This window comes from Saccopteryx leptura, chromosome 11, assembly GCF_036850995.1.
Source record: "Saccopteryx leptura isolate mSacLep1 chromosome 11, mSacLep1_pri_phased_curated, whole genome shotgun sequence".
In the NCBI taxonomy this organism is placed as follows: domain Eukaryota; kingdom Metazoa; phylum Chordata; class Mammalia; order Chiroptera; family Emballonuridae; genus Saccopteryx; species Saccopteryx leptura.
Window position 1 is genome coordinate 69,222,804 of NC_089513.1, and position 144,179 is coordinate 69,366,982.

General features: G+C 41.9%; 3 protein-coding genes across 4 annotated transcripts; 1 reads left to right on the plus strand and 2 right to left on the minus strand.

Moving 5' to 3' along the window:
* The first annotated feature begins 18,351 nt into the window (after positions 1 to 18,351).
* On the plus strand, positions 18,352 to 36,576 carry LRIF1 (ligand dependent nuclear receptor interacting factor 1). Of its 2 annotated transcripts, XM_066352837.1 has the most exons (4): positions 18,352 to 18,832; positions 29,665 to 31,177; positions 32,350 to 32,616; positions 33,887 to 36,576. In XM_066352837.1, the coding sequence occupies exons 1-4, from the start codon at positions 18,765 to 18,767 to the stop codon at positions 34,319 to 34,321; spliced, it is 2,283 nt and encodes a 760-aa protein (XP_066208934.1). In that variant the 5' UTR covers positions 18,352 to 18,764; the 3' UTR covers positions 34,322 to 36,576. The 2 variants fall into 2 exon arrangements, with proteins under 2 accessions (XP_066208934.1, XP_066208935.1); XM_066352838.1 differs by lacking the exon at positions 29,665 to 31,177 and having other exon boundaries at positions 18,363 to 18,832.
* A 25,973-nt stretch (positions 36,577 to 62,549) lies between these two features.
* CD53 (CD53 molecule) lies at positions 62,550 to 87,936 on the minus strand. Its single transcript, XM_066352471.1, has 8 exons — positions 87,800 to 87,936; positions 76,047 to 76,126; positions 75,011 to 75,199; positions 73,338 to 73,412; positions 72,685 to 72,780; positions 65,328 to 65,411; positions 64,180 to 64,263; positions 62,550 to 63,387 (listed from the first exon to the last, which is right to left on the minus strand). Exons 2-8 carry the CDS (start codon positions 76,107 to 76,109, stop codon positions 63,316 to 63,318), a joined length of 663 nt encoding a protein of 220 aa, XP_066208568.1. The 5' UTR covers positions 76,110 to 76,126; positions 87,800 to 87,936; the 3' UTR covers positions 62,550 to 63,315.
* A 7,544-nt stretch (positions 87,937 to 95,480) lies between these two features.
* Positions 95,481 to 96,431, minus strand: LOC136383564 (olfactory receptor 6N2-like). The gene has a single exon (XM_066353560.1). It carries the CDS (start codon positions 96,429 to 96,431, stop codon positions 95,481 to 95,483), a length of 951 nt encoding a protein of 316 aa, XP_066209657.1.
* Between the last annotated feature and the right edge of the window lie 47,748 nt (positions 96,432 to 144,179).

Sequence of the window (144,179 nt, forward strand, 5' to 3'; positions counted from 1 at the left end):
TTGAGTTTTTATCAAAAGAAATGCCAGACATCAAAATAGACAACAATTGTCTCTGAAGAAATTAGAAGACTGAATTTATACTTAAATTCTGAAAAATTAATACAATGGGAAAAAGAACATGTCAAAATTGATAAAAGATGGGTGGAAATATTCAGCCGTTTTAAAAATGAACATATTCTATGTGAAAATTTATTTATTCTTGTTCAATTTACACTGTGCTGCTCTGGAACTAATGCAACAGTTGAAAGAGCTTTTTCAGTTGCTAATGATTTTTGGACAAGTGAGAAATCGAGATTGAATGTTGATACTCTAGCTGCAGCACTTGCCATAAAATTCAATATGAAAGATATTTCTTGTTCAGATATTTCCAATATATTGTTGCAAGATGATATATTGACAAAAAATATTCATTCAGTAGAAAAGCACTCATTTAGATAATGTTATCTAAATGACTACTTTTATTATTAAAAATTAATAGGCATGTAAGCATAATTACAATATAAAATATTACAAATGTTTTATTATGCATTTATCATATTATAATGTATTATTGTTGCAATGAATAAAATGTTTCTTTTATTTATGATATTGTTTCCTTCAATTTATTTTTGTCCTTCTTTTCATTGTAAAAAAGTTGGTCACCTTACATTGTACCCAACCTATATATTCTCTTATCCCAATCCTCCTCCTCAATTTCCTGTAGTTGAAACAAAAACCAATCTCAACCAGATTTGGTAGCCATATTGACCTAAAAGTGACCAGTGGGGTCATTGTAATATCTTTATAATAAATTTGCATTGCAGTTTTGGGACTATTCCACCCCCCCACAAACACACACACACACACACACACACACACACACACACACACACACACCACTGTGACAGTTCTTGAAGGACCAGAAAAGAATCACTATCTGGAGAGGAGGAAGAAGGACAAGTCATGTTGCAGTTATACCACCACCATCAGAAGCTAAGGACCCTCCGTGTCTAGTTTAACAAAAATACCTTCCACCCAGACCCCATCCGGGCATCCCATTTTCTGAGGTGGCCCACTCTCACTTCTTGAGTGCAAACTTTTTGCTTGAATAAATCTACTGTTCTTTGTTAAATCTTTCAGTCCACTCCTGAATCATTTTTGGTGTGGTGACAGGAACCTGCCCCTTGGTACCGGATCGAGCCCGCCTTGGGTGTCTCCTGGCATCAGTACCACTTCATTTAAGCTTCAATAGCCTACTGTTAATTTCTATGCACCATGTGCCCTTCCACAGACCACACAGGGATGGTATACAACAAATTCATTGGTAGCAGCATTTCTGCTTCTAGTATTTCATTAATTAAAGTGGTCATCTCTTTGTGTCCACCAGGTATTCTCTATTCTTTTCAGTTAAACATCTGTATGGGTTCAGGCATGCCTAGAGGTTCCCATTTAGCATGCCCAATGAAAACTGGCCTGAGGGGCAGACTTACATGCCTTCTGTTTCACAATATTCAGGGGAAGCAACCCCCAGTCAGATATATATACCTAATTGCCGCGGACCAGCGCAGCTCCTAATAACGGTGCAGAATTAAGGAAACACACTTATTAAGAAAAAAAAACAATGGGACCGGGAGGACTCTTCAAATGCTGATGGCAATATCTGAGTGCCCCATAGCCCCAGTTTGCTTTATTATATAGCCATATGCAAATCAAGGAAGTCCTTGATACAAAGTTACACATCCAAGGCTAAAACAGGAACTCTCCCAAGGCATAAACAGGAATCCCCCTACCATGCATAAGTGAAATCTACCAATATCTGAAAACAAAGAGTAAGAGGAAGGGCATGTAAATTGCCTCCAGCAACTTAAGGAAGCAAGTGAAGTGGGTGCAAATACTCAGCATAATAGCCAATATGGAGATGGAGGGGGGAGAACTTAGCCTTTTGCTAAGCCTCAAATCTACAATGGCTTTTTGCCATTCACGGTCCACAACATATCCCTCTTTACTTTTTTTATTTTTAATTTGTGTGCTGAGATTTGCACTCATCTGATTTCCTAGTTTCCCGGATTCTGATTTGGAGGCAGACTGAAAAAATACAGAACAAACACAAAATTAGTATAGCCAATGCTAACAGATACCCGAACAAGTATTCTAATACATCACAGTGATTAAAGCCTTTAAGCAAATTCTTAGCCAATATAACAGGATCTATAATAGAGTCTTTGCTGTTTTGAATGTCCTTAACATGTTCACAAAGTCCATGCTGACACATCATCATTCCACATCCCTGCAAAAGCAACCCAACCCCAGTTCAGTCCATCAAAAGCTGTCACAGGAACAGGAGTCCAGGAAATACATCCAGGGAAAGTCCACATGGCACTGGAATTTCTGTCACACTTCCACACTCTGCAGCTAGCATCAAAGTCCCAATGACCGCAGCTCCCAGCTGGCAATGACACAGGTAGACTGGAAAAGCCATCCGCAGCACACATGAAGACGGAGATTCTGTTTTCTTTAAACTGGAAAGATGAACCCAGGGAGCCTTTTACTGGAGCTTTACAACCATTGGGTGGTGAGGAGAACCTTGGGATATACTAAGCTGGATGGCAGAGGTAAATTTGTAAGTTGGCAAAAAAGGAAAAAAGGAGCTCTAAATTAGGAGTAGGTCCTAGCCTAAAATATGAGTGGGGCATTGAGGCAGGAGGAATAAAGGAAACACTATATATTAAACAAAGCAGCAGAAAATAGGACTATCAACACCCACAACAAAGATCTTCAAGGGAAGAATAAAAAACCTGAATATTCAGGCAAGACATAGTTAAGTGACCCTTGTGTAAATGAGATCAGTTTACCTGCTACTTGGAAGAAATACCCTAGGCCCGTCCACAGTGTCCTAGATGGGGCCAATGGCCCTGGGCACCTTTTAGCCTTCAGTGGCAAATCCCAGCATTCTGGGCAAGGTTAGGTCACAGGTGGCTGGAGCAGGGCTGGAAGAGATTGAATTCTCCCTTAGAGGAGCGAGGGGGCAGCTTACCTTCCAGTGTCCCTTTTTCCTCACAGCAAAGGCATGTAAGCCTGGCAGGCTTTGGCTTAAATGACCATCCTTTCCACTATTGAAGCAGGGCCCAGATGGAGTCCTATGAGGCCCCGTAGGGGTGTTGGAGACTTTGAGGGCATATGACAAGAGCTAGTATTTTACCTGATCTCTTTTGGGCTTTTTCTGCCTCTTGGTACCTTAAAAGTCATGCTCAGAAGATCTTGCTGAGGAGTTTGAGGGTCCCTATCTGCCTGTATATCTGGAGCTATTTGGAAAAAGACAAAACAGTGTTATTAACTGGAATCAAATTTAAAAAAATAAAGAAAGAGGTAGGAGTCTGTAGGACAAAAAGATTTGACATCTCTTGTACGTCAGTATTCAAAAGAAATTGTTTGAAGTAAAAAGCATGATAAGGTAGACCTGCAGGAGTTCCAGGATATGATTCCGCCCCCCTTCTTTTTATATTATTTATAACTGATCTTCAAGAAAACGTTGAGCACATTTTACAATATTTTGACTTCAAAGATTGCAAGAAATTCTTGACTTTATGTTAACTTCTAGCGAAAATAGAGTAAATGCACCTTCAAGCAACATTCCCACACTTATCAAAACACCCCCTTAACATTAAATTAACAGGCACTTTAAAGAGTACATATCAAAACTGGAAAATCCCAGTGTGATTTTCATTATTCCCCTATAGTAAAAAAAAAAAAATCTTTACACTTTTATTATGTAAATCTATGCTGCTTCAAGCCTTCCAGCTTGCAGCATGGAGCAGCCTGGCTAAATTAGCATGTCTTTTGGATCCAAAATGAGCGCACTTTACTTATTCCAAATAAAATTATACTTTTGTAGGGAAATGAAATTATTTTTATTTGTTTTTAATATTAGAGCTGGCATTTCCAAATTATTATAATTATTATTATTATTCATGTAAGGACTTAATTTAGGCCTTATAAACAAACACCTTTAGACATTAAACAAAGACTTCACATACAATCACACAAATCAAGAGTGAAACTTGGGTTTTAGAGATTAAAATGTGGCCTGTTTGATCTTACATAGGGCTACCTTAATAGGAATGTAATAAGGATATATACTAAACAGAAATCTCTCTTGAAAAATCTCAAGATGGCCGTATGAGATTTCTGTTCAGCAACATCCAATCAGGCACTCCCTTTGCCTTCTTTTCAGGCAATGGAGCAGGAAAGAAATAAAATGATCTAAAACATTAAAGAAAATTAGATAATAACAGAGAAAGGGAAGAGAGTATAGTAAAATAAGTCTTATGCAATTACTCTTGTGAAGTCTCTCATCCAGAATCATGATATCTCACCAGTCATTCAGGGATCCACCGAGGAGCTTCAGCAGACCTAGGAAGAACACACACATATCCTTGGCCCCATAAGAGAACAGGGTCTGGCCCTTGCCAGATTCCTGTGAGTGGGTCCCTCCACTGCACTTCAGGGAAGGTTTTCCTTGTAGGGTTCCAGAGTCTCTCTGCTGCTGAATGACCCTATAACATCAGTATTCAAAAAATTTAAAGTAAAAAGAGCATGACAAAGAAGATTTGCAGGAGTTTGAGGGCATAATTCCCTTTTTTTATTTTTTCTAATTGATTTTTAAGTGTTTGACGTGCACGTTCTACAATGCCTTGACCCTGGGGATTGTAAGGAATTCCCGTCTTTAGGTCAAGTCAAAAAGTCTGACAAAATGTAGTAAATTATTTTTCTACATATGCAGGAGCGTTGTCAGTTTTAACTAGTTTAGGAAATCCAATAATAGAAAATGCATACAGACAATGAGCTATAACATGCTTAACAGCCTCACCTGTTCTGGCAGAGGCTACTATAAATCCAGAATAAGTATCTACTGTAACGTGGACAAAGGACTGTTTGCCAAATGAAGGTATATGAGTAACATCCATTTGCCAAAGTTGTCCCAGTAGGAGTCCTTGAGGGTTAATTCCAAATGAAGGGTCAGATTGTAGTATAGGACATCTTGGACAGGATTTAACAATCTGTTGTGCTGTTTCCCAAGAAAGTTGAAACTGTTTATGCAGGGCTGCAGCGTTCTGGTGATGAATAGTATGAGACTGAATTGCTTGATCTGTCATGGTTGCTCCAATAATTTGCTTTTGGGTAGCTTGATCAACAAGGGCATTCCCTTACGCTAAAGCTCCAGGGGGCATGGAGTGAGCTCGAATATGTCCTATAAGACATGGAGCTCTATGTTGACGTACAAGTCTTTGAAGAAGGAGAAACTGCTGAAATAGTTCCTCATCAGCAGTTGTCCCTAAGACAGCAGTCTCTATAGTGGAAACAACCATAAGTAAATATTTGCTGTCTGTATACAGATTAAAGGAGAAATATGGCAAATGCTGAAAAGCCATAATAATGGCATGTAATTCTACTCTTTGAGCTGATTTTAAGATGACTGTTTCAGTATAAAGTCCATTGATTATTAAGCCTGCTATTCCTGAGCTGGATCCGTCAGTAAAGAATTTAGGTGCTTCAGGAATGGGCTCATTAACAATTGTCTTAGGAAATACAAATATAGTAATTAATGAAAATTGAACTATTTTATGAGCTGGGTAGTGAGAATCAATTTGGCCTGTAAAATTTGCAAAAGTGGTTTGCCATTTAGTGGAAGTTTCCCAGAGCCATTGTTATTGATCCTTTGAAAAAGGAACAACAACAGTCTGAGGCTCGAAACCTATAAGCTGTAAGAGTCGCCTATGCCCCTTGATAATCAAGGAGGCGACAAAATCAAAATACGGAGATAATACTTTCTTAGGAGTAACAGCTAAATGAATCCATTCAATAGGACCTGAAGCTTGCCACAATAGTCCCGTTGGAGTGTAACTCGAGGGACAAATTAGTAAGGCAATTGATTCTTCAGGATTTATGCATTTTAATTGTGCTTGTTGCACGGCTTTTTCTACAAGCTTTCAAGCTTGTTGTCCCCCCGCAGCTGTAAGTAACTGAGGAGAAGTTGGTTCAGCCGAGCCTCTAAGAATATCAGAAAGTGGCTTCAGTTCTCCAGTAGTTAATTTCAAGGAAGGTCTAAGCCAATTAATGTCTCCTAATAGTTTCTGGAAATTGTTTCAAGTTCACAAATGATCTGTCCTGATTTCTATTTTCTGTGAGTGAATCTCTTGTCCCTCAATAACTTGTCCTAAATAAGAAAAAGGTAAAGATTTCTGTACTTTTTCAGGAGCTATATAAAGTCCTGATTCTTTCAGAGAACATTCTAGTTGTTGCAAGGCCCCTATGCTAAATTTTGATATCCTAATCCATGCCTTCTGGTATTCGGTGCCACTTCTATGGGGGAGAGAATTCCCCACTGTTCTTTCCCTACTTCCCTAGTGGGCAAAATCCCTGATCAAGCATTTCAGTGCTAACTAAACTATTAGGACTGACAAGCAACGCCCCCATATTTTTCAAAACATCTCTACCCCACAAATTAACTGGCAATCCAGGGAGCACATAGGGCTGAAAAAATCCAGAATGACCTTCTTTATCTTCCCATTGTAAAAAACTAGAACTTTGTTGAGGGGATTTGTTCTACCCTATACCTTGTAATTCTGTGGCTGCTGCATGAGTGGGCCAGAAAGGAGGCCAATGTAGCTTAGCAATAACAGATACATCAGCTCCAGTATCTAAAAGTCCTTTAAATTTATGCCCTTGTATTGTTAGTTCCATTTCAGGGCATTCCTGACCTATTTTTTGAATCCAATAGGCAGTATCAGTGGAGCCAAATCTTTGATTCTCTCAGGGTCCCTTTAGCAGGGTTTGGCCTTGTCTTAAAAGAGGTAAAAGGATTAATTGAGCAATTTTCATGTCAGGGGAGATTGACTATATTCTGCAGAGTGTGAGCCATTACTTTAATTTCCCCTGTATAATCCGAGTCTATTACTCCAGGAAGAACAAAGAATTCTCTCATAGTTAAACTACTTCTGCCTAACAAGAGTCCTGCTGTGTTATTGGGAAGTGGCCCCAAAATTCCAGTGGGTATAGCTTGAGGTCCCATCTCTGGAGTTAATACTAATTGGGAGGTGGGACTGAGGTCCAGTCCTGCACTGCCTGTTGTTTCCCGGGCTAGCTGGGCAATGTTTGGCCTGCTGGAATCAGAGTTTGCCGAGGAAACACCGACATCGCCCCTATTGTTTGATGGGGCCAGGGAGGGCTCCATTGTCCATTTTCCTGCCCTCTGGTAGTACATTTAGTCCTCCACTTATTCTTCCAATGTTTCCCTTGTTTACAAAGTGGGCAGAGGTCCAGAGCCTTAAGGGACGGCTGTCCTTGAGAGAGAGGCTGAGACCAATATCCGGGGGAAGCAGAGCAGTTTCTAGCAAAGTGCCTCGAACCCCCACATTGAAAACAGTTTCCACGGACAGAAGTACTTCCCTGACTTTCCTTCTTTCACTTGTTCTGCCCTTTATCAAAGTATTGTCCTGGAAATCTTGCCTTATCTTCTGTGGCAAAAGCAAGACCTTGTATGTATGAAGGCCCAACATCAGCGCATATTCTGATATAGTCCTCTATATCTCCCTTCTTGCGGCGAGGCCAGAGTGCAGCCTCACAAGCAGAGTCAGCATTTTCATAGGCTAGTTGTTTTATTAAAATCTTCCCCACATTTTTATCCCCTACTATTCTTTCGACTGCTTGAATTAGCCGTGAGACAAATTCATGAAATCGCTCATCTGCACCCTGCCTAATTTTACCAAATTCTTCCATTTTGGTCCCTGGACTAGGCAGGCATTTCCATGCCTGTGTGGCTATCTGATTAATTATATCATAAGTAGTTGGTCAATACTCTGAGTTGCCGTATGGGCATATTGTCCTTCTCCAGTTAACATATCTACAGTAATAGCAACCTCTTCTTGCTGATTTTTCTCATCCTGCTCTACAGCCTTTTCATGAAAGTCTGACTTCCACAACAAATAATCACCCCCGGAGAGACAAGCACGAGCAATCACCTTCCAGTCATTTGGGGGAAGAGCCTTTGCACTAATAGTATCTAATAAACCAAGTGAAAAGGGGGCAGTAAGTCCATACTGAGAACAAGCAAGTTTAAGCTCTTTTAGAGTTTTAAAAGGTACAGGTTCATATTCTCGCACTAGTCTCCCCATATCATCCTGTATTTTCACAACAGGAAAACAGGCAAAGCCATCTATTGTTTCCCTTAGATGTATATTTCAAGCCTGGTTTACAGATTGTTGGAGAGGGGATTTCCCAGATTTTGAGCTATAGACTCCGGAATCAGCCCGATAAGGGAATGGAGGAGCAGAGGGTTGAATGTAGGAAGGAGCCGAAAGCAGCGGAGGCCCCATGGCTAAGGCAGTTATAGCCACAGATTTTTAATCCCCCGAGTCATCCTCAGACTCCAAGTTATCCTCATATTCACATCCCTCTGTTTTCGGCTCACCCTGATACTCTTCAGATGATGATTTGTCCTCATAAGGAAACATTTCTACAAAAAGGTCCCTTATTTTTTACCCTATCTGTCCCATAATCTTTTACTCCTGACTACACTTTCCCCAAAAACTTTCTTTACTCACTGTGCACACTTCACTTTGGGGAGTTCCATCACCTTCCTTCAGTTTTAGTTTCCTCATACTTGTTGGAATCCACGGGAGTCCGAAAGACCAGAGTCACAGGCTTTATTGAAAGGAAGAAAGGAACCCTGCCGGGCACTTCTCCCGGGGAGAAGGGCACCAAAAACAGACTGAGGTAAAACTTTATAGGGTTGGGGATAGCCTCAAGAAAGGATGTGCTGGTATGTTTGGCTTTCTGAAATACTCTTCATTGGGGTGATTGACCAGCTTCCTGGAATTCCTTTGTCCCATGGGCGACTGTCCAGTAATTAAGGGTGGGGTCAGGCAGCCAAGTGGAACAGCAAAAGGGCAGTTTGGAATTCACGTATCTATCATTTCTCAACTCTGTGGTTACATATAAAAGAAAGGCAGTTATTAATTTTATAATATATGGTGAGGGGTGATGAGGAGAAAGAGGAGAAAAAATTGGAAAATTATTGCTTCTTCTGGAGAGAACTCAAGAAGAGAACCTTGCCAAGCCAAGTTCCCCATCCAGTTAAGGTCATCAATTTCTATGCTGTAAGTTTGAACCAGGCGATGTCTCCAAAAACCTGAGTGAGGAAGTAAAAAATTTTGCGAGGTAATTGTTAGTTGCTTGCTGCAAGTGCTGATTGAACAGGGTGACATAGTGATACATGGTCTCCTGGATGAGCCTCATGAGACGTGCTGGTCTGGTTCCTCTCGAATGGGAGGACATGTGGAGACTTTTAGAGACAGGAAACCTGTTGGTGTAAGTTTTTAGAAAGACTGAATATGTGTGGTTAAAAGGAAGGGGGTTTGGAGAATATTCAAGAGGGAACTTCTTGGGCTGAGGGGTGGCTTCTTCCTGCTGTTATCCCTACCCACTTGATATTTCCCTCATGAAGTTCTCCTTGGGGTATTGAGGAATAGGAGTGTATGAGCATTTGACTGTAGGTAATCCTAGAGATTTCTCTCATCCGGGCCTGTAGGAACTTGATAAAAAGGGGGCAAGTATTTGGAGATTAGGAATACAGAGATAAGGAGGGTTGTATAGCAGGGGGTGAAAGTTCTTCCATGGTAAAGTTAGAGATATTTTTTCCTGGAAGCCCTGGAGAGAGCAGTTAGTTTGAGCTAAAAGAAATGTTTCATGTTCATCTGTAGGCTCTTCTTCAGCCAAGAAGACCCAGTGGTCTTGTCCCCTTACTATGTGAAGGGTAAAAAGACTGAGAAGCATGAAGAGGTGATTGCTATTCATTCTCCTAGTTCTTCAAGGACACGGGAGAGCTTTACGGTTAGGGGACCTATAGGGGTTGAAAGATAGGATTTAGGAGGTTTGCTGATATAGGGTTTCAGATTTTTCTGTTTCGCAAGGGCAGGTTTCAGGGTTGATGTGTAGGGTTAGGTAGATTTTTCCAATTTTCTGATTGGCAAAGATCTGTGTGTGGTTCTGTACGAAACTAGTGGACAAATGTAAGAGGCAGGGTCCAAAATTTAGAAAAATAAATAGGAGAGTGAGTGGACTGATGAAAAGCAATAGTCAAGACACCCAGTTAGTGTGAAACCAGATTTCATGTTCACAAATTAGCTGGGCTTCAGAGAAAGAGAGAGTAGGAATAAGACAAGGAAGTGGCCAGTTCTCCTGCCCCTAGACCTACTTCTCTAGAGATTCCTAAAGCAACAAGGCGAGGGATTACCTGTACAGCTTGTTTGGTCCTTAGATTGACAGGTAGTGTACTAGGAATTGAAAGAGGCTCATGGGGTAGGATTAGGTTGATATTTGGGGTGAGATAGATTAGGGTACATGGTTTTGTCTAATTAGTAGGGAGACACAGATAGGTGTTGGTCCCACATGAGTAGAAAGTCCCTGATTGGGTGAGGTAGGTTGAGAGATGCAGTGGGAGTTGTCAGGATCATGGTGTGTGGACCTGTCCATGTGAAAGTCAGTCCTTGGGTGATGTAATGCTGGAAGTGCCCCTTGGACAGTCTTTGAACAGTTTGCTGAGTAACCTGCAAATCCTGTAAGTACTTAGGGAAAGGGTGGTTACATTTCTACACTTTGCAGTTAGAGTTGAAGTCCTACTGACCACTGCTTCTAGCTGGAATTAGCAGCAGGCCCCAGCCTACAATAGGCATGGGGCATTGAGACAGGAGGAATAAAGGAGATATTATACATTAAATAAAGCAACAAACTCAGACTGTCAATACCCACAGTAGAGATCTTTGAGGGATAAATAAAACTCAAATATTCAGGCAAGGCATAGTAGATGGCCCTTGTGTTTACAAGAAATGAGATTAGTTTATCTGCTACTTGGGAGAAATACCTTAGGCTTGTGAACGATGTCCTTGGACCTTCAGTGGCAATTCCCAGCATGCTGGGCAAGGTCAGGTCACAGGTAGCTGGAGCAGGGCTAGAAGATACTGAACCCTCCCTCCATGGAGCAAGGGGGCAGCTTACCTTCTCATGTCCCTCTTTCCACAGCACAGTTGTGTCAACCTGTGGGGCCAGGAAGCCTGGCAGGCTTCAGTTCAAAGACCTTTCTTTGCACTCTGGAGCAGGGGCCCTGATGGAGTCCTATGAAGCCCTTTAGGGTACTGGAGCCTTTAAGAGCATATGCCAAAAGCTGGTATTTTCTGACTTCTTTTGGGCCTTATTTGCCTTTTCTGTTACTTCCTTGGCTGTTATAGACCTTAAAAGCTATGCTCAGAAGATCTCACCGAGGGCTTGACTAAGAGAGCAAAATTGGAAATTCAGTGTTTAAAGAAGCCTATTAGACTGAGGAAAGAAAGGATTTGATATGTGGTGGTAGGTGGTTGGAGACTGCGGAGGGTCTGAGTTAGATCTAGGGTGAGACTTCAGGTGGTGGGGGTTAAGGCGATGCCTAGATAGACTAGGGACTGAGAGTGAAGTTGAGCCTTAGCAGAGAAGACACGATATTCCTTCATAGTGAGGAAGTTAAGAAGGGTGAAGGTATGTCTCCTTGAAGCAGGCAGGGAGGGGCTGCAGAGGAGTAGGTTATTTACATATTGTAAAAGAGTACTAGTTTTGAGATTGCATGCTGCTAAATCCTGAGCTAGTGCCTGCCCAAACAGGTGTGGGCTGTTTTTGATCCCCTAAGGTAAGACAGTCCACATAGAGGTAAACAGAAAGTAAGAGTCAGGGTGTAGAGGGATGGTAAAGAAGGCATTCTTGAGGTCTAGGACCCTAAAGTGAGTGGTGTTTGAGAAAACGTGTGACAGTAACTTGTAGAGATTAGGGACTACTGGATGGAGGGGAACTATTGCCTCATTGATTACATGTAAGGCTTGTAAGAGGTGATAAGCCCCTTAGGGTTTTCGAACAGGAAGGATGGGGGTATTGCAGGGAGAGTCCATGGGGATGAGTAAGCTTGGTTTAAGAGGTGGGTAATTATTGGTTTAAGGCCTTAGAAACAGACAAAGTTACACATTAAACGAAGTCTTCACATATAATGAATTAAGAAATTTAAATGAGCGCGCTTTACTTGTTTCAATTAAAATTATACTAGAGATATTTTCTGACAAAGAGACAAGACAGATTACTTACATAGCTTAATATACAATTCTGCTTTTTTTTAAGTTTTCAAGATGACAGGGAGTTGTCAGCATAGAGGGGAGGAAGAGAGAAAGCAGATGGATGGACAGTGTGAGCAGCTGGATGGAAAGAAGGAGGGTCAGAATCTGCAGGAGGAGGAGGAGGAGGTTAAAGTACTGGTGTGGCACCACGTGGTCAGAGGAGTCAAAAAAGATTTAGAGCTCTGAGGAGAGGGGAGAAGGTGAGGAGGAAAGAGGCACAGTCACAGTTTGTGAGGGAGGAGGGGTCAGAGAAGAGACAGACAGAACTGCAGTTTGTAAGGAGGGAGGAGGGGTCAGAGAAGAGACAGGCACCGCAGCCAGAGCCACAGCTTCTAAGGAGGGGGAAGGGGATGAAGAACACAATGGAGAAGGGAGGGGGCTCTTGGAGGGAAGAGATTCGAGTGGAAAAAATTTTCAGAGGGATCAGAGAGGGGTCCCGAGAGAGGGGTGTCCTCGGGGGTCAGGCAGGAGGGAGAGAGTTGGGAGTCACGGAGAAGGAAAGATTAGGAGCAGAGGTTTTAGGTGAGGTTTCTCAGGTCAAAAATGGCCTGCATGTAGAACAAGCAGTACAGAAATTAAGGACAGGAGAGAAGGGAGAAGAAAGCCTGCACGTAAGGAATTTCTGATGCCCTCCCCTTCCGGTGGCAAAAGTTGTCAAGATCTCTTAGGATATTGTAATGGTAGTAGAAAGCAACCTGGCTAGGTGCTTAGAATTTCGAGGAAGTCCGTAGAAGCTAACCACTCAGAGTAGAAACTTCCCAAACTGTGAACCTCAGAGAGTAGGGTGAGTCCCAAAGGAGTAGTGCCGAAGGAGTAGAGGAGTAGTCTCTGAGGCCTGAGATTGGGAGGAGCCCATGTTCTGAGGGGAGCCTGGCTTGATGATTCGGACTGAGAGGATCCCACAGTAGAGGAGACTGGTGAGAGAAGGGGGGGGGGGTCCCTGCCTTTAGTCACAGTTCCAAGAGGAGAAAATCTCCTTAGAAAGAGAGTCTCAGACAGGAGGTCGTCACCCCAAGGCTGAGATCCTGGGACGTAGGAGAGGGGCCTGGCTAGGTGTGCCTAGACTTTTGTAGAAGTCCATAAAGGAGTAGAGGCAGACCACCTGTAGATATGGGGTCCGAAGTCAAAACCGTCCATCCAGGAAGGGGTGTTTTGGAGAGAAATTTGGAGGCCAACTGGGGAAGGGGAAGGGAGAATCTCCTGATCCAGCAGGGGCTCAGGACAGGGTTAGACTGCCGGCCAATTGACCTACAATTACACGTCCAAACAGAATCAGAGAGTAAGCCCGGGACGAGCTGCCGCTGCCCATTGCTTCCCTGGTTGTAAGTTTGGATGGCAAAGAGGGATCGTCCAGGCAGTTAGTACCCTGTCCCAGGTTTCGGCACCAAATGTTGGAATCCATGGGAGTCCAAAAGACCAGAGTAACAGGCTTTATTGAAAGGAAGAAAGGAACCCTGCCAGGTACTTCTCCAGGGGAGAAGGGCACCGAAAACAGACCGAGGTAAAATTTTATAGGGTTGGGGATAGCCTCGAGCAAGGGTGTACTGGTATGTTCAGCTTTCTGGAATACTCTTGGGGTGATTGACCAGCTTCATGGAATTCCTTTGTCCCACAGGCGATTGTCTGGTAATAAAGGGTGGGGTCAGGCAGCCAAGTGGAACAGCAAAAGGGCAGTTTGGAATTCATGTATCTATCAGTACTCATACTCAAGTATTCTGTTCGGGTGCCACTTGTGGACCAGCACGGCTCCTAATAACAGTGCGGAATTAAGGAAACACACTTATTAAGGAAAAAAAAACGATGGGAGCAATGGGACCGAGAGGACTCTTCAAATGCTGATGGCAATATCCGAGTGCCCCATAGCCGAAATACTCAGCATCATAGCCAATATGAAGCTGGTGGGGGGAGAACTTAGCCTTTTGCTAAGCTTCGAATCTACAATGGCTTTTTGCCATTTACAGTCTGCAATGGAGATGTGCCAACTTCAAGAAAAATCTGTTCAAATACCCAAATTTTCATCCAAAATTTTGCCCTAATTTTGTCAACCATTGCATCTCCATATCCTCTGAATCTAATCTTTTTTTTTTTTTTTTTTTTTTTTTTTTTGTATTTTTCTGAAGCTGGAAACAGGGAGAGACAGTCAGACAGACTCCCGCATGCGCCCGACCGGGATCCACCCGGTACACCCACCAGGGGCGACGCTCTGCCCACCAGGGGGCGATGCTCTGCCCCTCCGGGGCGTCGCTCTGCCGCGACCAGAGCCACTCTAGCGCCTGGGACAGAGGCCAAGGAGCCATCCCCAGTGCCCGGGCCATCTTTGCTCCAATGGAGCCTTGGCTACGAGAGGGGAAGAGAGAGACAGGGAGGAAGGGGGGGGCAGGGGTGGAGAAGCAAATGGGCGCTTCTCCTATGTGCCCTGGCCGGGAATCGAACCCGGGTCCCCCGCATGCCAAGCCGACGCTCTACTGCTGAGCCAACCGGCCAGGGCCTGAATCTAATCTTATCCCTCCTTAATACTTCACCAACAGGGCTCCTGTTCCAAGGAGTCCCAAAATATTGTGTCTTCTCCTCCCCCTGGCCATGTCACCTAATTTGTGCATGTGGCCTTATGTCTTGGGCTGTGAATTGGAGCCAGTAAACCCTGGCTTCTATGTCAATCTTTTGATTAATCTTTCTAACCATTATTCCAGGGGATTCCCAGTCAGATTCCTCATCATAATCTTTGACTGACACTCTTTAAATTCTTCCAAACTGGGGTAAATAGAATAGACTTGTTGGGGCCTCTTAATGTTGGGGACCTATAGTGGGTCCCCCTGACCCACTTGATCTCTGGTAGTGCTGTATCGACACCTTTGTTTCAACTCTCTCACTGTCCACCTCATTCATCCTTTTTTTTCTTTTTTGTGAGAGAGATAGAGAGACAGAGACAAACAGGAAGAGGGAGAGATGAAAAGCATCAACTCATACTTGCTGCACTTTAGTTAGTCATTGATTTGTCCTCATATGTGCCTTGACCAGAGAGAAGATGGCTCTAGCAAAGCCAGTGGCCCCTTGCTCAAGCCAGAGACCTTGGGCTTCAAGCCAGCGACCATGGGGTCATGTCTATGATCCATGCTCAAACCAGCAATCCCGCACTCAAGCTGATGAGCCCGCACTCAAGCCAGATGAGCCCACCCTCAAGCCAGTGACCTCAGAGTTTCGAACCTGCATCCTCAGTGTCCCAGGTCTACTCTCTATCCACTGAACCACCACCTGGTCAGGTTTACCCCTTTTTCAATAACCATCTGAAAACTTTGACTCTGCTGTTTCAAGTCATTGACTCCCCGCTTTGTCTATCCCTGTTTTCTTGATTACTTTAATGTTTTTGGTATTAGTTAGAGCCATAAGGGGAAGCTGAGATAGCAAACCTGATAAGGCTTCTCAAACGGTTCGATTTTGTAGCAGTAAAGTTAGATGGGTGCCCATGTGACAGGGACCCCCTTAACCACAGCATTTACCATAATTTAGGTGACAGGCATAATCAGCAGGTGAATATACTAGTCATCATAAAGCCAGTTCCACACAGCTTGCATGTAAAAGGTATCAGCTGCTTCATCTGGTATGTTTATTTGGCATTTATAGAGGGGACTTGGGAAGTCCCCCTTCTCAGGATAAACACACTTTACTGTGGTTTGTATCCAGTTCACCTGCTGGCTGTTCCCTTGGGAACTGCATCAACTCAAACATGCTCTGTTGCTCTGCAGCATTCAAAGCCAAACACAGCCCCTAAATTGATTAATTTCAGTCTATTTTAGTCAAGGTTTAGAAAGTTGATGATACCAATCCACAAAATGAGCCAGCTCTTTCACACTACATCCTCTAGTTTTAGCTGCTTCTTGGTTTTCCCTCCCCCTGCACTAACTACCTTCTTGGTGACCAGCGGTCTTAGAGGTACTTATCATTGTCCCTGTATATTTTTTCCCTTTCTAGGCAACTTTGATGCTAATGGCTGAAGCTCAGACTGATACAAATATGAACTTGGTTCAGCATCAAGGCCCAACCCAGCGCTTTTCATTTTGGCCATTACAGATAACAATAGCCAGGGAATTGTATATTTAGTATGTTTATTATTTTTCACTTCCTTACATATCCTCAGGAGTTGGGTCTACTACCATTTCTAAATTCCATTGATAACTTTTACCTTTAGTAACAGCTATAGTTTCATATCATGGGTGATTAGGTAGAGGTCCAGGTATCAAAGGTTCATCATCCCTCCCACTCCCCACCCCTTGTATCCTTTCTCTTCAAAACCACGTTTTCATCAGCCAGGGTCATTCTAGTAAATCCCACTTCACTGACACCAACAAAACTAGGTTTTGGTGCCCAACTTTAACATGGTTGGAGACTTCCCAATACCAACAAGCAATTCTCGGACACCACTTTTTTCTTTTTTTTTTTTAATTTTAATTTTTTGAGAGTCAGGGAGACAGGAACATTAAGCTGCTCCTGTATGTGCCCTGACTGGAGAATTGAACCGGCAACCTCCACATGTTACATCCCAGCGAGAGAGACTACAGCAGACGCAAAGTAAATTTTATAGGTTTTATTGCAGACCTGCACAGGGACTGCAGGTAACCCATGCAAGGGAGCACTGCAGCCCCCCAAACCTGCCCAGGGACTGCAGGTAACCCACACAGGGGAACACTGCAACCCCCCCAAACCTGTGCAGGGACTGCAGGCAAACCACGCCTCCGAAGAGACTGGAGCACTGCAGCCAACCAAACCTGCGCAGCCAACAAACTGCGCAGGGACTGCAGCCCCCCAAACCTGCACAGGGACTGCAGGTAACCCACACAGGGAACACTGCAGCCCCCCAAACCTGCGCAGGGACTGCAGGCAAACCACGCCTCCGAAGAGACTGGAGCACTGCAGCCAACCAAACCTGCGCAGCCAACAAACTGCGCAGGGACTGCAGCCCCCCAAACCTGCATAAGGACTGCAGCTCCGAGCTTCTAAAATGGCTCCTTTTTATAGGGTGGCTGTCTAGGATGAGCAAGCATCATACAGAAGCTGATGTGGCTGTTAGTCATTGGCTAGGGAGGTCGTGCGCAGTTACAGGGGGGGTATTACTCAGTGGAGAATTTCAAACATAAACTTCTGATAAGGGTCTCTGACTCAATGCAGGATGTTGCTGAACTCTTTGTTCTCAGTGTCACAGGGACCTTGTACACTCTTGGCAGCCCCAGCATGTCAGTACTCCCTGAATCTAACACACACTTGGGATGATGCTCCAACCAACCAAGCTATACGGCCAGGGCTAATCCAGCCAGGACTTAATTTTTATTGATTTTTAGAGACAGAGAGAGGAAAGGAGAGAGAGGGGAATGAGTAATCAGCATTTTTAAAAGATCGACATAAACTTTAAAATTAGCTACCTTATGTCAGTCTCCTAAATTTAAAGTGAGTCAGTTTACATAGGTATTGTCTATACCTAATAAAACTGGATCTTTAAAATACTCATTCTACAATTTATTTCTAGCCCTAGCTGAACTATACAATGTCTATCCCTTCAGTCAGACACTGAATCCGTTTCTCGGATAAGTGATTGAATGGCAGGTATCAAGAAGCTTCTGAAAAGCTTTCCTCTGGAGATCCAAATAAAGATCCCACCCTCCCCCCACCTCGCAAAAAAGGAAAGAAACTTATATGGCAAATGATATATGGTAAATGAAGCTTTTAGAGAATTAATGAATTAACTATATGACAAAAAAAAAATAATTTTGACCCGGGCATGAGCGTGGGGTGGGGAAAGAGGTCAGATTAAGTCTAGCCGCAAAGTTTCAGTTAAGAGGAAATAACCTAGAAATCCTCAGGAAGTAGCAATAATGCGGAGCTGGATGCAGGAGGGCGTCTAAAATTCTCTCACGCAACCATTGTACTACGATCCCAAGAGCCCTCCGATGGCTGAAGAGAGAAGAAAAACTACACTAGCGGCGAGCACAAAGGCAGAAGATTTACAATTGACCCCGGAAACATTTTATTTTGCGTAGGTAACTGGAGAAGTCTCTTTGGCGATTCGGTCCTTGATCCGGAAGAAGAGGAAGCAGACAACACTTGCGATTGGACAACGTCACAAAGGCGGGGCTTTGACGAGACAGTCACCTGGATAACCGGACGTGACGACCACAGCGGCCGCTGGCTGGGCTTGGCTCTGGTCCGCGGCTTCAGTGGGCGCGGCCTTCACCGAGGAGTCCGCTCTGCTGGGGGCGGTGCCATTAAGGTCACGCCTCCCGCACTGACTCAGGGTGGCTTTGAAGCCATGTCTTAGGCTCTGGGGGGCGGAGACTCGAGCCGATTCGCTTAGAAGCGAGAGCCGACCGGTGTCGTCAGCGGCGTCCTATTTTCCGGCTTCCGGTGGCGGCACCGCCTCCCTGCGAATCTTAAAACCACGCCCCCTGGGAATACCGTCGTCGCCCTCCTTTCAGCCTCGAAACTCCTCAGAGTCGCTCCGGGGCGACTCCAGCCCAACATTTCCTCGCTTTCCTTCTGCCCCTTGGAGGACCCCGGTCCCCCACTGCCCTCTTCCTTGGATGTGCTGACCCTTCCCCTCTCTCTAAAATGTCCAATAACCTCCAGCGAGTCTTCTTGCAAGCCGCCGAGGAAAAGCCAGGCAACGCCTCGCACTGGTAAGTACGGGCTTCCGACCTCCCTCGCCGCGCCCGCCCCTCGCCCGTCTCTTAGGACGTCGAATGGGCCGTCGCTTCCCGTCACGCTGCCCCCGGGCGAGCGTCCCTAGGGAGGCGCCCGACCCCCGGGGGCGGTTAGAGCTCTCAGCTCGCGTCCCTCTCGGAAAGGCAACTCCTCTCGCGGCTCCGAGCGCGCTCATTTCGAAACCCCGCCGGGCGGCTCCGATTTCCTAGGCGGACCGAATAGAGCTCCACGGGAGCTGGAAGCAACATGGCCGACGCTGCTGTGTGAGCAAAACTTTCTGGAAGGTTCGCGCGCTCGCAGGAGGAAAACAAGCGGCCGTCCGCGCGAAGCAGCAAGTGCAGCCCAGGTGGCGCTGGACTTCGTGAAGAGTGGCGCGATTTCAGAGCGTGAGGAGGAGAGGCATGAGTTTGGGGGCCCTTGATACGCGTGTGTGAATGTAGAAACCGAAAGATTGTTCTAGGATGAGGGAATCGATAATTTTAAACGTTCAAGTAACAGCTTTATATGGAGAGAAAGAAAAGTAAAAAAAAAAAAAACAAAAAAAAACACCCTCCTGTAAAATCAGTCTTTTGGAACAGCGTATTTGAAGCAGGGGTAGTGCGAATGCCATCTCTTAAGTGGATGTCTGTGTAGAAGAGCTATATTTGGTATGGGGAGATTCCAGTATTAAAGACACTCGTTTGTAAATTTTTCTAAATGTTATCACTAACTCAGTAGTTTGGGGTTTTTTTTAGTTTAGGGGTTTTTTTTGTTGTTGTTGAAGCTTCTATTCGAGCAATGAAACGGGAACAAAACTAGAATATTTTAAGTTCACTCCGTGGTTAGTGGACGGATAATGGATAATAAGTGGTGAGAAAATTTTAATGGGTCTCTGCAGAAGGCAAGTGCGAAGAAGAAGGAGGCACGGACGTTAAGATGGCAAGTTCGTGGAAGAGGATTTCTGAAGAAAATCGAACTGCGTAGGTTGAACCCTGGCTTTGTGAGGCCAAGTACCTCAGTTTTCGTTCTGTAAATAAGGCCACCTAGAGGTATTTTGAGGTTGAAAAGAGTGATAGTCATAAAACAATTAGTGTAGGAAAAATAGAAAAGCACTATTTAAAGGTGGTGGTGGTTGTTTTAAGAATATAACTTCGCTTCTGTACAAATTGTGGCCCAAGAAGTAGGTTTCCTTTACTTACGAGTAGATTCAAAAGCCGATTCTAATAATGACTTATAAAAAGCATGCGTAATATTCCAAAACGAGACGGTCGCTAAACCAGTGAGCTGAAACAAGATGGAAGAACTGTCAAGAAAGAACTATTGTATTTCAAATCAAAAGAGCCAGCGTTTGTATAGTTATATTGCTTGTTGGATTATTTTTGGTGGAAGTTGGGGGGAGAGACAGATACTACTCTATGGATATGCACAAGTAGGATTCCTTTTTAATGACTTTTATTTCTTCTACCTTGTTCTAGTATCTGGATATTGATGACACCTGACTTAACAGTTTGTTTCAGGAATGCGTTTGTTTTTAAAATTAGAAATAAGACAGAATAAGAACTTTATATTTTTCTTTACTGTGTACTTGGACTGTTTTTATCCAGTTCTATCCCTTTGGCTATCTATATCTGGCATTTTAAAAAACATTATAGATTGAATTATGTTTTGGTTACATTCATAAGTCATTTGGAGTTTATTAACTTACTGATTTATGCATCGTTTTCTCATCTTCAACTGCATTTATTTCTTCAAACCACTTACTTTGATTATTGGTTGCATATTATGTTGTTTTATAATTAACAATCTGCGTGATGTCCAAATAGAATTTTGTAAGTAATTTGATTAATATCAGTTCTTGGAAACTTCGTATTCTTATTTTTCTGATAGTATTTTTGGTGGTACTAAATTATTTAAATATTTTCTTTATGAACTTAAAATGACTAGGATTTTTTGTTTTCTATAGTACTTGAATTTTCTGCTTTTTTTTGGTATATTTTTCTTTTTAGTAATGTGATACGGAAAGTTTATTGTTTGAAGTATTTCTTGTTCATTGGGCCGTAAAATAAACTCAGTCTTATAGTACAAAGGAAAAATCTGGAAGATAATCGTGATAGTAGGTGTTGTTTTATTTAGATTTGGTCTTTGTTGCAAAGAGGAAAGCAGGAGTCAGAATGGGAAAGAAGGCAAGCTGTGGAGTTACAGAGACCTAGGTTCATATCCTGGTTCATTCACTGCTTATCAGTACAGTTCAAACATTTGGTTATAAAAGGATTCAGTAGTAGTACCTGCTCTGTGATATACTGTGCTAAATGGAGAGACCAACTTAAAAATAGAGTGTGAGCCATGCGGGTGGAAAACCTGACAGTCTGGAGGGGAGGAGATGTGTTATATTTTTATTTTTATTATTATTATTTTTTTTGCATTTTTCTGAAGCTGGAAACAGGGAGAGACAGTCAGACTCCCGCATGCGCCCGACCGGGATCCACCCGGCATGCCCACCAGGGGCGACGCTCTGCCCACCAGGGGGCGATGCTCTGCCCATCCTGGGCGTCGCCATGTTGCGACCAGAGCCACTCTAGCGCCTGAGGCAGAGGCCACAGAGCCATCCCCAGTGCCTGGGCCATCTTTGCTCCAATGGAGCCTTGGCTGCGGGAGGGGAAGAGAGAGACAGAGAGGAAGGCGCGGCGGAGGGGTGGAGAAGCAAATGGGCGCTTCTCCTGTGTGCCCTGGCCGGGAATCGAACCTGGGTCCTCCACACGCTAGGCCGACGCTCTACCGCTGAGCCAACCGGCCAGGGCTGTGTTATATTTTTTAATAGCTTTGTGCACAGGCTGCTGTGAGGTCATAGAGAGGGGTATTGTAGGAAAGGTTTCTGGAGCAGCTGAGTGAGAGAATGTGAGTGTTAGCTACCCAAGTAAAGAGGAATGCAGGCGATGCCCAGGCCAGGCAGAGGAAATTGGTACATGAAGCACCAGTATGGCTTCTTAGTAACAATTGGGATTTATTGTTTCATTCTATACTACAATCAGGATAGGTAGCACAGGAGGGGTTGGTTTGCCCTGCTGAAGAGATTAGACTTGTTCTCTTGGAGATGAGAGGATTTAAGGAAAGGGCTGTTGTATTGTGGTCACCAATACATTTCAGATAGCTGATGGTAGTATGGATTTGGGGGCGAGGGGTCAGGGATGTAAAGATTCTGTTACACTAGTCCTTTCAGAGATGGTTAAAGCCTTGAACTACCTGATATAAAGTAAGGGTTGGAGTTAAAGAAATACAGAAGGGAAAATATGCAAACCTTGTCAGTGAATTGGCATGAAAAATTTCAAATTTCTTAGTTGATGCAATTGAATATTTTGGACCCTGGTATGTTGGGGTTGTGCAGTAAACAAGAAAATGGATGGGATTGCCCAGGAGAGTATGTAATTCTGAATAAGTTATTGAAGATCGATTATGATGTTAATTTTCTGGGTAAATATTGGTAAATTGAGGTGAGGAACACACCAAGAAAGCCCTCTGAGAGAGATTTGAATCTGAAACTCAGGCTCATAGCTGAAAATAGACTTGTGATTCATTAGCTAGAGGTATAATAAAAGCCTATGCTAATACATCCTACAATAATAGGAATTAGGATGTCATGAAACTGTCAGTTGGCTTCTATCTACCTTTAACCCCTTATTTTTAAATGGGAAGTTAATAAAGTGAATGTCCTTAGCAGGAGGCGTGATCAGTGATTGGCAAACTATGGCTCGCGAGCCACATATGGCTCTTGGGCCCTGTGAGTGTGGCTCTTCCACAAAATGCCACGCGTGGGCGCTACCTCGATAAGGAATGTACCTACCTGTATAGTTTAAGTTTAAAAAATTAGGCTCTCAAAAGAAATTTCAATCGTTGTACTGTTGATATTTGGCTCTGTTGACAAATGAGTTTGCCGACCACGTGTTCCATTGTCAATTCAATGTGCATTTAGTTTTCTTATTATGTTTACTTTTGTGTTGTTATGTTTACTTTTGTGGTGTGTGTGTGAGCGAGAGAGAGAAAGAGAGACAGAGTCAGAGATCATGCAGGCTCATTGAAATCTATTTTTCATTAATTTCTTAGTTGATGCAATTGAATATTTTGGACCCTGGTATGTTGGGGTTGTGCAGTAAACAAGAAAATGGATGGGATTGCCCAAGAGAGTATGTAATTCTGAATAAGTTATTTAATATTACTAAATGTTTGTTTTCTCAACTATAAAATAGGAATGGCAATACCTTGCCAGGCTGTTTATTAGGATTAGATTTATGACAGTTTATAATAACATCTATTATATGAATAATACTATATGGTATATATTACTACATTGTATACTTATGAAAATTATGTAAGTACATAGTGTTAAATTATAGGTAGTAATATATATATAGAAAAAGGTCTTGCAGTAGTAGAAAAAATATACTTTGCAAAAATATCTACAAAATCTTCATTAGCCTGCAAAATTTTTATCATTCCATCTCAAATATATGAATGTTGCATATCATTATTAGAATAGTAAAAAATGTCAGTTATATAGCATTATAAATGTTTGATATAGCTTTTATTAAAGTTCTCACATTCTCAAAAGATTACCTGATTAATTTGTTCTTTCTTGGACACCAAGGTATATATTTTAGCAAGGAGAGTTGGAGAGAGAGGAACAGACTGGGGTCAGATACAGGAAGGGGGAGAGATGAGAAGCATCAACTTGTGGTTATAGTACTTTAGTTGTTCATTGATTGCTTTCTCATATGTGGCTTGACTAGGTGGCTCCAGTCAAACCAGTGACCCTTTGCTCAAGCTAGTGACCTTGGGCTTCAAGCCAGTGACCATGGGGCCATGTCTAGGATCCTACCCTCAAGCCAGCAACCCCATGCTCAAACTGGTGAGCCCACACTCAAGCCAGTGACGTTGGGTCTTTGAATCTTGCTCCTCAGCATCCCAGGTTGGCACTCTATTCACTGTACCGCTGCCTGGTCAGGCACCAATTGTAAATTTTAATGGAATAGGGTAACTAGCATATATTGAGTGCTTATCATAATTTTAGCCTCATTTTACAAATGAAGAAACAGATTCGACAAGGTTAAATAAATTTACCAAAGTCAATCAACTAATAATTGGAAGAGCTAAGATTAGAAGCCCGTAATCTTTCTAATGTATTCCTATATTCTATTTTAAAGTCTTAAACTGTTGTTATTTTCCCAATGTAGTTTCTCAGTTGAGACCCCAGCTGGTTTAAGGTAATTAGCATGTTGATGATTCTTTTTAAGACACCAATCAGAGCGTGGGATGCAGAATCTGATTCTAGTTTTAGTTCTAACATGAGTTAACAGCATAAGCTCTTTAAGAAAACAGAATAGGGTTTTAGTTCATTTTAAATGGAGATCTGAAGAAAAAGGTCTTATCAATTTAAGAAATATGAACTTTTTCCATTTATCATTTCTCTCTTTAGCATTCTGCATTTCAATTTAATTTTTAACACTCATTCCGTTTGTTACTAGGAAGCCGTGGCTTTTTTCTTTTTCTTTTAGCTTATAGAATCCAGTACAAGTTGTAATTTTAAAAAATCCAGAATTCTACAAGCTAGAATAAGAAAAAAAAAATCCACAGTTTTCTAGTATTAGGTGTAGAGGATATAGTTGTAATTATGATAATCCTACCTTTAAGGAACTTATGGTCTCTGGTAGAGTATATGAATCTCTACTGTTATACTGATATAGAAGAAGCTGTATTTTTCTTTCCTTTTTGAAAGGGACTAGAAGAGAAGGAGGGGAATCAATGATTTATTTGAAAATAGATTTTCTTAGGTCATCTTATTCTTACACAAAGATTGTTTCCAATCTTTATAGATTCTCAGATCTCTTCTGTTTTCGCTCTTATTCTTAGCAGATGGTATCATATCCTTTTTTATAGAGAAAGTAAAATGAAAGCAGATTAGAATTACCTCAGCCTTCTAAAACCAAAGCTATAAACTTACCTGCAAATGCCCCTAACTGGAACTGTCTTCCAGTTCCAATGGAAGATGTTTCTCTAGCTCTCTTTAGGGTTCAGTTACTCCAGCCTGTCTTCTGGTTCTCACTTTCTACCTCCTTATGAAACCTTAACACTTAATTATCTTGTGTTCTTTTATTACCAGTCTTTTCCTCTTACACCTCCCTTGAGCATTTGTGCAGGTTCTGGTTCATCTAAGTTTAAAAAATGAGGAAGAAAGTCCTTTTCCTTGATCGTGCAGCTACTTAGCAGTCTTTCTTTTCTCCTTTACAGTCAAAGTTCCTAAGGGGATTGTTTCTATTTACTATCTTTATGTCCTTTCTTCATAGTCACACCTCAGCAACTTCTCTGTCCACTAAACTGCTCTTTTAAAGCCACCCATGACACATGCCATTCATTCCAGTGTACATTTTAGATCTGCATCCTACTTGGCCACTCAAACTTTTAATAGAATCGCACACATTTTCTAGAAAATTCTCTCTTCCTTTGGCTTCCATTACATCACAATCTCTTGTTTTCTTTCTATTGCTCAAAGAAAATGGGAAGCTGCTTAAATATTTTAAACAGGGAAGGGCCAGCTGTAGTGTGCTAATTTGCAGGGGAGATGGTATAACTAAAAAGAACAGTTATGAAGCTATTATAATAGTCTAAGCCAGAGATAATGTTTGTTTGGACTAGAGTGAAGACAGTTATTTGAAAAGAAATGAACAGCCCTAGCCAGATAGCTCTGTTGGAGCAGTCTCCTGATACGCAAAGGTTGTGGGTTCGATCCCTGTCAGGGCATATACAGAAACAAATCAGTGTTTCTGTCTCTCCCCTCCTTTCTCTTTAAAATAAAATTTTAAAAAGTTGTTTTTAATAAAAAAAGAACAACTCAAGGGAGATAAAGGAGATAGTAGCAACAGGATTTTGTGATTGAATATAGATGGTAAGAAAGCAGGAACTACTTGTTCTAAATTAGACAGCTAAAATAAATGCCATTTACTTAAGGGGCAAAAATTACTGGAAAGGTCATATTGAGTTTTAGGTGCATTTGAGATTCTGAATGGAAATGTCATGAGGGAAGTTGAATACATAAACCTGAATCTCAAATGAGCGAAGATACAAATATTTGAATGTTGCTATATAAATGGTCATAATAAAAGAACTCATCTAGGGAAAGCTTACAGAGTAGAAAGAGAATTCAGTTTAAGCTTTGGTGAATTCCAACATTTGAAGGTTGCTTAAAGTAGGATGAGTTGGCAAGAAGACCAAGGGAGTCACTGCAGAGGTAGGACAGTGTCATCTGTTGGAGGCCTGGGAAAGAAAATGTTTTTAAGAAAAGGTGCAGCAGGCCCTGGCCGGTTGGCTCAGCGGTAGAGCGTCGGCCTGGCGTGCGGGGGACCCGGGTTCGATTCCCGGCCAGGGCACACAGGAGAAGCGCCCATTTGCTTCTCCACCCCCCTCCTTCCTCTCTGTCTCTCTCTCCCCCTCCCGCAGCCAAGGCTCCATTGGAGCAAAGATGGCCCGGGCGCTGGGGATGGCTCCTTGGCCTCTGCCCCAGGCGCTAGAGTGGCTCTGGTCGCGGCAGAGCGACGCCCGGAGGGGCAGAGCATCGCCCCTGGTGGGCGTGCCGGGTGAATCCCGGTCGGGCGCATGCGGGAGTCTGTCTGACTGTCTCTCCCCGTTTCCAGCTTCAGAAAAATACAAAAAAAAAAAAAAAAAAAAAAAAAGGTGCAGCAGACATTTTTGTACTCATTCAAATACATATTTTAACTGGATTATAATTCTCTATTTACACGTCCATGTACGAGGTAGTTAAGTTATTTTAGGGATTGTAGGTTGTACTAGGTTGGAAGCAAACATTTTCTGTAAAGGGCCAGATAGTAAACTGTTTTAGGCTTTGCATGCCATATGATCTCTGCTGTGATGACTCAACTCTGCTGTTGTAATATGAAAGTAGCACAAGAAGAAAATGAGTGCAACTGTGTACTAATAAAACTTTATGGATACTGAAATTTGAATCTCATGTAATTTTTACATGACAAAATATTCTTCTGATATTTAAAAAATAATTCAGAAGAATAAAATATTCTTAGCTTATGGACTGCACGAAAACAGGGAGGGGGCCAGATTTGCCTCACAGGCTGTACTTACCCTTTCCCCCAAACTGAGCCTGGTGCCGGTATCTTAACAGTCACAAAGTTCTAATCCAGTTTAAAAATGCTTTTTTGGGGGGTTGGGGGGAGGTGGTGAGGTGGGTTTTCCTCATCAAGCCCTGAAAGCAAGAACTCATACTTTATATTCATGCTTTTTTTTAGAGATTAATTTTTTACTTACTAAAAGTAAATATAACATTGAAGCAATATCAAGTGGATAGAGGTGTTTGTTTGGGTTTTTTTTTTTGTTTGTTTTTTTGTATTTTTCTGAAGCTGGAGACGGGGAGAGACAGTCAGACAGACTCCCGCATGCGCCCGACTGGGGTCCACCTGCCACGCCCACCAGGGGCGAGGCTCTGCCCACCAGGGGGTGATGCTCTGCCCCTCCGGGGCGTCACTCTGCCGCGACCAGAGCCACTCTAGCGCCTGGGGCAGAGGCCAAGGAGCCATCCCCAGCGCCCGGGCCATCTTTGCTCCAATGGAGCCTTGGCTGCGGGAGGGGAAGAGAGAGACAGAGAGGAAGGAGTGGGGCGGGGTGGAGAAGCAAATGGGCGCTTCTCCTGTGTGCCCTGGCCGGGAATCGAACCCGGGTCCCCTGCACGCCAGGCCGACGCTCTACCGCTGAGCCAACCGGCCAGGGCGGATAGAGGTGTTTTACATATTTGTAAGGTATAATTATGTTTTATTGGGTTGTAGAAAGGTAAAACTAAGTTCCAGTGCTTCCTAGGATGTTTAGAAATTTTGGCTTTGATTTTTGTTAATACCTGAGGTTGAAAAACACTTGTGTGCAGTAAAAAACAACTTTACACTTTTGAGAACTTTTTTTTTGTCCACAAAGTTTTTTCTTCATTTGATTTTAGTCATGTGAGGGCATACTACTATATTTCTCCATGTATAAGATACATCTTAATTTTGGGACCCAAAATTTGAAAAAAAAAGTATTACAAAAAGCTAATGAACTCAAGTTTTTTTCCGGGATCCACCTGGCATGCCCACCAGGGGGCGGATGCTCGGTCTCTCTGGGGTGTTGCTCCGCTACAATGGGAGCCATTCTAGTACTTGAGGCGGAGACCATGGATCCATCTTCAGTGCCCGGGTCAGCTTTGCTCCAATGGAGCCTTGACTACAGGAGGGGAAAGAGAGGGAAAGGAGAGGGGGAAGGGTGGAGAAGCAGATGAGCGCTTCTCCTGCCCTGGCCAGGAATCGAACCCGGGACTTCCATATGCCAGGCCGACGCTCTACTGTTGACTTAACCAGCCAGGGCCGAACTCAAGTTTTATTCGTCATAAAATTTATACAACTCCTCATCACTCATAACTCCCACTCATTAGCTTGTCCTCATCTGTGTCTGATGATGAATCACTGTCTTCATTTATTGCCTTGTTCTCAGTTCCATCTATGGCGTTTGAAATTCCACAACTAGTGTATAAGACGCACCCAGTTTTTAGACCCCAATTTTTTTCAGGAAGAGATGTGTCTGATAAATGGGGAAATATGATAGTTCTCTAGAACATGGACTCTGCACTCATGTTGGTAGAATTGAGCACAAGAAAAAGTCCATAGACAAGTGAACAGATTATTTAATTCATGATGACAACTGGTGATATGTACCATGAAAGAAATCAGTGGTGTAATATTTTGGACTATGAATTAGAGGGGAAAGGATAGTTAAGGTGGTCAGATACTGGAGAAGTATCATTTATGCTGAGACTTGAGTTACATGTGTGGGAGAAGTAGAGAATTTGCATGTGTAATGGCCTTGAGTTCCATGAGCTCTTAGTATTTTTCAGAAACTGAAAGGTAGTTTTAAGTATAAATAATTTGAGGTACCAGCATTCAAGAAATCTACAAATAATTGGTTATACAGAGATTTGTATGGGATTTTTTAAAAAACCAATCTGTACTGAGAAATAGCTAATAAGTATCCAGATCAAAATTGGCCAAATTAAAAAAAGTTACTTTCAGTGTGTTCCATGTTCCACGTTCAGACATTGCACTTATATATATGAATTGACAGGCAATCAGAGCTAGTATGAGCAATTGCCATACCAAGGGCTGTTTAGCATTCAATTTCAAATGTGCTGAGACAATAAATCAAAGAAGAAAATGGTTCCTACATGAACAACTTAGTTTAGTCTCTAAAATATGGCACACTTAGGTATCACTATAAAAGATGCCTTAGCAAAAGAAGAAAGGTTAGCAGAACTTGTAAGCCATTGTTAGTGGGAAGAACAAAACATTGCGGGGGGGGGGGGGGAATAAGGGAAATAGAATAAGCATAAATGGAGGTGAACAATAAAAGTAAAGGAGGAGGACAAGAGGAAAGAATTCAAGGAAAAGAAGGAAGGAGGATGCTAATAGTTTAAGAGAAGCATATTCTAGTAGAAATAATTTTATACAGGGTAAAACATTAGAAAACTCTTCCTTCAGTTTTAGGAATACATGTCCTATCTCATAACTATTACCTAAGCATGTGAGATATAAAAAAGCTGACCATATCTTTGATTATTTCTTCTTCTACTTCAGAATCTTTGTTTTGTAATATTTCACTTTGAAAAAAAGTGACAAGTGGTATGCTTTTATTATATTCTACATATATATTAAAAATATTAAAAATATTTGCTTTTAAATAAAATGTATGTACCGTGTAGTATGTTGTATTTATTTATTCGTGTTCTTTTAAGTGTTTCAGGCTGCATGTACCAAGTAGTTCAGACGGTTGGCTCGGATGGAAAAAATCTTCTGCAGTTACTTCCAATTCCTAATTTCTCTGGAAATCTTATACCACTAGTTCAATCTTCAGTTATGTCTGATGCTTTGAAAGGGAATACAGGAAGCCCAGTTCAAGTTACTTTTCAGACTCAGATTTCCAGCTCTTCTACAAGTGCATCATCAGCTCAATTGCCCATTTTTCAGCCAGCCAGTTCTTCAAACTATTTATTTACAAGAACAGTAGATACAACAGAAAAAGTTAGAGTTACTTCTCTGGGAGCTGAAAATTTTACCTCATCAGTTTCTAAAGTTCAGAGTCATGGTGTGAAAATTGATGGACTCACCATGCAAACATTGGCTGTTTCTTCCTCCTCAACACAAAATGATTCATCTTATATTTTGGTAAATCCTCAGAGTCTTCCAATGACTGTGAAATCTCCAGTTTTGCCTTCTGGGCATCATTTACAGATTCCAGCCCATGCTGAAGTGAAATCTGTCCCGGCGTCGTCATTGCCTCCTTCAGTTCAGCAAAAGATACTTGCAGCTTCAACCACAAGCACCTCAGGAACAGTTGAGACCTCCCAAATACCATCTGTTATTTATGTATCTCCTGTTAAAACAGTGAAAAATGTAGTTAACAAGAACTTTCAACACATTTATCCAAAACCTGTTACAGAAATAGCAAAGCCAGTGATTCTAAATGCCACACAGATCCCAATGAATGTTGCTAAAGAGACACAATTAAAAGGTGGTCAGCATTCTCAAGCTGCTCCAGTGAAATGGATTTTTCAAGAAAATCTACAGCCTTGTCCTCCATCTCGTGTTCCTGTTAAGTCTTCAAATAATGTGGCTTCACAGATTTTAAAAAGTTTTGTAGAGAAGAAAAGTTTGGGAGATAATACTATGAATATGCCACCATTGAGTACCGTCAGTCATAGTGGGACACAACCCAAAAGTATGCCTATTAAAGATAATGCTCTGGTTGTGTTTAATGGGAAAATCTATCTGTTGGCTAAAAAGGGGACAGATGTTTTGCCATCACAGATTGATCAACAGAATTCTGTTTCTCCTGATATTCCACCAAGAAAAGATGTACCACACATAGTGAGTTCAAGTCCAGTCACAGAAATATCCACAGAGGTTGTAAATTTTGTGTTGGCTAAAAATAAATCTTCCCAGATGGAGACAAAATCACTTACAAATACCCAGCTTGCTTCCATGGCCAAACTAAGGTCAGAGAAGAATAATAAAGTGGAGACACCATCTCTTTCTATCCTAAACCCACATAATCTGAACCCATCTATTAACTACTTAAGACAGAGTAAGACTTTATTCATAAAGGCAGACTTTCCACATGGATTTAGTACAGGAAATAATGCCCCCCCAAAAGAAAATATCATCCAGAGCATAGAGAAAATAAGTTCCTCTGTTGATGCAACAAGTATTACTTCACAACAGTGTGTTTTCAGAGACCAAGAACCAAAGGTAATTTTCCATGTCAGGGTGTTCTTTTTATCTGTATAGAAGATATTTCTTTTTTAATTCTCAAAAGTTATCTATTACCTTTTCCCCTCTTCTCCCATCCTCCACGCCATCACACATGAATGTTTACCATACTCCTATGAATGCTTAATTAAGTCAAGGCTTTTATCTGGGGGAAATGTTTGAGGAGGAGTATAATTGAGAGAATCCAAGTGGTATCTTTGACTTGAATCATTTGGCATGCCAAATCTTTAAAACAAAATCAAACAAGAAAATCACAGAGCAGCAGAGTGTAGAAGAGTTGGAGAAGGATAATGTGAATTAAAAGCTTAGTAAAATTGTGTATGTGTATATATACATATATATACACACACACACACATAACATTTGTACATATGTATACATATATATTCAATAGCCTACTTTTAGTACATGAAGAGACCAATATGCATATAGGAGAGCTGAGGTTTTTGTTTTGTGGTAGTTTTACTGCTATCTGGCAATTTTTTTAGGTAGGTGATAGATGGAGTAGGACAGGGCTAATCAGTATCGTTTAGGTCATTTGTCAAAATGAGATTTATCAACATCTTTGGTTTTTTTTTTTAATTTTCTTTCCCTTTTTTTTTTTAAGCCGTACTGACTTCTCATCCAGTTATTCAACATATCCACATAGGAACTTTTATGTTCTACTTAAGATACGTGATTCTTTGCTCACTAAATATTTGTACCCACCTTTTCCTTAGAGATCTAGTTAATGCAATGGTTCTCTCCTTTTAGTACAGAATTTATTTATTGAACTCCAGATACTTAAGGAGGTAAATTCTGATTAAATTTAAGATTGGTTAAAGGCATAAGACTTCAGAAAACTACAATTTCCAGTTAATGTCATGTAGATTATTTTTAATGTGTCATTAGTCTGTATTCTCATTTTGTTGTTTGAGAATTGAGTACCTTTCTAGTGCAAAAAAGTACAATAAATGAGAAATTGCTTGGGAACATTTTAACTGTACTCAGTTCAGTTTTTTTGTGTGGGTGGTAAGACAAGGGTAATGCAAACCAACCATTTAGAACTTTAAAGCATGTTTGAAGATGAGGTAATCACTTGGTTGCCAGTTTGATAAAATAGCTTACGTAATGGGTGGTATTGTTTGTGTGTTTTCTTTTCCTAATTTCAGATCCAGAATGAGATGGCATCAACATTAGTAAAAGTTACTCAAGAAAGAAAAGACAAGAAAAATTCTCAAGGAAGAAGCAGTAAGGCATCATATCCGAAGACTGATGTTGAATTTAAAAAGCTATTTGGTCTCTCTAAAGATTTGAGAGTATGCCTTACTCGGATTCCTAACAACTTGGCCACTGGAGAAGGTTTTGATTCCTTTAAGAGTTTGGTGAAAAGTGAGAAAGAGGCAACGTTTATAGTGAAGGAGGAAGAGAGAAAACAGGTAACATATTTTAAATGTTCTTTGTAGGTACTCTAATGAGACATGAAAATATTAATTTTCTTGACTTGGTTTTTTATAATCATGTCTTAATATGACTAATAGTTACCAGCTTTGCATATTTATGTATTATACCTAAATAGTGTTAAGAAGAAAACAGTATGCCTGATCAGTGGTGGTACAGTGGATAGAGCATTGCCTAGGATGCTGAGGACCTAAGTTTGAGACCCTGAGGTCGCCAGCTGGAGCACAGGCCCACCAGCTTGAGCGAGGAGTTGCCGGCTTGAGTGTGGGATCGCCTGCTTGAGTGTGGGATCATAGATATGATCCCATAGTTGCTGTATTGAGCTCAGAGGTCATTGCGTTGAAGGCCAAGATTGCTGGCTTGAGCAGGGGCTCACTGGCTCTGCTGGAGCCCCCCACTCCGTTCAAGGCATGTTTGAGAAGCAATCAATGAACAACTAAAGTGGTGCAACTACAAGTTGATGCTTCTTATCTCTCTCCCTTCCTCTTTGTCTTTCTTCTCTCACTCTTGTGCATGTGCCAAAAAAAATATGCATAGGTAAAAATGCATCTCTGGTTAATTAAAATGTCGTTTTAAGTGTTTTTATTCACCTACCGTTAATGTTTTCATAACATTATAAGAAAATGGCTATTACGTTTTACTTACACTACTTTGAAGACCCTGTCTAAAATAAATAATCGAAGTATAGGGAAAATATAAGCATGCAAATGTTCATTGCAATATTACTCTGTATACGAACATCTTAAGAAGTCAATAATGAAAATAAGCATCCCTGTAATTTTGCCTAGTGTCGTTCTACTTAGGAGTTTATCATTATTAAACTAATTAATATCCTGAACTTAAGATCAGATATCAGTGAGTCTTTCTCAATGAAAATCTTTAGTATATGTCTACCATGCAAAAGGGAAAATATTAAATCCTAATTCTCAGGTCCTTCACTAATGGCTATTATTTTTGGTGACAGATCAGTACAGAGTCTAATGCTTAAGCAAGAAAATGCAAATTAAGCAATTTATTCTCAATGAAAATCATTAGGACATTGTTTTGAGTGTTTTGTTTGGTTTTGTTTTTGTTTGTTTTATGGTACCATAAATATTAATCTTTTGCTGTAGTTCTCCATAGATTTTGTTGAGTTGAATTTAATTCCTAAATATTTGTACCTGCAAATGTGTTAAATTTCAGAGCACACTCTATGTATGGCACTAATATTTTGCTTTTATATTGGCTTCTTACTCAATATTGCAACAGAGTTTCTGTAAGAAAAGAACAGCAAAAATTAAGAAGATGTATCACACAAAGAAGAGAAAAACCGAGAGTGCTTATAACACAGCTGTAAATGGAGGAACTAATGTCACCAGCTCGCAACTCATTAGCTGTGTTTTACCAACTTCAGATGTATCACACCAAAACATTGTCACAAGCAGCAACAAAACTGGAGAAGAAAAGAGAACTGAAGTAGAACACTGTACTGGTGAGAACCAGGAGAAAGATGCATTGAATTCAAGTGCAGATTTTGAGCAAAGTCATTCCTTTAATAAAAATTATACTGAAGATATTTTCCGCATGACACCACCAGAGTTAGAAGAAACCATTCGCGACGAAAAAATAAGAAGACTTAAGCAGATACTGAGAGAGAAAGAAGCAGCCCTTGAAGAAATGCGTAAGAAGATGCACCAAAAATAATAAAATGTTGCTATACTTAAAGACTTCAAGGAATTAGCTCTTTTTTACCATATATATTACTTTTACATTAAGTTAACTATAGATGTATTCTGAAAGTGTCTTTCATGGTGAAATTTTTTTCTTCAGTTGATTATAAAATTTTATTTAAGGAATGTGGAAAAGGTTGATCCACATGGGATATCTGAGTCTTTGTTTAACCACTTTTTGGAAGGAAAATTGCCTATTTTTTGTTACTTTTAACTAGAATTTCTTGAGTTTGAATATTTGTACAGAATTTTTGTTATTGTTTGTATCTTTACCTAATTGCTCAGTCATTCCAACAAGAGATAATTATCGTATATAGTACTGTTGAAATTATACAATGCAAGAGAGAAAATGGGCTCCAAACTTACTTTGCCAATGGGCTTGTGTATGTACTCAGCCTCTTTACCCATAAAATGATGATACTTTCTCACCATTGTAATTTTTTAAATTTCATGAAAAAATGTATAGCAGCATTATTTAAAATTTCAAACATTTCTCAAGACTGAGGGACACTTGTTTTTTATCTTTTACAAAATAGTTTTGTATAGTCCAAACTGAATTTTAGAATAAGGCTATATGATGTATTGTTTGCTTAATGAGATATATGCTATTTGTAGGCAAATGCTTCTTTTTTGAACATGGAAATATGACACTTGAACTATTTGAAAAACATGAACAATGGCCACATTTAATTCTTTTTAAACATGTAAAATGTGGTTTTCTTAAAAGAGGTAAACAGTTTTCTATCTGGTTTTCTTTTAGTTGGAAAGTTTGATAGTGATCAGAGAGAGAGAGAAAGGAAAAGGAAGAAAAAACATTTAAAAATGGTTAACGAATTCCTTGAAGTGAAGTAAAATCAAACCTGTGCATTGGCAACAAAATGTTGAGAAGTAGAACAAATACAAATAGAAGTAGTTGATAAAAGTCATCAACTAGATTCTCATGCCTTTTCTTTTTGGTTTTTTAATTTTGTTGATTGATTTTAGAGAGACAGAAAGAGGAAAGGGGAGAGAGAGAAGGAGAGAGAGTGAAGCATTCATCTGTTGTTCTACTTAGTTGTGCATTCATTGATTGCTTCCTGTGTGTGCCCTGACTAGGGATTAAACCTGCAACCTTGGTGTCTTAGGTTGACATTCTAACTAAGTTAACCTGTCAGGGCTGCCTTTTCTTTATTGTAACAGTTTTATTGAGATAATTGACTCTTTTAAAGTGTACAAGTCAGTGACTTTTATTCACTTTGCAACATCTACATCTAATTTTAGAATATTTTCATCACCCTACTACCCCAAACCTGATATAAATTAGCACTCTTGTCTCTCTAGATTTGCCTGTTGTGGGCATTTGTAGCATGGAATGCATCATTCAAAATGTTTTATTTAGTGACTAGTTTATTTCTTTTGTCTCACTAATACCAAGATTCATCCATTCTCTAGCATCTTTTAGTACTTAATTTTTTATTTTTTAAGAACTTAATTTTATAAATTGTTGCATATATATATTTTGTCATATGGATATATACCATACTTTGTTTATTCACTCATTTATGGACATTTGGCTAGTTTATACTTTTATCTACTAGGATGTTATGTTGCTATGAATGTTTTCAGTTCTCTTGACTATGTATAAAAGTGTAATTGCTAGGTCATACTCTAACTTTTTATTTAACATTTTGAGGAACTGTTAAACTATTCCAGTCAAATTGTGTTCCCTTACTCCACCAAAATGGATCTTGTCAAGGACAACAGTGACTTTTATTAGCTAGATCCAGTAATTAAGATCTGTCTTCTTAATTTTTCCATCATTGAAAACATAGTTTCATGAATCGTTAATTCTTTTGAAAAATCTTCAAATGCTTTATTAAAGAAACAGTACATGTACATATAGAAAATTTAAAAATACAGCATGGTAAATATTAAAAATTAAAACCATGTTCCCAGTAAGCTAAAATATTATTAGATATTTCATTTTGGAACTAAGACATACATAACTAAAGACTGTCAGTAAATAGATTTTAAAGTCATAGGTCTGGATAACACCACTTAGGAGAATGGTATAGATATGGTAAAATTGGCCTCATCTTGTGTCTGAGTAAATTTAAAAATTGGAAAAAATCAAATGAATTTTGAAGACTGGAAGAAGAGAATATTAAATGAGTTGTGTTTGTATATTCTTTGAACAGTTCCTGATTATTCAATATGTCAGTGTTTGTTTAATAAAATCAACTAAAATTATCCTAAAGACAGTGCAGTGCATTCATCTTTCAAAATTTTTTCCACCCATTTATTTCAGCCTACTTTCTCCTTTTTTATTATTAAGGTTTTGCTGCTCATGAAATTGTCAAGTACGTGTTATTTTCATTGTATTTTATATAAAATGTGACTTGAATTCTTACAACAAAAATTCCCCAATCTGTCTATGCTGATGGTCCCAAGCTCCTACTCCTCATTCTGAAATTTACTTAAATTAGGGTTTTATCTTTACCAATCCACTAATGCTGTGCTTCTTTTCAAAGTCTCCAACAATTGCTATATTATGGTCAATTTTTAGTTTATTTACTTGATGTGTCAGCATTTGACACTTTTATCTGTCTGTCATTGAAATTTGTTCTTTGCTTTGCTTCCATGACACTATATTCTTGTTTCCTACTACTACCTTCTTGGCTGTTCCTTCGTAGTTTCTTTGGCCGATTCCTTCTATTCTCCATGATCTCAGTAATGTTGGAGTTTATTTTACATCTATACTTACTCATGATCTCATCTAGTTCTCACGGATCAAGGTGCCATCTATATCTGGGAACTCCAATATCGTTATCTCCAACTGCCTTCTTTTTTTTTATTTTTTTATTTTTTAATTTTTTTTTTGTATTTTTCTGAAGCTGGAAACGGGGAGAGACAGTCAGACAGACTCCCGCATGCGCCCGACCGGGATCCACCCGGCATGCCCACCAGGGGCGACGCTCTGCCCACCAGGGGGCGATGCTCTGCCCCTCCGGGGCGTCGCTCTGCCGCGACCAGAGCCACTCCAGCGCCTGGGGCAGAGGCCAAGGAGCCATCCCCAGCGCCCGGGCCATCTTTGCTCCAATGGAGCCTTGGCTGTGGGAGGGGAAGAGAGAGAGAGGAAGGGGGGGGGTGGAGAAGCAAATGGGCGCCTCTCCTATGTGCCCTGGCTGGGAATCAAACCCGGGTCCCCCGCACACCAGGCCGACGCTCTACCGCTGAGCCAACCAGCCAGGGCTCCAACTGCCTTCTTGACATTTCCACTTAGAAGTCTAATGGGCATCTCAAAATTAACACAGACCAACTCCAGCTTCCAATTATCATCGCCGCCCCCCCCCCCCAAGTTGGCTTCAACCAAGATCTGTGTCTTGGTTAATGACAAATCTAGCCTTCCACTTGTTCAAGTAGAAACACTTGGAAGTCCAGCTTAATTTCTTTTTTCCTTATATCCTACAATGAGACTGTTAGGAAATTTTCTTGGTTTACATTCAAGTTATATAAGGAATCTGACCATTTCTTACTGCCTCAACTTCAATTACTTTACATTATTTCATCTGGATTATTGAAACAACTGTCTCCCTGCTTTCATCAGTGTTCTACAACTTGTACTTGGCACAATAGCCAAGTGATTTTGTTAAAAGTGTAAAGGATGGGAAAAGAATAAGAAACCCAATAGAAAAATGGGAAAAATACATGAACAGAAAATTCACTATAAAAGATATAAAAATGACCTTCAAACGTGAAAATGTTCAAAAATTAATTCAAAATTAGATAAATACAAGTTAAACCATTCATACCATTTCTCATTGGTCAGATTGGAAATGATTTAGGAATATGAATATGACAAGACATTCTGTTGAAAGGCTGTGAGGGAATAGGTATGTTCATACATTGCTGATGGGAATGCAATTTGGTACAATTTGGCACTAAGAAAGTGACATGTATATACTTTTCAACCAATAGGGTCAGTAATCCTATTTTAAGAATCTACTCTGAAGACATGCCTCCACTAATATGAAAGTATTGTATATACAGAGTGGGGCAAAAGTAGGTGTCCAATTGTTTGTAAGGAAAATAATACAATAATAGGAATAAATTCTGTTTTACATATAACTATATATAAACTTACTTTTGCCCATTCTGTATTTATGTTTATTAATTAAAACATTTTTTAATTGCAGAGTATAGGAAACAACATAAACGCCCATTCATAAGAGAGCAGTTGAAAAATGGTATGTCCACAGAGAATACTAAGTAGTTGCAAGAAAAGAATGAGGAAGGCTCTATGAACTGATACATAATGATCTCCAAAACATACTGTAAAATGAAAAAAAAAAAACAACGAAAAAACAGCATAAAAGAGTCTACAGCATGCCACTTCATATAATAAAAAAGATAAGAAAATACATAGACATCTGTTTATTTATATGAAAGAAATACAGGAAGGATAGACCAAAAACTAATGAGACTGACTAAGGGAAAGAGAAGAGGGGAATGGGAAAAGGTTAGCAGGGATCATGTAGAGTGGATTTTATAGTTCTGACTCAAAAATCACAGTAATGTTTCACATAGCCTTCACATACACTCTAGTAAATGAGGTCAACCAACCAGAAAATGAAGGAAACCCAAACTGGAATGCAAATACTAACAAGTGAAAGGACATATATTACAAAAGCAACAGCACACTTAAGGGAATGGGAAAGATAACTTATAAAGCAATATCTTCATTGGGTAGTGAAAAGTTAAAGACTTAATGTGCTATAATCTACTTAGTAAAAGTGTTTCTCATGGGTGTGTATATTAGAATTGAACAAGTAATTTCATATATTGTAGATAATGAGAGACAGGTTTCTCATTGTTGGGTGAAAACATTATAAGGAATGGAGGAAGGCCAAAATAAACCCTGTGGCATTGGATTAGAGGAAGTATAAACTCACGGTTTTTACTATACATTCAGACAAAGAATTGTACATGTTGGCTGTATGGATGGGTTAGTGTATTCATATATTTCCTTACTCTGTTTGCTGAGAGGGCCTAGAAGCAGTAACACTCCAGAACAATGAGCACACCTAGCACCACACCTTGGTTTCTAAATACCATTCTCCAACTTAAGGAACTAGGGCTCTGTGGAGTTGTTGATTCCAAGGCAGGCTGAGGTAAGGAAAATACAAGATAAACCATCCTGCAATGTCAGAAGGTAAGGAAATGTTTCTTTAAAAAGATGGAGGCTTACCAAAAACAACTGCTGATCTGAAGGAGCTCCTAATGGCCAAAACTGGAATAATTTGAACAATAAATAATGATAGTATTTGGCTTTATCCTTAAAATAGGATATACCCAGTGAGTCTATACCAATATAAAAATTTATTCATAAATAGTGAAGAAGGGACAGCTCTTTCTTACACTTGAATTCCAATTAATAAATATAAATGGAAAGGGAAAATGCAGAATCATCATTACAAATGCCCAAATAGTAACTTGCAGACAAGATTCATAAATGAATGCTAAAATGAGTGGGCACAAGTTTAAGGAGACACAGGATTTGCAGTCTCAAAGTATCTTCCCAAAGATACGTATTAACTATAAAGAAAAAGATAGTAACTTCTTAGTGGAGAGACCTAGCAGACACCAAGCTATCCAAGTGATCAAGATAAATATCACCAATAGTAAAACATGTCAATATCACAAATTCCTATAATGCTTAGAGACGTGTGTGTGTGTGTGTGTGTGTGTGTGTGTGTGTGTGTTTGGTACTCTTTCCATAAAAAGCCTTTTCTATTATAGACTGAATGTTTGTTTCCCTCCTAAACTTTATATGCTGAAACCCTGACCCACCTCTCCAGTTTGGTTGTATTTGGAGATATGTCCTGTAAGGCAGTAATTGAGATTAAATGAAATCAGAAGGATGGGGCCCAGTAGGATTCGTGTGATTATAAAATGAGACTACAGTGCCCCCACCGCCACCACCATCAGGAGTGCACTGAGGAGCTAGCATGCTCACACTGAAGAAAGGTCCTATAAGGAGAGAACATAGAATGTGGCCATCTGCAAGCCAGAAAGAGATCTCTCGCCTGAAACTAAATCAGCCAGAGCTTTGATCTTGGACTTCTAGCCTTCAGAACCATGAAAAAAGATTTCCTCTATTGAACCTACCCAGTCTGTGATATTTTGTTATGGTAGTCCAAACCAACTAATACTCTACAGTCATGAGAAAATTTCAGATGAACCCAAGTTGAGGGACATTTTACAAAATTACCGATTATTATTCATTCAAAGTCTCAGGGTCATAAAAGAGAAGAAAAAGAGTGAAGAACTGTTGTAGACTGTAAGAGACTAAGGAGGGGAAAAAAGAAAAAAAAATAATTACATACAATATGGGGCCTAGAATATGATTCTGGAAAAGAAGAAAAAGAAAGTTAAAGAAAATATTTGAAATTTGAAATAAGGTCTGTATTTTAGTTAATAATGTTCCACCAATGTTAATTTCCTGTTCCTGATATAAAATGTTAGCATTAGGGGAACTGGGATAAGGGATATAAGCAAACTACTAATTTTCAATTTTCTTGTAAGTCTAAAATTGGATCAAAATAAAAAGTTTAAATGATTCCGAGAGGCTTCAGAGTAGTTAGAAGCTACACTTCCCTGCTCCTGCCAAAACATGGGTTCACTGTTAAATTATAAAGCCGTCAACCTGAATAACCAACTTAAGGCTAGCTGAACTGAAATGCAGGTGTTTACAGAAGCAGCCACATAGAGACTTGTAAGAAGTATAGAGACATGGAAAGGGCCAGCCCCTGCATCAGGTGTGGCAGCTGAGAAGTCAGAGGGATGTTGCAACTGCAAAACTTCCTCCCCCAAGGAGTGTGGAGTCTCAACCCCGTGCACGAATCTGCAACCCAGAGATAGGAGGAGGATCCCACAACACATCTGGTTGTGAAAATCACTGGGAATTCTGTCCTCCTGGGAGACCTAGATGTCACTTTACCAGGGACGAACACTTTTCTTATTACAGCACCAGCCTGCTCTGTCCCTGGCTGCTTGCAAGTCTACTCTGAATACTTAGGTACTGCACAGGGATCTGCTGCCTGCACCCAGAAGTGACTTTTGGGCACATGTTTTATGGGGAGGCTCTTGGTGAAGGCTAATAGTGGCTAAACTGTGGTTTTGGAAGAAGGACTAGTCTCCCTTACCTCAAGCACACAACTGTCTTCCCACATACACACCTGTTGAATAACGGCCAGCCCCATCCTGTTGAGTTCAGTCATGCAGGGAAATGGATGTGCAGAGCTGGGACTTTTGGAGTGTCTCCCGGAGAAGCTTTTGTGTAGGACTCAGATGGGGGGGGGGTGCTGGTGTGTGTGGCTATATTGTGTGTGTGTGTGTGGGGGGAGGCATTCCTATTTTCCCTGCAAGTTTAGCCCATGCTACCCCAGGAAAAGTAAGAAGTGCTCACCCTACTCCTACAGGCTTGTGGGCACCACCCACAATGGGAGACTCGATCAACCCTGCGTAGTTCCAAATACCACACCCCACAGAGCTCAGTCTGCAGAGGCAAGGGAGAGTGGCTTGGAGCTGGGACATTCAGAGTGTGAGTCCCTAAGAGGTTGTATTGTCTGAAACCAGACAGAGTGTTTAGGCCTCACCAATAGGCTCGGCCAGCTTCATGCCCAATGTTGGGACACATTTTTTTTGTGTGTGTGACAGAGACAGAAAGACAGAGAGAGGAACAGATAGGGACAGACAGACAGGAAGGGGGAGAGATGAGAAGCATTAATTCTTTATTGCAGCACCTTGGTGGTTCATTGATTGCTTTATCATATGTGCCTTGACCAGGGGGCTACAGCAGAGTGAGTGACCTCTTGCTCAAGCCAGAGACCTTGGGCTTCAAGCCAGCAACTATGGTGTCATGTCTATGATCCCACGCTCAAGCTGGTGAACCCACTCTCAAGCTGGCACTCAAGCTGGATGAGTCCATACTCAAGCTGGTGACCTCAAGGTATCGAACCTGGGTCCTCTGCATCCCAATTTGATATTCTACTGCGCCACTGCCTGGCCAGGCCCAATGGGACACTCTTGATCTGTCCCCTTAGCTCAGTAGCTCTGCCAGGTTGAGCTTGCTCTTGCAGAGGGGGCAGCTGGCTACATCCAACCTGCCATGTTACCCTACTGGGGGAACTAGAATTGGAGACTGTGGCAGAGACTGAGTGGTTTGGCTCAGGAGTAGGGGCCACTATCCTCTCATTGAGTACCTGACTGAATGAACCCCACATTGGGGACCCCCTAACCCCATCCTCCCAACCCCAGTGGTACTGCCCTACTGAGCTCACAACCTGTGATAGGGTCTGTGGATTGCTGCCAGCCTGGGTATACTCTAGTCTTCAGAAGGCTCTAAAGGAAACCAGGCAACCTCAGGAAAAGGCAGAGTGGCTGACAGGTAGAGGTGGGCTTCAGGAAGCCCTGGTCCTTTTATAGATTGGCCCCAGCTCTAAGCTGGAGGAAGCTGACCATTATACACAGATTGCCCCCCCCTCCCAGGCCCAGTAGATACAGCCACAAATAGTGAACAGCATGGTAGTTCCAGATGTGTAGCCCAAGGCCGGTTATGGACAATGCCTGATACCGACCTGTACTTGAAACCTGCCTAAATGGACCCAGAACCATCACAACCAGTAGTGGGCTTCAGACAATACCAGAGCTCAACCCAACCAGCCACACAAGTGACACACCCAAAGGGAAATTCCAGCAGGCAACAAACCCTGCTGGGAACAACTCTGCCTTGGGGGCATAGCATTTCATACACTGTGATCGAGGTGTACCCTTATAGTCAGCCAGCCTGAAGGGTTAACTCTACCCACAAAAGGGTCAATGGCATTCAAGACTTAACTATAATACAATAACAGGGTGTACATAACCCAAAAGAAACATTCCTAGTCCTGGCCGGTTGGCTCAGTGGTAGAGCGTGGGTCTGGCGTGCAGAAGTCCCGGGTTCGATTCCTGGCCAGGGCACACAGGAGAAGCGCCCATCTGCTTCTCCACACCTCCCCTCTCCTTCCACTCTGTCTCTCTCTTCCCCTCCCGCAGCGAGGCTCCATTGGAGCAAAGATGGCCCGGGTGCTGGGGATGGCTCCTTGGCCTCTGCCCCAGGCGCTGGAGTGGCTCTGGTCGCAACAGAGCGACACCCCGGAGGGGCAGAGCATCGCCCCCTGGTGGGCAGAGCGTCGCCCCCTGGTGGGCGTGCTGGGTGGATCCCGGTCGGGCGCATGCGGGAGTCTGTCTGGCTGTCTCTCCCCATTTCCAGCTTCAGAAAAATACAAAAAAAAAAAAAAAGAAAGAAAGAAAGAAACATTTCTGGAGCACAAAGCTCAGGTGATCAGGAAGATTGGGCCACTGAGCTCAACAAGACACCTTCATTATAAAGGCATCATAACAAGTTTGGTAGTCATAGCAGATCTACATAATAGAGACAAAACTGGGAGACAAAGAAATATGCCACTAATGAAAGAACAAGAGAAATGCCCAGAAAAAGAATTAAATGAAATGGAAGAAACCAACATACCAGAGGTACAGTTTAAAACAATAGTTTTAAGGATGCTCAATGACCTTAGGGGAAGAATGGATTATCTCAGTGAAAACTTAAAGTGATAGTAAGCATTAAAAAGGACATAGAAACCATAAAAAAGAACCTGTCAGAAATGAAGAATACAATATCTAAAATGAAGATTACACTAGAAGGAATCAACAGCAGGTTAAATAAAGCAGAGGATTGAATCAGTGATTCAGAGGACAAGAACACAGAGTAATCACCCAAGGACAGCATCATAAAGAAAAGAGAATTTTAAAATATGAGAAAATTCTAAGGGACATATGGGGCAACATCAAGCATAACAACATCCACATCATAGGGGTACCAGATGGAGAAGAGAGCGAATATGGGATAAAGGACACTATTTGAAGAAATAATGGCTAAAAACTTCTCTAACCTGGTGAAGGAAAAGGTCACACAAGATCTGGAAGCACAGAGAGCCCCAATCAAGATGAAACTAAAGAGGCCCACACCAAGACACATTATAATTAAAATGCAAAATTTTAAAGACAAAGAGAGCCTGACCAGGTAGTGGTACCATAGAGAGAGCATTGGCCTGGGACACTAAGGACCCAGGTTTGAAACCCTGACATTGCCAGCTTGAGCTCGGGCTCATCAGCTTGAATGTGGGATCATAGATATGACCCCGTGGTCACTGGCTTGAGCCCAGATGTTGCTGGCTTGAAGTTCAATTTCGCTGGCTTGAGCAGGGGGTCATTGGTTCACCTAGAGTTCCCCAGTCAAGGCACATATGAGAAATCAATCAATGGACAACTAAGATGCCACAACTATGAACTGATGCTTCTCATTTCTCTCCCTTCCTGTCTGTCTGTTTCTGTCTCTCTCTCTCTCTCTCTAAAAATAACTAAATAAAATAAAGAGAGAAAGAATCTTAAAAGCAGCAAGAGAAAAGCAATTAGTTACCTACAAGGAAACTCTCATAAGGCTCTCAGCTGATTTCTCAACAAACACTTTAGTCAGGATGGATTAGTATGAAATATTCAAAGTAATGAAAAGCAAGGGCCTAAAACCAGTAGGCTATCATTTAAAACTGAAGGTGAAATAAAAATATTCCCAGAACAACAACAACAACAAAAAGATAAAGGAGCTTATTATCAAACCAGTATTACATGAAATGTTAAAGGGCCTACCTTAAGAAGAAGAAAGAAAAAAAGAAATATATAGAAACAGGTACATAGGTATCCAGAATAAAATAGCAATAAATAAGTACCTATCAATAATAACCTTAAATATAAGTGAATTAAATGCTTCAATCAAAGACATAGTGAACAAGAAAACATGACCCATATATATGCTGTCTACAGAAGACATACGTCAAAACAAAAGACACGGGCCCTGGCTGGTTGGCTCAGTGGTAGAGTGTAGGCCTGGTGTATGGAAGTCCAAGGTGTGATTCCCAGTCAGGGCACACAGGAGATATGACCATCTGCTTCTCCACCCCTCCCACTTCTCTCTTTCTCTTTCTCTCTCTGTTTCTTCCCCTCCCGTAGCCATGGCTGGATTGGCTCAAGCAAGTTGGCCTCATGTGCTGAGAATAGCTCCATGGCCTCACCTCAGGGCTAAAAAAATGGTTCCAGTTACAGTGGAGCAGTGGCCCCAGATGGGCAGAGCATTGCCCCCTAGTGGGCTTGCCGGTGGAACCCAGTTGGGGCACATGCTGGAGTCTGTCTCTCTGCGTCCCATCCTATCACTAAAAAAAAAAAAAAAAAAAAAAAAAAAAGATACACACAGGCTGAAAGTGAGGAAATGCAAATAAATAAATAAATAAATAAATAAATAAATAAATAATTCCATGCTGAGCAAATAAAAAAGTGGGAGTAGCAATACTTATGTCAGACAAAGTGGGTCACTACACCATACTGAAGGAATTGATCCAACAAGAATATAAAACCTTTGTAAACATATATGCACCCAATATCAGAGCACTTAAATATATTAAGAAAATATTGGTGGTCACTAAGGGAGAAAACGACAGCAATACTGTCATAGCAGAGGATTTTAACATCCGCTGTTATCAATGAATAGATCTTCCAGACAGAAAATCAACAAGACAACAGTGACCTTACATGACACACTGGATTGGATGAATTTAACTGATATTTATAGACTATGTCATCCCACCTGACCAGGCAGTGGCACAGTGGGTAGAGTGATGGTCTGGGATTATGAGGAACCAAGTTCAAAACCCCAAGATTGCCAGCTTGAGCACGCACTCATCCAGCTTGAGCACACAGTTGCCAGCTTGAGCGTGAGATCATAGACATGACTCCATGGTCACTGGCTTGAGCCCAAGGTCACCGGCTTGAGCAAGGAGTCACTCAGTCTGCTGTAGCCCCCAGTCAAGGCACATATGAGAAAGTAATCAATGAGCAACTAAGGAGCCACAACGAAGAATTGATGCTTCTCATCTCTCTCCCTCCCTGTCTGGATGTCCCTATCTGTCCCTCTGTCTCTCTCTCTCTGTCTCTGTCTCTCTAGCTAAAAAAAAAATGTAAATGAGAGTATTCCTTCTCCTGTTTTAAACCCTCTAGGGGTTTTCTATCTCACTCAAAGTTGATGCCAAGTGGCCCTGGCCAGTTGGCTCAGTGGTAGAGTGTCGGCCTGGTGTGCGGGAGTCCTGGGTTCAATCCCCGGCCAGGGCACACAGGAGAAGCGCCCATCTGCTTCTCTACCCCTCCCCCTCTCCTTCCTCTCTGTCTCTCTCTTCCCCTCCCGCAGCCAGGGCTCCATTGGAGCAAAGTTGGCCCGGGCGCTGAGGGTGGCTCTGTGGCCTCTGCCTCAGGCGCTAGAATGGCTCTGGTTGCAACAGAGTGATGCCCCAGATGGGCAGAGCATCGCCCCCTGATGGGCGTGCCGGGTGGATCCCGGTCAGGTGCATGCAGGAGTCTCTCTGACTGCCTCCCCGTTTCCAACTTCAGAAAAATACAAAAAAATACAAAAAAAAAAAAAAAAAGTTGATGCCAAGTAATACACAATGACCTAAATGCCTTATAGTAATTGTCTTCCTGTGTCCTCTATCCCCATCCCCACTGACCTTCAGCTAGACTAGTTCCTCCAACACAGCAGACACATTCCTGTCTCAGGCCTTTGCCTTAGTTTCACCTCACGACCACCTGTTGTTTCTCCTCTTACCAAATGCATGACCACGCTTTCTTTTTTGTTTGTTTTGTTTTTGTCTTTATTCAACTATCACCTTGTCAGTGAAGCATTCTCCACCACTCTGTTTAATTTTGCTCCCAACAGCCCCCTAGAATTCCATATCCTGATATTATTTTTCCCATAGCCCTCATTATTATCAGTATTCTGCATACCTTACTTATTTAATTCTATTATTATATGCGACGTACAATAAATAGAGTTTGACATGCCCCTAAGTTTAGGTTAGGGGAGAGGTTTTTGTTTACTAACATATAGCCAGGGAACAAAAGTGGAGAATGAATAATCATGAAGTCGGCTTCACCTCCAGTGTCTCATTCTAGTTTCAAGAGCAGGAAGAATGAAGTGATAAGGAGGAGATATATTAGGAAAGTAGAACCTGTCTTCATGTGCTATCGGATTGCTGGCCAAACTGTTACATGGCCTCTGCTGATAAATTTTTTTTTGGAGAGGAACAATATTGCTGTTCAAACAAAATTTCTGTTGGTAAAGAAGAAAGGAAGTGGATACCGGTAGGTTACTGATAATGTTTGTTACAAAAACTCTATCTACCATATTGTGACAAAAGGTTTAGTCTTTAAGGACAAAAAATGAATAACTATAAACTATTCAGATAAAAAAATTAATGTTAGTTAAAAAGGGAACCAAAAACGATCAGGAATTTGTACTTTAGTGTCAGTAGTACTAAAGGAAAAAACTCAGCACAACTTTTACAGAGTTCTGAGAGATGGAATATAAATCCAGACTTTTCTACATAAAAATCTTGTAGGATCTGAATAGACACTTCTCCATCGAGGACAGACAGATGGCCAATAGGCAGATGAAAAAATGTTCAACATCACTAATCATTAGAGAAATGTAAATTAAAACCACAATGAGATATCACATTATGCCTACCAGAATGGCTTTTAAATATTAAAGATATTTGAGAAAAAGATATTTGAGAAAAAGATATTCTCAAATATTAAAGAGCTCTGAAAATATGCTTCTTATCTTTTTTTCTTGAATAAAATTACTTAAACGTGTACTATTACAACTACTCATTGTATCTTCTTTAAGAAAAGTGTTTCTACCTCTGCGAAGTTTTGTATGGTCAGCTTGGCTAGGCTGAGTTACATTTTCCCAGAACTCCCCTTTGCGTGTATTTCTAGTTAGAGACGCTTGTGGGAGACAGGGAAGGCAAAAGTGAAGCAGCATTTCGTAGCTCACACACACTGACTCTGATCTACTGGCTCATCTCACAGGCATGAGTTATGGCCAAGAATGAGGGGAAATCTCCTGGATCTCTCTTTATTTAGCCTCTTTTACTTCTTGGTCAGGTGACAGTGTTTATCTCTGGGACAAAGAACCTTGTCTTCTAGAGGACATGCCTACCCTCTAGGTCAGAGGCACCAAAAAGTGACACAGATATCAATCTGTCCCGTGGCCTGCAGCTTGTCCCTGTGTGTTCCAGCTTGTTCTTGCTCTCCCTCATGTCCCATTCGTCTCTTCTTCCTGACTTCCTGGTCTGTGGACTTGCCGTTCCAGAATCAGATGGGAAGACAATAGCTCCACACAGGGAGGCAGATGGCCAGATTCCTGGAACAAATCCTTTTACACACACATATTCCCCATTCCAGTGGTTTTGCTTCTCTAACTGAATTTAGACCGATACACTAACCTGAACTTAAAAAAGAAATTCTTGGCCCTGGCCGGTTGGCTCAGTGGTAGAGCATCGACCTGGCATGCAGGAGTCCTGGGTTCGATTCCCAGCCAGGGCACACAGCAGAAGCGCCCATCTGCTTCTCCACCCCTCCCCTTCTCCTTCCTCTCTGTCTCTCTCTTTCCCTCCCGCAGCCGGGGCTCCACTGCAGCAAGGTTGGCCCGGGTACTGAGGATGGCTCTGTGACCTCTGCCTCAGGTGTTAGAATGGCTCTAGTTGCAACAGAGCGACGCCCCAGGTGGGCATAGCATCGCCCCCTGGTGGGCGTGCCAAGTGGATCCTGGTCGGGTGCATGCAGGAGTCTGTCTGACTGCCTCCCCATTTCCAACTTCAGAAAAATACAAAAAATAAATAAAGAAATTCTTCACTTGTTTTTCCTAAGAGTTTAGAATTTTACCTTTAAAGATTGGATAAATAAGCTATCGTTTTACAAGTTAATAATATTTGCATGTATTGTAAATTATATTACTAAAAATAATAAAGTGGAAAAAAAGGTTAAAAAACAATTGGTCTTTAATTCACCTCTTACTGATTTTTGTGAATGGTGTAAATAGGAGTCTAATTCTATTTCTTTCCATATGGTTAACCAGTTGCCCCAGCATTCTTAATTGAAAATCCCATTTCTTCTTGATTCACACGTAATACCAACTTTATCACATAACAAGTGTTCACCTCTGTGTGGGTTTATTTTCTGGTCTTTCCCTTACATTCCATTGGTATATCTATGTCTCAGTGAGTACTTCTCTCTTAATTAAAATAGCTTAAAATTTTTTAAAAAATTTTTATTTGTGTTGGCATGGTTTCAAGTGTCTCACTCAGTATAACACCTGCAACCCCTACATCGTGCCCCCCATGTCCCATGCAAAGTCTCTTTACCCCCTGGCCCCCCCTTACCTCCATCCCCCACTTTTCTTCTGGAATTGGCTAACTTGTCTGTGTCTATGTGCTATGTATATATAATTTGGCTAATCCCTTCACTTTCTTTGATCCCATCCCCTCTTGCCCCTTCCCTCTGACAGCTGTCCATCTATTCTCTGATGCTGCCTCTGTTTCTCTTTTGTTCCTCAGTTTATTCTGTTCATTAGATTCCACATGTAAGTGAGATCATATGATATTTGTCTTTCTCTGCCTGGTTTATTTCACTTAGCATAATAATCTCTGGGTCTATTCATGCTGTTGCAAAAGGTAAGATTTCCTTCTTTTTCATGGCTGTGTAGTATTCCATTGTGTATATGTACCACAGCCTTTTAATTCACTCATCCACTGATGAACATTTGGGCTATTTTCAGATCTTGGCTATTGTAAACAATACTGCAGTGAACATGGAGGTGCATATCTTCTTTTGAATTAGTGTTTTGGGATTCTTAGGATATATTCCTAGAAGTGGGATAGCTGGGTTCCCACTGGGATAAGGCAGTTCTATTTTTAATTTTTTGAGGAAATGCCTTATGTTTTCCACAGTGGCTGCATAAGTCTGCATTTCTACCAGCAGTGTAGGAGGATTTCCTTTTCTCCACACCCTCATCAGCACTTGTTGTTTTTTGATTTGTTAAAGAAAGCCATTCTGGTAGGCATAATGTGGTATCTCATTGTGGTTTTAATTTGCATTTCTCTAATGATTAGTGATGTTGAGCACTTTTTCATATCCCTATTGGCCATCTGTATGTCCTCTACAGAGAAGTGTCTATTCAGATCCTTCGCCCATTTTTAATTGGATTGTTTCCTGGTGTTGAGTTTTAGAAGTTCTGTATAAATTTTGGTTATAAACCCCTTATCAGATGTATCAGTGAATATGTTCTTCCATTAAGTGGGTTCTCTTTTTATTTATTATTATTATTATTATTATTTGTATTTTTCTGAAGCTAGAGACGAGGAGAGATAGTCAGACAGACTCCTGCATGCGCCCGACTGGGATCCACCCGGCACGCCCACCAGGGGGCGATGCTCTGCCCACCAGGGGGCGATGCTCTGCCCCTCCGGGGCGTTGCTCTGCCACGACCAGAGCCACTGTAGCGCCTGGGGCAGAGGCCAAGGAGCCATCCCTAGCGCCCGGGCCATCTTTGCTCCAATGGAGCCTCGGCTGCAGGAGGGGAAGAGAGAGACAGAGAGGAAGGAGAAGGGGAGGGGTGGAGAAGCAGATGGGTGCTTCTCCTGTGCGCCCTGGCTGGGAATCGAACCCAGGACTTCCGCACACCAGGCCAATGCTCTACCATTGAGCCAACCGGCCAGGGCTTCTTTTTATTTTTTAATGGTGTCTGCTGTGCAAAAGCTTTTTAGTTTGATATAGTCCCACTTGTTTATTTTGTCCTTTCTTTCACTTGCTCACGGAGATGTATTGTAAGGTGACCAACTTTTTTATAATGAAAAGGAGGACAAAAATAAATTGAAGAAAACAATATCATAAATAAAAGAAACATTTTATTCATTGCAACAATAATACACTATAATATGATAAATACATAATAAAACATTTGTAATATTTTATATTGTAGTTATGCTTACATGCCTATTAATTTTTAATAACTGTAAGAAAAAAGCACTCACTAAATGAATGCTTTTCCATTGAGTGAATATTTTTTGTCAGTGTATCATCTTGCAACAATATATTGGAAATATCTGAAAAGAAATATCTTTCATATTGAATTTTACAGCAAGTGCTGCAGCTAGAGTATCAACATTCAATCTCAATTTCTCACTTGTTCAAAAATCATTAGCAACTGAAAAAGCTCTTTCAACTGCTGCATTAGTTCCAGAGCAGCACAGTGTAAATTGAACAAGAATAAATAAATTTTCACATAGAATATGTTCATTTTTGAAATGGCTGAATATTTCCACCCATCTTTTATCAATTTTGACATGTTCATTTTCCCATGGTATTCATTTTTCAGAACTTAAATATAATTCAGTCTTCTAATTTCTTTGAAGAGACAATTATCATCTATTTTGATGTCTGGCATTTCTTTTGATAAAAACTCAAGACAAGATTCAATATCTGTCCAATATACTTGTAATGAAGTAAAAAAAACGCCATTGAAAACTGTTATTTCCCATGATGTTTGTTTCAGACCATTCTTTGATATATTGAAAACATGTCTGGTAAAAATTTTGCACTTCTTTGATAAACTTTTCTGTTATGCCTGGATTTGATTCCTCTAAGTCTGACAATTTTCTTTTTATAATTAAAGGAAGAAATTTTTCTTCAGAACGAGATATATATTGAAGGATAAAGTCATTCAAAATAAGACTAACTTCCGTAGCTGAAGTGTGTTCACCTTTAATCTTTTGAGTTGTTTTATTAAAAATAGATGCTTGATTATGTACACAATACATTAATATCTCAGATATTTTATTATTGAAAAATGATTCCAGGATTTTAGGATATTTGTCTAAACTTTAAAAATATGAACGAAGAGGCTCAAATAATTGTAGAACACACTCTATAGCAGGTGTTAGAACAAGTCATCTAACTTTTTGAATATGCTAAAAGTTTTTTGTATTCAACATTTGCTTTTTCACAAAATTGTTTTAAAGTAGCAACACAAACGGTAAAATGACTAAAATGCAAATAAATTGTAGTTATTATTATGTCTACATCAATTGGCATGGCACATGATGCTGTGTTGTTTGCATTTGACAAAATATGTGCATTACAACCTATTCCTAGTATTTTCTTTTGGAGTAACTCTTATAATTTTACATACACATTATTCACCCCTTTCCATCTTCGCCCACCAAAATTTGTATTTGTATTATCAGCCGTTAGTGCAACAACTTTGGATTTCAAATTGTTTTCATTTATTACTCTGTATAAGATGGTTTGACAAAATTTCAGAACTTTCCACACTCAATGGATTCTAAATTTAAAACTTTTACTTGAATGCCTGTGGTAACATTAAAATATCTTACTATTATTGGATACAATTTCATTTCATTATGATTTGATGCATCAGATAAAATAGTTACAAATACTGCAGTTTCCAAGTCCTCTGTAAGTATTTTGTCACAGTAATTTTTAAATACTAATTTCAAAATAGCCTGGCATTTTGTCCTGGCACATGAAAATTTTGCATTGTGAAACTTTTTCAATAATTTAGTTGTACAATCCATACTATGAAAACTTTGATTGTGAACTATGGTATGAAATGCGAATGTTCCCTCTATTCAGCCAACTGTTTTTCATCTTCAGAATAATTTAAAGTTTTAGAAAAACTTGTTACTTCACAACTGGAAGCTGACTCATCTAATATTGCTTATGTTTGTTGGTGGTCAAGTGTTTCATTATTGCTGCTCTGCTCTCAACTGCAATACAAAATTCTCCACTACAAATATTTCAGAAAACAATGGCATCTTTTTTTGATATGAGGATTGGAAATTCCTTTTTCAATTTATCATTGAAATGGCATTTTCTCTTTTTTTATTTTTCCATCTGTTAAATGAAATTAAAAATTAAAAATAAAATATAGAGATACACGAATGATGCATGCATATTAGGAACTGAAAACATTACATCATGGTAGGAACTTTCCAGAAACTAAATTAACAAAACTAAATATCAAACAAAACCACTAATTTGGAGTGATATTTGGGTGTATTTATCATTTTCTAATTAAAAAACATCTGTTTTATGCAACTATTTAATCAAAATGTGTTATTAATAGATACGGTTTGAGGTTAGATTTCCATTTTAAAAAGTCAAATTTCAGGAAAATACTTGTAAATAAAACTATATGTATTTGGAAATTATTAAACAGATAATGAATTAATAAAACATGAATTGTGCTTACCTGTCTATGATTAAATATTCACTGAGAAAGAAATAATCGTGAATCTACAATGTCGTATGTGCCGTGTTATGTTTCAGTAAGAAGTACACAAAGCCATTTGCGCTCTTGGTATATTGCGCACTCTCTCAAGGTCTCCTATGCAGAGTGCATGCATCTCATAATTGTGTCTCTCCGCACTGTATCGATCCTTGACGAATCGTCATGTCAAGTACAAATACGTCACATCACACACAATGGATCAACTCTACATTGATTGAATACAGACATTTACAGATTAATCTTCTGATATAAAAAAGGAGGACATGTAGGAGGACACTTTTCGAGGGAGGACAGAACTTACAAAAGAAGAACTGTCCTCCTTAAAGGAGGATGATTGGTCACCTTATATTATTGGCAAAAATATTGCTATGATGGATGTCTGAGAGTATACTGCCTATGTTTTTTTCCAAGACTTTTATGATTTCAGGACTTACATTTAAGTCTTTTATCCATTTTGAGTTTGTTTTTGTGAGTGGTGTAAGTTTTGCATGTACCTGTCCAATTTTTCCAACACCACTTATTAAAGAGACTGTCCATTGTTTGCTCTTGCTTCCTTGGTCAAGTATTAATTGACCATAAAAGCGGGGTTCATTTCTGGGTTCTCTGTTCTGTTCCATAGATCTGTATGCCTGTACCAAGCTGTATTGATTACAATAGCCTTGTAGTATAGCTAGGTATCAGGAAGTGTGATACCTCCCACTTTGTTCTTCATTTTCAAGATTGCTGAGGCTTCTTTTTTGGTTTCAGAAAAAATTTCTGAGTATTTTTTTAGATCTTTAAAGTATGCTATTGGTATTTTAATAGAAATTACATTGAATCTATAGATTTCTTTGAGTAGTATGGACATTTTAATGAACACAGTATATGCTTCCACTTTTTTGTATCTGCCTCAATTTCTTTTTCAATGTCTTATAATTTTCTGAGTACAAGTCTTTTAGTTCCTTGGTTAAATTTATTCCTAGGTACTTTATTTTTTTGTTTGTTTGTTTGTTTCAGTAGTGATGGGGATTGTTTCCTTAATTTCTCTTTCTGACAATTTATTGTCAATGTATAAAAATGCCACTGATTTCTGAATATTGATTTTATTTTCTGCCACCTTGCCAAATTCATTTATCAAGTATAGTAATTTTTTGGATGAGACTTCAGAGTTTTCTATGTACAGTATTATGTCATCAGCAAATAATGACAGCTTTATTTATTCTCTTCCAATTTGGATGTTTTTTATTTCTTCTTCTTGTCTGATTGTTGTGGCTAGGACTTCCAGTACTATGTTGAATAACAGTGGTGAAAGGGTTCACCCCTGTCTTGTTCTTGATCTTAAGGGGATTGCTTTTAATTTTTGCCCATTGAATATGATGTTGGCTGTCAGTTTGTTATATATGGCCCTTCTTATGTTGAGGTATGTTCCCTTTATTCCCATTTTGCTGAGAGTTTTGATCATAAATGGGTGCTGGATTTTATCGAATGCTTTTTCTGTATCTATTCATATAATCATGTGATTTTTGTCCTTCCTTTTGTTTGTGTGATGAATCACATTTATTGATTTAAGAATATTATGCCTACCTTGCATACCTGAAATAAATATAACTTGATCATGATGTGTGATCTTTTTAATGTATTGCTTGATCTGGTGTGCTAATATTTTGTTGAGAATTTTAGCATCTATGTTCATCAGCGATATTGGCCTATAGTTTCTTTCTTTGTAATGTTTTTACCTGGTTTTGGAACTAAGATACTACTTGTCTTGTAAAATGAGCTTGGAAGTCTTCCCTCCTCTTGAATATTTTGGAATAGCTTGAGAAGGATCGGTGTTAGTTCTTTGAATGTTTGATAAAATTCACCTGTGAAGCTATTTGGTCCAGGACTTTTGTTTGTTAAAAGTTTTTTGATTACTGCTCAATTTTATTAGATGTAATTTGGAGAATTCATGTTTTCTGATTCTTCATGATTCAGTTTTGGAAGATTTTATGTTTCTTGAAATTTATCCATTTCATCCAGTTTGTCCAATTTTTTGACATATAGTTGTCTATAATATTTTCTTACAATTCTTTGTATTTGTGTGGAGTCAGTTGTTACTTCTCCTGTTATATTTCTGACTTTATTTATTTAGTTTCTCTCTCATTTTTTCTTGATGAGTCTGGTTAAAAGTTTGTCAATCTTGTTTATCTTTTCTTTTGTGTGTGTGACAAAGAAAGAGAGACAGAAAGAGGGACAGATAGAGACAGACAGGAAAGGAGAGAGATGAGAAGCATCAATTCTTTGTTGCAGCACCTTAGTTGTTCATTGATTGCTTTCTCATATGTGCCTTGACTGGGGGGCTCCAGCATAGTAAGTGACTCCTTGTTCAAACCAGCAACCTTGGGCTCAAGCCAGCAACCTTGGGCTTCAAGCCAGCGACCTTTGGGCTCAAGCCAGCCCATGTCTATGATCCCACACTCAAGCCATCCACTCTGTGCTCAAGCTGGTGAGCCTGCACTCAAGCCAGATGAGCCTATTCTCAAACCAGTGACCTTGGGGTTTCAAATCTGGGTCCTTTGTGTCCCAGTCTGATGCTCTATTACTACACCACTGCCTAGTCAGGCTTGTTTATCTTTTCAAAGAACCAGGTCTTGGTTTCATTGATCTTTTGTATTGGTTTTTTAGACTCTATTTCACTTATTTCTGCTCTAATGTTAATAATTTCTTTTCTTCTACTCACTTAGTGCTTTGTTGTTATTTTTTTCAGTTTCTTTAAGTGTAAAGTTAGATAATTTATTTGAGGGTTTTTTTTTTGTTTCTTTCTTGAGGTAGGCTTGTAATGCTATGAATTTTCCTCTTAGGACTGCTTTTGCTGTGTCCCATGTATTTTAGGTTGTTGTGTTCTTGTTTTTATTTGTTTTAAGGTATCTTTTGATTTCTTCCTTGATCTCATTGTTAACCCATTCATTGTCTAGTTAACATGTATTTAGCTTTCATGTTTTTGTGTGTTTTTCCATTTTTTTTCTTGTTATTGATATCTATTTTCATAGTCGGAGATGCTTGGTATGGTTTCAGTCCTGCTAAATTTATTGAGACTTATTTTGTGTCCCAATATGTGGTCTATCCTAGAAATGTTTCAAGTGCACTTGAAAAGAATGTATATTTTGCTGCCTTGGGATGAAATGCTCTGAAGATATAAATTAAATCCATCTGACTTAATGTCAATTAAATCCATCTGACTTAAATGTAAGGTCACTGTTTTCTTAAATATTTTTTTGTCTGTAAGATCTATTTATTGATGTCAATGGGATGTTAAAATTCTTTACTATGACTTTATTACTGTTGATCTCTCCCCTATGTTTTTCAAAATTTACTTTCTATATTTAGGTGCTTTTAAGTTGGGTATATAATGTTTGCAAGGTTTATATCCTCTTGCTGGATTGATCCCTTTAGCATTATGTAATGTCCTTCTTTGTCTCATTATGGCCTTTGTTTTGAAGTCTATTTTGTCTGATATAAGTGTTGCTATCACAGCTTTTTTTTTTTTTTTTTTTTTTTTTTCCCAAAGCTGGAAACGGGGAGGCAGTCTGACAAACTCCCACATGCACCCGACCAGGATCCACCCGGCACGCCCACCAGGGGGCGATGCTCTGCCCATCTGGGGCGTCGCTCTGTTGCTACCAGAGCTACTCCAGCGCCTGGGGCATAGGCCAAGAAGCCATCCCCAGCACCCGGGCCATCTTTTGCTCCAATGGAGCTTCGGCTGCGGGAGGGGGAGGGAGAGACAGAGAGGAAGGAGAGGGGGAGGGGTGGAGAAGCAGATGGGCGCCTCTCCTGTGTGCCCTGGCCGGGAATTGAACCCGGGACTTCCGCACGCCAGGCTGACGCTCTACCACTGAGCCAACCGGCCAGGGCCCACAGCTTTTTTTTTATTTCTATTTTCACAAAACAATCATTTTTCATCCCTAACTTTTAGTCTGTGTGTATCTTTCATTCTGAGGTGAGCGGAGGGGAGGCAGAGAGACAGACTCTCATGTGTGCCCTGACCTGGATCCACCTGGCAAGCCTACTAGGGGGTGATGCTCTGCCCATCTGTGGCCCTTGGTCCATTGCAACCAGAGCCATTTTTTAGTGCCTGAGGCAGAGACCATGGAGCCATCCTCAGTGCCTGGGGCTAACTTGCTCTAATCAAGCCATGGCTGCAGAAGGGGAAGAGAAGAGAGATAGAGAGAGGGGGATGTGAGAAGAGGAGGGGGGAGAAGCAGATGGGCTCTTCTCCTGTGTGCCCTGACTGGGAATAGCAGCCGGGACATTCACACACTGGGCCGACAGTCTACCACTGAGCAAACTGGCCACAGCCTGAGGTGAGTCTTTTGTAAGCAGTATATACATGAGTCTTGTTTTCTAATACATTCAGGTACACTATGTATTAATTGTAGCATTTAAGCCATTTACATTTAAAGTGATTATTGATATTTATTTATTGCCATTTTATTCTTTCAACTATGTTCTTCTTCTCCTTCTCCTCCGCTGCTGCTGCTGCTTCTTCTTCTTCTCCTTCTTCTTCTCCTTCTCCTTCTTCTCCTCCTTCTTCTTCTTCCTCTTCCTCTTTTCTTCTTCTTCTTCTCCTGTCTTCTGAAGAAGGCCCTTTAACATTTCTTGTAATACTGATTTGGTTGTAATGAACTCCTTTAGCTTTATTTCTTCTTCAATTTTAAATGATAGCCCTGCTGGATATATCTTTTTGAAGAAATAATTCAAAACAGTGAAGTTACATTCTGATTACTTCCCTCATACAAATCTTCCTGTTGATTAATTTCTCTTTAGTTGTATGAAATCTTCTTCTTAACATATTTATTAAAATTTCTAAAATTTCAATTGTTATATTTTTAGTTTTCAAAATGCTTAATCTTTAGTTTCTTCTTTGCACATATTTTCAAGCTGTTATTTATTTTTGTGTATAGAAACATATAACTATTTACATATTGTAGGTCCTTTTCTATCATTTGTTGTTTCTTTTGGTTCATAGTGCTGGTTATTTTCCATGTTTTAAATTTTATTAGGATAACATTATTTAATAATATTATGTAAGTTTCAGTTGAACAACTTTATAATACATTGTCCACTGTGTGTTAATTACCCAAAGTCTAGACTTCTTTTGTCACTATATATTTGACCCCTTTACCCTCTTTATCATCCTCCATGCCTTTCCTCTTTAGTAACCACCATACTGTTGTCTGTGTTTATGAGTTTGTTCATTTGTTGTTTTAATTTTATAACTCACATAGGGGTAAAACTATATGATTCTTGTCATTTTCCATCTGACTTATTTCACTTTGCATATGCATAATATACTCAAAATACATTCCTGTCATTATAAATGACAATATTTTATCTTTTAATGGCTGAGTAGTATTCTATTGTATTTATGTGCCACATATTATTTATTTAATCATTAGTCAAAGGACACTTAGGCTGCTTCCACATCTTGACTATTGTGATTAATATTGCAATAAACATAAGGGTACATACATTATTATGAATGTTTTCAAAATTCCTAGGTAGATACCTAAAAGAGGGATTGCTGAGACATATGGTAGTTCTATTTTTTTTTAAAGAACTCCCATACTGTTTTCTATAGAGGCTGCACCAACTTACATTCCCACCAACAGTGTACAAGGATTCCCTTTGCAAATGAGTCCTTCAATAAGGGACTAATATCCAAAATATATAAATATCTCATACAACTTCACAACAAAAAGACAAATAATCTAATTTTAAAAAGGGGCAGAGGACCTGAACAGCCACTTTTCCCAAGAAGACATATAGATGACCAACACATATGTGAAAAGATTCTCAATTTCATTAGCTATAAAGGACATGTGAATCAAAACCACAATGAGATGCCACCTCATACCTGTTAGAATGGCTTTTTTCAGTAAGACAAGAAGTGACAAATGTTGGAGACATAGAAAAAACGGAACCCTCATACACTGCTCATGGTGCCTTGTTTTATCATGTGTTTGGTGAATTTTGACTTTGAGTGGTTTAATTTTATTGAAAATTTGCTCTTTGAGATTCATGAGACCTGGTATTAGGTTGGTTCTTTCAGAAAATGTGTAAATTAAATTTTTTTCCAATGCCTGGGATAACTTCTTGCTTGGGATACCTTAAACTAAAATTTTAGTTTGAGAGTTGGAGAATAATGCAAACACTATAAATTTACACTTTAAGTCAACATGAAAGCCGAATTATGGATTCAACTTCTTAAGGATGTTGCCTTTCTACTAAGTTGCCAAATTTTAGACAGATTTTCATGTAATCTTTGGTGAAAAAGATTGGTATTTCTAGTTCACTCTTACACTAAAGAAAAGTCCGTTGGGTTCTCTGACTTAAAAGAGAAAAGATCTCTACTTAAATTCTCCACCTTAAGCAGACACTGAAATTTGCCTCCTGTATTTTATGTGCCGTGAGCCATGAAAACTGATATCCAAGTTTACCTAGTTTGGCAAATGCCCTCAAATTTATTTTACCTCTCTGGTTAAATGTCTCTGGCTTGAATGTTCCTTATTTTCTTTTTGCATAACAGTGGTCTTGGTGAAATGTTTTAAGGCTTTAATCTAATGTTTTAGTTGTTTATACTGGGAAGTTTAGTCTAGTAATATTGTCTGATATCTTACCAGTAACAGAAATCCTTTTCTTTTTAAAATCTAGTTGTATGATTTCTATTATTTTAGAATACTGTCACATTTAAAAAAATGGTCTAAATTTTTAAAATAATTTTCTATTATAGGCTCCAAAATCTCTACTGTATCTGTGGTTATGGCCAAAATTTTTTTTTAATTAAGTGAGAAGTGAGAAGGCAGAGAGACAGACTCTCACATGAGTCCTACCAGGTGATGCTGGGCCTTTCTGGGCCGCTACTCCATTGCTCGGCAACCAAGCTATTTTAGCACCTGAGGAAAGGCCATGGAGCCATCCTCAGTGCCCTGGGCCAACTTTGCTCAATCATTCGAGCAATAGCTGCGGAAAGAGAAGAGAGAGAGAGAGATAGGTGGGGTGGGGTGGGGTGGAGAAGCAGATAGTTGCTTCTCCTGTGCGCCCTGACCAGGAATTGAACTTGGACTTCTACACCCCAGGCCAATGCTCTACCACTGAGCCAACCAGCCAAGGCCCAAATTTTTATTTATAGTTCATTTGTACCTTTTTTCTCCCTTTTTCTAACTTGATCAGGTCAAAGATTAATAAAGGAAAATATATAAACGATTAATATAAAGTGTGATAAGATCTATGAAGTTTCTATGACTGTGTTATGGAGGTACACACAAGAGACATTTTGTCAATATTTAAATGGGAAGATGTATGTAAGGCTGTCAGCATGCTGTCTCATACTTGGAAAGACCTCAATAGATATTCAACTTGATAGTACTAGGGAGACCTTCCTTAGAGAAAGGAGAAGGTAAGAACTGTCCAGAGAAAGAGAATAAGTGGATGAATGGGACAAACCAATTAGTATTGATAAGGCCAAGAATAACAAAATAAACTTTAATATGACTAAAACATTGTCTAAGAGGAGAATGACAAGAGATGAGGCTGGAGAGCTAAGAGCAGGACATACCATGTAGGGCCTGGTAGACACAAAAAAGAAACCTGGACTCTATCCTAAGAGAAACATAGTTATTGAAGACTTTTAAGCAGAAAAGAATCTTGATTATACATTGTTTAGAAATAGTTTTGGCTGCTGTACAAAAAATTGTTTAGATGGGGCCAAGAGTGGTTACTGGGAAAAAGATAGTGGACTACTGAAGAAATACATATCAGGAATAAAATGAGGATAATGGGTGGATTTGATATTTTGTAGGTAAATCTATAGACCTTCGTGACTCATTGGATGTTGGGAGTGAGAAGTAAGCTATGGTTAAGGACAAAGCACAAGGTTCTGGAGAAGGCAACTGGGAAGGAGGCATTATCACTCACAAATACGGGGAACATAGAAGAGGAGCAGATGTGGGAGATACAATAATAAGTTTCATTTTCTACATGTTACATGTGTGATACTTCTGATACTTGTGATGCTCATGAGAATGTCTCTTCTGCAAGCTACTTTGTCTCAGGAAAGTACAAATGATGTAGATTTCCTTATAAACTACTACTAAAATGATCACTTTTCCTTAAAGGGAAGTGGAGGATCCTACATAACACTTGTAGAATATAAACCAATTCTTTCCTTTCTTTCTTTAACTTTTTTTGCATTTGGCTCTGGATAGATCTTTTCTGATTTTCTCCTTTACAAAATGTGATTATCATATAGATAATTTAATTCAGTTTATAGACAATTCAACTTACCTTTTCCTGATCCAACAAACATGGTATGGCTGTACACCGCTAAGATAGCCCCCAATGATTTCCATTCCAAAATATCCATGTCCTTGTGTAATTTCCTCCTCTTAACTTTTCAACTTACTTCTAAGAAACCAGATATAGCAGAACTGATGTGGTGGCACATCTGAGTTAGGTTATGAAAGGTCCATGGCTTGTTTTGGGTGCTGTATTTCATCCTCTCTCTTGAATGTCTTGCCATGGAGAAAACTTGCTCTCATGTCATAAGGCAGCCCCTGCAAAGGTGTGTGTGGCAAAGAACTGTTGTGTTCCAAGAACCATGGCAGACCTTGAAAGTGAATCCTCTTCCAGTTGAGCTTTGAGATAACTGAAGCTATGGCTGATATGTTGATCATAATCATGAGAAATCACAGACCAGAATCACCCTGCTAAGCTACTCCCACATTCATGACCCGTAGAGACTGTGAGATGATATGAGATGATAAATGTTTGTTGTTCTCAAACACTGAATTTGGGGGCAACTTGTTATGCAACAACAGATAACTGATATTCCTCACTTGCTGGCAGGGCAATCAGTCTAAGTCATGGAACGTGTATTTGAGATACAGGAATGGGAACGTAGTGATTGAGATCATATGCTATTTTATTTATTAAAGAGTTAAAACAGCACATTAACAAAACCAAAGAAATAACATCAGAACTCCTCCGAGTGTGATTATTATCTGAACCACCAAGGATTCTGATCCTTCTGGGTTCCTCCAGTTACATAAGTCAAAGGCTAAGAGACCGACTGAAGTCAGGATATGAATAACTGTATAGTTTCTTCTGGAAAGACAGAATGAATGAATAAAAAATTAAAATGAAACCTCACTCTTTGGAGAAAGAGTATTCCATCTTTTCTGTAGCCAGGGCCCACAGTCTAAAAGAAACATGGTTGTAACAATGACCAAGTAAATATGGCCCCAGAGGTTCCTTCAGCTTGTCTGTTGCTTGACTTTGGAGAGTGAACTGGTCATGATTTAGAGACTAGAGACTTGTTTGACAGTGGGAAGAATAAAGAAGTCTAAGTCTCAGACCCATCCTTTGATCTTGAGCCATTAGCGCCACAGGTTCTCCTGGCCTCTTATGTCTGAAAATGCTCAGGTAACCGTGTCACCACTTTGAATGACCTGGCTTCCACCATGAGTAGAGTGAATGATATCGTGCTCCCTGAGATGGGAAGTGCCTGGCCAATACCCTCTTCTCTGGCTGTGTGAGACAGGGACCAAAACAGGGAAGAGAGGAGAGGGGGACAAAGATGTCAGTTCAGGAGATGATCATTTAGACCTTCATGCTCTAATTGGTTTTGGATTTCCAGAGAAGCAAGTCTTTTCAGCAAAGGCAGTAACACATCACAGTCCTAGAGCCTGGCTGGTTTTATCAATCTGGCAGTTCAGAGTCAGCGCAAAGGACATCCCCAACACCTGAGGAGAGAGTAGGGAAAATATGAGGTCTTTCTAGGGGCAGCCATCTCTCCCACAACCTCTTGTCTGAGCTCCAAAATAAGAGAAAATACCCATTATACTGAAACCACCCTTCTGACATCACTTCCAATGTCGTCCAGGTGTTGTGTCTAGGTTTAGAATGGCAGCGGGGGACAAGTGGGAGTGATGATGGCAAGGCAGTGGAGTATGAAGTATTGAGGCATCTCTTGTCTCCTTAAAAGGTCCTTAAGAAGGTTTTAGAAGCCTGCTGTTACAGCTACATTATACACAAGTCAACACTTCATGCAATGAGTCATCTCTACCCTTGCTCTAGGCCTCCTTGGTTTCCGAGCAGAGAAAATTTGTTTTTCTTTGAGCTCCTTGATTAAATCTTAGCTAATCTTTGATTTACCCAAAACACTTGAGTATAAAAATGGTAGAAATATCATATAATTAATTTTTAAAACCCCACAAAACTACCTCCTGATTGGTCAAACTAAGTGGAGAAACAACAAGGAAACTGATTATAATTTTTATCACCAACTCCTGCTTAGCACACAAAGCCAATATTCCAGGTGGAATATTTTGTCCATCACAAGCTTTTCTCTTAAGGATGAGTTGACCAGACAGATCTTACACCATATTTTCTGTATGCCTTAAACTGATAATAACATTATTTCCTACTTGGCTAGGGGAGCTCACATTCATTGAACACATAACTGGTACTGTTCTGAAACCTCATATAACTTAAGTCATTTAATCTTTAAAATAGTCCTAAGGGTAAGCACTTACCTGGATCACACATATACAGATAGTGATGATGCCAATATATAGGAAGTTGGACTGAAACCACTGTTTTGCTTTTACATAGCAACCCTAGAAAAAATTATAAGTACAAATGATACCATTATATTATGCAATTTTATCAAGAGGTTTATTTGGGAAGATACTCTGTATTTTGCCTTATGCCAAGAGACTTAAGCTATGTGCTATATTTTTATTTTTTATAGAAAAGAGAAACAGGCATAAAGTAGATAATAGTAAATTAGAGACTTCTTTGGTGTTGTTATCATTAGAGAGGTACATAAAGTGGAGTCTTATATCCTTGCACACTGGGTTAAACTAACTCCTAGAAGGTCAGCAACAGATGTCCTTCTGTTCTTTGAACATTTACTGCTGACTTGATACTAACAAATGGGAATATAAGCAATGTAATGGTAGGACTGGTTGCATTTCAGCTTTTGCTTCAAAAGCCAGTAAACCTATCATGGCCCTACCAAGCTCCAGGGCAGTTGCTGGTTGGAGGATGTTCTAATCTTTCTTTAGATGCCTAAACAATTCCGTAGATTTCCAAACAACCCCAAAAGTGAGTAACATGGGCTAACAGGACCTTAAGGAGTTGGTTGAGTTGGGAGAATATTTTGACTTCTCTGGACCTAATTGGGAGGTCCAAATTAAGTGGGCCATTTGTTTCAGCAGTTGGATACCAACTCTTTCTCTCCCAACTCCTCACTCCTTCACTCATGACTCATTGCACCAGGGGCTGGATGCTGGCATCTCCAAAGAAGGAGAGCAGAGAAACAGGGAGGGGGAGAAGCCTTTCTATACCACCCTCACACATTTCCCTTTCAATCATAAGGGGACACATGTCTTGCTCAAGAGAAGTCTAGAAATAATCCCTGCCACTATCACATAAACTTTCCACCCTAATGTAATAGTTTATGGCTTCAAGAATCTTAATGGCGTCTCTAGTCAAAATGAACTTGTTATTTTGGGGGGTTGTTTGTTTTATGCTTTGTTTAGTTACCTGAGTTGTCTCCCTGGGCTCTACTTTGTTCAAAGTTCTCTGTTTTTGGCAGGGAGGACTGAGTTCTATATGACTGAAGTTTCTGAGGTAATGGAACATTCAATTAAAGAGGCCAGTAACAGGAAAAACTTACCTTAACTTCTAGGTCTGGAGAAGGGCAAGAATCTGGTGGGCCGCTGGTCCAATCACTTGTGCCATTTATACCACAACAGTGCAGCTGAAAGCCAACCCCCCCGCAAATGTGATGGTTAGAAAGTCAATGGAATGAAGACTGTGGTCCTTCACATCTGACTATATAGCAGAACATCCAGAATTGGTCTGACTACTATAGCTTTTGAGAGCAAAGTGATTTCAAATCCATTATGCCATTTTATTCCCATAAATTCCTTGAAGTAGAGAAGGCATATTTAATTTACTCACATTTTACAAATCAAAAATTAGGCACAAAAGGGACCTTATAATGGAGGGATCAGGCTGACAATCCCTAGATCCACCAACTAGTTTTAAGATCACACAATGTAGGACAACCAGCCATTATATGCTTCTTTCATCATGCAATAGGAAATATCAGCTATTTTTTTATTGTGTCTCATTACAAATGGAACATGCATCAAGCTTCCAGACTCACAAGTATGGGAGATAAAGACTCTCTGACACCAAAATATTTTGAGGAAGCAACTAACCAAATCCAGAAAATGGGAAATTCTATAGAACAACCAACCTATTTTTTCCCCCTGCTAAATAGCATGAACAAAGGGATGCTATTATAAATTAAAAGGCATTTAAGGAGACATATCATCCAAACATAACAAGTAGACCTTGTTTGGATCTTGATTTAAAGAAACCAATTAAAACTATTTTTTTTGTATTTTTTAGGAAAATTTAATTATAGGCCATTTATTAGTGATATTAAAAATTATTTAAAATTTTTAGGTGTATTAAAAAGAAGTTATTTTACATGAAGTTTAAACAACACACTTCTAAATAACACATGGTCAAAGAAGATACCAGAGAAAGTTTTAAAATATGTTGAAGTAAATGAAAATGAAAATAAAACTTAAAATTTGTGGGGTGCAGCAAAAGCAGTGCTTAGAGAGAAATCTATCACATCAAATGCAAATATTAGAAATGAAGAAACATCTAAAATCAATAACCTAAATCCACTTTAAGAAACTAGAAAAAGCCTGACCAGGCAGTGGCACAGTGGATAGAGCATTATACTGGGACGTGGAGGACCCAGGTTCAAGACCCCAAGGTCGCGAGCTTGAGCATGGGCTCATCAGGTTTGAGCAAGGCTCACCAGTTTGAGCCCAAGGTCACTGGCTTGAGCAAGGGGTCACTCGATCTGCTGTAGCCCCGCAGTCAAGGCACATATGAGAAATCAATCAAGGGACAACTAAGGAACCACAACGAAGAATTGATGTTTCTCATATTTCTCTCCCTTCCTGGCTGTCTGTCCCTATCAGTCCCTCTCTCTGACTCTCTCGGTCTCTGCCACAAAAAAAAAGAAAAATAAAAATAAACTAGGAAAAGAACAAATTAAATCCAAAGTAAGAAGAAAAAAATACTAAGAATTACAGCAGACAACTGAAAACTGGAGGCAGACAATACCAAGCCTAGACTCAACCAGCTCTACAAACAATACACTCAAACACACAGACATAATAAGAAGACAGAGAAGTTCAATCCAAATGAAACCACAAGAGAAACCTCCAGAAATGAACTGAGTGATATGGAAATAACAAAACTTCCAGATGCAGAGTTTAAAATAATGATTGTGAGAATGCTTAGCAATCTTAGAACAACAATGGATGGTCATTACTAACACCTAAATAAAGAAATAGCAAGTATAAAAAAGGACATTGAAATATTAAAAAGGATCAGTTGGAGATGACAAATACAATATCAGAAATGAAGACCACAATGGAAGGAATTAAAAACAGAATGGATGAAGCTGAGGATCGAATCAGCAAGTTGGAGAACAAGTTGAACGAAGGCATGGAAGCAGAGGAGAAAAAAAAAGAGACTCAAAAAGTTTGAGTCTGTGACAACATGAAGAGAAATAACATTCGCATCATAGGGGTTCCTGAAGAAGAAGAGAAAGAACAAGGGATAGAGACTTTGTTCAATCATATCATAGCTGAAAACTTCCCTAAATTAATGCAAGAAAAAGTCTCACAAGTTCAAGAAGCACAGAGAACTCCATTAAAGAGAAGCTCAAAGAAATCTACACCAAGACACATCATAATTAAAATACCAAAGCTAAGTGATAAAGAGAAAATATTAAAAGCTGCAAGAGAAAAAAAATGTTATCACCTACAAAGGAGCCCCCATAAGGATGACATCCGACTTCTCAACAGAAACACTTGAGGCCAGAAGGGAATGGCAAGAAATATTCAAATAATGCAGAACAAGAACCTACAACCAAGACCACTTTATCCAGCAAGGCTATCATTTAAAATTGAAAGAGAAATAAAAAGCTTCCCAGACAAAAAACCCCCCAAAAAACAAAAAACAAAAAAAACCCCAAAAAACAAAACTCAAGGAATTCATTACAAACAAACCAATGCTGCAGGAAATGTTAAGGGGCCTGTTGTAAACAGATCAAAGTGGGAAAAGAATATTAGTAAAAGAGGAATACAGCTTTAAAGAATAAACTGGCAATAAACAACTACATATCAATAATAACCTTAAATATAAATGGATTAAATGATCAAATCAAAAGACATAGTGTAAGTGCATGGATAAGAAAACAGGACCCATACATATGCTGTCTACAAGAGACACACCTTAAAACGAAACATGCACATAGACTGAAGGTAAAAGGATGGAAAAAATATTTCATGCAAATGGAAAAAACAAAACAAAACAGGGTAGCAATATTTATATCAGACAAAATGGACCTTAAGACAAAAGCTATAGTAAGAGATAAATAAGGCCACTACATAATGATAAAGGGAGCAATCCAACAGGAAGATATAACCATTATAAATATCTACACACCTAATATAGGAGCACCTATATAAAGCAGACTTTGATGGATATAAAGGGTGAGATCAACAGCAATACTATAATAGTAGGGGATTTCAATACCCCACTAACATCACTAGATAGATCCTCAAGAAAAAAAAAATAAACAAAGAAACAGCAGACTTATTGGACACACTAGATCAACTCGATTTAATAGATATCTTCAGAACCTTTCACCCTAAAACAGCAGAATATACATTCTCTTCAAGTGCTCATGGTACATTCTCTAGGATAGACCACATGTTAGGGCACTAAAGTGGTCTCAACAAATTTAAGAAGATTGAAATCATATCAAGCACTTTCTCTGATCACAACGGCATGAAACTAGAAATGAACCACAACAGAAAAGCTCAAAAATTCTCAAACACATGGAAACTAAATAGCAGGTTGTTAAATAACGAATGGATTAATAATGAGATCAAAGAAGAAATAAAAAAATTCCTAGAAATGAATGATAACGAGCATGCAACAACTCAAAATTTATGGGACACAGCAAAAGCAGTACTGAGAGGGAAGTTCATAGCACTACAGTCATACTTTAAGAAGCTAGAAAAAGCTCAAATAAACAACTTAACCCTGCATCTAAAGGAACTAGAAAAAGAACAGCAAGTAAAGCCCAAATGTAGTAGAAGGAAGGAAATAATAAAGATCAGAGCAGAAATAAATGACATAGAGGCCAAAGAAACAATACAGAGGACCAATGAAACCAGAAGCTGGTTCTTTGAAAAGGTAAACAAGATTGATGAACCTTTAACTAGACTCACTAAGAAAAAAAGAGAGAGGACTCAAATAAAATTAGAAATGAGAGTGCAGAAATAACAACTGACACAACAGAAATACAAAATATTGTAAGAAAATACTATGAAGAACTGTATGCCAAAAAACTAGACAACCTAGATAAAATGGACAAATTCCTTGAAACATATAATCTTCCAAAAATCAATCTGGAAGAATCAGAAAACCTAAGCAGACCGATTACAACAAATGAGATCGAAACAGTTATTAAAAAACTCCCAACAAAGAAAAGTCCTGGGCCTGATGGCTTCACAAGTGAATTCTACCAAATATTCAAAGAAGAGCTAACTCCTATTCTTCTCAAGCTATTTCAAAAAATTCAAGAGGAAGGAAGACTTCCAAGCTCCTTTTATGAGGCAAGCATAATTCTGATTCCAAAACCAAGCAAAGACAACACAAAGAAAGAAAATTATAGGCCAATATCCCTGATGAATATAGATGCTAAAACCCTCAACAAAATATTAGCAAACCAGATCCAGCAATATATGAAAAAAATCATACACCATGATCAAGTGGGATTTATTCTGGGGAGGCAAGTCTGGTACAATATTCACAAATCAATCAATTTGATTCATCACATAAACAAAAGGAAGGAGAAAAACCACATGATAATTTCAATAGATGCAGAAAAAGCATTTGATAAAATCCAGCACCCATTCATGATCAAAACTCTCAGCAAAGTGGGAATATAGGGAACATACCTCAACATGATAAAGGCCATCTATGACAAACCCACAGCCAGCATCATACTCAATGGGCAAAAATTAAAAGCAATCCCCTTAAGATCAGGAACAAGGCAGGGGTGCCCCCTTTCACCACTCTTATTCAACATAGTCCTGGAAGTCCTAGCCACAGCAATCAGACAACAAGAAGAAATAAAAGGCATCCAAATTGGAAAAGAACTAAAACTATGATATTTTTTGCAGATGATATGATATTGTATACAGAAAACCTAAAGTCTCAGTCAAAAAACTACTGGACCTGATAAATGAATTCAGCAAGGTGGCAGGAATTCAGAAATCAGAGGCATTTTTATACACCAACAATGAACAGTCAGAAAGGAAAATTAAGGAAACAATCCCCTTCACTATTGCAACCAAAAAAATAAAGTACCTGGGAGTAAATTTAACCAAGGAGATTAAAGACTTATACTTGTAAAATTATAAAACATTAATAAAAGAAATCAAGGAAGATACAAACAAGTGGAAACATATACCATGCTCATGTTTAGGAAGAATAAACACCATTAAAATGTCTATATTACCAAAAGCAATTTATAAATTTAATGCAATACCAATTAAAATACCAATGACATACTTCAAAGATATAGAACACATATTCCAAAAATTTATATGGAACCAAAAAAGAACACGAATAGCCTCAACAATCTTGAAAAGGAAGAATAAAGTGGGTGTTATCACACTTCTGGATATCAAGTTATACTACAAGGCCATTGTACTCAAAACAGCCTGGTACTGGCATAAGAACAGGCATATAGATAAATGGAACAGAACAGAGAACCCAGAAATAAACCCACAGCTCTATGGACAACTGATATTTGACAAAGTAGGTAAGAGCATACAATGGAGTAAAGACAGCCTCTTTAATAAATGGTGTTGGGAAAATGAAACTAGACCACCAACTTACACCATTCAAAGTAAACTCAAAATGGATAAAGGACTTAAATGTAAGCTGTGAAACCATAAGCATCTTAGAAGAAAACATAGGCAGTAAGCTCTCTGACATCTCTCGCAGCAGTATATTTACCTATTTATCTCCATGGGCAAGTGAAATAAGACAGGATAAACAAATGGAACTAGAACAAACTAAAAAGCTTTTGCACAGCTAAAGACAATAAGAACAGAATAAAAATACAAACTACACAATGGGAGAACATATTTGACATACATCTGATAAAGGGTTAATAACTAAAATTTATAAGAACTTGTAAAACTCAGCACCAGGAAGACAAACAATCCAATCAAAAAGTGGGCAAAAGAAATGAATAGACACTTCTCCAAAGAGGACATACAGAGGGCCAATAGGCATATGAAAAAAATGCTCAACATCACTAAACATTAGAGAAATGCAAATTAAAACCACAATGAGATATCACCTCACACCAGTCAGAATGGTGCTCATCAACAAACAACACAGAATAAGTGCTGGCGAGGATGTGGAGAAAAGGGAACCCTCCTGCACTGCTGGTGGGAATGCAAACTGATGCAGCCATTGTGGAAAACAGTATGGAGATTCCTCAAAAAATTAAAAATCGAACTGCGTTTTGACCCAGCTATCCCACTTTTAGGAATATACCCTAAGAACACCATAGCACTGTTCCAAAGGAGAAATGCACCCCCATGTTTGTGGCAGCATTGTTCACAATAGCAAAGATCTGGAAACAGCCCAAGTGTCCGTCAGAGGATGAGTGGATAAAAAAGCTTTGGTACATATATACTATAGGATATACTACTCAGCCATAAGAAATGATGACATCGGATCATTTACAATAACATGGATGGACCTTGATAACATTATACTGAGTGAAATAAGTAAATCAGAAAAGACTAAGAACTATATGAATCCATACATAGATGGGACATAAAAATGAGACTCAGAGACATGGACAAGAATGTGATGGCAACGGGAGCAGGGGGGGAGAGGTAGGAGAGGGGGAGAGTGGGGAGAGGGGAGGGGCACAAAGAAAACCAGATAGAAGGTGACGGAAGACAATTTGACTTTGGGTGAGGGGTATGCAACATAATCAAATGTCAAAATAATCTGGGGATGTCTTCTCTGAACATGTGTATCCTGATTTATCAATGTCACTTCATTAAAATTAATTTAAAAAAAAGAATTACAGTAGAAATCTACGCAACTTAAAAACAAAAAATCAATAGAGTAACTCAACAAAACCAAAGATGGTTCTTGAAAAGATCAATAAAATTAATACGTTTCTAGCCAGGCTAAGTAAGAAAGAAAGGAAAGACACAAACTACTACATCAGGAAGAAAGAGGGGGCACAACAACAGATTCCATGCAGATTTAAAAGCCAAGGAAGAAGTACTAGGGACAACTCTGCGTCCACGGTTCGATACCTAGATGTAATGGGAAAACTCCTTGAAAAATACAATGTGCCAAACCCATACAAAAAGAAATAGATGATTTGACTAAGGCTATTGAAGAAATAGAATCAGTAATATATAACATACCACAACAGAAAAGGCAGGCCCTGATGGGTTCACTGGCAAATTCAACCACACATTTCACGAAGAAATTATACCAATTCTCTACAATCTCTTTCAGAGGATAGAAGCAGAGCAAATACTTCTAACTCCTTCTATGAGGCCAACATTACCCTAATACTAAAATCAGACAAAGACATTAAAAGAAAACTAGAGACCAATGTCTCTCATGACCATAGATGCAAAAACCCTTGACAAAATATTCACAAATTGAATTTTAAAAGTATGAAAAAATTATACACCATGACCAAATAAGATATATACCAGATATATAAGGCTGGTTCAACATTTAAAAATGAATAACCTCCAGAGATCTTGGGTAAACCATTGCACTTATAGTCAAAAATAGTAAAGTGCCTGATCAGGCGGTGGCGCAGTGGATAGAGCGTCAAGCTGGGATGCTGAGGACTGTGTACTCACAGATTTCTGGATGAAGTCCCATGCTTCCTTGGTACTGTTGTCCACGTGGTATCGCTGGATGCTGTCAGTCAGGCCTTGACTCACAGACGTATGCAGCTGGGCAGGGCACATGCCAGTGGAGGAAACATTGTAAAAAGTAGATGTGTTCAAGGAACAAGGCATTTCTAGTGAGTGGTCCCATTTGCTCCTCCCTTCCAAATGGTCTCCTGAGAGCTATGGGGAGGGGGGCATTCTGGATAATTTTTCTATAGGAAGAAGCGCTGGGGATATGATGGAATTAAAGGAAGAAACACACAGAGGTTTCCTATGCTTCTAGAACTCTGGTTTCACAAAGGAGGAAAGGGGAGAGTCAAAGCCGGGCTCTCTTAGGCTCCAGGACAGATATTCCATATTGCCAAACAAGTGGAGAAAAGCGAGTAGGGGGAAGATAAACTTACTTTTACTATTCTTCCCACTTATCCTTCAAAGAACCACACAAATGCAATATCTTTCGTGAAATTTTTTAAATCTCCCCAATTGCAACGAATCTCTTTCCTCCATCCTCCCACTTCGCTTCTACTTCCAGCTGTAGGACTTATTTTGTGTCAAAGTTCTCCATGGCCTGCTCCCCATTCTCAGCAAGAAGACAGTGAGTTGTGTTCTGCATAACTTACCTTCTGTTCGTACACGAAGAGCAGGATGGCCAAGGTCACCTCAGCAAGGAGGATGATCAGCAGCAGGACAAAGAACTGGGGCAAAGCAGAGATGTGCTCACAGCATGGGACCCAGTGCTTCCCCCACTCCCACCGCACCCTGGAGCACCCAGTCACGCCTCTGCGCATGGGCAGGAGCCTCTCATTCCTGCCTGCTTGGCCCTTCACACTCCTTCTCTGGTTTTGTCAAGAATATGAATTCTTTTCCTACAACGAAGACTCCAAGACTCTAGAGGGAAGATCAACTGTCTTCTAACTTTGTTCTTTTCTTCTTGTTTGTCTATTGAGCTCCATGTGCATGGTGCATATGCATACCATTTGTTGAATCAATGAAACAGTTTTGGCATTAGCCTATCAAAACAGTCGAGCGTGAGACTAGGGTCTTTTGGGTTTGGGCCTGATTCTTTCTGCAAGAACAGGGCTATTTTATACAGATGGGGAGAATATGAATTAGAATCTCTAATCATGGTACTAATTCATATTTATCTCCGATGTTAGATGCTTAGTCCCTTTACGTTACTCACACACAACAGAAATAGCATTTTTACTTATTCTCTCTCCTTTACATTTTTACCCCAATAAGAATTTTGACTACTTAAAATCATTTCCACATGCCTGTGACCCTCCACCCTTTGCCATTAGTCTGGAAATGATCTGAGAACAGGGACTTACTTATTCTATCTCTGGACTCCAGTTTAAGGCTAGACCCACAAGGGAAAGGTTAACCAAATGACTTGAGGAAGACCCAAGGTGATTGGGAGCCCATACCAAGCTCTGTTCTGGGCACGCTAGAGAAGTGCCGAGTTCTTCTTTCAGAGAGCTCAGAGGCAAACCTAAGCTTAAAGGTGTTCCTCGGGATACTCAGCAGATTGGGGACAACTGAGAAAATGTCACATCCCTTACGTTCAACCTCGGGGGCTGCAGCCTAGGCCCTCGCCTAAACCACACCACACACTGTAGCATATCTTGTGCAGGTATGAGACAGAGAAGCATCCTCTACCATTTTAGGAAAGTCATAGCACTCAGAAGACTCTAGAGCAGGGGTCTCAAACTCGCGGCCCGCCGAACAATTTTGTGTGGCCCGCAGACTAATCCATGAAGTTCAAAATATTTTGGATAAAATTAAGTAAGCCTAGGGGCCTACTTGTATTTTTCATTTCTCTAGCATCCTAGCTAGATATTAGCTTAGTTAACAGCAGTTGTGATGCGAACTAGTTTCTGGTCGTTTTGTGACACTGAGTAAACTGCATGTACGATTGTGCTTGTTGTACTGATTTTTTTTTGTTTTCAACTGCAGTGAGAAAAGTGTTGCGTAACAGTTGCCTTTTGTAGACCTAGTGTGGCCCGCCGAACAGCTGTGATCTTGCTCTGCGGCCCACATGCTGAGTTGAGTTTGAGACCCCTGCTCTAGAGCTAGATTTTCCATTAGTTAGTGACTCTGAGTTAGATCCTGAACCTATAGACTAATGTGAGGAGGATTTAGGCAGAAGCCAACATCTTATGTATCTGAGATGCCAACCCACGCTCCCCTGATCTCCCTGTGCCTGTGGGTGAGCTGCCAAAACACATCTTGCCTGGGCCTTAGGTCGTCATGTCCCCCCCCACTTTGGGTACTGCATCTGTGAAGGACTCACCGACATAAGCAGGCACTTGTTCTCCTTGATGGAGCCCATGCAGCCCAGGAAAGCGACCACCATGATGATGGAGCCCACGATGACTAGCACGTTGCCCAGCGTGAGGGAGGGGACGTTGTGGAAGAGCACCCCGAACTTGTTGTAGACCAGGAAGTATATCCCAAAGCCCAGAACGCAGCAGCCACAGAACTGAAAGGAACATTCCGAGGTGAAACATGGTTCTTGAACATCTATCTCCTCATATTCTCAGTCCCCTTTTCCCATTGGCTCTCTCCAGACTGGGAACAACCTCTTCCCCCAGTTCTCCCCAGGCTCTCAGAGCAGCGGTGATCCCAGCTTCTTCCTGTGGGATCCCATTCACGCCTCCTCCTGCCCAGAGCAGACACCAGGGGAAGCTCTCTCCGGTGACTCACACCGTAGCTTCAGGCTTCAGACCCCTACTCTTTGCCCCAGCTGCGTCCACACGGTCTTCCCTTTGGAAACCACAACCATGTAGAGAGGAGGCTTTGTTTCAGAAGCTCATCTTGCCAGACAGAAAACTGGAGAAGCCAACTTCTAAGAATCTTCTCATAGCAACATGAGCACCAAATCATCTGACATGTGAAATTTGACTGCGCAATTTGGTACAGGGAAACCTCCTCAGAAAAGGTGGCTTCCCTTTCAACCAGCTTTTCTCCCAAGACATCCAGGGGACACATAAAAGCTAGAAAAAAAGAGGCACTCAATACATAGAGTGTAGAGCTTCAGGTTTCTCACCCCTAGATGTCAGTAGTGAGCCGTAGTAGCCTAAAGTCCCCAGAGAGAGGGAGACAACATCCCCGTAATATATGACTGCTCTGATACCTTTCAATTTTGCAAGGTTATACTGTGGCAGGCTACGAAGAGAGTAGGTGGGAGAGTATTCTTCCCTTTTTCTTAGGCTAGGTAGACCGCACATGACCCAGGCAGGCATGAATTCACTCCACAGGAGAGGAGAGAGAACCTGAGCGGACCCAGGGGGAGGAGGCTCAGCCCTGCTCAGAAGAGACTCACTTACCCAAAAGAGCAAGTTGAAGAAAAACAGGACATACTTCAGCAATTGCAAGCTACTCATGCCCATTCTGGGATATTCTTGCACTAAAAAGTGGAAGGAAAAAAAAAAAAAGATGTAAATGACCTGGTTCTGCAAGGTGGTTCCAAAGATCAGAGGGCAAAAGTGTTCAGGGTTCAAAGATCTCTCGCATTACCTTGGTTGGGTTTGAGCCGTGACTCTTCTCTGGAAAGTTTCCCGGAACTCCCCGCTCTCCCAGTCCCTGAACTGAGGTACCAATTGGTCCATCTTGGACTCTCACTTTTGCTTCAATTCAGCCAGCCAAGGATGCTTACCATTGATTTAAGCACTCTAGAGGTGAGCAATAGAGCCCTTCTTAGAGGAGTGTGAGTCACTGTGACACACACCGAGCCAGTGCTCAGGGACTAGTACCTGGGCACTTATTCAAGAAGGCAGCCGCGGGGTCGGAGGTAGTCTGGCCAATCAGCTATGGACATGGCTGGTGCCTTGACCAGCCAGTCCCTTAGGTGCCCTGGGAGGCATCTACATACTATGGGTGGTCTATAAACCTCTCCACAGGGAACTGGGGGAACATTCTTAAGCTTCATGTAGTTCTGTACCGAAAAACATTCACAGTGTTTTCTGTTCTGCGACGCCGTGGGAGGAGGCAAGCATGACTGAGCAGTAGCTATCCTCCAAAGATGTCAATCTCACAGCAGAGCCAAAACCAACCGACAAACATCCAGTGGAGACATGAAAGCAGATCGCAATGATAACTTGAGTTTTTAAAAAATAGATATGTTTTTCTCGATGAAGACATCAGTATCCAAAGTCTGGTCCTCCACTCTAGAGATCCAGATACACAAGTTTTCATTTCTCTTAGAGGTAATGGGGTTCATAAAGGAACTCATATTTTAAAACTACACCTGAGATTGTTATCTGAAACAGAATGTCAATTCTTGGGTGTGTGTGCGTGTTTCCCCCATTAGAACTATGACTTTTCTGGGGCACAGATTGCTTGTACAATCCATTGTATCCTCTTTACAGTGTACAATCCATTGTATCCTCTTTACAGTGTACAATCCATTGTATCCTCTTTAAGGTGCTCAGAAATTAGGTGGTTTTGAGGCTCGAGCTACCTCTGTTCCACAACAGAGTAAACTTCTCCATGGAAAAGTCCTGATACTTAGAGTTATTTCATACTGCTTTCCTTGTTTTTTACTTTGTTCTTCTCTTTTCTTTCTTTCTTGTATTGACCCTCAAAATTTTCCTTAATTTCTCATCATTACCTTAACCAAGTTAAAATAAACTTAATTAGATTATGAGTGTATTTGGACCTATAGTAGTTCCACCTTATTCTCAGGGATTATGTTCCAAAAATCCCAGTAGATGCTTGAAACCAAACTTTATTTATACTATGTTGTTTCCTATACATATGTATCTATGATAAAGTCTATTTAAAAATTAGAGGCAGTAAGAGATTAATAACAATAATCTAATAAAATAGAACAATTATAACAATATACTGTGATAAAAGTTATGTTAAAGTTAACTTTTATATAAGAAAATATCTTAATTGTACTGCACTGACCCTTCTTCTTGTGATGATAAGAAATGACACAATGCCTACACGATGAGATGAAGTGAGGTGAATGACGTAGATCTTGCAATGTAACGTTAGGGTTACTTAAACATAAGCACTGTGATACTATGGCAGTCGACTCAATAATTGAGATGTGTACTAAGAGACTAAAGGACAGATAACAAACAGTGTGAAGACCCTGGACAAAGGGATAATTCATGTCCTAGGCAGGACAGAGTGGGATGGTGCAAGACTTCATCACACTACCAGAATGAAGTGCATTTTTAAACTCATGAATTGTTTATTTCTAGAACTTTCCATTTTATATTTCTGAACTATGGTTGACCATGGGTAACTAAAACCACAGAAAGTGAAACTCATCTAAAAAAACCAAAAAAATGTACAAAAGATTTTTTAAATGGCTTGTTAGACACTGAACATCAGACAACTCTCAACACTCAATGGTAAGAAAGCAAACTGTCCCTTTAAAAATGGGCAAGGATCTAAACAGATACTTCACCAAAGAAGATACGTGGATGGCAAATAAGTCAATGAAAAAGTTCTCTACTTCAGCAGTCATTAAGGAAATGTAAATAAAAACCACAATGAGATACCGTTGCCCACCTCCTAGAATGACTAAAATAAAATAAAAGAAAAACAACTAACCATATCATGTGTTGATGAGAATGTGGTGGAATTGGGACTCTCATATGCTGTTGGTGAGAATGGAGAAGGGTGTATCCACTTTGAAAAACGGTTTGCTAGTTTTGCAAATAGTGAAACATAACACTTATCGTATAATCTAACCATCTTACTCTGAGGTATTTGCCCAAGAGAAATGAAGACATATGTCCATATAAAGACTTGTACAGGAATGTTTACAGCAGCACTATGGAATAGCCAAAACCTGAAGACAGCCTGGCTTGTGGTGGCACAGTGGATGGAGTGTCGATCTGGAACACTGAGGTCGCTGGTTCGAAACCTTAGGCTTGCCAGGTCCAGGCACATTCGACAAGCAAGCAACAAACAACTAAGGTGAAGGAACTATGAGTTGATAATTCTCACTCCCTCCTTCCTCTTCTCTTTGTAAAATCAATAAATAAAATGAAATGTTAAAGCAATACCTGGAAACACCCCAAAGGTTTATCAATAGGTGAATGGATAAATAAACTGTTGTATAACTATACAATGGTACACTACTCGGGAATAAAAAAGAACGCGCTGTTGATGTGTGCTACAGCATAGATGACTCTCAAAAATAATTATGGTGAATGAGGAAGCTAGACAAAAAGTACATGCTCTATAATTCCAATTACATAAAAGTTTAGAAAACAAAAACTAACCTATAGCAACAGAAAGCAGATGAATAATTGTTTGAGGATGGGGGTAAAGAAGAGTGCGGAGGGGTAAATAGAGGGGAGGAAGGAATGGAAGGAGAAAGGGATTACAAGGACCATAAATACTCAGTGGGAGGGATGAATGTTTGTATCCTGACTGTAGGGGTGGTTTAAGGCATGTATACATGTGGTAAAAGGCCCTTCCTAATTTGCACCTGTCCATCTCCCCAAACCCATGGCCACAGTCCCTGTCGATGTTGCTTTAGTAACGTTGTCACAATGCCTCCTTCCTTACCTTTGCTCATGTGGTTTCATGGAATTGCCCCTTCCTCTCCCTCTGACCCCTTAATTTGGCTAGCTTTTAATCATCTGAGATTCGGGTCAAGTACTGCCACTGTTCCAGGAAGCCTTCTCTGATTTTGTCTAATTTTTTTGTGCCCAACCCCTGCTCTCCACAAGGAGTACCCGTGACACCTGTGCATCGCCATCATTGTACTAAGCATTTGTTTTGGTAGTTGTCTCTTCTGTTACTAGAATGTGAGCTCCTTGAGAGTAGTAGCTGGCTTATTTATCTCTGAGCCCTCAAGTACCTGGCTACCCTAAAACAAGATGAGATTGTTGAATGAACAGATGACTGGAATTTTGCTAACTCTAAATAATCAGGAGTCAGGAGTCTTGGACTTGAGATTTATTCTGCCAATAAACTAATCTTTTGAACATGGCCAAATAACTCACACAGAAGGAGATGGGCCAGATGCCTCCGGCAGTTACTTTCTCCTCAGTGACTTGGGTTCCTGTGACAACTGCGTCAGGTCCTTGTAATCTACTGGTCCACAGAGTACCGACTAAGGAGGTGCCTGCAAGCTGGGAATACCCCCATTGATTCTTTCCTTCACAGACAGGCAGAAGAACCTCTTCCTTCTTCTTCCCTGACTTTCTACTTCCTCAGACTCAACCCAGTTGAAGGAGGAAAGCTGCCCATTCGGTGAAAATGGTCACCACTTCTACCCCACGCAGTGATGGCCTGAGTTTTCATGTAAACCCAGAGAAAATGCCACCCTATTCCCCCTTCCCTTCCTTCACTGACTGGCCAGTTACTGAGCTCCCACCCCTTCACCCCAGCCAACCCCACCGCCTGAAAACCCTGACTTCCTCCATAGTCAAAGTCACCATACCCAACCCCAAGCCTCACGGCTCTGTAAAGAAATTCCCTGATGTCAGCTTCCAGGAAACTGCCATGATTGAACTGCAGTTATCTGTGGCCACTTCCCCATAGCCCAGCGTGGAAGCCACAGATGAAATGTTTTTCTGGTTTACTTTTATTTTTTTCTTAGGTAAAAGGAAGGGAGATAGTGAGGCAGACTCCACATGTGCCCTGACCAGGATCCACCTGGCAAACCGATCTAGGGCCAATGCCCGAGTACCAAGCTATTTTAGCACCAGAAGCTGATGCGCTCCAGTGGAGCTATCCTCAGCACCCTGGGCCACGCTCAAACCAATTGAGCCACTGGCTGCAGAAGAGGAAGAGGGCAAGAAGGGGGAGGTGGAGCAGGGTGAAGCAGATGGTCGCTTCTCCTGGGTGCCCTGACCGGGAATTGAACCCAGGACATCCATACGCCAGGCTGATGCTCTATCTACTGAGACACCAGCCAGGGCTTGAGGTTTTCTTAGTTTCCTTTAAGCAAAGAGCTTGGGCAGGTAAAGTGCCTTGTGGATTCCCAGTTCAATCCTGTCTTTTCTTTGACCTCTACTTGCAGCCCCATCTAATCTAGTCTTGGATTTAATCCAGTTTAGCAGTGCCTAAGGTTGGGCAGAAGCTTTGAGAAACTATCAATCCTTAATCTCCAGCCTTATCTGATCTAATCTTAGAGCCCAGTCTGGAGTCACAGAGAGACAGCTTTGGTGTTACATGGACTCATAATTTATGAGATGTTATTAGGTGTCCCTCAACCACAAACAAACAAACGATAAGGAGTGAGAGGAATTCATACTCAAATAATTTTGAGAGTAAATGGGGTTAAATAAAAATAAACCGTGAAACAACAAACAGTTTTTTAAATGAATGACTTCTGAGAAACTTGTTATATGCTAATATCTACATTGTGAGTCTCTAAGAGACACGTCTACTTAGATAGTTAAACAAACCTATTTTTGTATTGAAGTTTACTTAAAAGCTCAGAGAACGTAGTGCTCCACGGAACACTGATAAGCACAAGTGATGCATCAAACAGATCTAGGTGTGGATTCTGGCAGCGCTACATCCAGGAGCACGGCCTCGGGTTACTGTCTCCACCTCTCTGTCTCACAATTTCCTCACCTTTAAAATGGTGACATCCATGTGTCCTCATAGGTTGTTCTGAGGGTTAAATGGCTAATATTTCTTGAATGGTTCAGCACCAGAGTGCCTAGTTCAATGACTATCGACTAAAAGGTGAAGGTCAGAGCTCTCTTACCAATCTACAACTAAGGGTGACACAGCTTCCTGCTAGATTTTCAGGAATAAAATACATCAGGGACCAGAAGGTCTTTCATAATCCTTTGCTTGTTCCCCCCCCCTTTTTTTTGTAAACACCTTTTAAAGTTTTGTGCGTCCTCTGCATACAAATTCAAACAATAAAGTACAAAGAAGAAAGTGTAAAATTGGAAATCCCAACTCTCAGAGATAACCACCAATATTTTTGTTGCGTATCTTTTCAGACAATTCTCTACATACATTTCTCTGTATATATAGAGCTACTTGCCAACTTATATAGAAGAGCATTGGGTTTCTGCCCCCTCCTATACAGAGCTTGGAGAGGTCCTTGGTTCATCAGTGAATTATGTTGGGGTCTTGATTAAGAAAAATACTTTTTACCTGACCAGGAGGTGGCACAGTGGATACAGCTTTGGTCTGGGATGCACAGGACCCAGGTTCAAAACCCTGAGGTCGCCGGCTTGCGAGCGGGCTCATCCAGCTTGAGCGCAGGGTCGCTGGCTTGAGCGTGGGATTATAGACATGACCCCACGGTCACTGGTTTGTGCCCAAAGATTGCTGGTTTGAAGTCCAAGGTTGCTGGCTTGAACCCAAGATCACTGGCTTGAGCAATGGGTCAATGGCTCTGCTGGAGTCCCCCCAGTCAAGGCATGTATGAGAAAGCAATCAATGAATAACTAAGGTGCCGCAATGAAGAATTGATGCTTCTCATCTCTCTCCCTTTCTGTTTGTTCCTGTATGTCTCTCCATTTCTCTCTCTCTCACACAAAAAAAAGCAAAACAAACAAACAAACAAAAAAAGAGAAGTGCTTTTTTAAATAGGAAAAAAAATCTGTTCTCCACAAGGGCCCCCAAATTAAGCCCTTCTTGTCAAAATAAATTTAAAGAGATGATAGAGTTCTCTGAACCCTGAAAAATGCCGAGTTCTTCATAACTATGTCTTATTTATAATCTTCACATCCACTGTGCCACTTACATGTCAATAGTTGCACTTTGCAGACAGGAAACCCAAGGCTATGTAAATGGCCCAGAATCACCCAGCGAATAAGTTAAGACACAGGCCAAGGTGTTTCCGGTTTTGTGTCTCCCACTTTCCAACTCAATCCACTCGCTACAAAGTGATGAGCCTCTGGGGGACTCCTTGCATCTCTCACCGATGAGCCTCCAGGAGCAGTGCCTGTGAGGGGACGGGGGTTATACATGTAGGTCTCTTTGAGGGAGTAATAGGCAATTGTAGAGGGAGAGGGATACTGAAATGAAACAAAACCATCAACTTGTGTACATTCGTTTTCTCTCATCTCTCCATCACCTCGCCAAAGGAATGTGACTCATTCCTCATTGATACTGTGGTCTGCTGAAATTTCTTCCCTTCAAGGCTGCTCTCGGGGGAGAGCAATTGGTGATTTGTAGAAGAGAGAAAGAAGGAAGAAGCAAAGAGACCAGCCCAACAGAAAATCATAGATGCTACTAGCCACTGAGCTGAGACAGGGACTTTTATAGTAAGGCCACTCTAAATCAGGAACAGTTACCACTGTTACCGAGGCTGCAGACTCGAGGTTCTCTTTCCTCACCCTAAAGATATGTAGAGCCTTGTGGTGGAAAGTTCCTGTCTGAGAGGCCAGTCATGCACACAGGCTGTGTCCAGTGTGGGCCAGGCTCTCTGTGGAATAATGGAAACCACGCTTGTGCTATTTATATAAAGCAGTGGTCCTCAACCCCCGGGTCGTGGACCGGTACCTATCTGTGGGCCATTTGGTACCGGTCTGCAGAGAAAGAATAAATAACTTACATTATTTCTGTTTTATTTATATTTAAGTCTGAACGATGTTTTATTTTTTAAAAATGACCAGATTCCCTCTGCAACATCCGTCTAAGACTCACTCTTGACATTTGTCTGGGTCACGTGACACATTTATCTGTCCCACCCTGAAGGCTAGTCCGTGAAAATATTTTTCTGACATTAAACTGGTCCGTGGCCCAAAAAAGGTTGGGGACCACTGATATAAAACACTCACTAACCTGAATCTAGACATGAGGAAACATCAGACAAACCCAAACAGAGGAACATTCTAGAAGATAACTTGCTTGTACTCTGCAAGAATATCAATGTCGTGAAATACCAAGAAAGACTCAGGAACTAGTCCAGATAGTGGGAAACTAAAGAGTCATGACAGTCTAAAGCAATGTAGGATCAGCAATTTCTTTTGCCTTAAAGAAGTTTAATGGGGCAATTGGTAGAATCTGAATAAAATCTGTAGCTTGTTAATAGTACCGGGTCGGTGTTAACCTGTTGGTTTTGATCATTGTAAAGTGGTTATAAAAGAGAATATTTTTGTTTGTAGAAAACAAACACCAAATCACTTAGGGGGGAAGAATATGTCAGCAATTAATCTCAAATAAAAATAAAGAAAATGTGGTAAAATGTTAATATTTGGGAAATCTAGGTGAAGGGGGTTCAGAAACTCATGGTATATTTTACAACTTTTCTGTAAGTCTGAATTTTTGTCAAAATAAAAGGTGAAAGAAAAAGAGTTGAACATGAATAAATGATCTAAGAGATTCTGATCTCAAAATCATGACAACTTAAGTTCCCGAGGGTATAAAGAGGCTGAGATTCTACCATAGAATCTTCTTTTCGAAGAACAAACCATGGGATAATTCTTTAATGACTCTGTTCGTTCCTAATGTAGAATGAATGTTAAGTCATAAAGCCATGAATCCAAATTACTTGAACAAATTTCAAAAGAGGTGAGGTGTCAGAATCACTTCTCCCCTCTAATTCTCTGGAAATTTCTTTACATGAACAAGGAACACAATCTAAGGATGGCTTTTTAGTAAGAAGTCTATGAAGAAAGGGAGTATAGCAGGGGTCCCCAAACTACGGCCCGCGGGCCACATGCGGCCCCCTGAGGCCATTTATCCGGCCCCCACCGCACTTCTGGAAGGGGCACCTGTTTCATTGGTGGTCAGTGAGAGGAGCATAGTTCCCATTGAAATACTGGTCAGTTTGTTGATTTAAATTTACTTGTTCTTTATTTTAAATATTGTATTTGTTCCCATTTTGTTTTTTTACTTAAAAATAAGATATGTGCAGTGTGCATAGGGATTTGTTCATAGTTTTTTTATACTCCGGCCCTCCAACGGTCTGAGGGACAGAGAACTGGCCCCCTGTGTAAAAAGTTTGGGGACCCCTGGAGTATAGTATAGTGTGGAGGAAAGAGCATTCCACAGACAATCAGGAAATAGTTTATTTATTTATTTTATGTTTATTTTATTAATTTTAGAAAGAGGAAGGGAGAGTGAGGGAGAGGCAGGAACATGAATTTGTTCCTGTATGTGCCCTGTCTGGGATCAAATCAGCAACCTCTGTGCTTCAGGACAATGCTCTAACCAACTGAGCTATCCTGCTAGGGAGGAAATATTTTAAATAGTTAAGTAAGTTCATGACTTTGGACAAGTCACCTTACCTGAAAAGTCAGTCGATTGAAATGTTTTCATAGCATATGTACTGGGCTCTCACTATGAGTTGGATGCTTTATTTGAATGTAAACAATCTCCAAGTTCTCTTTAAGCAACAACATTCTAATACTTGGACTATAAACTTTTATTTTAAAGGATTCGAGAAATGTATCCTTATGGCATCTTTTCTTTACAGTTCTTGGCCAATACATGTAATGTGCTAGTGCTCGGAGGAGGAAGTCTACAGCGTGCTGGTAAAATGGGGAATAAACAGAGGCCTTGACTCTGTTTCCCAACAACGAGATGCATGGCCTCCACCCTGGGTGCTCACCCAATGGCTTTGAAGATGCCTCATCTTCCTCTCTCTTACCACCTGCCAAACTGACCACCCAAGCTCCAGCTGCACTTCTCTGTTCCCGTGTCCCAGCAGCCACCTGGAGGCCCACTGTACAGCTGTCTAGTTTCTCTCTGTGACTTTGCGTCAGCACGCTGCACCTGCAGTGGCCGCTGGGACCTGGAGCTTCCTGAGAACCAGGGCTCAGTCTCTGGCCCAGGGTGATTCACATACCTCAGATGTCCATGCCGTACAGGAAGTGCTGTGGACTGACTAATGTAGGAACATAAACCCACCCACTGTAACTGAGTCAACACAGCATTTCCTGGAACAGAAGTGGAGAGAGAGAATGGCTATAAAGTACAAAGCTCCACCCTTCACTCTAATAGAGCGTAGAATCCAGGTCGAGGAGGAAAATGTCTGCCTCTTCACCCTCATTTCAGTCCCCATCCCATCAGTTCTGCCATGTGGTTGTCTTAGGCCAAGGGCCCGTCCAGTTAGTGATCTTGCCTTTTACTGTCAAGGGCTGGCATTCTAGAACCAAATCAGAGAAATGGATTGGCACTTCCTGTGGGCCTGCAACCATGGCTTGTCATATTCTAGTCTTGCTTGCTCTCCTTTCTAGCATGCCTGGGGCTCACATGTCTTCGAGTTTGCGTATACTGTGTTCTATCTGCACTACCGTTATCCCAGTCTCCATAGCAAGCTCATACTTCTTTGGAAATGAACTCGAGCAGTTACCCCCTCTCCCAGGGAGTCTTTGACACATTCCTAAACTTCAACATTTTGCTCACACCCTCCAGTTTATTGTAGAAAAGATCACATTGTGTTATGTTTGTGTGTTGTATTTGTGTCTATTTCCATGCTAGACTCTACAAACACCTTGAAACTTAGTAACCACATCCATTATCCTTGGTCTCCAGTACTGAGCACAATGTCCAGCCACTGGGAATGAGGTGGAACACAGGCCTTGGGTCTTAAGTCTGAAGCCCTCTGAGCTGTCAGAGGTCAAACAGAGGGTGTAAGAAACTAAGAATGACAGAGTTCGATCTCCCCAAGTGGTGCCTCTCCTCTGTTCCCAAAAGTGGAGTCCCTTAGGTGATGGTAGTTGTGAAGAGATGAGCTTTGAATCGTTCTCTGTCGGTATAAAGGTGCCCAATCCTTCCATTTAAAGACTGAGCACTCTTAACCAACCCACACAGGAAACATCACAGGAAATCAAGTTTTAGCTCAACCTCTGCTCTAATTCAACCGCAATTTCAAAACAGTGCAGATTCTGGTGGAAATTAAAAAAGCGAAACTTCTTTGTTTAGCCAGCAGCTAAGATTCTGCTTTTGCACAACTTTCTTCCAAAGCACTTGCATGCGTGTCTAACATCTCTTACCTCCCACCCAAGTTCCTTAAGAGCAGGACAACTCGCTGGACAAATATCCTCCTGCCTTGCCACCCCATCCCCTCCCCACCAGCATCTTCCAAAGCACAGTGTCTGGCCCCACATGATGCTTCACTCCTGGTTATTAAATAACTTTGTTAAAAGGTCTAGTACTTATTTTTAAATTCAAGGCTCAAAAATTTCTGAGGTCCTTTGGGAACCTGGAGCCCTCTGCCGAATTCCCAGCCTACACTGCTGGGTGGATGGCTGTGGCCCTAGGAACTCCTCTCCCCTCCGAGAGAAACTCTTGCAGGTCCTGGAAGGAGGAAGCTGTGATCTCGAGTTCGCTGTGGTGACCTGACCCCCCAGCCAGCATGGTGGTCACAGAAAGCCAGGGCCAAAGCTTGGCTATGACTCTCTGAGCCCTCAGACCCCAATCATTAGTTACAGGGCATGAATTAGGAATCATTAATATATCATTTCATTGGTGGGTGCCCGTCATATTTACTCATGTTTATATATATTTTGTACACCAAGGATGAGATTATTGGGAAGAACTCTGAGGATCAAATGCCCTTCCTGACATTTGAAAACAAACAATCTATGTCTCGCTTAGAGACATCTGCCTGTCACCTTGTGAAGTGCAGGTCTGAGCACATCCCATGTTCCTGACGGGCTGGCTGTTCTGATCTTATCATCAGTCCTTTTATTTAGCGGCTCTGAGGAATCAGTAGTGGGCGCCACTAACTTTACTTTTGAAATTTTCTCATGCACAGGAGGCCTACTCTCCCAGCTGCCTTTTGCAACGGTTCTGGCTGTTGGTTCCCTCCTCGCTCGACCATCACAAAACCCGTCTCCTAAAGACCAGAGCTTGTAGGCACTCTCTCCGGTTTCATGTCGTGCAGAAGGCTCTGGCCATCAGACATGACCACACAGAAAAATTCAAGTTCAGAAGTGGTTTAAGCACAGCAACGCCCTGACCCACAGACGTTATCAGATCATGGGAACCTGGTTAATTTGCCTTTCGAGGGTTGCTAGGGTCTTACTGATCTTTTTACTTCCTGCACAATATGTATGAAACAGAGCAGATTTTAGAGTGGCTGGAGAGTAGTATAAAGACTCCTAAGAAGATACCCTGTCCCATGTTATATGGGTCAGGTCGCTGCTCTCCACCCTGATGATGAAAATGTCATCGATCTTACCTTTCGCGGGGGCTGTCCCTCAGTCCTTTAGGCAGAATTGATGATGATCACTGAGGTGGTGGCTAACGAGGCTGGTGACAAGGAGGGCTGGGAGAACTGTTTGTGTGAAAGGAGAAGTGAAGGGGGATAGATGTCACATTACATTGTGATGACAGGAAGTCCAAATTAGGAGAGGGAGGAAGTGGGGCTGGGCCCTCTGTCTTCCAGCGCAGAGGCGCTGTCCTGCCCCGCAGCTTTTGAGGGGCTTGTTTCCACCACCCGCCCAAACACCTACGCCGGTTTCTATGAAACACAGGAAAACTCGAGGACCACGTGGGTTCAGGCACTAGTCCATGAGCGCACAGATTCCTGGATGTTGTTGGCATTATGTTCTCAATCAAGGCAGCACCTGAGAATGACCTGTGGATCTGTTCAAGAAGGAGTTTTCTGCTCCCCCCCCCCCCACGGTTTCCCATTCAGGTAGACTGTGACGGGCATGCAATCGAAGAATCCATAGTGTTAAGAGTTTTCTAGGACTGAGACTCAGGAGTGTCTGTTGAATCACTGCGCCTTCTCCCCACCCTCCTTCCACTGTCTTCCAGGAGACCTCGAGTTTCTGGTTTAACGGGGCCACCATCCCTGAACTTCTGTGTCATAGAAGGTGGACTGTCCTCATGCAAGGGCATGGTTGGAGGTAAACACTAAGGCACAATCCAAGGGGCACGGGTAGAAATGATTGGGGTAACAGAGGGAGCCCCAGATTGAGACCCGGAAGATCTGGCTTTCCGGCTCAGTTTTCTCTCTGTTAGCTGTGTGACCCCAAGCAAACCCGAACCGCTAAGTTCAGTTCATTAACGGCAATGTAAAAAATACCATAGAAAGAGCGGGAGCTGCCAGCCCAGAGGAACTAACTGCCTCGCCCACCCGACTCCTCAAGCCTTTGCAATGTTAGAACCGGACGATATGGGGAGAGGGGTAGATGGTGATGGAGGGAGACAGGACTTGCGGTGGTGAACACACGGGGCAATAGCGGGAGTAGTGCACTAGTGATGCATTGTGGAATTGTGCACCTGAAACCTGTATAATTTTATTAACCAACGTCACCCCAATAAATTCAATAAAAACATTTAAATATCAAAAAAGAAAGGCAAAAAAAGAAAACTGTTCCATATTATCTTTGGACTGGGCCTAAGCAGCATTGCATTCCAAAACAACTGTTTGCAGCGATAACAGGAAAGAGAACGTGACCACCCGACTGAATGAAAAGCCTTCTTTAGAAATAGCATCACTGTTCTACTGGCTTCTCTGCACCTGTAGACATTCCTTCCTCCTACTCGTGTAAATGTTCCCTTCCCTTTCTCATGAATACTCTTCGCTTTCACCCCCTAATTGCAACACTATTTGGGTTTCTGCCTGAATCAGTGCTTCCGAAAAAGCTAATTTTTTTTTAATCTCAAATAAACGCTTGCTACCTTTTACTTTGTTCTTTTATTTTTAGGTTAACAGTAACATCTAATTATAATCCTACTAAATAGTTACTATTATATCCCCATTTACAGAAGAAAAAACAGAGGCTCAAAGAAGTGAGCTAATTTGTCCAAGATTATACAACTAAGAAATGGCAGCCTATGCAGACAGTGGTGCAGTAAACAGAGTGTCGGCCTGGGATGCTGAGGACCCAGGCTTGAAACCCTGAGGTCACTGGCTTGAGCGCAGGCTCACCAGCTTGAGCATGGGGTCGCTGGCTTGAGTGTGGGATCATAGACATGACCCCATGGTTGCTGGCTTAAGCCCAAGGGTCACTGGCTTGAGCCCAAAAGTCACTAGCTGGAAGTTCATGGTCGCTGGCTTGAGCAAGGTCACTGGCTCAGCTGGAGCCCCCAGATCCAGGCACATATGAGAAAACAATTAATGAACAACTATGAGTTGATGCTTCTCATCTCTCTTCCTTCCTGTCTGTCTGTCCTTCTCAAGCTCTCTCTCTCTTGCAAAAAAAGAAAGAAGAGAAAGAGAAAGAGAAAGAAATGGCAGAGCTGGAACTCAAATTCAAGGTCACAGAGAATGCTCTTCTAGAAACATTATGATCACTAGATATTGAAAACCATGTTTCCAGTTTTCATTCTGCTGTGTCAACTGGAATTCTCTTCAACTGAAAGATACAGGGGACCAGGTAATAACCCTAATGTCTGATACTAGTTGTGATCTCTGAATCAACCACTGAGCCACAATGGTTTCACCTGATGAATGAAGAGTGGACACTCTTCCTGGTGCTTGACCTAGAGCCATGCATCTGAGAGAGCTGGCCCTTCCTCTTTTCCTTCATTAAGGGGACATGTAGACGCTGGAGTAACCTCTGAGCAAGGCTGGCTCGGGGGGAAAGCTGAGTTCATCAAAAATGGAAAGGTTCTTTATTGCAGAACTTGTCAGTTGTTGATATTTTCTAAATATGCAGATTTTCACAACTGTATTTGATCATGGAACAATGAGCGCGTGTGTGTGTGTGTGTGTGCAGTGTGTGCTTGTGCGTATGTGGTTTTCTCCCACAGAACAATTTTTCAGTGTAACTACCCCTTAGGAAGTGCTGTTATGGACTCTCCTTTCCTCCTCTGACATCACACTGACAGGTCCCTGAAGTGGAGGAGATGAGGAAAGACTTCTTGTTTGACTTCCGTTTTCAGTTATCTTGTTCACCCCCATGGCTTTGGTTACCATAACTCTGTGCCAAAATTCACAAATCTGTATGTGCCACCGATTTCTCATTTGAGCTCTGCACAGGCACCTGAAGCCCAGTGTCCAAAATCCAGCTTAGCAAACAGCATCCTGCTTTTCCCTGCCCCCACCCCCCACTACCACCTTAGGGAAAGACCTAACCAATTTCCCAGCTGCCTAAGTCACAAACCACGTGTTCTCTCAAGCTAATCTCTCTTCCCACTGCATATTACTCTTCTAAAATGACTAAATAAGACAACCTAGGTGATACAAACTTTATTTAACCCTTCATGAAGTGCATAGTCTCCATTTGGAGGCTGCAAAATGGGGTCTTTTTGAGAAGGGCACTAATCTCACTCATGAGGGCTCCACCCTCATGACCTCATTATTTCCCAAATACCATCCCATTGGGGGTTAAGTGTCAACACACAAATATGGGAGATCCAAACATTGTCTATAGCACATACCCAGAAAAAAATAGCATTACAGAATCTTAGAGCTAGGAGTGTTATGTAACGGAAATAACAGAGGGTTGAAAACCAGAAGGCACTCACAGAGGTACTTCAAGGAAATCATAGAACATCTTTGCATCTTGGTTTCTTCATCAGTGCTGTGGGGATCATTTCTACTGTATGGCACAATGCGGACCAAATGAGAAACTATGGGGAAAGCTTTATAAGGCTTAAAACATGATACGAACATTGGTTGTTACCCCAGTGCAGTCCTTAGAAAGCACCTAGCTTATCTTCCAGATTTGGATCCTGTATCATGAAGCAGTTAAGGGCCTTGCCTCAGGCCTGTCAGACAGGACATGACACTTAGCTCACTCAGTGGTTAAGGAGACGGTCAGACCCCAGGAGGATGAACAAGGAGCGGACTTATTGTGTGAAGACTCAATTTATGCCTGAAAAGTGACTTTATTAAGATCCCATATTTACTGAGCTCAAGTGCGTATGGATCCATGAGAAACCACCATGACTGTATGACGCTAGCCCAGACTAGATGGGTTGGTCTGCCTCAGCTCAGAGAGGGCAGGGTGACAGGTCTCTGCAAACACAGCTCCTCTCTGTGATGACAGAAGTGGCCGTGGTCTCCTCTCCCAAGCCCTCCAACCAGCCTTGGCTGCACATCCCTATCCCCTCCTGTGCATCAGCAGGGGACTACACAGCCCTGGGGCAAGAATCAGGAACTCACAGGTCACTGTGCAGCCTTCCCTTAGTTCTTCTCAGAAGATTTCTGACTAAGTCTGGATGACATGAGGCCCCTTTTGTTGGCCACCTACTTGTGAACCTCAAAGAACAAATACGTCAGAGTGTGGCCATGCTAACTGGGAGTATCCAGTGCCCAACAAGGACAGGCATCCTTCATAAACCCAGGGAAGTCATTGGCAAGTGTTGCTTTGAGACTGAACCTGTAGAAGAGAAGTCAGTTACAGACATTCAGAGGCTTAGAAAAGGCAGCGCAAGAACTGTGACACAAACTCACCTGCAGAAGCTGGCCCTCCCAGAAGCTGTGTCCCTCTCTAAATATTCTCTCCTTTTTCCATTCGTAGGCCACACCAACTGTCCTTGACCTGACAGGACATGTGTTTGTCCCAAACATGACCTCTTTGCTTTTGAACGTTTTTTCCAGTAAGGAAAATAAGGGAAGCTATAATGAAAGGTCTAGTTAAAATATATGCGGGTATGTTTCTGCCTACATATACAGCAGCAAACGCCTTTAGTCAAATAAAGTTTTAAATAGAATAGCAAGAAATAAGACAGATAAAAGCGGAAACTGCTCAGGGAGGGCAGGGGTGGGGCTCAGAGGCTGTTCACCCTCTTCCCTCTTTGGTGGCTACTTAGGCGCCTCCGTCCAAAGCTAAAGATAGAAGATCACTGGTCCAGGCAGCTAAACCCTTGGGTTCGTTGCCAGTGTTGGGGTTTGTTTTCAGCTGTGGGACCGGCGCTGTGGCTTCTTCAGTCCAGCAGACTCACTAACTTGGAAAGAGACCTCCCCCAGGCTTTGTGTTTCATTGACATGTCAAAAGTGGAAGTAAGAAGCCAGCTGTGAACCCAACAGCTCCTCTTTTCACTTGGGAGGCTGCCGTTGTGGCTTACAACCGAAGGAACAGTGGGGAAGAGTTTCTCCCAGCAGCGGTTGTGCTGGCCACAAACATCCTGACGCTTTGCCACCCGACTGGAGTCTGTTGAGCTTGTAGGAGGCACAGCGTGGCCCTTGGGGTTGGTGGGGAATGTCAACGGCTCCGGCATGCGCCGTGACGCACTACACTCCCTCTTGGCCAAGTATAACAAAAACAGTGATCCTAAAGATAACCCTGGCACATACAAAGGGAGTTTCTTACGGGTCTGTGGGCAAGGGGAGAAGCCACAGAGTTGGTAGGTGGTGTGGTACAGGGGAGAGAGGCCTGGACTGAGAAACGGAGGTGTCAGATCCTAGTTTTGTATACAAGTAATGAGAGAAAGTCCGCTAAACCCACCAGGGGATCACTTCCCTCTCTGTGAAAGAAGATAGACTAACAAATTCATACACTCTTTCTGGGTCTTTAAAATTCTAATTATTTATTATTGTATAATATAAAAATGAATTCCTGCTACATACAGTTTGGCTAGACTTCAGTGCGGAGATGGGACTCACGAGGAGTTACAAGAGCCACTCTTTACTGAGCCCTCTCTGGGCCGACGGCGCCGTCCCGCGTTCTCCCTCTGTGGCCGCGAGACAGCATGGCGCTGCCTCCTTTCCAGACGAGAAAGGCTGAGCTCGGTGAGTGAGGGCAGCTCGCCCAGGGCACACTGCTAGGAAGTGGCAGCGCCTGAATTTTAAACTTGCCCATGTCCCAAAAGCCTGCTGCCCCTTCCAGTGACCCAGCTTCCCTCAGAGCTAATTGGACGTGAACACTTGGCACAGATATGGCACCGGCGGATAATTGAGAGCCAATGCTTCCTTTCACTGGGGTACCATAAGGTGATCTCACAATATTTTCCTACCATTCAAGAAAGAGAAGCAAGGCCGGGGCAGTGCTCTCCTCGTAAGGCCGAGCCTGAGGATGTCTGCAGGCCCTCAGGACAGTGTGTGGAGTTTCCCAGGCACGGGTTTTATGGTGGACATAATCTCTTTGCTTAACTCAGAGAAAGAAGAAAGCTTCAATAGAAAAGTGTTTGCGAAGGATAAGCCTATCCCCGGCACTGGGGAGAACATCAGATTTAGGAGTCAGGCCAGGCGGCAGGCAGCCTCTGAGTGTGCAGTGCTGAGCTCAGCTTCTCACTGAAGTCCGCTCAGCTCTTCGGAGTTGCACAAAGAACAAACACATGCCCACCACGCCCTGTGTTCCCACTGCCGAGAGCACGTGCCAGCAGGGCGGGGAGCAAGTCCAGGAAGACCCTGGCAGAGAGCCTGGCAGAAGGAGCTGGCATTCAATAACAACCAAGTCCCAGCTGCCAGCTGAGTCTGTCCCCACAGCAGCAGGGGCGACAGAGCATTGCAGACATCGCTGTGGGCCCTTTGCCTCGCTCCTTTTTCCAAATCATTTCCCACTGCCAAGCCTAGAGTGTAAAACATTGGAAAATGCCCAATCGACTCCATAGTCTTCTTGTATAAGCAATATTTTATAATTATTATTACTGTTCTTATGCTTAAATAAGTTTTTTTTAGAGTAGTTTTTAGGTTCTCAGCAGAATTGAGTGGCGAACAGAGAGATTTTCCATACACTTTTTGTCCCCGACAATTGTACGGCCTCCTCCACTATCAGCACCCCCCACCGGAGTGGTACATTTGTTACAATCCACGAATTTACGCTGAGACACCGTCATCACTCAAAGTCCGTAGCTTACATTAGGATTCACTGGCGGTGTTGTACATTCTGTGGGATTTGACAAATGCATAATGACATGTATCCACTGTTGTCGTATCCTACAGAGTAGTTTCACGGCCCTAAACATCCCCTGCGATCTGCCTGTTCATCCTTCTCCGCACTCTAACTTCTGGCAACCAATGATTCTTTTTATAGTCTCTATAGCTTTGCCTTTTCCAGAATCTCATACAGTTGGGATCATAAAGTATAAAAGCCTTTTAAGATTGGCTTCTTTCACTTAGTAATATGCACCTCAGCTTTCTCTATACCTTTTCATGGCCTAATTGTTCATTGTTTTTGTAGTGCTAGATAATATTTCATTGTCCGGATGTACCAGTTTGTTTTCCATTCGTTTACTGAAGGACATCTTGGTTGCTTCCAAGTTTTTGGCCATTATGAATAAAACCATTATAAACATCCATGTGTAGTTTTTGTGTAGACATATGTTTTTAGCTCATTTGGGTAAATACAAAAGAATGCAGTTGCTAAATCATATGGTCAAAACGTGTTTATTTTTGTAAGAAAATGACACACTGTCTTCCAAGCGGCTGCATCATTTCTTGTTCCCACCAGCAAGGAAGGAGAGTTCCTTTGCTCCACATCCATGTCAGCATTGGGTATTGTCAGTATTCTGGATTTTGGTCATTCTAGTACTTGTGAAGCGGTCATCTTATTATTTTAAAACTTGACTCACAAGTATAAATTTATGTATCACTAATAAGTTATTTGATTTATGTTGGTCTTCCCCCTATAGACTGTGAGTTCAGTGAGACCAAAGACTGCCTCTGTTTTGTTTATTTTGTACATTAGATGTAACAATGCCCTGGACACAGTCCACCTCCACTGAATATTTGAATGAGTGAGCAACCAGCTTTACCAGCTAATTTTGGATATGAACTTTTATTCAAGGATCCAGGTCTACCAAGGATGACAGAACAGAATCTGACCTACTTAGACCATTTCCAGGACATCAGTTCACTCAGAGCAGTCAAAACTCAACAGTGTCCTCAGCCATACTCAGAGGCAACTGGTCATCTGGTTTCAGTAGTTCCTGGTTTAGGTGGCTGCCTTTTTTTATAGAATCTAAATTACTCAATCCAGCTCATCAACCCTTGGGCAAATATGGCTCTTTCCCCCTTCGCTTCATCTGAGGAGACATGGCTTTTTACTTATGCAGTTTTTCAGGGCTGTGTGAATGTCTCTGTTTCTCAGGCTGTAGATGATGGGATTGACCATGGGAGTCAGGATGGTGTAGAGCAGAGAGGACCCTTTGCGCAAGAGTTGGGATGAGTTGGCTGAGGGCACAAGGTACGTGGCAATCAGCGTCCCGTAAAACACCGTGACCATGGTGAGGTGGGAGGAGCAGGTGGAGAAGGCCTTTTTCCGGCCCATGCCGGATGGAATTCTTAGGATAGCAGCAAGAATGCAGGAGTAAGAAGCTGTGATGAGAAAAAATGGGACCAGGGTCACTGCAGAAGAGGTGGCATAAGCAATAGTCTCGGTCAGTGAGGTATCCGTGCAGGAGAGATGAACCAGAGGACTGAAGTCACAAAAGAAGTGATCAATTTCACTGGGTCCACAGAAGGTTAGTCTAGACAGTAGGACCATAGTGATTGCTGTCAGGAGGAAGCAGCAAAGCCAAGAGCCAGCAGCCAGCCGAATGCAGAGGGGGCCAGTCATGAGGATGGGATAGCGGAGAGGTTGACAGATGGCCAGGTAGCGATCATAAGACATCACAGCAAGCAAGAGACACTCTGTTGCAGCCAGGGACCCGAAGAAGTAAAATTGTGCCAGGCATCCAGCCACAGAGATGGTCTTCTGTTCAGCTATGATAATCAGCAACATCTTGGGGACAATGTTGGAGGTATACCAGACCTCCAGAAAGGACAAGTTCACCAGGAAGAAGTACATGGGTGTGTGGAGGTGATGGTTGAACAAAACTATCAGGACGATGAGGATGTTTCCACAAGCAGTTAAGATGTAGAAAATGAAAAACATCAGGAAGAGGAAAATATTTAGCTGTCGGATTGAAGAAAATCCTCCGAGCACAAATTCCACTATTGCTGTTTGGTTTTCCCAGGATAGGTTCATCATGACTTGCTTCCATAGGAACATAACACCCAGTGATAAAACACACAAAATGCAGAGAATTCCAGCTTACACACAGCATGGGCCGACAGCTGGTGATATCGACGACCCACTCAGGTGTTTGCAAGTTCTTTTTATTTGGGTGGAAAAGTAGCACCTTTTGTCAAGTCCTGAAATGGGAAATAAAAGAATTTGGACTAAGAGCTTGTGACCACTTTAACTTCCCCATTTTTTTCTCCCACCTGTTGTGTGTGTGTGTGTGTCTGTGTGTGTGTATGTTTTCAATCAGGAACAATGTCAGCAGGAAATGGAAGAAGTAGGAAGAGGAATACAAAGGGGAGGAAAGACCCCAAAGGCAAGGGAAGTAAAGGCAAGTTAAATGAATGGTACTACATCAGACTAAGAAGCTTCTGCACAGCAAGAGAAACAGACAGCCAACTAAATGAGAAATGATATTTGCAAACAACAGCTCAGATAAGGGGTTAATATCCAAAATAGATAAAGAACTCACAAAACTCAGCAACAAACAAGCAAACAATACAATAAAAAAAAAATGGGGAGAGGGCCCTGGCCGGTTGGCTCAGCGGTAGAGCGTCGGCCTGGCGTGCGGGGGACCTGGGTTCAATTCCCGGCCAGGGCACATAGGAGAAGCACCCATTTGCTTCTCCACCCCCCCCCCCCCCTTCCTCTCTGTCTCTCTCTTCCCCTCCCACAGCCAAGGCTCCATTGGAGCAAAGATGGCCCAGGCGCTGGGGATGGCTCCTTGGCCTCTGCCCCAGGCGCTAGAGTGGCTCTGGTCGCAGCAGAACGACACCCCGGAGGGGCAGAGCATCGCCCCCTGGTGGGCAGAGCGTCGCCCCTGGTGGGCGTGCCGGGTGGATCCCGGTCGGGCGCATGCGGGAGTCTGTCTGACTGTCTCTCCCCGTTTCCAGCTTCAGAAAAAAAAAAATGGGGAGAGGACATAAACAGACACTTCTCCCAAGAAAAAATACAAATGGCCAATAGATATATGAAAAGATGCTCTTCTTCACTAGTTATTAGAGAAATGCAAATCAAAACTACAATGAGATACCACTTCATGCCTGTTAGGTTAGCTATTATCAACAAGACAGGTAATAAATGTCGAAGAGGCTGAGGAGAAAAAGGAACCCTCATTCACTGTTGGTGGGAATGTAAATTAGTACAACCTTATGGAAGTATGGTGGTGCCTCAAAAAACTAAGAACAGAACTACCATATGACCCAGCAATCTCTCTACTGGGTATCTACCCCCAAAACTCGAAAACATTGGTACATAAAGACACATGCACCCCCATGTTCATCGCAGCATTATTCACGGTGGCCAAGACATGGAAACAACTGAAATGCCCTTCAATAGAGGATTAGATAAAGAGGATGTGGCACATATACTATGGAATATTACTCAGCCATAAGAAACGATGACATAATATCATTTATGACAACATGGATGGACCTTGATAGCATTATACTGAGTGAAATAAGCCAATCAGAAAAAGCTAAAAACTGTATGAGTCCATACATAGGTGGGACACAAAACCAAGACTCACGGACATGGACAAGAGTGCAGTGGTTACCAGGGGAAGAAGGAAGCGGGGAGAGGAATGAGGATTAGAGAGGAGGAGGGACAAATATGAGGTGACAGAGGATGATCTGACTTTGGGCGATGGGTATACAACATACAGTAATCGACTGTCCAAATGATATGGAGATGTTTTCCCCAAAATCTATGTACTCTAGTTGATCAATGTCACCCTGTTAAATTTAATCATCTACATAAAAACAGTAAATAAAAATAAATAAATAATACAAAAGGGAGGAAAGAGGAAGAAAAAATCCCTCCTGCCCTGGAGCCTGGGGAGGTATGGAAGAAAAGGAAGAAAATCTAAAAGGAAGGGTGGGCACACCCCAGAGGGTTTGTGGACTCTCAGACAGGAGGACCCCCCACCCCAGCTCTGTTTACCTTCAGAGAAATGGTCCCTGTCATAGCTATTGTGCACTCCTCTCTGTTCAGCTCCTTAGTGAGTGGAGAGGTAAACTTATTACTTCTGTTTCGGTTTCCATGATTCTAGAGAGAGAAAAGCATGTAAGTTTGAGATTCGAGATTCTCTGGGCTCTTACTACATATGTCACGACCCAAGCTGGTGTCACCCAAGGGCAGGAGTGCTTTACCTCACAATTTTTAATAGGAAAAAAAATCAGTCCATTAGAAAGTTTTTATCTAGAGCTTCAGTAAATGGGAAAAGAAGATTTAGAACCTGGTGGCCCAAGGAATTGTGTGTAACCTATCGATTGAGCTTAAGAGCCTCTTTTAAGTGAGACGAGGAAGCCCAAGTCTCCTCTTCAGTTCCATCTTGGTTCGAGCCAGATATGTCACCACTAAGCCCAGGGCATAGGGAGAAACTGCCCTCAATACACTGCTGTTCAGGTTTGAGGCAGAAACCACTTTGCTATTCGCAACCCTTGTGCGCTGGACCCTACCCTCCCTCACTACGGAGACGGGGATACCCGCATGCCCACAGAGAGCACCTGTGGATGTAATAACGGGCTGTTGTCATGAGTAGCTAATAACCCCAAACACAGCCAGGGGTTCTGCTTTATGAGTCAGACTCTGAACAAGTTGTTCAAGTTCTCTGAGACAGAGTTTCTTATTCGTAAAGTGGGATACAGGGTGGGTGAAGAATTTAACGCGTGCCTAACATGTGCAAAGAGCATCTGGACACCAGGATTGGGAAATCACTGCTATTCCGGGTGGCCAGCACTACTTAAGCTGGCCAAGGATTGATTGCCCTTATTCTGAAGGGGGCACTGTCGACGAATCCCAATGTCTTCTGTCACATCCTGCAGTGTGTGTGCGCGTGTAATTACGAGAGTGATTGATCTCTTCCTGCTTTCTCTTATCACACTAACAGCCGTTGGCAATGCACTGATCCCCTTTTAAAATCGATCCTGTGCCCTAGGTACTATTCCATGGAACCCCAGTTTCAGCTTTCCAAGGGGCTCCCAGAACTGACCTGGAACCGGTGCTGACTGACAGTCTTGGTGCCCCTAGGATGCCCAGACTCTGAGCTCACCGAGAGGAGCGCGGGGAAGGCACTCAGAGAAGTCTCTTCGGCCCCTGCAAAGCACACTGAGAATCTGAGCGCTCTGAGAGAGAGGGCTTCTGTTCTCACAGAACACAGACTGACCCCCGGCGGCTTCTGCTCCTGTCGCTGTTGGGGAGGGTGAGGGCTGGGTCCCCTGCCCCTCCCCCACCCAAACCTCCTTGAGTTCCTAAGGCTAGAATAATAATAAAATGTGCCCAAGACCAAATAGATTAACCGGAGAAAAAGCAATGTAATACTGATCACGGGAGATTGTAAAGGATGATGCCATTCGAAAATGATGAAGCCACCAGCTTTTTATGCAATTTATTAGACCAGGAAACGAGAACTTTGTGAAGAAATCACAGGACAAAAATAATTGGGTCCAGGTGCTCATTACTGAAAAGCTACACAAAGTCTGGGCTTGCACAGTTACTTAGTAAAGGAGCAATAAGGTTTGCAAGTTTCAGGTTCCGGATTCCTCAAGTCTAGCAGAGGGAAGGACCTTGGGGGGAGAGGGGGGGAGATCGACTTCCTGTATTCAAGGAGACAACGGAGGGTCAATGTGCCTTTCTGTGCTGGCTGATAATCAAGTACTTTTAACTCAAAATAACCAACATGCCATTGCGGAATAATTGGGGGCTGCCTGTCCTGCACCCCCAACACTGCTGGTGATGATATGACTTGATCCCAGGCATTGAGAATGTGTAACTCCCTTAAGCATCACCACAGTCCTGTGCGGTGGTGGGTACACTGACTGTCCTTACTTTCCACAGGGAGTCACGGGGAGGTTGACTGACTTTCCCGTGCCCATCAGCTGGGAAGTGGCAGAGGTAGACCTGTGGCGCCTCCCCACGGACACTGCCTCCCAGGGCAGTCCACGGTCTAGTTCGCAGGATCCCACAGACGTGGAAAGGGGAAAGGATGGTTCCGTGGGGCAGTCTCTCACCCAGGTTTCACCTTCAGGGCAGGCGAAGCCAGCCTGCTGGGGTGATGGGAGAGCCATCCCATAATGACTGCCACGCCCGGCAGCCTTCTCTACCTGTCTCCTACCTGCGTGGGCCTTCCTGCTGCTGCTTCTGTGTCCTTGTCATCTCGAAAAAAATCAGGTCAGCCTATTCCCTTAAAAAAAAACACCCTAAGAATCCTTGATGAGAACACACCCAGGGGAGTGGCCACTTTCCCTCCCCCGGCCCTTACATTTCTGCCCAGGGCTGTGCAGAAACACTGGACTGAAAGCAGGTGGGGACTGACTAGATGGGCAGTGACACCTGCTGAAGAGCACAGGCTCTCCAAGTCAGCGGCCGGCCAGGGGTTCAAACCCCTGCTCCCCCACAGAGGTACAGAAGCCAGCGCGTTTTATAACCCAAAGGGAAGCGAGACTCTGCTGCCTCCAGATTGGCCCAAATGAGGCTTCCGAGGGCAGCAGAGAGGCAGGTGACACTCACCTCCCTGCCCTGGCATGCAGCCACTGTCTCTTCCTCTATCCACTCAGCACAAGCGAGGAATTGAAAAAAAAATACGTTATTGAAAAAGCTAGAGGTGTGGGCTTTGCGAGTGGGCTGTCCCGTTAACTTTGCTGCCCTGTGCTGCTTGACTGCAGCGCCACAAGCCCGCGCCACACCGCGTGTCTGTAACTCTTGTCCGCACAGGGTAAGCGCTCACTCAGTGAGTGGTAGAGCTTTCTCCCGCCCTCCCCTTCCCGCTCTTTCTCTACAACCCCCTCCTCTCCTCCCAAGTACAGGGAGATGGGCTTTTAAGAAAGCATCTGCTCCATTCACTGCAGATGTCCAGGAAGAACAACTTATAAAGACAACTAAAGGAGACCGAAGCATTGGGCTTGAGGATTCCTAACAACCTTTTAAACTTGAAAAAAAAAAAACCATATATTTTTTTCTAATTAGAAAGCATTTTATTTCCCCAAGACACAAACACAGAATCAGAATAAAGGAAACAGAAGACATGTATCACAAAGCGAAGTAAAAACACATATACTCAGTGAATAATCACAGGTTTTGTGACTTCCATAACAACAAAAAAGCAGACTTCCATAACAAAAAAAAAAAGCAAGGGAGGACATGGCGAGACTTAGGTGCTATCAGAACCGGATCCATTCTCTTAGCTGAATTAAGTGCTCAGTGAATTAACGGATCCACTGAGTCAACATTTGGCTTATGGGTAAGGACTGTTGACTCTGCCAGCTGCTGGTTAATTCAGGTGAACAGTTGGTTGACCAGATAGACAAATAGTTTGGTTTTTGTATTAAACTAGAAAATGGTCTCTCCCTGGCTTTACCTAACAAAGGAAAGACCTCAGACAAGGAAAGCTGAAGTGTACACAGCAGACCAAATGAGCTTTACCTGGCAGGGCCTCCCAGGGGTCCACAGCCACTGTGGGGAGCCAGGCCGCAGGCACACGGCACGCTCCTCTCTCCTGGATTCAGAAAGCTGGGCTAGACATCCGGAATCCTGCTTCCACCCTGAAATACGTCTCCCCGCACACTCGACAAGAACTAAATTCAGACTGTCTTAATCCGTGAACTGAGGAGCCCAGTTATGTTTTGGCCCCAATTTTCAACCTCCTTCCTCTGCGTGAACTTGAGTCCCTCTGTGGGCAGAGCCATATCCTCCAGTGACACTGGTGCCTGTGGGCATTTCCCAAGTGACCCTGGTGGGGAATTGCTGTTTACTGTCAAATTATACGGACCCAAGTTGCCTTCACCTTAGAGGAAATCTCTTTTTTCCTCGCTTTGTGTTAAGCTTCCACTTGAATGATGACTCTGTATTTCTATGACATTTGTAGAGAACTTTAATTTAATGATTGAAAATGTTATGTTTAATGATCGATCATGTTGTTTCAGGGTGGATTGAATAATGTTTTGAAGGAAGTAGTCAATCTTTTGCTCTCCTCAGGAAGTAAAATTACTGTGTATTTCCTTGCTGGGTAGTTTTGGTAAAAAGCTGGAATGTAAACATTTATTGTTAGAGCCATTTATTAGGATTCTAAAGGACTTGGGAACTCCTGGATTGTTGTCATTGATTAAAAATAGTAACTGAGGCTAGTCCTGCTCTTGGAAATGTAAGTTTGTGAGTGGCAACATTATAGAATTAAAGTTATTCACAGACCGGTATTAAAGAACTGGAGACATAGTGACTTAAAATAACAAATTAACATAGCTATCCAATAAGTGAAGAGTGACAAGTGAAACAATGATAAAATGCCAGTGAATCCAAACAACTTTATTTGTTCTTTAGAACAGAACTATTTTTTCTATGATTTGGTACACAGACTTCTGAGATCTTGGTCCTTGCCACTGTTGAATTTACAAACAATTATTTGAATACATGGGGCTTCAATATAGGATGCCCTGATCTATGAAAGTTGAAATCTACCAAGTAGCCACTGTGCCGGGCACTGTGTGGAGCCTGTGTTATCTGTAATCCTCACAGCTCCTCTGCACATTGCCCATCTGACGAATGAGGAAATCCAGGCTTTGAGAGAGCAAAAGACTTGTTTAAAATCACCATGCGGGAGAGCGAGAGGGAGCTGGGGTCAGAAAGTGCCATGTGAACAGAGCATGTTTGCTTTAGTCACGATCTACCTCAGAGCCCGGCACATAGTAAGATCTTTTTTTTTTTTAATTCAGTGAGAGGAAGGGAGTCAGAGACAGACTCCTGCATGTGCCCTGACAGGGATCCACCCAGCAAGCCCACTAGGAGGCGATGCTCTGCCCATCTGGGGCATTATTACTCTGTTGCTCAGCAACTGAGCTCTTCTTAGTGTCTGAGGTGGAGGCTATGGAGCCATCCTCAACACCCGGGGCCAACTCACTCCAATCGAGCCATGGCTGTAGGAGAGGGAGGGAGAGAGAGAAAGAGGGAGGAAGAGAGAGAGAGAAAGAGAGAGAGAGAGAGAGAAGCGAGAGGGGGAGGGATGGAGAAGCAGATGGGTGCTTTTCCTGTGTGCTGTGACTGGAATTGAACCCGGGACCTCCACAAGCCAGGCTGACACTCTACCACTGAGCCAACTGGCCAAGGCCCATAGTAATATTCTAAATAAATATTTATAAACAAGGAATACATAAGTATGTGATCCAATGTCTGACTTCAAATCAATGTGCCCTCCATCTTAGCCAACCCTTTCTTCCCATCCTCAAACTGGGACTGGGAACCTGTTGAGTTAAAGGAAAGCTGAATATATGCTGAAGTGGCTACTGATGTCAATTTTTTAAAATGGCAGATTAGACAGGAAAAAGTAAAAGACCACTGATAAAACAGCAAAGATTATTTTATTGAAAGCCATTCCATCTGAGAGAAGCTTGCTTCAGGATTTGAGTCAATTAAGTTATTTTGCCCCAAGGCTACCATGCGATTCCTGCGACTGTGAAACCATTTTCTACTCTTAAAAAGAAACATATTTACTATTTTTTGGAAACCAAGCCACTGATACAAATTTACTCAAGAATACAAGCTTCAACTATGTTCTGCAGCTGATAGAGATTCAGCTAAATACCTCAACTCTTTTTTTTTTTTTTTTTTTTTTTTACAGAGACAGAGAGTCAGAGAGAGGGATAGATAGGGACAGATAGACAGGAACGGAGAGAGATGAGAAGCATCAATCATCAGTTTTTCATTGTAGCACCTTAGTTGTTCATTGATTGCTTTCTCATATGTGCCTTGACCGCGGGCCTTCAGCAGACCAAGTAACTCCTTGCTCGAGCCAGCGACCTTGGGTCCAAGCTGGTGAGCTTTTGCTCAAAGCAGATGAGCCCACGCTCAAGCTGGCGACCTCGGGGTCTCGAACCTCGGTCCTTCCGCATCCTAGTCAAGACGCTCTATCCACTGCACCACCGCCTGGTCAGGCTACCTCAACTCTTAACCCATGACACACAGCACAAGAAACATTTATAACTCTGATTCTTTGACTTCAGAAAAGATTTAATTTACAATGTCTATAAAGTGCACATCTTAAAAAAGGTAGAAAATTGTAAAAAGGAAATAAACAAGGTAAAAATAAAAGCATTGCTAAGCCTAATATGTTAACCGGTTATGCAATGGGATTGGGAATGGGACTTTGTGGATATAGTTGTCCCTCCTTATCCACGGGGAATATCTTCCAAAACCCCCAGTGGACACCTGAAACCATGGGTGGTACTGATATAGCTCCTATACCTACGTGCCTATCATAAAGCTTAATTTATAAATTAGGCACAGTAAGAGATTAACAACAATAGCTAATAATAGAATGACTAAGAATGTACTGTAATAAGAGTTATGTTCATGTGATCTCTGTCTCTCTCAGCAAATCAGCACTAAGAGAAGTCACAGCAGCATGCTGTCCACTCATCATACGTGCCAGCCAGAGGCTCGGGCTGGGGGTTGGTGAAGAAGTGAGGGGGGTAGCGAGGGAGGGGTGGGGAAGAGAGAAGCTCCAGTCTCGCTCTCCACCTGCCCCTACCCACCCCTGATAAGCACAAACTCACTTCCCACCATCTCTGTTTATCTCTCTTACCTCCCATTCTTCTCTCTCTGATCTCTTTCTATTTCCCTCCCTTCCTCCCTCTATTCCCTCTATCCCTTTTATTATATTTTATCTCAAGTTAATCTCTCTGGGTCTCTTTTATTCTCTGCTTTCTCCTTTTTCCTCCTTCCTTTCTCCCTTCCTCTTTTTGACCTTTACTATCTGTCCCTCTGAGGGTGCCTCCTTCCACTGTCTGCACACACAGACACTTTATTTTCTATACTATATTTTCTGGTACCTTTTCTATGTTTGGACACACAAATAGTTGCTATTGTATAACAATTGTCTTACAGTACAGTAACATGCTGTACAAGTTTGTAGCTTAGGCGCAATAGCCTAGGTGTGTAGTAGACTGTACCATCTAGGTTTGTGTAAGTGAAACCTATGATGTCTGCACAATGATGAAATCACCGAACAATGCATTTCTCAGAATGTATACTCATCGTTAAGAGATATATGACTATAACCAAATAATTGATCATCTACTTTCCAAACCTCTTGTCCTCATTTTTCTTTCTCAGAAGTTGAAGAAACCTTCGCCAAAGGGAGCTTATAAAATGCTCTCCCCCCATTTGGTAATCAGAGATGGAATGCAGAGCAGAAGCTGACAGAGCCCCAACAAGGCCCCACACACTCTTGCCGCTGCTCGCTCTCCCCTCATGGGTGCTGTTCCCTGGTAGAAGCAAGAGGCCACAGTGCTCATGGCTGCCTCAGTGAGCTGGATCTCTGTGGATGAAATCCAGCAAGGCCGTTCAACCTCAGGGTCCCCACTTGATAGCAAACACTTCACCAGAGAAGCAAATCAAATTGCATTGTATTTTCTTTTTTTTAAGTTTATATATTTTGAGATAATTGTAGATTCACATGCATTTGTAAGAAATAATGTAGAGAGAGCCCATGGACCCCTTCCCCAGTGTCCTCCAATTAATACATCTTTCAAAACTATAGCAAAATGTCAGAACTGTGATATTGCCATTGATACTCAAGATAAAGAATATTTACATCACCACAAGGACTCTTAATGCTGCCTTTTTGTAGCTGTGCCCACATCGCTTTACCTCCACCTCATCCTTAACCACTGACGACCACTAACCTGGTCTATAATTCTATAATTTTATCTTCACTCTTACAATTCTAAGAATGTTATAAAAATGGCATCACATAATGCCTTCCCTCTTGGGATTTTTTTTCACTAGTTTTCTGGAGATTCATTAGAGGACAATCTGAAGCTATTTATTGAAAATAATATTTTAAATAAAAATAATATCCAATTACAGAAGCACAATTTGGTCAGTTATGGAACAGAACATAACAAAATGTTACGCATCTGCTTAAAAAGATGTAGTGAAAAAGTTAATAGTAACAAGAAGTACATGTACCACTATGAAAAGAGCGATGCTCCCCTCCCGCAGCCAAGGCTCCATTGGAGCAAAGATGGCCCGGGCGCTGGGGATGGCTCCTTGGCCTCTGCCCCAGGCGCTAGAGTGGCTCTGGTCGCGACAGAGCGACACCCCGGAGGGGCAGAGCATCGCCCCCTGGTGGGCGGAGCATCGCCCCTGGTGGGCGTGCCGGGTGGATCCCGGTCGGGCGCATGCGGGAGTCTGTCTGACTGTCTCTTCCCGTTTCCAGCTCCAGAAAAATAAAAAAAAAAAAAAAAAAAAAAAAAAAAAAGAAAAGAGCGATGCACAAAACTGAATTGCATATTGAGAGTGGTCTTAAATATGTAAAAATATATGGAGGAAAAAAGACTAAAGGGATATTAAACTAGATATTTATAGTTGCTCGGAGGTAATGAATTGATGTAAATTCTTTCTTTTTTACTCTTATAATCAGAAGATAAACTTTATCTTTAAAGTTTTTTACTGAAAATAGAATTTCAATACTGTATTTATAGCGTAACTAGGACAGGCACAAAGACCAAAGAGAAGTCAAGACAGAGGGAATTCAGTACCCCGGACAGCTCACTGGAAGTCCAGTCCTGGCTGTGTGGAATCTGGCTTTTATCCCAAGAATGTGAGATTTACGTGGTTGGCTAGATCTGACTAAAACAACTTTATTATTAGCGCATTCTCGCCTTATTTGTTTATTAATTTACTTATTTATTTTTGCCAGCCTTCCCCTCTTGGAGCTATGGAATAAATTTTATGTTTTGAAGCTTTTCTTTTTAATCTAATTTTGTAGATTAAAGGTCACAAGCAAGGAGATTAAACCAAAGGAAGATGTTGGTAACCAGCGTCTTGGAAAGTAAGGTAATCGTTGCAGGAATGCATCTCTCTTGTCTTAGCTCAAACACACTGTTTAGATTTGTTGTTTTAGTCAGAGGCTGTTCTAGATGTCATTGGCTAGCCTGGATATATACGGTCTTAGAATGTTATTCAGACTTCAAAAGCAACTGTGATAAAAAAGCTATTTTTTCTTCTTCCCTTCCTTCCTTTCTTTTCTTTTTCTTTTTATAGTTACTTTCCCTCTCTGAGGCCACTGTCAATAATAATAATAATAATACTGATGAAGGCGAGGAAACTGAACTTTTCATGGATTTGTACTAAAACTACTGTAATGGTGATATGATGTTATAATCATACTAAAAGAGGCCAAGGTAAACAAGAGTGGAGTTATATATTTACTAGAGTTTTAAATCTAAAATCTTTTAGAAGTCAGAGGGCCGTTTGAAGAGTTTCTTCTTTTAAAATAAGTTGGCTAACTATAGTTAACAAGGGAGAAATATTAATTCTTCCAGAAAACTAAAAAAAACTGATAGCCAACACAGCCTTCCCTCATCCCCAGCCATGTTGTAATGAAGAAAGAAACTTCATGCCAAGTTTGTATAAAAATATACAAACAAGCCTGGGTCCTTGTGGCGACTCTGACCCATGGTATCATCTCTGGGTTGCTTACTTTTAGACTTCTCAGTATTTTAGAAAAATAAACCTAGAATTTTTTAAGGTTTTTGTTTTGTTTTGTTTTGTTTTATTTATTTTTAGAGAGGAGAGAGAGAGGGAGAGAGAGAGACAGCGAGAGAGAAGGGGGAAGAGCTGGAAGCATCAACTCCCATATATGCCTTGACCAGGCAAGCCCAGGGTTTCGAACCGGCGACCTCAACATTTCCAGCTCGATGCTTTATCCACTGCGCCACCACAGGTCAGGCCTAAACCTAGAATTTTTAAGGGTATTTTAGGGGGTGTCTCTAACTCAAAGCTAAATATGTTCTTGTAGTCATTATTTTAGGACTGGGCTTGTTAAGTGCTTAATATTTATTTATTATATACTTTCTACATGCTAGGCCTGTGTGAAACCTTTACAAACACAAAGAAGGTTGTTCTGAGTTTTCCAAGTTACTTGTTTTCCTCTTTAACTTTTGGAATAGGTATTCCTCTCTTATGTTTTGTCAGTATTTGTAGGGTTAACAGCAGAGTACTGTGAGCTTGGGAAAAATTTTTTAAAGAGAGGATACTCCTTAGGAACCCTCGGACTCTTAGGTCTAATAAAAGAACTTGACATAACAATGGTTAGGAGTATGGATTCCAGAATCAGAATAGAATGCTCAAATTCTGCTTCTACCCATATGAATCTTAAGACCTTGAGTCAGTAAGTTGACCTTCTAAACCTCAGTTTCTTCATCTGTAAAATGGAAATAAAGTAGTGGCAACCTCACAGAGCTATTGTGTGGATGAATGTTCTAACGTCCACAGAGCACTCAAGAGTCCCTGGTTCAAATCTGGTATTATTATATTATTGTGTAAACAGAAACATAAAAATATGGTGACTGCCTACATGCATTAGGAGAAGAGATGAATCATGGGTTGTTCTTGAAGGTTGGGGAACAGCTAGGGTGGATCAGGAAAGACTTCATGGAACAGATGTATTTCAGCAGCACCATTCTGATGTGGGGCCAATTTGAAGTCAGTTTCTCCTGAAATGACTGTCAATCACTTAGTTTAGGGACCTACACAAAAATCTGTTTAGCCACATTCCATTCTAGCCGTCAGCCAACTTCTCGGCTATACCAGTGATGTGTGTCTTGCAGAATGAGAGTCTAACCCTGAGAGTCATGATGCAAGGACGTCATCACCATCAGGCATGGGTACCAGAGGAATCAATCACAGGGCTTGCTACCACGTGTCTTAAGTTCTATACTGAGGGAGCCCTGGGGGGGCCACTTAAAATGTGAGTAACATGCCGTTTATTTAAAGAAAGGTCCTTAACTGAAACTGTGCCATCACTCACGTTCCCCCAGGGCCCATATCCTTGTAATATGAAGAACCTGCCCAGAGAGGATTACACTTAATAACTCTAGTCATGCGGAGGGGAGGAGCTGGTTCTTAAATCTTAATTACAATAGATAATCATTGGACCGTTTTCTCATTACCACCATAAGTCTAAACAAATCTACATTCCCTTGGTGTTTAACACTTTTAACTTTTAACGAAGTCCCTCAGGTTTTAAGGTCAATTTAAACAAAGAAAAGAATGAACGTTTTAAACAATGACTCATGGAACTTATTATAATTAATTATCTAATCCCCCACTCCCTTATTAGCATTTTCTAAGATCATCAATTGTTCAGCGCTATCAACCCTGCTCTCTTCTTTGACCGAGCCATATCCAGAGATGTCTGGAGAAGTTTCCCCTCTCTGTGCTCCTTTGACCAACCTTTCCTTTCTCATTTATAAGTGTGGGGAGGAAGGTTTTTGATGATAGCTTGAGTTAGACCCTGATGAGGAACAGGTCAGTGGTTGCGGGGTTTCTCCAGAAGATCAACCATGTCAGGTCTCTGAAATGCTTTCCCAGAAGTTCTCTGGATCTTTCTCTAGTGGTCACACGACTGCTACAGTATCATCAAATATTGAAACAATCCCTTGAGCAGCTATCCACAAAAGCAGAAACGGAAAGACCAGTTTCTCCACATCTTTCATCGGGAAGGAAAATCTTCCCAGAATTCTTGCAGGAGATGACTCTTGATGTCTTAGTCAGGATTGGGTCTATTTCATATTCAAAGCTTTCGTACTTGACTCACCAATGTAATTTTAACTTTTATGAAAACTTCAATGTCAAAACACCCTAGCATCCCAATTATTTTACTTCCTTTTTCTTCTGGCCCCTGCATTTCCGACCATGTCTTATACGTTATACCTTCTCTGACTCTGAAATGATGAATGATGTCTAAGGCTAATAAACTTCTAGCTCTCTTCTCTGATAATGACAATCTATCACTTTGCCTTTGCCTCCACCTTGCCCTCAGAGTTGAATAGTGCCCTCCAATTTTTGCTTTGACCTCTCTCCAACAAAGATACCCACTGTATCACAGCCAATTCTCTCTTTTCAGCATCCTTAACTCTCTTGTCTTACAGTCTTACTGTGACATCTGCCCAACAATGCTTAATCCAATCATCTGGCCCTTTTACATAAGGGAGCTCAGAGGTTTAAAAACACTCAGTTCAACAGTTGGCAAGCACATAAAGGTTATCTGCTATTATTATGTCTTTTCATAAAATATATACAATACTTTGAATCCTTGATTCTCATCAATGGTCCTCTAAGGAAGACTGCTGGTCCGGAATGGGATCCTGAGAACTTTTTTATACCTATAATCTTCCTTCTCTTCCTTCTAACCCAGAAAGACAGCAAACATGGTGGTTGGAGGACTAGACAGACATTGGAGACACATTATCTAGATTAAAACCCTCACTGTGTGACCAACCGTAGGAAACTTACTTAACTTTCGGTGCCTGGGTTCCTTATCTATGAAATGATAATGGTAATGATAACAATGATAGGGATGTTGTGAATGTTTCATGAGATAATCATATAAAGACCTTAGAAGATTGCCTGGCATGATGTAATTGCTTATTAAATGTTAGTTCTTATTGCTATTCATTCTATATCCTCCAAAATTTATTATCCACCTTCCAAGTGGAAAGCATTGGTAGACACTGGTCACTATTAATGCAATCCCTGTTCTCAACGTGCTTAGGAGTTTCCAAGTTAAACTTTGTCAACCCTTGATTCGTCTTGTGGGAGCCACTGTCGTTATGATTTTACTTGAAGACAGGCCCTCGGAGGGGTCCACCTCAGCTGACACTTCCCTTGTAGAATGTGTCTCAGAGAGGCCACCCCACCTTTGGCTTCTTCCCTTTGTCAGATTCAGGAACCCTACTGTTCCCCTAGGTGGTTCCAGCCTCTGACTCTAATCACCTCTGTGCATCCAGGCTGTCTGCCTCCACTGACCTACTATTTGGAGTCAGTAGAAGTGAAAGAAGCATGGTAGTAGGTAGTTAAGACATGTTCCAGATTCAAAACCCAGCTCTGCTGCTTCTACCTGACAAGCTTTTTGACCTCTTTCCTTACCTGTAAACTGGGGATAAAGCAGTACCTACATTTTAGGACTGTTGTGAGCATTAAGCAAATAAACATATAGCAATTATCTAGAATATTGCTTGGCTTTGAGTAAGCACTATAGAAGTTGTTATTTTGATTACTACAAACTTTAAAGAGGATCAACATAGCATGGAATCTACCTGGCCACCTTTGAGCATCCCCACTAGTGTGGCTCGCAATCGTGTTCTTCCAATCCACTTAATGGCTTCCTCTGACACCGTCTTGACAAGTCCTGGTCCTAAGAGACAGAAGGAGAGAAACCTAGAGGACTGAGGAGGTGAGAAAGGTAGAAAATGGCCATAATAACTCCGTTAGCTAGAAACATTCAGTCCGCCTCTGTAGCACTATAGGAGTTAGGGGAGACCGTTTCCTTAGAGAAAGCCTGCCACGGTTAAAGCAGCATAGCTGCGTGCCCAGGTGCCATTCAGCATTCTTTTTCCTGCATGTTCCTTCTCTCCTGCCTGTCTGCAGGAAGCCTGTGGAAACCGAGCCCTTCTCTAGGGGTTTCCAAAAGAACCCAGATCTAGTTTGGCGCTCAAGTCACAGTTGCTCTCAGAATCAGGCACCTAAGGAGACGCGATCATCTACAGACCCACCACCAGAGGGCAGAGCGTCACCACAAAAAAATCTCGAGTCTCAATGGCTGAGCCATGGCCAAGTGCTGGGGAGAATCCTCCAGAATGCCTAGTTGCAGCTCTCCTCCATTCAGTTTCGCGGAGGGTTGCCCCAGGATCTTGGAATCAATTTATGATTACAGACATTATGCCTGCTCAGGCCCCTCACCCACGCAGGTCGTGCCCACGCAGGTGTCCGGACATTTCTGTCCCAGCCACCACGTGCCTGATAAAGAGAAAACGGGGTGAAGGAGGAGAGTGTGGAGGGGTGGGGGGGGCAGAGGGACAATGCTATCAGCCCAGCATCAGCCCAGCCCAGGGAATGTCACTCTGGGCCTCCTGAATGGTGAGCAGGTTTGTTTGATACCAAGAAAGGGAAATCAAGATGAAGGGCTAGTCTGACCATCTCTGTGGCTGCCACGTGTTCACATCCTATGCGCCGAAAGCCTCGGCTCTGGCTGAGGGCTCTCAGCAAAAACGGACGAGTTGTAGCGCATGTGCGCAGCCCTTGATTAGCTGGCATACAGCGGCATAGTTCCTACAATAGCCTCCCTACATCCCCCTCCTCCTCGCTGGCTCTGTCTTTAAGGCAGGATGATCGTGAGGGCGGAGTGGAGTTTGAGGTGAAGGCGACAGAAGCCTTTGAACTCCAGTTCCCTTATGGGGAATTAATAGGTGGGTTTGGTTATCTGTGGTCTCACCCACGTGACATATCTTTCTAGATTCCCCATGCACAGGCAGTAATGACCATACCTTTGGGCTCGGAAACAGGGAGCCGGGTTCCACTCTCAGTTTCACCCTGGCCTTGTTGTTTTCTTCTGGGGAAATTACTGAACTGGTTTGGGCTTTTGTTTCTGGCATTTGAAAGTGACAATTGCTTTTGTAGGGCAGTCCTTTTTTGGGGGGGGGAGGGTGTTAAAACGGGGATTTTGACTACTATTCCATTTCTAATAGTAGATTCCTGCTCAAATCTTAGGAAGATAATCTGAATGAGGAACCAAGTCTCACAGGTTATCTGCCAAGGTCACGGAAAGAGTGTGAAATGTCAGCTGAGCTGCTTTTGCTCTGTTCTCACACACGTGCACGCACGCACACTTCCCGTCCCCAGGGTTTAATTAGTTTCTCCTGGCACAGGAAATGTGGCACATCTGGAATATTGTTGACTGCTCACTGCAAATAACTCACATTTAGTGTGTTATTCACCTGTTATGCGACTCCTCTTGTGATCATTACCTTTAGCAACGTCTCATAGAAAAATCTCTGGCAGGTGTTCTTGAGAACAGGGTCTTATCAACCTTTATGCCCACTGTGAGGTTGGTTGGCAATGGAGGAAGCTCACATGAGGAACCAGGCCCGGGAACTTTGCCTGGAACTGCCCACACCCATGCCCACCAAAAGAAACGCCCCAGAGCCCTTTGCAAAAGAACGACTGTCAGCCAATAAAATTTTGCCACGTCATATCAACTCGTCTTCACCCTGCCAACACTATAAATTATCCCCCTGAATGGGAGAATCTGTGCGACTTCTCTGGCCCCTGTCTCCCAGACCAGAGAACCAAGTCAGGGAAGCATTCTACTAAATAAAGCTTTTGCTATTCCACACTTGGTGGTTACACCCTTCTTTCTTCCTCAGCGGGAAAAATACCTTACATTTGGTGCCAAAACCCAGGAGGAGTTTGAAGCCCGCAAGAAACCACTTCTCTCCCCTTCCCTTCTGAGGAAGACCCAGGACCTCTGTCTGACTTTCCACCCACTTTGGCACACGGTGTGGTAAGTCCCCTGCCTCCAGCCTCCCCTCAGTTCTTTCTGCCAAGACTCCCTGTCCATAATTGCAGCTGCGCCAGGGACCTCTTATCCGTTCTGAGTGCGTGTGTGCCCATGGAGATGTCCTGGACACACCCACTCTACCTAACCATCCGGTGGCCAGAGCTTGAGTTGCAGGACACCAGTTCTCATCTGTGATCACTCCAAGAACTGAGGGTGGCCATAGAGGCACAGGAATCTAAACCTGGGGTGCCTTATCCGAAATCTCTCCCTCCCTGAAGAAAAGGAAACTGATTTTCTTCTCCACTGTGGCCAGGCTACAATACCCACTGGATAATCAAACCAGGTGGCCTCCTGAAGGGACTTTCGATTTTAACATCCTCACCAATTTAACTATTGCCAGAGAACTGGGAACTGGTTGGAGACCCCTTACATCCAGGGCTTCTAGTATTTGTGCTCCCGTCCTAATCTCTGTGCCGCCTGTTCTAAGGTGCAGGCCCTTTTTGGCCAGAGAAACCTCAGCTAAACCCTCCACTCCTGGTCTTACCTCCTTTGCCAACCCCCATCTCTCTCCTCCTCCTGCCCGACCCCCGGGGGGACCCCTCTCTGGTCACTCTGCAGACCTCTTCTGCTCGGGTATTTCCCTCCAGGAAACCCCTTCCCTTGCCGGCCAGAAACCCCTCCCTTCTCCTCTGTGTTCTTAAGACCCCTCCCCATCAGGCCCTCCTCCGCCAGCCACTGGTCCTCACACGGGTTTGTAGGGCTCCTGACTCCATGACCCAACCCTGGTCTTCTTGCAAGAAGGCCTGGCCCTGTCCTGCCTCTGGCTCTGGCATTTCTGGCTGGATATGAGTGCCGGGCTCCCCAGGAGCCCCCCTCCTCTTTTTTTTTTTTTTTTTTCATTTTTCTGAAGCTGGAAACGGGGAGAGACAGTCAGACAGACTCCCGCATGCGTCCCACCGGGATCCACCCGGCACGCCCACCAGGGGGTGATAATCTGCCCATCCTGGGCATCGCCATGTTGCGACCAGAGCCACTCTAGCGCCTGAGGCAGAGGCCACAGAGCCATCCCCAGCGCCCGGGCCATCTTTGCTCCAATGGAGCCTTGGCTGCGAGAGGGGAAGAGAGAGACAGAGAGGAAAGCGCGGCGGAGGGGTGGAGAAGCAAATGGGCGCTTCTCCTGTGTGCCCTGGCCGGGAATCGAACCCGGGTCCTCCGCACGCTAGGCCGACGCTCTACCGCTGAGCCAACCGGCCAGGGCCCCCCCTCCTCTTATTCTCAGCCCCAAACCCCTATCCAAGACCTGATGAGCATGGCATTTAAAATTTTTAATGGTCGGGAGAAAAAGGCCGAGGCTGTTTGCCAGGCCCCATGCAGCAGCAAGTGACACTCCAAACCCAGGCTCTTGTGGCAGCCCTGAGGCTGGCAGAACAACAGGGGCAAGGCACAGGAGGTGCCCAATCCAAGTCTGGGCCGCAAAGAGGAATCCCACCAGGAGCTTGCTTTAAATGTGGCAAGGAGGGTCACTGGGCCCTACAGTGCCCCTGCCCGAGGCCACCCACTAAGCCCTGCCCTAACTGCAAGCAGGCCGGTCACTGGTGGAGCGATTGCCCCTTTTGGGCAACAGGCTCTTCCTCAGCGCCTCTACACGGAGGCCAAGCCAGCCAGGCAGGCCTACTGCTCGAACTCCTGGGCCTCATGGATGACTGACACGGCCCAAATTCAGAGACCCCCCATCACCCTCACCAAGCCCGGGATAATGTTGCAAGTAACGGGTAAGTCCATCTCACTTCTTGTGGACACGGGGTTACCTTTTCTGTTTTGCCATCACACTCTGGACCTCTAGTTCCCTCACGAGTCTTGGTTATGGGGGTGGACGGGACCCCATACGGTAATGCTGACTACTCCTATTGCAGCCAAGCTCCCGGGGCAAACACCTTGCTACCATCTCTCTCACCTCAAGCTTGCCCCCATGCAGGACCGCTGGCAGTCGGAACCACTGGGCCCTACCCGTCTCCAGCTCACTAAAAGGTTGGGCCCTGCAGACCCTCCTGTTGCTCCTGTCCCTCTCACCCGGAACCTGCCACCAGGGTGAATTAAAGCAGAAAGCAATGCTGTTCAATGAGACTGGCCTGATGGAAGAAAACATCAATGTCTTCAACCGTCTGCAAGAGAAACTGCATAAGGCTCTCTCCTCCTACAACCCGCTTGACTCCTGGCGGCAGTCACTCATCCTCACCTGGGCTGCCCCATCCTAGGTCCTCTTCTAATTATCAGCATATTACTCATATTTGCTCCTCTTTTTTAGATTCTTACAGGGCCGCATCCACGAGGTTTCTTGAGTCAGGGCCAACCAGATGCTCCCACACCCATATTCACTACTTCCCTCAGAGCCACCACCTTCTGACCACCCCTAGCCAGCAGGAAGTAGCCAGAGGAATAGTGGCTACTATCTAACATAAAAGGTCGGAATGTGAGGTTGGTTGTCAATGGAGAAGGGTCATGTGAGGAACCAGGCCCAGGAACTTTGGCTGGAACCACCTACACCCATGCGGCCAAAAGAAACTTCCCAGGAGCCCTTTAAAAAACAAACAAACCTACAGTCTGTCAGCCAATAAAATTTCACCACGTCATATCAACTCGCCTTCACCCTGCTGACCCTATAAATTACCCCCTAATGGGAGAATCCGTATGACTTTTCTGGCCCATCTTGCAGACCAGGGAATCTCGTCTGGGATGCACTCTGAATAAAGCTTTTGTTATTCCACACTTGGTAAATACACCCTTCTTTCTTTCTTTTTTTTTTAATATATGTATTTTTTATTATTTCATAGCAATGCTTTCATGGTTTGCAGTTTCTTTTTTTTTTAAAGATTTTATTTATTTATTCATTTTAGAGAGGAGAGAGAGAGAGAGAGAGAGAGAGAGAGAGAGAGAAGGGAGGAGCAGGAAGCATCAACTCCCATATGTGCCTTGACCAGGCAAGCCCAGGGTTTTGAACCGGCGACCTCAGCATTCCAGGTCGATGCTTTATCCACTGCGCCACCACAGGTCAGGCTACACCCTTCTTTCTTCCTCCGCGAGGAAAATATCTTACACCCACCTCACCCCCAACACATGTTTGGGTCATTTTTCCCCCATACCATCTTGGGCAAATTACTTACCCAATCGGTGTTTATAGTATTTCTAAATTGGAGGTCAGAAGGAAGTTGTGTTCTCCCTGCTTCTTCTCTGGGTGCTCCTTCTCCCTCCCCTCTTCTCCCTGCTCCTTCCCCTGTAACCTCCCAATACTCCAGCCATTCTCAACTGCTTGTCTTAACACGTGTAGCCATTCCTTCCTGCCCTTGATTCCTGCTTTGAAAGCCTTTTCTTAAAATGTGCATTTCCCCACGAACTCCTACCGATCCTTCAGGACTTCTTTGTCCAGGGAGAGCCCCCTGCTCGCTCCCTGCCACGCCCCCCTGGGTGTGATGTCCCTGTTCTACACGCCCACGGCACCTGCCCACCCTCCAGCACGGACTGCCACTGCCCGAACAGTTTGTCTTCCCTTCTGGACCATCCGCATATCTTAGCACATCCAGTGTCGAGAACCTGCCACCAGGGTGGTTAAAGCAGAAAGCGATGCTGTTCAATGAGACTGGCCTGGTGGAAGAAAACATCAGTGTCCTGAACTGTCTACAAGAGAAACAGCGCAAGAACCTCTCCTCCTATAACCCGCTTAACTCTTGGTGGCAGCCACCCATCCTCACCTGAGCTGCCCCTACCCTATGTCCTCTTCTAATTATCAGCATATTACTCATACTTGCTCCTCTTTTTTAGATTCTTTTTTTTTTTTTTTTTTTTTTGTATTTTTCTGAAACTGGAAACGGGGAGAGACAGTCAGACAGACTCCCGCATGAGCCCGACAGGGATCCACCCGGCACACCCACCAGGGGGGATGCTCTGCCCCTCCGGGGCGTCTCTCTGCCGAGACCAGAGCCACTCTAGCGCCTGGGACAGAGGCCAAGGAGCCATCCCCAGCGCCCGGGCCATCTTTGCTCCAATGGAGCCTTGGCTGCGGGAGGGGAAGAGAGAGACAGAGAGGAAGGGGGGGGGGGTGGAGAAGCAAATGGGCGCCTCTTCTATGTGCCCTGGCCGGGAATCGAACCCAGGTCCCCCGCACGCCAGGCCGACGCTCTACCGCTGAGCCAACCGGCCAGGGCCTTTTTTTTAGATTCTTACAGGGCCGCATCTGTGAGGTTTCTTGAGTCACCCATATATATCACTCCTCTCAGAGCCACCACCTTCCGACCTCCCCTTCCCAACCACGCCCCTAGCCAGCAGGAAGTAGCCAGTTCAGACTCTGGTCCTCACACTGCCCTTCCCGCTGGGTTCAGCTGTTAGTGTAGATTGACATGCTCTCCACCTAGACCCTGCCTTGAATGTCAAGCAGAAAGTCATGGCCATGCTCTTGGTTGCTCCTGCTCCTCTGGCAGAACTGTGCTCTTGAGAAACCAAAGCTTTTAGTCTCCATCCCAAACCTGGAGGTATTTGTAAGTGATTTCTGTTGGGCACTGGACACTTCCTAAGAGGAAAATCACACCCGTTGATGTTCCAAACTAGCTTTAGACATGATTATCTTCTTTGACAGATTAGGGAACCGAGGTCCTGAGAGGAACTGACTCAGGGTTCCAGGGACAAGAAGTGGTGAAGCTGTGACTAGAAGTCATGTGGCATCTGTCCGGAAACTCTAAGCCAGGGAAAATAGTGCGCCTCATTCTCTCCCCACCCCCACCCACCTGCAGACAGTGGTGATGGGGCGGAGCCTCAGAAGCCCCAGGAGGAGTGTCACGCAGGCGGCTGCAGCAGCGGACAGCGCTGCCAGGGCCTGCCCCCCAGTCTCCGGGAAGAACACTGCGTGCTCTGCGCCTGCGCATCTCAGCAGCGCATCGATCCCATACTTGGGAAAAATCAATGTTTGCAAGGACAGGAGGATTTGCTCAGGCACGTTTGTCATTCGAAGTGCCTTCAGACATGCTCACACAGCCTCTGTTTCCCCAGCACAGCCATTTACTCACAGCAGGAGCCCTGCCACAGGCAAAGCCTCATGTGGGCACTCAGGACCGTGAAATGCAGGGTCGGGGGTCTTAGAGGGCCTGGTCCATCTCCCCATGGCACGCTCGAGGAGTCCAAGGCCAAAACATACGTGTCCTGTTCAAGGTTGCCCAGCTGGGCGGTGACAGAGCCAGGATATGTACGAATTCAGGTCTCTGGATGGCGTTTCGATGCCCCCCAACCTGGGTCACATTACGCTCGTCTGATCAATGGCAAGGGGTCTCTTTTCCTTCCCCACAGACAACTCGTCAGCTTGCCACTGACCCTGATGCGCCCCTGTATCAGGATCCTATGCCATCACAGAGGGAGTGTAGAGCAGTGGTTACAAATGCAAGCTTGGGATCACAGGTACCCAGGATGGGATCGGGTTGTGACCTGTTCCTACCAGAAGATAATTTAACTTACCTATAGTTACCATATGGGTAAAAATCGCATCATGGGCCAGGGACTGTTTTAATTACATGTATTAACACGTAAAACAGTTAAATAGTCCCATGAGAGAAGCTTGCCCAGAGTTACACACCTGGGAAGTGGCCCCCGCGTGCCTTGATCTGCGGAGCACATGCTTTACCTACCACGTTGCCATAGTGGACACTAAACCGCCACCCCTGCGTGCCCATCCCACCCCATCCGGCAAGCACAGCCCCCGCCTGCCGGGGACGGCACACCCAGGTCATGTCTACTCAGCCAGCGAGTTGGTCTGTTTGTCCTGCTGTTAAGAAAAGGAAAAACAGTCAACCGGGCTCCTTTGGGGTGCCACAGGCCTTGCTTCTCCATAAACGTGCATTTCCAAGACATTCTTTGATCACCTGCCTCGCTTTGGGTTGGTGTATGTCTGACGCTGAAGGACGGTGGCATCTGGGCATATGCAGGAAAGGCCTGACGGACAGATGGCTGTCTCTGACCTCACAGAGGCCCCTGTCATTTGGTGCCACCGTGAGGATGGCCCCGGGCTGGAGGCTCTCAAAATCTCTCCCCTCAGCGTATGCATTATTCATCATGTCCTTAAATACTCTTCTGTGACAAAATGCTAAGTGACATATTAAATATTCATCACAATGCACCTAGCACAGGGCCAAGGGTAGAATTAAGCAGAACAAATGTGATGTCTGATTACATCTCTTTAATTCTAGGCACCGCACACCCCTGGCAGCCAGGACTCCGTCCCATTCTGGAAGGGAGCCAGGAAGTAGATTCCACGGCACCCTTTGTGTGCTGCCAAGCCGTCCCCAGAACCTTGGCAGGAAGTTCTTTTCTTCTTCTTTCTTTTTTTTTAAACTTCTGAAATCTGAGGTCTAACGGCTCTGCACGTGTATATGCACCCCCATAATCACCACTCAGATCAGGGTGTAGAACATTTCTAGCAGCCGGAAGCTTCTCTCCTGCTTCTTAGTAACACCTTCACTGCCACCGCACACAGGAAATCACTATTTTTACACGAAATTGTTTTTATTAAGTCTAACTTAGAGCCTTCCTTCTGTCATTTCAGTTTATTGTCTCTCTCTTTCTCTCTCTCTCTCTCTCTCTTTATAATTTAAAGGCAAAGGCCAAGTAATAATATATTGCCCATGGATTTGTAGGTCACTAGAGTGGAAACAAGTGGCTCTTAGGGAAGTCTGGGCAGAGACGGTGCTGGCTGGGTCTGGAGTAGTCAGAGCGAACATGGAGGAGAGACTTGTGGGATGTGTTTTGGAGGTAAAGGTGACAGGATTGAATGTGACAGTGAGGGAAAAGCTAGAACCAGGCATGATCTAAAGGTTTTGTTTGTTTTTTACAGAGACAGAGAGAGAGTCAGAGAGAGGGATAGACAGGGACAGACAGACAGGAACAGAGAGAGATGAGAAGCATCAATCATTAGTTTTTCATTGTGCGTTGCAACACCTTAATTGTTCATTGATTGCTTTTTCATATGTGCCTTGACCACGAGCCTTCAGCAGACCGAGTAACCCCTTGCTCGAGCCAGCGACCTTGGGCTCAAGCTGGTGAGCTTTTGCTCAAATCAGATGAGCCCACACTCAAGCCGGCGACCTCAGGGTCTCAAACCTGGGTCCTCCGCATCCCAGTCCGACGCTCTATCCACTGCGCCACCCAGGCCAGGCTGATCTATAGGTTTTGACTTGTTTCTTATTGAAGGGTGATACCATTTGTTGAAATAGAGAAGATGGCAAAGGTGGTGGGAGTGCAGGATGAAATCAAGAACTAGGTTTGGATAAGTCAACTGGAGCTGCCTGTTAGGCATCCAGCTGTGAAGTCTAAGTCATCCAGATCTCAGGGAGGATGTCAGGCCTGAGAGAGATATGGATTTGGAAATCATTAACCTATAGATGGATTTGAAAGCCCAGGGATGGCATGAAACTACACGGGATAGACAGACAGAGAACAGGACCCAAGACAGAGCCCTGTGATTGTTGTTGGTGAAACCAATACCTGCCTGCACTAAGCTCTCACATTAGAAAGGGGGAAATAAACGCTGTCTAGTGGGTAGTTCAGTCTCAAGATTTAGCAAGTTTACTTGCAGCTTGGAAAAATATTTTTAAATGTTCTGAAGCCTTTCATAATTGTACAAGGAGATTCTGATGATTAGTTTTGGTCAGATCAGTCGCCCCTTCAGGATCCCAGTGGTCCCTAACTCAGTGAATACAGACAGACCTCTAGATAATCTCACAAACACTTTAAATAACTACAAAAAAGAAAAAGCTTGCTTGAAATGGTATATTTACCTACATAAAGATGTATATGCAAATCACAACCTCAGATTTTTCTGCTTGGACTAGATTTGCGTTAACCGGTAACACTGCTACCATGTGATCATCAAAAACTTTGTTTGACAATAACACGTCTTCAGATATTTTTTTAAAATGAGTCAATGTAGGAGAACCTAATCAATGAACTTTTTAAGGAAGACAGTTTTCTAAAGGACACAGGTTATTCTTCTGTAAAAATAAAAATAACAGTTCCTCCCTCATTGGGTCATTCGGCAAGATTAGATGAGATCGTGTATGTGACGGGCATCCTGGGAGTGCCGAATGCATAGTAGTGGTGATTGTGATTGTGAGTTTTCTGGATGTAACACAGATGCCAAAGGGAACAAATAGTTCAGCGCTTTGTGTGAGAAGTACCGTTCCACTCTGTGACACCATAATCCACCATGCAGAGCTAGGGGACACTTGTTACCAGCTCCGGCTTCTGTGTCTGTGTGATGGCATGGCCCCATCCCTACTCAGAGAATCATTCCTCAAGAAAATTGTCGAGCCAGACAATTAGGTTGATGCCCTCTCAGCTGGACCTCCACGTGTAGGAAGAAGTCAGAGCTGTAATAAGGAAAGAAGTGATTTCGGTCATTCCTGAGTGTGCTCAGCTGGTCAGGCACAGAGGGTGGGAGGCTGACATGATCTGGCCTCTCGAAGTAATTTCAGCTGAGTCGTTATTTTATATGTCAGTGGTGTTGCTTTTGAAACTCAAAAATAACAACCGCCACCATAATAACACAAACCAGGGCACTTTTTACTTTCACTGTGCGAGCCAAGGCTCGAAACGGGATGTAGGGGTTTAACTATCATTTAGTGAGAAGGCAGGCAGGTGTGCCCGGCCCAAGGTGGCAGGAACGGCATTGGACCAAGAACATCTAATGAATGCTTCAGAGCTTTTGGAGCACTTTCCCACAAATCATCACATTTCACCTCTCAGATGGCCATGCCGGGTCGGTAGATGAGGGTTCTGATGCTCAGAAAGAGAAACTGGTCCAAGCGCTGCAGGCAGGACTCAAACCTGCCTCTGTTCCCACTTGCTGTCCTCCACGGGAGAGATCCTCAAGGATCCAGCAGCTGTGGGTCCTCCTGGCTCCATCAGGGATGCGTCTGAGTCTGTCCCAGCCAAAGGGGCGTTCCACTGTCACAGCAGGGGCGTGGTCCTCAGGCCCCCAGGGTGGTCATTCAAGCTATGCTTTAGTCAGACACTAGGGTAGTTCACTCTAGGTGGAGTTAACTATCTAACTACTTTAATATATATATATTAAATATATATATATATATATTTTGTTCTGTTTTCTTCCAAATGTTTTGGTGTTTACAACTGGACTAATTCTTAGTCTCATTTTTATTTTTTAGCAGAAACATAAGACGCTAGAAAATTATGAATGTTCTGAGTTTGATCTGAACTATTGAATGGCTGTGTGATCCAGGCCAATTCACTTAGCTCTCTAGCCCTTCATGGTCCAATAGAACTTTTGGAAATGTTTTAGATCTGCACTGTTTTCATTCTGATGAATGTAACTTTAAGTAGCCACATGTCCCTAGTGGCTATTGTATTAAATAAAGCAGTTCTAGGCTTCCACCTTCACCAATAAAATACAGTGTCTATGCTAGAATCAATCTTTCTAAGACCCCGCCATAATTCTTAGCATGGTCGCACCTACGAGACACTCAACAAATACTTGTTAAATAGGTATTTGTAGAATTAAAAATAGCAAATGAATAAAGAAATGAACAAAAGGAACGAACAAGCAAAATAGAAACAGACTCATACATAGCGAGAGGGCTGACAGTGGTCAGGCAGGAGGGACTGGGTGAGGACGATGAAGGATAGAGCGAAAAAGGACAAAAGAACCACTCATGAGCACGGACAGCAGTGTGGAGGTTGCTGGGGGTGGGGGGAGAGTAGGTGAGGGGGGAGGGGGGTAACGGGGGGGGGGGGAGGAGGGTAAACCGTGATGGATGAAGACCTGACTTGGGGGCAGGGTGTGAACACACAACACGGTGTACAGAGATGTGTTGTAGAACTGGGCCCCCGAAGTCTGTATAATTGTTAATCAGTATCCCCCAATAAATTTTTAAAAATAATAAATAGGATTTTACAGTAAAAAAAAAAATGAACATATAAATTACTGAATCGTAAGGGAACATTCTAAATTGAATTAATTTAGGATGGTCTCCTGGAAACTCGAGAGTTTGGCGGGGGTGGGGTTGGGGCGGGGTGAAGAGAAACACCTGCACTGGCTGCAGCCGGTGGGAACCCTCGGCGGTGGTTCCCATGGGAACAGAACCGGGTACCTCCCCATCACGTTTGCCTCCCCGCTTCCTCCATACTCGGAAAAGCAGCTTCCTCCTTGAGAGTATTTTCATAAGCCAAGTTTCCCAGTGAGAAGGAGTCCAAGGGCTAGAACTATGGGGCCGGGAAGAATGTCAGGAAAAAGGGGACAATTGTCAGGAAGCCACTGGGATCGCTGCCAAAGCTTCCGTTCCGACCCATGGGAGCGACTTCTGCGCAGCTCAAAATAACCACTGTCCCCAAATGTGCTGGTTAACGTAAGTGGGCGAGTCGCAAGTATCCACCTTGGCTTTGACTCCTCCCTTCCCATTTCCAGGCTGAGGAGCCTGGTGTGTGAGGTGGGATCTCATCGGAATTCGGTGGGTGCCTGAGTTCACAGGGGGAGGAGTGTCCACCGCAGGATGCGTGTTCCCTGTTGCTAATTCTTTTCAGAGATAGATTAATCTAAAGGATAAACAAAAATCCTTGCCAGACTTATTATCCTTGAAACACAATGGTACTGAATGCTAGGTAGCACATGGAAGAAACTTCAGGGGAACTTCTTCTATTTCTATTGCATATTATATATTCAATATATAATTCATATATTGCATATTATGTAATGTAGCTAGCCCTCCACCCGCCCCCCACCCCCCCCCTTTTTTTTTTGCTGCGGTCTGAGTAAAACATATACATTTTCCCCTTCACTTATCTTTGCCTGGCTTTTCTGGAGCCCATATGCACTTACAACGCTGCTGGGGAGGTCAGGGGACTAGCCGGAATGCACCAGGGTTTTTCTAGCTCCATTTGAGCTGTTATTATTGAAGAATCTTTTAAACCTCCGGTGCTTCAAAGGAGAGGTTTCTCCTCTTATCTCCTCTGAATGAATTGCCATTACTTGAAAATAATTGTATTCATTCTGTGTTCCAGCAGATACGGAGCTTATCATCCTGGTACCGCACTTGACAAGGGAGAAACGTAAGGCAGGAATCAGAAGAGGCCATCCAGGAATTTTTCAGATGAATTTATCACAGACTTGTCGCTGTCAGAAAAAAAACCCCAAAGCCACAGGAGAAGACCTAAGGGTGCCTTCTATAGCTTCTGCAGACAGGAGCTGGTTGTGAGAAAAGCTACCCAACCTGGGTGTTGACCTCTGGGCATTGATGCTTGTGAAGAACAAGACTTTTACTGCTGTAAGTGTTGAAGGAGTTACAGTATGATTTTTATGGCTCTAAGCACCATCCGAATGAAGGGAGATAAACAAGGTTGCATTACGGACTTTAAAAAAAATAGCTTGGCCTGACCTGTGGTGGCGCAGTGGGATAAAGCGTCGACCTGGAACACTGAGGTCGCCGGTTCGAAACTTTGGGCTTGCCTGGTCAAGGCACATATGGGAGTTGATGCTTCCAGCTCCTCCCCCCTTCTCTCTCTCTGTCTCTCCCTCTCCTCTCTAAAATGAATAAAAATAAAAATAAAAATAAATAGCTTGACAAATAACCAACAATGCTATGTGATACGCATACACTCCAATCACAACAAAGAGAATACAAACATAATAGTCTTTTATATTAAAATGTTAAAAAGATACTGAACATCACTAATCTTTAGGGAAATGAAAGTCAAAATCGCAATGAGATACCACCTCACACCCATTATGATGGCTGTGATAAAAAAAAAAAAAAGAAAAAGAAAGTAACAAGTGTTGGTGAGATTTGAAGAAACTGGAAGCCTTGTGCACTGTTGGTGAGAATGTAAAATGGTGCAGGCGCTATAGAAAACAGTATGGTGGTTCCTCAAAAAACTAAAAATAGAGCTAGCATATGATCTTCTAGACATTGCACTTCTGGGTGTGTGCCCAGAAGAACTGAGAGCAGGATCTCAAAGAGATACTGACACCCATGTTCATAGCAGCCTTGCTCACAACTGCTGAAACACGGAAGCAGCCCAAAGGTCCGTCAATTAATGAATGGATAAACAAAATGTGTGTGCGTGCGGGCACATGCGCATGCGTGACAATGGAATACTATCCAGCCTTAAAAATAAAGGGAATTTACCAAAACTGAAGAGTCAGGAATAATGGAAAATTTTTATAGAACAAAAGAGGACAAAGGAGATCTACAACCTAAAGCAATGTGTAGACCAGGGGTCTCCAAACTATGGCCCGCGGGCCACATGCGGCCCCCTGAGGCCATTTATCCGGCCCCACAGCACTTCCAAAAGGGGCACCTCTTTCATTGGTGGTCAGTGAGTACTGTATGTGGAGTACTCCAGTGAGTACTGTACTGGAATACTGTATGTGGTGGTGCTGCAAAGCGTGGGACACATGCATTATGGCTCCGGAAGCACGTCATATCACTTGTTACGGCTATCAGTGACAAATATGGAACCGGGCATTGACCATCTCATTAGCCAAAAGCAGGCCCATAGTTCCCATTGAAATACTGGTCAGTTTGTTGATTTAAATTTACTTGTTCTTTATTTTAAATATTGTGTTTGTTCCCATTTTGTTTTTTAACTTTAAAATAAGATATGTGCAGTGTGCATAGGGATTTGTTCATAGTTCTTTTTTATAGTCTGGTCCTCCAATGGTCTGAGGGACAGTGAACTGGCCCCCTGTGTAAAAAGTTGGGGACCCCTGGTGTAGACCTTATATGGATAGTTTGGTTGAATTGTATTCCCTCAGAATTCATTTACTGAAGTTCTAACCCCTAGTACCTCAAAATGTAACCTATTTGAAGACACAGTCCTTACAAAAGTAATCAAGTTAAAATGAAATCAGTAAGCTAGGGGCCCTGATCCATTATGACTTGTGTCCTTATAAAAAAAAGGGGGGGATTTTGACCCTGAAATAGTATAGAAGAAATATATAATAATATGACGGACATAAAAAGAAGGCAACCCTCTACAAGCCAGAGAAAGGAATGGAACAGATCCTTCTATCACAAAGCCCTCAAAAGGAATCAATCCTGCTGACACCTTGATATCAGACTGTTAGCTTCCAAACTGGGAGATAATAAAGTTGTTATTTAAGCCACCCAGTTTGTGATATTCTGTATGGCAGCCTTAGGAAAATAATACAGATCCGGACTCAAAGAACCAAACATGAGAAGTTATCTTTGAGACAAATGAAGAACTGTGGTCACAAAAAGCACCAATCATAAAAAAATTTTTTAATTGAATTTCATTAAAATTAAGTACTATTCCTCCTCACAAGTCTCAACAGAGTAAATGACAATTCATACGATGGGACAGGTTTGCAATAAATCTATCCAACAAAGAACATGCATGTGTAATTTACATCCTACTTATTAAACTATAAACTTCTAAAAGATAGTTCCAGTCCACAGAGCTCATAATACATAGTATAACTCCATACTACATAATTTATGAAAGTTTTATTTAAAAATAAACCTTCATGTTAAAAAAAAATGAAGGGAATTCTGATGCATGGATGAACTTTGAAGACATTGTACTAAATGAAATAAGCCAGTTATAAAGAGACATAGACTGGATAATTCCATTTATATGAGGTATTGGGAGTAATCGAATTCCTAGAGACAGCGAGCAGAAGGGTGACTGACTGCCAGTGGCTGGGAAGAGGGGAAGTGGATTTTTGTTGACTGGGTAGAATTTCAGTTTTGCAAGATAAAATAGTTCTGGGGATGGACAGTGGTGATGTTGGCACAACAATGTGAATGTGCTTCATGCCACTGAGCTGCACACTTATAAACAGTTAAGGTGTACGTTTATGTTATGCATATTTGCCACAATTTAATAAATGTAAATAGCGTTAGGGTCATAAATTAGAAACACCCTTAATTGATCATTGTCTCTAGTATCTAATTATAATATAAAAGATCACCATTTCTACCTTGAAAGTCACTGGTTTGGGCAAGGAATCCTCCAGCATTTAACTGCATGTACTAATGGCTGCATGCAGCACATTGGTTCTTCAGTTCCTGGAGCATGTATGACATAATCAGCTTATCCTGAAGGATGCATCGAGAGGGTTCGCTGAAGGTTAAGTGGTCTATAAATACCCCACTGAGAACTGTTATGGCTGAGGTTTCACCTGCCTTGTATTTTTCTCTGCTAACTTCATTATGGCCATGCTCAATGGCATCGAGTCCTTGATCATCCAGGCGGTGGCTCAGGTGCACCCCCAACGGCTTCTTGTTAGGAGTGGGGTGAGGGTTGCAGCCATCCCGCAGATGTGCCCCTGGCTCATCTTCTAGCTAATACAGAGCAGCCTTCCCTCCGGGCACACACCCGGGAAAACTACTCACTTTCACAACGGGATACCCATCTAGCCTCTACATGGTTGGTTGTCTAACGGGGCCAGAAACGGCTTCTCAGAGAAGGTGACATTTAAGCTGAGCCTTGAAGGAAAGGGCGAACGTTTGCCAAACAAATCAGGAAAAAGGGGGAGCACTTCAGTCAAAGGAAGGACGCAAGACAATGAATTCTGAAAGTGCTTGGAACCTTTCAAAAGAGTAAGTAATCCACTGTGGTTGAACCTAGAGGGAGGTCACTTTAACTGGTTGAGATGGAGTCTGTTTCAAAGTTCTTGAGCACACCATCTCTAAAAGACTCACTCTTCATTTCTTCACCGTCCCCTACATTCCACTCTTAGTCCCATACAGAGAGAAAGAGAGACAACGACAGAGACACAGAGAAAAAGAAAGAGAAAGAGAAACACAGAGAGAAGCTGTGGGTATGCAGACCCATGAGAACTGGAATATTCCTGGAGAAAAAAGCCACAGTCTTCAGATAGCATCTAAAGAAAGGGAGCCCTACTCCACCAGCATCGTCCACTGACATGAGCAAGAGAACCTTCTGATTTATTTAAATTCCAGATGGGCCCCAAAGTCACCCAGTTTACTGATTCTTTACTCAAAAATGAAGCCACCCAGGGATTGAGTAAAGTGCGACTCAGCAGGCTTGGCTCAGGAAAGTGGGTCGGCACAGGTGTGACATGATTTATTCAATCCTGAAATGTGCCCCTTCCCAAAACTCTCTCTCTGTAGCTTGCCAGAGAATATAGATAGCATTCTTTTCGTGTTAACTCATTTATTTCCCACCATTCCCAAGTGGAAGAGGTATAATTATCTCCATTTTATTGCTCAGAACCCAAATGGTAAGTGATATTCTCAGTGTTGCAAGCTAAGGGTAAGATTGACAATGACCGGAAAAAATAGAAGCTTAAATGGGATAGAAGTTCAAAGGCAGGTAATTCAGGGTTGATGTGGCAATTGCATGGTCACAAGAGACCCAGGATTTTTTGGGCTTTCTGCTCCATCATCCTTGGTATGTGGCCCTCGTCTCTGTGGTGCAAGATGGCTGCGGGAGCTCCAGATATCATCTCTAAACACTAAAGAGCGGCATGGAGGATGAAGGAAGAAAGGATATTTCCCATATAAGAAAACTTCACTTGTCTATCATTGGCTAAAATTTAGTCACACGATCGAATAGTCTTTTAGATAGTCAATAATGTGTCCATCCAAAAGTCAAGGTTCTGTTATTTTTAGATACAGATGGAGTGACCATTCAGAACATACCTCTAATACTTGGTCTGTCTGTAATATTAGGCAAGTGCTTAACCTTCTTGTGCCTCATTTTCCTCATTTGTATAAAAGTTAATGTAAGTAAAGTGCTGAAAAACAGTACCCAGCATATAGTACACTCCATAAAATTATTGTTGCTGTAGTTGTTGTCAAGGTCCATGAAGCCAAACAGCAAGTGAAGCCAGAGGCATCCTCTTGGGGCTGAGAGATGCCATGAGGGAGTCAGACAGGGGCTCCCCCAACACCTCTGTGTGGTTTTAAAGGTCTGATCACTGGCAAGGGGCCTCCTTCCAGAAGCTACAAGGCGGTAGGGATTTTGGTGAACTGGGAACAGCACTCCACTCTAGATTTCTCCCCTTCCAGGCATTCCTCACTCCTTCGTGGGTTCATGCTCTATGCTAGACGCCTCCAGGCTCAGGATCCAATTTGCATTCTCTGAAAGCCAGGCCTGGCCCGAGTTGAGACAGCACCGTTTAACGTTTCTGTTCTGTATCTGCTCCCGGGGAAAGGAAGCCCATCTCTTAGCCAGAGCCGGGCAGCAGGAAGGGGCTGCCTCACCTGTCTGGCAAGAGCCTGCCAGTCTCCTGCAGCTGCTCCTCAGGGCCAAGGGACTTCCAGCTTCTCCAAGAGCCTCAGAAACCCCAGCTGCAGCTTCAAGGAAGTGAAGGCTAACCCCCGCCCCCCACCCCCCGGTAAAGTTTAAAAGAAAAACATCTTCCCAAGGGCCTTGGAAATAATTAATATAACTTTGAAAACAAAAGTAATCTTCAATAACAGAGCCCTTTCAATAACATACTCAGATTAGTTTGAGAAGGGTATCACCAAGATGTAAAAACCGGGTGCTGAAAATGATTTCTTACTCCAGCAAGCTTGTGCTTTGTATTTCATGAAAACAGCAGAAAAAAGGATGTTGACAGGTTGGTATCATCATCACCTTTTTTTTTTTTTTTTTTTTTTTTTTAAAGAAAAAACGACCATTTAGGAGGCGATGGAGCTCAATCCCAGGACTGCAGACGCCAAAGGCTGCATAATTTCTCGCTCACCAGCATGTGGCGCTGTTGGCCATTACCTCCTGGTAAGTCTTTCCATTTGACTTCTATGATCCTAAATTCCTCTGGTTTTTCTTCTTCTTATTTAACATGTGATTGTTGGCTCTCTTTACCGTCTCCCCTTCATCTTCCCATCCCTCAGAGGCTGCTAAATCCCAATGACCTATTTTAGAAGTATGTTTCAAATCTATCCTCTCCTTTCTTCTTTATTTTATGTTTTTAAAAAAATTGAACATATAATTTAAAAAGGCAAATAGTGCTAAAATGTTCATCACTGAATAGAACAGCCTCATATGAACCTGCCCCAATACCAGTCCTGCTTCCAAGAGGTAGTTGTGCAGGTTGTACAAAACTCAGCTTTGGGGGCAGCATTTAACTGCTCTGGGACGGGAATGGCACCCTCTGGAGTTGTGAAATGCACAACTTTCACCACCATATATATTTATAGTTGTCAAGCCAAGTTGTAACCACTTGTAATTATTTTAGCTATTTCTTCAACTATTTGCCTTTATTATTCTAAATAATAACCTGGAGAGCTTTTTCTTGATTCTCCAGTACCAGTTATTAAATATTGACCTCCTAGGGCAGTGGTTCTCAAACTTTTTGAAGTTGGGGAGCATTTAAAATCCTACAAATAATTGTAGAAGCACTGTATACAAATTTCTGAGAAATATGTTATAATAATTAAGTCAAATATTAAGGAAAAAAAATATAAAGTCCAAGCGTGCTTTTATGGTAATTAAATGAAATAAATACGACAAAATTAAATTTATTCTGACATTAAAAAACATTTTTATGTTACATTTTTTGAGTTACGTGTTTTAGAATTCATAAAGAAGAGGGGTTAAAAAATAAAAAATGACAAAAAAGTTATTTTTATATATATATATAGATACATTCTTAGTAAGATTTAGTAAATTCAGCAGGTCCCTGCGTGAATGTGTTAAGTTTTTTCATTCTTGTGTTCATGAGAAACATGAACTTGATGTGTCCTAGTGATTTCTTCAATGTTTGGGCATCTATTCGAAAGGCAAACTCTCATTTCCTCATCAATACATTGAAGAATTCCTCTCTTTTTACTCTTAATTGTGTTAAGTGCAGAAAACCCCCCACCATACATATCATCTTAACTTTACACCAAACAAAGGATAGAAGAAACTTGCCTCCAGTCTTTCCAGGGAACATGGAGGGTAGTGTAAACAATCCAGCACCACAGCTTAACAGCCTTTTGCAACCTAATCAGACAAGTGAGGTGGGGGTTTGGGCAGACTATCAGCTTACAGCCAATTCCCCACACTTCTGTCCCCCAAAAATATAAGCTCCAAAAACCCTGTTGGTTTTGTGGTTCCCAACAGGCACATTATTTCTCTGGAATACCATAGGGTGCACCTGGGAGTCTTCTAGGGCACACCAGTGTGCCTTGGCGCACACTTTGAGAACCACTGTCCTATGGTGATGAATGACTGCTTAGCTCTTTCAGACTCCTTAAACTCCTCCCCATGACTTCTCCTCTTTCATCTTTTTATTTGTATAGTTATATGACAATTTCATTTAATTAATATTCAATACCTACCTTATCAGAACCACATAAACACTGTTTATGGCTGTGCAGACAGTATGATATTAAATTATGGTTGTTTTCTTTTTCAGTTTTAGTTTTTCCACATTAAATACTTGCCTACCCCCATTTTCTTAATATTCTCTGTACCAGTGAGTGGTTTATCTCACCATTTTCTCCAACAACGTCTCAAATGCAGTTAAAGATATATTGCCTTGAGCCTGTAATCTTCCAGTTCTGTGGACTGGTCATTGTGTAGGTCAGCTACACAGCTCTTGTCTTGAGACTTCCTTTCTCCACCAGCCTGGAAATTTCCATCACCTCTCTGCTGTCTTGCTTGGGCTTTGTGCTTTCTGTTTTCTTGTTCGGGAAAGCGTTTTACCTAGTAGCTTTGCCTCCAAACGTGATACAGTGGAGGCAGTTTTTTGTTGTTGTTGAGATTTTTGTATGTCTAAAATACCTTTATTGTATCACCTTGATTGTTTGGCTAATTGTATATTCTTAGAGTAGAAGTCATTTTTTTTTTTCATAACACTAAATCTCCATAACATTAGCTTCCAGGGTGGCTGCTAATTACTAAAGCTCTGTCTATAAGCTCTTCTCTCTGGAGTGTCTTCCTATTCATTCTTTATCCCTAAAACTCCATGAGGATGTGGCTTGGTGCAGCTGTTAAAAATGAGAAACACTTTTTGGACTTTTAATCTCGATGCCTTTGTATTTTGCTTTTCCAAAATGTCATCAAATTGTTCCTTTGATAATTCTTTTTCATCCATTTTCTCTGTTCTGTCTTTCTACAACCTCTGTTGGTTTGATATCAGAGGATGAATCCCTCAATTTAAATTTTTTTCTTTTTATTCATATAGTTGTCTCTGCATTCTACTTTCAACAAGATTTCTACATAATCTTTCATTCCTTTGAATTTTTAATTCCAGTTATATTGCTAATTTGCAAGAGCTTTTTCTTCTCTTATTGTTCCTTATTTTTTTACAGCATCCTTATCTCTCTGAGGATGCTAACTATTGTTTTTTTTTAAAGCAAGTTTTTATTTTTTTATTTTTTTTTTATTTTTATTTTTTTTATTAAATTTAATGCAGTGACATTGATAAATCAGGGTACATATGTTGAGAGAAAATATCTCTAGATTATTTTGACATTTGATTGTGCTGTATACCCCTCCCGCAAAGTTAAATTGTCTTCTGTCACCTTCTATCTGGTTTTCTTTGTGCCCCTCCCCTCCCTTAACCCCTCTCTCCTTCTTCACTCCATCCCCCCTCCCCCAACCCCCCGCCGCTGTTGCCATCACATTCTTGTTCATGTCTCTGAGTCTCATTTTTATGTCCCTTCTATGTATGGATTCATCTCAGTTTTTTTTCTGATTTACTTATTTCACTCCGTATAATGTTATCAAGGTCCATCCATGTTATTGTAAATGATCCGATGTCATCATTTCTTATGGCTGAGTAGTATTCCATAGTATATATGTACCAAAGTTTTTTAATCCACTCGTCCTCTGACGGACACTTGGGCTGTTTCCAGATCTTCGCTATTGTGAACAATGTTGCCACAAACATGCGGGTGCATTTCTCCTTTTGGAGCCGTTCTATGGTGTCCTTGGGGTATATTCCTAAAAGTGGGATAGCTGGGTCAAAAGGCAGTTCGATTTTCAGTTTTTTGAGGAATCTCCATACTGTTTTCCACAGTGGCTGCACCAGTCTGCATTCCCACCAGCAGTGCAGGAGGGTTCCCTTTTCTCCACATCCTCGCCAGCACTTATTCTGTGTTGTTTTGTTGATAAGCGCCATTCTGACTGGTGTAAGGTGATATCTCATTGTGGTTTTAATTTGCATTTCTCTAATGATTAGTGATGTTGAGCATTTTTTCATATGCCTATTGGCCATCTGTATGTCCTCTTTGGAGAAGTGTCTATTCATCTCTTTTGCCCATTTTTGGATTGGGTTGTTTGTCTTCCTGGTGTTGAGTTTTACAAGTTCTTTATAAATTTTGGTTATTAACCCCTTATCAGACGTATTGTCAAATATGTTCTCCCATTGTGTAGTTTGTCTTTTTATTCTGTTCTTGTTGTCTTTAGCTGTGCAAAAGCTTTTTAGTTTGATATAGTCCCATTTGTTTATCCTGTCTTTTATTTCACTTCCCCGTGGAGATAAATCAGCAAATATATTGCTCCGAGAGATGTCGGAGAGCTTACTGCCTATGTTTTCTTCTAAGATGCTTATGGTTTCACGGCCTACATTCAAGTCTTTTATCCATTTTGAGTTTATTTTTGTGAGTGGTGTAAGCTGGTGATCTAGTTTCATTTTTTTGCAGGTAGCTGTCCAATTTTCCCAACACCATTTGTTAAAGAGGCTGTCTTTACTCCATTGTATTTCCTTACCTCCTTTGTCAAATATCAGTTGTCCATAGAACTGTGGGTTTATTTCTGGGTTCTCTGTTCTGTTCCATTGATCTATATGCCTGTTCTTATGCCAGTACCAGGCTGTTTTGAGTACAATAGCCTTGTAGTATAACTTGATGTCAGGAAGTGTGATACCTCCCACTTTATTCTTCTTTTTTAAGATTGCTGAGGCTATTCGTGTCCTTTTTTGGTTCCATATAAATTTTTGGAATATGTGTTCTATATCTTTGAAGTATGTCATTGGTATTTTAATTGGTATTGCATTGAATTTATAAATTGCTTTGGGTAATATAGACATTTTAATGATGTTTATTCTTCCTAACCATGAGCACGGTATATGCTTCCACTTGTTTGTATCTTCCTTGATTTCTTTTATCAATGTTTTGTAATTTTCCGAGTACAAGTCTTTAGTCTCCTTGGTTAAGTTTACTCCTAGGTACTTTATTTTTTTGGTTGTAATTGTGAAGGGGATTGTTTCCTTAATTTCCCTTTCTGACTGTTCATTGTTGGTGTATAAAAATGCTTCTGATTTCTGAGTATTGATTTTATATCCTGCCACTTTGCTGAATTTATTTATCAGGTCCAGTAGTTTTTTGACTGAGACTTTAGGGTTTTCTATATACAATATCATATCATCTGCAAATAATGATAGTTTTACTTCTTCTTTTCCAACTTGAATGCCTTTTATTTCTTCTTCTTGTCTGATTGCTGTGGCTAGGACTTCCAGGACTATGTTAAATAAGAGTGGTGAAAGGGGGCACCCCTGCCTTGTTCCTGATCTTAAGGGTATTGCTTTTAATTTTTTCCCATTGAGTATGATGTTGGCTGTGGGTTTCTCATAGATGGCTTTTATCATGTTGAGGTATGTTCCCTGTATTCCCACTTTGCTGAGAGTTTTGATCATGAATGGGTGCTGGATTTTATCAAATGCTTTTTCTGCATCTATTGAAATTATCATATGGTTTTTCTCCTTCTTTTTGTTTATGTGATGAATCACATTGATTGATTTACAAATATTGTACCAGCCTTGCCTCCCCAGAATAAATCCCACTTGATTATGGTGTATGATTTTTTCCATATATTGTTGGATCCGGTTTGCTAATATTTTGTTGAGGATTTTAGCATCTATATTCATCAGAGATATTGGCCTATAATTTTCTTTCTTTGTGTTGTCTTTGCCTGGTTTTGGAATCAGAATTATGCTCGCCTCATAAAAGGAGTTTGGAAGTCTTCCTTCCTCTTGAATTTTTTGAAATAGTTTGAGAAGAATAGGAGTTAGTTCTTCTTTGAATATTTGGTAGAATTCCGTGGAATTTTTAATTCCAGTTATATTGCTAATTTGCAAGAGCTTTTTCTTCTCTTATTGTTCCTTATTTTTTACAGCATCCTTATCTCTCTGAGGATGCTAACTATTGTTTTTTTTAAAGCAAGTTTTATTTTTCTTCCTGTTTTCTCCTTTCCTCTCTGCTTTTTGTATTGTAAGCTTTTCTCAAAAAAATCTCAAACCCTTAACCTTTCATTTATTTTTAAGAGTGAGACACCAGAAGGACTGAGTGGAGTCCTCTGTGATTGGCTGAGTCTGGATGATTGCTGGAGTTCAGCTTATAGACGGAATGTTTTCCTGGAAAAATAGAGAGAGAGAGAGAGAGAGAGAGAGAGAGTGTGTGTGTGTGTGTGTGTGTGTGTGTGTGTACCTCCCTCTCCTAATGGATGGGGCCATTGTGATTCTCCAGAGTAGCGGTTCTCAACCTGTGGATCGCGACCCCGGTGGGGGTGGAAGGACCAAAACACAGGGGTCGCCTAAAGCCATAGGAAAATACATATTTATTATACAATACATTTTTAAATAAAATATGTATTTCCGATGGCTTTAGGCGACCCCTGTGTTTTGGTCATTTGACCCCGCTGGGGTCGTGACCCACAGGTTGAGAACTGCTGCTCCAGAGAAAGATGTTCCAGTCTCCTCTTAAGAAGGTATAAATCTTAAGGGTATATAAGTCTGGCAGCTGGTCTTCAAAGGGGTAGGGGAAGGAGACTGAGTTCCTTGCCATTCAGGATGCAGCCTTTCATGTAATATCTCTTTTCAGTCTCGACCACCTCATCCATGCCCTCATCTATGCCTGGTGTCTCTGAATTCAGAGGCCCTCTGGTTCAGTTGCTTTGGAGAACAAATCTCTTCTCTCCCACCAAAGTGTGTGTGAGAAAGAGGGGGGGGGGAGAATTGCCTGGTGTGCTCGGTGGGGTCCTGAAGGTCAAACTAATCCTTATACAGACTTCAACCCATTCCCCTGCCTCCAGCCGTGCCACACCTCCACCTTCCTCAGCACCTGCTGCTTCCAGGTTCTGGTCTCCTCTGAGCTCTTCAGAGCGAGTAGGGTTGCTCCTCCCTGACATAATGAAGGCTGTTACTGGACTCTCATCCACAGACCCTTACCCTTAATCTTCTCATGCTTTCTCTGCTCTGCTAAATCAATTCCCAACATCCCACAGAGTTTTATCTTTGTATTTTGTGCTCTGGAATTAAGTATAGTTTCCTGGTTTAACCAGTGATGAAATTAATATTTTATTCTAGTCCTTATTGCTTCGGGTGATTTTTAAAAGAGGAGCAAGCAGCAATGTCAACTTAAAACCAAAAGACTCTCAGCCTTTCCTTGCCCCTCCCACTTGTGCTGTGTAATTCACACCCTCACTGGCTCTCACCTGTGCCTGTCAAGTGTCAGCCAGCTGCTCTTAGGCCTCCCATTTCTTCTCCCTCCAATTTATCCTTCACAGATACGCTGATCTGAATGCATCCCTCCCCAGCTCAAGCACGTTCAATGCCTGCTCACAACAAATAGAACTACATATGTTCTTCCCAGTTTGGTTTCAATCATCCTTTCCAGTCTTACTTACTTACCTCCATATCAGTAAGCTTTATTTTGCAACAAGCGTCTATTGAAACAGGATCAGTTTTTCCTCGGCTTGGATCTCCGTGCCACAGCCTGGTTCGGCCGTTTGTGCCGCGGCCTGGATCTATTCACCCCCTTTGCCAGCCTCAGTTTCTATATTCACGGATCCCAGAGAAAACCGCCCTGTTTAGGTTAGTGAGGAAGGCGGAGCATTTCTTACTCCTTAATTCCTTCGGGGTTTGGTTATATATTTAGCCAATTTTTCGCTCGATCATACCTTTGGGTGTATTGCGAAACATCTGGAGGCTCCAAGGATAGGTTTTTCTGTTTCTGGTTGAAGATCTTGTTGAGTTTTGGGGGAGATTTATCGGTATCGCTTCCTACCCCGCCATTACTCTGACGTCATCTGCGTCTATTGAAAAGTGTCCACATGCCAGGGCTTACCAATCCTTTGTGGATTCAAAGACAAAAACATCATTCATGCTCAGAGACCTCAGAGTCATAGACAAGTAAAAGAAGACAGCTACTTTCTCCGACATCTGCTTCCCATCCCTGTATCTGTCTATTAAAATTCTATCCATTCAAAGTCAGCCCCCAGCAACAAGCCTCTTTTATCTTCTTGTTGGAATTAATCTCTTTCACTGCCACCCAAACCCCTGAGCACATTTTTTTTTGTACTGCTATTGGAACATTGAATCCAAATTACCTTGAACGTGTCTGTCTCCTTCACTGGATGGAGAACTCCTTAGTGGTAAGGGACCATGGAGATCTCTATTATATCAGAGTGCTTTGCATAAAGCAGGAACTCAATAAAAATGTATTGGAAATATCACATCTTTCTGTTACTGAATTCCAGGAAGAGATGTTCAGCTGGCATTTACATAAGGGACACTGAATTGCTTTATTTGTTCTTTTGACATTCAAGCATTTATTAATCTACCGTCGACCAGGTCTTGTAAGAAGCGCTGTGGTTACAAAGATGACATAGGCACAGTCAGGCCTTGAGGTGGCTCGCAGTCCAGGGCGGGGACGGTAGTGCAAACAATGGAAAGCATTGTGATAAGTGCTGTGTCAGAGGAGGGAGCAGTGTAGAAAGAGCCCAGAACCCTTGGGAGGGGGGCACCGGAAAGAAGAGGCTATCCAGCTGAAATGTGAAGGATGAAGAACAGCTCCCTAGAGAGAGAAGAAATAAAAAGGAAATTCTAATGGACATTATGTTCACTTCTGGCTGTATTTAGAAGGAAACCCCATAATTCCTGCTCAAGTAGATTCATTTTTTTTTTAATATTCAAATACTTATTAAGGACCTGCTTTAGGCCAAGTTTATGCTAAGCAGGTATTTTTTTAAGATAAATTCTCCAGAAAGTGGGGAAAAGAGCAACACATTTTAATTTCACAAAGGATTTTACAGAGACTTGCAATAATGAAGTCCTTTTAAGTGTTCTGATGATTTCTTAAGTCCGAGGAAAAGCTGAGAAGAAGAATGCATGTAAATAACATCTTCATTAGGCAGCTTCTTTCAAATAGCTCCTGTCCCCGGCAAGCATTTGGCAAGAGCTGCATTGCAATCATTTCCTGGTTGAATTCTGTGACGAGGGTCGGAAATGCCATTATTCTGAGTTGTTGATTAAAGAAGGATTCACATGCTTTGCATACCAGATGTGCAGGAGGTGGGGCTGACAGCCTGTGCTAAATAATAGTCGGATTATATTTTCTCTTGGAGGCAGGGGTAGTGAGTGTACTTCTTCCACAGGGGCTGGGGAAGGAAGTGTGTGTGTGTGCGTGCGCGTGTGTGTGTGCACGCGCGCGCGCCTCGCTTTGAATACTGACCTCATGCCAGGTACGATGCTAGGTATTTTCCATTATCTTCTTTAATTTTCACTGTGATCCTTTTGAGACAAATGTGTTACAGAGATACCTGCTGACACAGAAAGTACTTATTTCTTTTATCTTACTATTGTTGTTATTATTTATTTCACAATTTTAGCAGGGAAACTGCCAGCCGGTTCTCAGTCTAAGTAGACACAGTCATCTTAAGACTTATCTTTCTGTCCATGGAGGAGTTAACTCAAGTAGCCTCTCTTGCTTATGTAAATGTGAGAACTGTTTTGTGGTCGACTATGTTTTCTCTCCTAATTTATTTGAATCTGTGGCACTCATAGGTAGACAGAGACTGAGTCAACTTGCAGGAGGCTCCAAGAAGCTATGGGGTGAAGACCCCTCCCTTTGAGGTTCCGCATTATTAAAACCTCTTTAAATGATTGCCTCCATAACTTAAATGTCAGCTCCACAAGAGCACGGTTACCTCTGTGTCATGGGACCTTGATGGTGGCTAGCATATAGTAGGTGCTCAATGAATATTACTGAATAACTCTTATCTGCCAATTCTTTACCCCATACCCCTGCTGCCTGATTTTCCAGAACAGATTTTCACTTTCATTTTTTATTAACTATTCATTTGCTAATCTTTCTGAAATAATTAACCAAAAGTTTCAGCAGTTTCTAGAGCCTCTTTATATAGTCACACTCATTTTTTTTCTTTTAATAATTTTATTTTTAATGGGGTGACATCAATAAATCAGGATACATATATTCAAAGATAACAACTCCAGGTTATCTTGTTGTTCACTTATGTTGCATACCCATCACCCAAAGTCAGATTGTCCTCTATCACCTTCCAAGCTCATTTTAAAATGATAAAATCATGTCCTCAAATAGAATAGAATGTTTTTCTTGTCAGTTACAAACAGGAAATGTACAACCAGATTATCTAATATTTATGCCAAGTGGTTTTAATAAGCTAAAAATCTGTGGTAAGTAATTTTAAACCATTTAATATTGGAATTGTATCCAACACTAGGCAAATCCAACTTCTTATGATTTTAATAGTAATGTTTCCTCACTGGAAGTTATGATAAATTTTTTTTTCTAAGATAACAAATTGTTTTAAGAAAGATTTAAGCTTAAGTCTTTAAGTAGCTTCAGCTGAATTTCATTCAAGTGGTTTAAAAAGACTTTGTCATCATTATTTTGATGTTTTTAGAACTCTTGAACCAAGAGATAACAGTTAGACAAATTTGATTTTAGCCTGCCAATAATCTGGTAATTTATGATTTGAAAGGAAGTCAAATCATAAATGCTTATTAATTCAATTCAGTAAAACCAAGTAAGTACCAGGCAGCATGTTAGGAAGAAAAGATAGGAAAAAAAAAAAAAGTGTAGAACTTGGTCCCTGACTCTAAGAAGTTTATAGTCTAATAGGGAGAAACAGATGACTAAGGAAATAGTTACCATGCAGAGGGAAGCGATGGAATCAGGTTGAAAGGGTTGCTCTTGTACAGGACAGAGGTGGTGAGTGTCCTCTAAGGACAGAAAGCAGAGGGCCCATTTACACATTTAGGTAGTCTCTTTAACCACTTACTCTCTCTATTATTATTATCATATGTATGGTCAGGTTTAGAACAATAACATTTGGGTTTAGAATAAGCTTAAAGAAAAAATGCCAACCTTCAATCTTGTCTAAAATATCTATCTGATGGGTTGAGATGAACAATGAAGAGTGGACAGTTAAATAGCCAATAACAGCTGCTCCTTGGTAAAAGATGTAAATGAAATTTCCTCTCAATTTGTTCTACAGACTATCATCAATATTTTTAAATTGCTTATAATAAGTGGTCTTGGCTGTATTTCTATTTTTGGTCAGGTAGCTATCTTTGGGGGAAAAAGGCTAAGATAGAAACCTTTGGACCAGATATTCTAGAAATCACTGTTAATTGTGGCAGGCAACTGACACACTATTATGTCAGTCAAGAAATATTTGAAAAGTATCAAATTCAGGAAGGTGTTTGCATTTTCTGTGACATGTTATATTTTAAATATGTTCTGGGACACTATGCTAATCACTTTTCTTACATTATCCCATTAATCTCACAACAATCCTATAAAGAAGGCTCTATTGTCCTTTCTCATTTTAAATGAAAAACATTGAGTCACAAAGCCACCAGGATATAAGGTCTATGTGGGCAAAGACTGTTGTCACTTTTGTTTCACATTGTATCCTCAGAGCCTAGAACACAGCCTGGAATTACGCAGATGCTCATAAACATTTGTTGTATGAATGTAAAGATGGATGACTTAAGTGGTAAAGGACTTGCTCAAGGTCACATAACTGGTAAAGGGTAGAGTTAGGACTCCGACTCTGATTGGTTGCAAAGCCTCTGCTTAATTCCTATGCTTTATTACCTGCTCATGGCTTGAAACTGCTTTTTCAATCTATTCCAGATAAATAGCCAATATTTTCAGAGACACCAAATGGCAGGCTGACCCAGTTAGTCTTGTCAAGAAGCTAGGCTGGGATTGAAGGGAGCAGTCTTTAAGTCAGTGATAGTCAACTTGGTTCCTACTGCCCACTAGTGGGCGTTCCAGCTTTCATGATGGGCGGTAGTGGAGCAACTAAAGTATAAATAAAAGGATAGATTTAACTATAGTAAGTTGTTTTATAAAGATTTATTCTGCCAAATTTAGCGAAAATCTGACATAAAGTACTTGGTAATTAATTATTATTATATGCTTTAACTTGCTGTAACTCTGCTTTATAAATTTTATAAAGTAAAGTTACTTCCCTACTTTATAAATCACCATTACTGTGGAACCAGTGGGTGGTTAGAAAATTTTACTACTAACAGAGATACAAAAGTGAGCGGTAGGTGTAAAAAGGTTGACTATCCCTGTTTTAAGTAAACCCAAAGGCAAGGATGATGACTAATTCACTCTTAGATTGCATCAATGTTGGAATCTTTAAAGATAGGTTGTGAGGTTAAATAATATCCTATATGCAGTTGGCTTAGCAGAGAACTTGAGACAAAGTAAGTACTTAATACATTGTTGTAAGAATTAAGGAGGTGGCTGTAAACATTGTAGAATATATTAGGTGCTAATCTTTATTATATGCGGCTTAAGTGTCTGTTTGTCGCCGATAACTTATTGGTTGCTTGTGTAACTGTACTAGCCAATGGGGTGAAGTTGCCACGGCTGAACTCAAATTGAGCGGGTCAGGGGGAAGGTGAACATTTGTTTGCATTGGCAATCATCTGCTTTTGAAACAATTTAAGGCTGAACGCAAATTGAGCATGTCAGGGGGAAGGTGAACATTTGTTTGCATTGGCAATCATCTGTTTTACATAAAAACTACATCTTAATGTAATTTCTTTTAAGAATGCCTCCTAGAAAATACAGCACTGAAGAGGAGAGAAAAGGAGCTAAAGCTGCACAAAAACGGCTTTCTTGACAAAAAGAAACCACTGAGCAGAGAAAGACAAGGCTTGCTTCAGTCGCAGAGCAAATGCATCTTTCTCGGCAAAATGAGACTGATGAGCATAGAGAAACAAGGCTTGCCTCAGATGCAAGACAAAAAAGCCTGTCTCGACAAAATGAGTTCCTTGAACAAAGGCAGGAGAGAAATGCAAAAAAAAAAACGACAGAGTAATGCTGACCGAAACGCAAAAAGGATTAAAACAGTTTCAAACGGAGAAGACAAACTAAGTGATGATGTCTTAAATATCATAGAAGGGAACGACACGACATATTTAAGTGTTGATTCCGTTGTAGCTGATAATAAAGTGAGTGCCAACAACTTTCCAACGGAATTTTTAAATAGTCTGTCGCCTTCTGGCATGCCACCTCACAAATTGAGGTTAAAGACTGGAGCAATTATTATGCTGTTAAGAAATCTTAACACCAGAAGGGGTCTTTGCAATGGTACAAGACTAGAGGTTCTCCAATTGAAAAATAATGTCATAATAGCTAAGTCTTTGACTGGCTCCTCTAACGGTGAAATACATGTCATTCCAAGAATTGATTTGGCTCCATCTCAAACAGGGTTGCCATTTCAATTGAGACATAGACAATTTCCTGTAAAACTTGCCTTTGCTATGACCATCAATAAGTCTCAGGGCCAAATGCTTAAGCGTGTTGGCATTTTTTTACCTGAGCCTGCATTTGGACATGGTCAACTTTATGTTGCCTGTTCAAGAGTTCATGAAAGAACGGATGTAAAATTAAAAATAATTGATGGTCCTCTGCAAGGTGAGCTTAAAAATGATGGAAAGATCTACACAAGAAATGTTGTGTACAAAGAGATCTTTGACATGTGAATTAACATTTTATTATTTAAATCACCTTTATTTATTGAGCTAGCGGTGGCTCTTAAGAAATGTACTGCCAGTGGTTTCCTTCATTGCACTCTACTTTAAGCAATTAAGCAAGTAGAAGGGGGAAACCCCGTGGGGCAGTAAGCAAAGGGGTGTCCTCGCTGCCTGCCCTGGGTAATTCAGTTTGAATTAGCAGACACCTTTGCACAAATCATTTTAATTACAATTTATAATATCTAGAACAGTGGTCATTTCGTATGACCGCTGGGATTTCTAGTAAAATTTTAAAAGCAAATGATGGCAGCTTGACCAGGCACAGTGGATGGAGCATTGGACTGGGATGCGGAGGGCCCAGGTTCAAGACCCCATGGTCGCCAGCTTGAGCACAGGCTCATCTGGTTTGAGCAAAGCTCACCAGCTTGAACCTAAGGTCACTGGCTCGAGCAAGGGGTTGCTTGGTCTGCTGAAGGCCTGTGGTCAAGGCACATGTGAGAAAGCTATCAATGAACAACTAAGGTGTCACAACAAAAAACTGATGATTGATGCTTCTCATCTCTCTCTGTTCCTGTCTGTCTGTCCCTATCTGTCCCTCTCTCTGTAAAAATAAATAAATAAATAAATAATTTTTTTTTTAAAAAAGCAA

Bases quoted from the DNA above. Each gene is read 5' to 3' on its own strand.
- LRIF1 (XM_066352837.1), top strand. From the start codon at position 18,765: ATGTCCAATAACCTCCAGCGAGTCTTCTTGCAAGCCGCCGAGGAAAAG. The intron at 18,833-29,664 runs GTAAGTACGGGC...TGTTCTTTTAAG, and splicing joins CCAGGCAACGCCTCGCACTG to TGTTTCAGGCTGCATGTACC. The intron at 31,178-32,349 runs GTAATTTTCCAT...TCCTAATTTCAG, and splicing joins TCAGAGACCAAGAACCAAAG to ATCCAGAATGAGATGGCATC.
- CD53 (XM_066352471.1), bottom strand. From the start codon at position 76,109: ATGGGCATGAGTAGCTTGCAATTGCTGAAGTATGTCCTGTTTTTCTTC. The intron at 72,781-73,337 runs GTAAGTTATGCA...TGCCCTGCCCAG, and splicing joins TCTTCGTGTACGAACAGAAG to CTGCATACGTCTGTGAGTCA. The intron at 63,388-64,179 runs GTAAGTGCTTAC...CTCTCTCCTCAG, and splicing joins TCTGTATATGTGTGATCCAG to GTGTTGGGGATGTCCTTTGC.
- LOC136383564 (XM_066353560.1), bottom strand. From the start codon at position 96,431: ATGATGAACCTATCCTGGGAAAACCAAACAGCAATAGTGGAATTTGTG.